The sequence below is a fragment of the Culex pipiens genome, chromosome 1 (assembly GCF_016801865.2).
Source record: "Culex pipiens pallens isolate TS chromosome 1, TS_CPP_V2, whole genome shotgun sequence".
Lineage (NCBI taxonomy): Eukaryota > Metazoa > Arthropoda > Insecta > Diptera > Culicidae > Culex > Culex pipiens.
This window is the reverse complement of record NC_068937.1, coordinates 122,719,822-122,864,000: the sequence shown is the minus strand read 5'-3', so window position 1 is coordinate 122,864,000 and position 144,179 is coordinate 122,719,822. Positions and strand designations below refer to the sequence as shown.

The 144,179-nt window shown below is 38.6% G+C and overlaps 3 protein-coding genes and 1 long non-coding RNA gene across 12 annotated transcripts; 2 read left to right on the top strand and 2 right to left on the bottom strand.

Moving 5' to 3' along the window:
* Positions 1-47,478: 47,478 nt before the first annotated feature.
* On the bottom strand, positions 47,479-50,211 carry LOC128092470 (uncharacterized). Of its 3 annotated transcripts, none has more exons than XR_008211799.1 (3): positions 49,178-49,986; positions 48,883-49,118; positions 47,479-47,748 (listed from the first exon to the last, which is right to left on the bottom strand). It is a non-coding gene; the product is annotated as an uncharacterized LOC128092470 (long non-coding RNA). The 3 variants fall into 3 exon arrangements; XR_008211798.1 differs by having other exon boundaries at positions 49,711-49,985; XR_008211797.1 differs by having other exon boundaries at positions 48,883-50,211.
* A 16,204-nt stretch (positions 50,212-66,415) lies between these two features.
* On the bottom strand, positions 66,416-128,737 carry LOC120424660 (oxysterol-binding protein-related protein 8). Of its 7 annotated transcripts, none has more exons than XM_039588834.2 (13): positions 128,206-128,737; positions 117,803-118,186; positions 102,695-102,847; positions 80,428-80,483; positions 71,980-72,129; positions 71,691-71,922; positions 71,371-71,601; positions 70,591-71,043; positions 70,346-70,497; positions 70,106-70,284; positions 69,183-70,047; positions 68,806-69,122; positions 66,416-68,747 (listed from the first exon to the last, which is right to left on the bottom strand). In XM_039588834.2, the coding sequence occupies exons 2-13, from the start codon at positions 117,993-117,995 to the stop codon at positions 68,468-68,470; spliced, it is 3,261 nt and encodes a 1,086-aa protein (XP_039444768.2). In that variant the 5' UTR covers positions 117,996-118,186; positions 128,206-128,737; the 3' UTR covers positions 66,416-68,467. The 7 variants fall into 7 exon arrangements, with proteins under 7 accessions (XP_039444768.2, XP_052562275.1, XP_052562276.1 ...); XM_052706315.1 differs by having other exon boundaries at positions 70,609-71,043; XM_052706316.1 differs by lacking the exon at positions 102,695-102,847 and having other exon boundaries at positions 128,206-128,736.
* On the top strand, positions 74,612-78,476 carry LOC120424661 (uncharacterized). Its single transcript, XM_052706321.1, has 4 exons — positions 74,612-74,657; positions 74,776-76,023; positions 76,085-76,395; positions 76,452-78,476. Exons 1-4 carry the CDS (start codon positions 74,627-74,629, stop codon positions 78,012-78,014), a joined length of 3,153 nt encoding a protein of 1,050 aa, XP_052562281.1. The 5' UTR covers positions 74,612-74,626; the 3' UTR covers positions 78,015-78,476.
* A 1,485-nt stretch (positions 128,738-130,222) lies between the features above and the next one.
* Positions 130,223-142,422, top strand: LOC120424665 (uncharacterized). Its single transcript, XM_039588838.2, has 2 exons — positions 130,223-130,537; positions 140,565-142,422. The coding sequence occupies exon 2, from the start codon at positions 140,596-140,598 to the stop codon at positions 142,126-142,128; it is 1,533 nt and encodes a 510-aa protein (XP_039444772.1). The 5' UTR covers positions 130,223-130,537; positions 140,565-140,595; the 3' UTR covers positions 142,129-142,422.
* Positions 142,423-144,179: the final 1,757 nt, after the last annotated feature.

Here is a 144,179-nt window from a genome sequence, read left to right as displayed (position 1 = left end):
GCAAAAACACCATGCCCCTTACAAAAAGTGGTCTACCTTCGGGGAAGTTTTGCGTCGAATAAAAACTGCTCAAAGTTGCCCACAAAAGACCAGCCGTTGTCGTTGACGAACCTTGACTAGCTTTTGACGGCCTCCCCCAAAAAAAAAGTACCGACTTGTCCTTTTTAATGTGACATCTAGCCGACATAATAACCGCGGGAGAGCACCGACAATGGGCGCAAAGTTTGTCAAAGGAGAAACTTTGGGACGATGCAAAACAACGTGGTTGGTTTTACAGTTTGACGAATTGTACACGCGGTATAATGGCCTCGATAAAAGAGCTCTCTGGGAGGAAAGTTGTCCAGTAGGATTCAGCAACGTAATTAAATTTATTGCTGATCCGAAGCTCAACGTATCTCCTTTTCCGAACGAATTCACCAGAACGTACTCGATCTGATTCATCGATTTGATTATTTTGAAAGGAAAGTTCTAAACTGGATTTTGCTAAAATGTAGCTCCATACGGTGATACATGGTTATTAGACTGGTTCAAAAAGGCTTTTCAGGTTTGATCCGTAGAAACAATTGCTACCGAGTCTTCTCGAAAAACATTTCAAAAATCTATTTTTCTTCGGATCGGAAATCGTAACGAGGTAATCTCGAATTGTCACTTCCCAAGATAAATACAACGCTTGAACCAGTCTAGCGCCGATAATGCCCCACACTGCTGTTCTAGTTTACGACGACCCACTACGAATGGAATGGTAGCACCAGCACCCGTTTGGGAAAGTTTTCCGCTTTTCCAACTCACCACCAACCTCACCCAGAATCAGCACCATATTGGAAGCTAATGCGGTGTGAGCGATATATAGTTTATGTTATTTGATGTTAAGCTCAATCCTTCCCCAATGAGCAAGTACCCTCGAGTGCGAGAACTCGTTGGGTACAAAATCAGGACAGGGCAGGGATTTATCACCGATATCAGCACGGGCCCCGATAAGAGGATCTACTCTAATAGCTGTTCCGAGAGCACTGTACTGACGAGTGACTAGCAGTACGGTGCTCTGGATAGGTTTTGTTGGATCCTATTTCACATAGGTTGATGCGCACAGTGTCCATCACGGTATGGAAATTGTGTGGCGGCTGTATTTCGTTGGCAGAATCTTTGCTATCTGGTAGTGATTTGAAATGAGGATGAACCTCGCTGACTCTTCGAAGCTGATTTGCATTACATTAAATTTAGCTTTTGCGTTAAACTTTTGGGAAATTTTGCTTTATTGTTTCAGTGAAATACAAATTTCACAATAATGTCATGACTCCAAATGCATCACATGATATTTAATGTATCACGCAAACAACACGCAAAATCCGATCAATATTAATTTAGTGTACAATATGCAACGCTACACAGTCAACAGCGAACAAATGGCTAATTAGCTAATTATGGGGGATATTGATTAGCGTTCACCACAATCACGCACTTTCACTCAACAGGGAATTCCTTCCTTTTCCTACCGCAGAACTTGTACATGTGAAGAAGGATTCTAAAGCAAATTTTGAGTGAACTCCTTGTTGACAGGTAATATAAAAGGTCGCTGCATTTTGTTTAAGTGTACACAGCAAAAATATCCGATGGTAAAATCGCATGCAAAAGCATGCACATCATCTTCGTCAAAAAAGACACTTAATATTATACACTGCATGTACAATTTTTGCAAACACAAAAAAAGTTGCAAACGACGGGATTCAAACCCATCCCCAACAGTAAGGACTGGCGCCTTAGCCCACTCGGCCGTCAGACCGATAAAAAGCTGCAAGGATAAACGCATATATCAGCTTGACAATTCGGTCAAGTAGGATTCCCATACTGATGGGCTACATATTTCAGGGTGTAAAATCACATAAAATTGCATAAAATAATGCAATATTTATTTTACAACCAGGCCTTTTACACGCAGCTGGATTACTACTTTTTTAGCTGTGCATATGTCAATCACCTAAATTTTAGTATTTTGGCCTTGTCGTTCAACTTTTTTGGGTTTTAAATTTTCAATCAAAATAGGCGTTTTTTTAGATCCGGGAAACGCTAATGGTTCATGAAAAGCACTGGTAAATTTTCGCAAATTCGCCCAAGCGTAGTAGCATTGAATAGTTTGTATCAAGGGGCCTTGCAAAATCTCTAGCCCTATTCATGATATTTTGAATGTTTATTTTTTTGAACTGGTGGCGCTAGAAGAAAATTCCTAACCAACTTAAACTTTAAATTTTTGCAGCAATAGATATTTAAAAGGCAGAAAAAGATATTTAAAAACATAGGAAATACCACCTTTGTAAAATCAACTGATGAAGATGGCTTCTTGAACGTAGAGATTATATGGATAACATTTTTGCAGATAAAAATAATCGTTTAAAAAATGAAGATGTTTAAGAAAGTTGTTGTTTTCACATTAAAAGGATATTTAATAGAATGGATTAAAACTAATAATTTTGACACAAATAAAAGTTTAGAACAACTAGCTTTGAATTCACTCGGGACTCTCACTTCACTAATCCACTGATTGACGCAAATTACAAGCTATTGGTCGGAGCTCGTAGGCCGTAATTTCAGTATCCAACTATCCTATTCTATTCACCAAACCAACCAAACTGCATCAGCCATAAATGCAATTAGGACACAGTCAATTGACCCGCGGCGATGGCGCACGTACACGCTAATTAACCACGCACTGTGTGTGTGTTTAGTTCACTTTTGACGGAACGGAACAGAGCTGTCAATTAGAGGTGAATGGTTAAGATACACGCACCGTGCGGTTCGACGAACACACCGGAGGTCAATTTGTAGCCCTTTTGTTTTGAGTGCATCGTGTTGAACATGCAATAAACCCTGCAAATGTTATGTAACAATCATTAATTGTTGTTGTTCTTTTTCTTTTTTTGTTTGATTTGCAATGTTTGGCACTGACAATGTTGAAACAGCCAATTTTGGCAAATATTGATACCAAACTGCATGACTTTCGATACTGTACGATTCTGAACCTGGAGGGACCGAGAGCCCCCAGAGATTTTCCAGCGGGGGACCTTCACCAAACCATACGCGGTTGGGAACTATGTTGTTCTTTGTCATACCGATCATGTTCGTAACATAACCACCTTAACCCCCTTTTTCCTCTTCTCCTAACTTAAAACTCCTCTTAAAAAATGCGATGCGCTGCTATCTCAAATAGAATGGAATGCATCACAATATGAGCAACAGGGCGGAAACTTTCTTGCGTAAGTAATAATTCCGCCGATGGGAAACTTTCCAGGGAAACAAGAGCAAGTTTAATAAGCAAAGTTTTTCCCCAGACTTGCGATTCGGTGCACAGACTCCTAGCTCGAGCTCGAGGAAAAGATTATATGAACAGTACTAGTACAGTATGAGAAAATGATTGGTTTTGCAGAAAAAAAAACATTTTGAAAACGCTGAGTTGCGATCCATACAAAGATTTTTGATTTTATATGGAAACATGCTACGAGCATCAAAAATCCTCGAAAAAATGCTCCATCAACTGTAAATTAAATAAAATAATGTTACATAGTTTCTCCACAATCCCATACACATTCATACGGTACGGCGGTATGTCCACGCATCTTTCCTTCCCAGTTGAAACTGTAGAAAGCGAGTCCGTTCACTGAATCTGTATCACTGCGGTTTATGCAACGCGGAAGGGCTGGCTGCTTCAATAAATGACCGGTTCTCGAAAATATTGCAATCATTAATATGAGCAGTTTCGAAATTGGAGAATAGCAGCCCAGGACCGAGTTCAGTGACAGCGCATCTGGAGACAGCTCATGACCCGGGGGGGTTGTCTGAGCAGTAAAAGTAAAGTAAGTAATAGGAGCAAGAAAGAACTTCGGCGTAACATCTAACCACAAGCCATTCCAGCTTCTTTTAACAGCATAAGGAACTTTTTTCACCGTAAGGTAGTTGATGCCTTCCTAGTTTTTTCTTGGTTATTATTTTCTATAACTGTCGGTTCCAGGGTAATCAGTTTTTCAAAATTTTGGACTCGTTGGAGTGTCTTTTGATTACACATCCAATACACTCAACCCCCGATGGTTGGTCACTTTTTCGTTTGACACTGTTTTAGTTTGTACCCCGTTGGTTGGTCAAAGTCAAACTAAAAAGTGACGAACTGTCACTTTTTACACGGCACTCACGCACACTATCAAAACACAAGTAAAAGGGGTGTCAAACTAAAAAGTGACCCCGTTCGTTTGATTACAGTTGGTGTCAAACCATCGGGGTTTGAGTGTAATGGATCACACGATTGATCATTTTCATCAAAATATCTGAGATCCGGCTTCAAAAAAAGTTTATAATTGACACTTAAGGAATTCATAATGTTCTTGACTTTGCGTTGTGAAGACCAATATTCGGTTTGAAAACAAGTTGAAATATGCATTTTTCAAAGTCTTGTTGCTTTTTATTAGAGCAATCTTTCCGGCCAGATTAAGTCGTAACGTACGTTGAACGAGTGAAGAAAAAAGCATCAATCACGGAACACACAAAAAAAACTAGCTTATTTCTTCCCTCCAGGCTCTAACCATGAAAAGGACACCGACTTCGTCACCGTCATTCTCGAAAACATCAGAAGCTAGTCCTCTTCCAGCAATGATAGCTGATCCAGGGGATGACTCCATGACGAACAACCGGCCATTAGTGTTTGCGATCATGGACACGAGCAAGAAAAAACGAGCTTTCTTCCCTTCACCTCACATAAAGACTGGCAATCCTTCATTCTCGTGTGGGCTTAAGCCGGCCCCTCTGGGTAAAAAGCAAAGCTCAAGCTCGGTGAAAAACATCGACAAAGGTGGATTGCCAGCCGACATTTTCCCGCCTCCTGCAAAGCTTGGATGGTCTCTTCCCACGTCAACGTGGGCGGACGGTTCTTGACTCGATATCTTCCGCCGGTCAATTCCGTCGAGAGCCGGGCCGGAGTCCTTTTTTGCACTTGGCCGGGACGAGTCAGGTTCGCAGCCGCCGCGCCGTCTTCCGTGCTTCCCCTTTCTCTCTAGTTGAAATTGATATGTTTGTTTTAAATTGAATTTCAGATCCAGCGACGATATGTATTTTTATTTTGCTTCGATTTTCAACGGCGCGAGGTGGGGGAAAAACGAAAGAGAAGGTTCTTTTTCGAGTGCGATGGCTTTCCGAGGCTCTGGAAAATGCCACAAAACGGTGGAAGGGATCACAACGTGGAAAAGACTTTGGGGTTTGGCAAGGAACCTCGAAACCGGAAAGCCGCAAAGGATGGACGTATCGGAATTGGAGCACGGAAGTGAGAGTTTAGAATTTATTTAAAACAATTTTGTTAAACGCATCCTCTTTGCTTTTTTATCTATTTAATTATTTTGATTTAATCAAGCAAGACCATATTTCAATTCAAGTTTTTTGTAAAACTTCAAAGTTTTTGCCACCCTCAATGAGCAAAGGCTATAACATCACTAGAAACATGCACTTTTGTAACAAGCCTCTTAGATATACCTTCACATATAAATATCGACTCATTATCGATTTCTAAGCAAATTTCCGTAGGGATGTGTGTAGTCAAGATTTTGTTCACTCAAATTTCTTGGCACTGGCTGAACGGATTTTACCTGGGTTTGTTCCATTCGGCTCAGGTTTGGGACCTATAATCCGTTTTGAAAATTATAAAGTTTGGTAAAGTCCTTTAAAAGTTATTCTTGAAACATTTTTTCTTGATAGGGGGAGAGGGGGTAATATGCACCCCCGGGGCAAAATGCACCCCCAGCATTTCTCGATATAAGGAAGAATTTTCCGGGGAAAAAATCTTAGAAATTGGATGCTTAACGTTGTAAAACTATGCTGGAAAAGTTTGAGCATGGTAGGATAAAAACAGCCAAAGTTATTTGCAAAACTTTAAAATGTTGTGTTTTGATCTAATTTTTATTGAACTTCCAATATGATTTTTGGACAATATAAAAAGCAATATTGATATTGTAAGTGTTTGTTTATATAGTTTTTACCACAATCTTTATTATTCTATAGATAGATGAGTCCAAAAACATTAAAAAATGTATTTTTAATTGAATTTTATGTAATAAGCGTGGTCGGGGCAAAATGCACCGCTGTGATGCTCCTTTGTAAAAACAGCGGTGTCATCTAGTGGTGACTAGTGAAAACTGCTTTTACCCGGTGCATTTTGCCCCATTGTTGTGGTGCATTTTTCCCCGTTGTTGTAGTGCATTTTGCCCCAATGTTGGGGTGCATATTGCCCCGCATGATTGTTTGGAATGAATCAAAAATATTTTTAGAAATATGCATTTTTAAACAATTCTGAGGGTTTTTCAAGACGTTTAACACATGGGTGACGAAGAATAATAATTGTTTTAGAACATCTAACAAAATTCTTCCACAGAATTAATGTTATGGTTGAGAAATCACAGTTTTCCTTTAAGGGGTGCATATTACCCCCTCTCCCCTAAACAATTTTTCTAATTGGTGGCGGCACTAAACTTTACAGTGCCTATGCTAATTAAGCATTAGAACAAGTGCGATTGCAAGGCTTTAATGAAAAAAGCAGAAACCACTAACTGGTGGATTAAAAACGTTTTTAACATAATCAAAAAGTAAAATCAAATGCTTCGTGATATTTTTAAACAATTTATTCAAAAATCAATTGATCCCGTGATTCCGTGCCACCAAAAGTTTCAATTCCAACCGAATCCTCCTTGTCCGATTGAAAATCTCCCAAGGCATCCGCAAAAAGGAACAAACACCCGGTAAAAGTCGGAAAAGGGTACTGCCGTCAATTTTTAAGGCCACACGACCACCGACACCGGTTTCGGTCGATTGATTTCCCGCGATAGAAACCGATACCGATGCTGGAAAAGCTGCCGCGCTTGAAAGCGATACGGCTCAAGAGGGTGTGGAAAATCCGGAAGGAAATGGCACCCAAGCAATTGAAAGTGGGAGGGCTTCTGGAAAATGGAAAATTATTGCCGCCCGATAGACGTGAAGTGGAAAGCAAATTAGATAACACGCGATGTGGTGTAATGATTACGGCGTGCGGTGACTTCATGACTTTTGAGTTCGAGTGCCAATTTAATGGGGAATTGAATTCGAGAAGAAAACTTCTGATAAAAAGCTTCTTAAATTTGATAAATGTTTAATTTCTTCAAAATAAATTGTAATGTATACAGCAAGCTGGAAAAAGGTTCCAATTTTCCAGAACAAATTGTTTCTTGAAATCAACAACAATTTGATCACAGTCCAGGCTCGATTATTCGAAGGCCTTGACAAAATTTCACTTCGGATAATCGAATCTCGAAAAAAAAAATAGTTTTTTGTTGTCATATGTGGGTAATTCTCCGCCAACTCACACAGCATTTGCCCTGACCCCTCTTCGATTTGCGTGAAACTTTGTCCTAAGAGGTAACTTTTGTTCCTGATCACGAATCCGTGGTCCCTTTTTCGATATCTCGTGACGGAGGGGCGGTACGACGCCTTCAATTTTTGAACATGCGAAAAAAGAGGTGTTTTTTAATAATTTGCAGCCTGAAACGGTAATGAGATAGAAATTTGGTGTCAAAGGGACTTTTATGTAAAATTAGATGCCCGATTTGATAGCGTACTCAGAATTCAGAAAAAAACGTATTTTTCATCTAAAAAAAAACACTTAAAAAGTTTTAAAAACTCTGCCATTTTCCTTTACTCAACTGTGAGAATTTTTGGAACATGTCATTTTATGGGAAATTTAATGTACTTTTCGAATCTACATTGACCCAGAAGGGTCATTTTTTCATTTAGAACACAAATTTTCATTTTAAAATTTCGTGTTTTTCCAACTTTGTGGGGTTATTTTTTAGAGTGTAACAATGTTCTACAAAGTTGTAGAGCAGACAATTACAAAAATTTTGATATATATACATAACGGGTTTGCTTATAAACATTTACTTTTTGCGTTTCTGTCGCGGGTGACCATGAACGACCATGATCAAAGACGACCAACTTTTTCAAAACTTTTTTTGGTAAAATCGCGATAACTCGTGATGTTTATAAGCAAACCCCTTATGCTTGTACATCAATTTTTTTGTAATTGTCTGCTCTACAACCTTGTAGAACATTGTTACACTCTAAAAAATAACCCTGCAAATTTAGAAAAAAAAACGATATTTTAAAATATTTTTTTTTGTTCTAAATGAAAAAATTACCCTTCTGGGTCAATGTAGATTCGAAAAGAACATTAAATTTCCCATAAAATGACATGTTCCAAAAATTCTCACAGTTGAGTAACGGAAAATGGCAGAGTTTTTAAAACTTTTTAAGTGTTTTTTTCGGTGAAAATACGTTTTTTCGGAATTCTGAGTACGCCATCAAATCGGGCGTCTAATTGTACATAAAAGCCCGAAGTTGACACTTTGGATGTTATGTCCAATAAGATAATTGATGCATTTCGACAAAAATCATTGCAGTCTTCAGCTGCATTGATCCGCTCTTTATATAGTTTATAAGTTAGTTTTAAGGTATCCCTTTTCCCTTTTGTACATGTAGGATCTCCTACATTTGAAATCACTGAATAGCGTAAGCTACAATATTTCATGAATAAATGAAAGTTGCTTGTATTTAAAATTGAGGTGAAAAGTCATCGATTGTGATTGGACACTCAATAATATTTTAACTGAATGAATGTACATGGAAGAGAAAATCAAAATAAATATAAATTAAAAAAAAAAAAAAAATTGTACATAAAAGTCCCTTTGACACCAAATTTCTATCTCATTACCGTTTCAGGCTGCAAATTATTGAAAAAACACCTTGTTCATGTTCAAAAATTGAAGGGGTCGTACCGCCCCTCCGTCACGAGATATCAAAAACCGGACCTTGGATTCGTGATCAGGGACAAAAGTTACCCTTAAGGACAAAGTTTCACGCAAATCGAAGAGGGGTCGGGGCAACTTTTCCCGATTTCGTGTTAGTTGGTAGAGAATTACCCATGTTTGATTGTTGAGCTTTAGTATGACCCCTAAACTACTCTAAAGTGATTTAGAATTTCTAAATCCAAGATGGCGGACAAAATGGAGGTGATGAAATATTTAAGAAATACATTTTTTTAATTTAATAGAAAATCAACCATTCAAATTTTACTAAAATGGGGTCAAAGAACTCGAATCAGATGTTAAAAGCAAGAAAATAAAAAAAAAAATATAAAATACGATAAAAAAAATTTTGTTCTTCTTTCGATTATCAGAAGTTCCATACAAACCTTTGGATAATCGAACTTCGGATAATCGAAACTTCGGATAATCGAGTCTAGACTGTACCTAAAAAAAATAAAAATTAACTTCCTTCAGAAAAAAACAACAGGAAAAAGCTAAAAAGTCCATGCCCAATCCGCCTAAAACTTAAATTGGATCACCGTGGAAAGTCCGAAAAAAAAACTAAAATAATCCATTTGGAATCACCGCGACGAACTTCTTAGCTGGCCACATTTTCGACGACCGTCACGTGTTGGGTGGGGGAATTGGCGGGACCCAATGAAGAAATGGCGTTCAAGTGCTCGAGAAAGCACCGACCGCCGCACACTGAATTGGCTTATTTTCCTTGGCGCCTTTCTGTTGCTTTTTCCAGCGTGCCCTGGCAAGTCCTTTCGTGCACGGAGGAAAAACCATTTTCTACTCGAGAAAATTTACAACTTGTAAAGAACATAATAGAAAAGCCATAAACAATGAAGTTTTGATAAAATGTAGTTTGAGTGTAAAGTTTTCAAATTTAATTCTCCAGGTGCATTTTTATGAAGGATTGAGCCTTCTTCGACTTGACAGCCTAGCCATAGCTGATGGACCTACACGGTAAAAAATACACAGTGAAAATTAGTTTAATTTCTAAAAAAAATGCAACTTAATTTTAAATCCGTCTCGTGAAATTTTCCACATTTTTTAACTGTTTCATTACGACCATGCCAGACGGCTTGCTCATTGGCTCTCGTCCATGTGAATGGCATAGTTTAGTACCGGCCTGCCAGCCAGCCCGGATTTACACTTGATGAAGTTGACGAGTGGAGCCACTACTGCTGCGCGTTGAACTGCTGACGGGAGGATGCGAGGAAGTTGATTTTTCCTCGGTGGAAAATTTGCTGCCTTCAACAGCTCACAGCGTGGGAAAGAATGAGCGCTTCTAATCGGGAGAAACGGGTGCTTGGCTTGGAAAGTTGAAGAGTCGAATGAGGTTAGATGAGTCTTTTTTTTTTCTTTTGAAATCATACTTTCAACATATTTTTTTTTTTTCAATTGCAAAATCCTCGGAATTAGAGGACTAAATTCAATGTATTTTTTTTTTATTTGCGCAATTCTTCGCTCTCTAGTCCATATAAACAAATGTGCATGGGCTAGAGTTAAGATTGCATGACGAGGACATCATTATACATTATGGGCTAGCCTCTTACAAATCTACGGGATTAAGTGTCCATGAAGTTTCATTAAATAATGCAAAAAATACACTGTAGATTTTTAAGCGCTGCTGAATTTCTTTGCTTTCTATCTATATTTACAGCTAACGTCATTTGATAATGAAAACATTTCTGAATAAACTTTTTTCCCGCCTCAAAAGTTACTCAATCTACTAAAGTGCAGATAACTCATGACAAATTCGCCAGATATCGAATTTGCCTGTAGGTGGACTGGGTCAGAAATAGTAACTTAGTACAGCAGAAAACATGACTCAATTTGGTTCATTGTTAAGCCTGTCAATACTGGCGTTTGCAAGGTCTGAATTCGGTGTTATAAGTGAGAGACTTCTTGCGGCTAAACAGTCAGTCCTACCAGGTAGAGAACCACTAGTTATTTTTCGCCAGAAAGAGTTATCACTGCTTACAGAAATTGTGTTGATCCGATTTGTGAAGGATTTAAACGATTCTGTAACAATTTACAGTCGTGCCAGCCGCTATGCTCGAGCGCATAAATCCACGATGCACTCTATACTGTTTATCGATAGAGTAGACCCTGACATTTGTAAAATTATCTACACCTACAACAGACGAATCATTGTTACAGTAATAGAGACGTTCTATGATATTCCTGCAACGTGTGACAAGCTGAATGGAATTTTCATGGTGTACGACGCAGTGAAAGTACCATTTTTCCACTATAATCATTTTACTAGAACCTTTCATAGATGGGATAATCTGCAGCATGATCCATTGATTGCGGCTACGAATGATCTGGCAGGGTTTTCATTTAACACTGAGTCAGTTAACCCAGTAGATTTGAAATTTTTGATCTTCATTTCAACACATCGTCAGTTGTGTGCTATCTTGTGACAACGACCATCTAGTACTTTTCGAGAAAATCGATTTTTAAAGTTTGTTGGTAAATAATTTCAAAACTATGAATGATAGAGCCAAACTTTTTGAAGCAATCGGTTCGTATACTATCGCTTAACAAACGCTCCAAGTTTCAACTAATTTGGTTACACCAGTTAAAAGATACAGTAAATAATGTAAACAATAATCTGAAAAGCACGTGTCACAAGTGTGTTTCGAAAGTAAAATTGTACTACGTGTCACAAGTGTGCACAGAATTCCCATACAAACTAAAATAAGCTTAAATCAATAGTTTAGCCGACTTAATCACTATATTTTCGAAAACAAAAGATTGCATTGCCTTTAGAAAGTGTGTATCAACATAAATTTGTGAAAAACAAGAAAAATTTTCCACATTTTCCAACAACATGTATGACGTGTCACAAGTGTGCACAATCATTTTGATGATAAATTGGTCTATGTCACAAGTGTGTATTGCGATATCCGGGAAACGGAAGCGAGTTTCCAAAATCGGGTTAAAGCATCTTGTAGTGTTTGTTAAGTATAGCAAAACGTCATCATTAACTCATTTTCGACCAAAATGGTCTATGTCACAAGATAGCACACAGCTGACGACATCTCAATGGAAGCATCCGGATGGCATTAGATGGCGATATGTATATATTGAATGTTCCAATGCAATTTACCCTTCACTATATGAGTGGCTACGTTCCAATGTATATGTTCCAAAATGATGAAGTATATGTTTTCGTGCCCCGGATAAACAAATCAAAACCTTTGATTTACATTATAACCGATCCTTTCGATATACCATCTTGGTCCTTAATATTGGCCTCGGTCATCGTGTTATCCTTATTCCGAACGTACATGACCAAAATAAACACCAGCCGAGACTTACTGCAGAACATGACACTAGTTGTAGGAAGTTTCACCGTAGGCTCTCAAGTTCAATATAACAACGAAATAGAACGACAACTATTCGGGCTATTCCTGCTACTGTCCGTCGTACTGATCAACGCATATCAGTCCTTGATCATCTCGTATTTACTGAGTCCTCGCTTCTACCCCGAACTGGATACACTTCAACTGATCAACGATTCATGCTGTTGGATCAAAGCGAATATATGTCGTACTACAACCTGAAGCGATTGGACAAATGCCCCGAAATCGATATGTATGCCAAATTGGATAGCGATGATCTCGAACTGGTGGGGCAAGCATACGCTGAAACTTTTTGTACCATTGTTGACAAAGTACAACGGATGGTAATAAACCACTTTCCATACTTGGCCAAGGACTCTGGTATGTATCGCTGGTCCAAACAGACCATCAACAACTGGCCCCTGTTGGCGTGGACCAATGGAGATCCGGTAGTTCTCGAAAAAATGCTGATCCTTAGCCGTATTTACTTTGCTGAAAATGCACTAAACAGCATATTTGGGAAAGCATTTAGTGAGTTGAAAGAAGAGACCCTGGAAAGCACGGTAAAGCCTACCACAGTGGAAGATTTGTCGCTTGTTTGGATGATATGTGTTGTGGGATTAATATTTTCGATTTTGGTGTTTATTTTTGAAATCCACGATCTACAATCGTTTGCACGAAAAACTTTGGAAGTTCTGAAAAAGATAAAAAAAATATGTATAGAAAAAATATCTAATGAGCAATTCTCTACCAAAACCGGAAATGGATTTTATTTGTATTTTTTGATTTGGCTCAAACTTTGTGGGAGCCTTCCCTATGACCAAATTAGCTATTTTGTGTGATTGGTTCATCCATACAAGTCTCCATACAATTTTGGCTGCTGTCCATACAAAAATGGTATGTAAATATTCAAACAGCTGTAACTTTTGAGTGAATTTCCTGATCAATTGTCTTCGGCAAAGTTGTAGGTATTGTTGAGGACTATTGAGAAAAAAATAGGTACACGGAAAAAAATTGCAGATTTTTTAATCAACTTTTTTTTCACTAAAACTCAATTTCCCAAAATACGTATTTTTTGATTTTCGAGATTTTTTGATATGTTTTAGGGGACAAAAATCCGCAACTTTTGAGCCATAGAGAAACATGGTCAAAAAATCTGCCGAGTTATGAATTTTTGAAAAAATAGTGATTTTTGGAAAAAATCGAGGTTTCATGCAAAAACAAGTTTGACATTATTTTTTAATGCAAAATTGAATTTGCAATCGAAAAGTACTCTACACATTTTTTGTGAAAAAGGGCTCCGTTTTCAAGATATAGCCACCGAAAGTTTGATTTTAGCGAAATATTTGCAGTTTTTCAATTTTTAAAAATAGTGACCATGAGTGACCATTTCTAAAAATATTTTTTTTGAAAAGTTCAGAAAATTTGCTATAAAATTGTCTAAGAGACATTGAAGATTGGACCTCGGGTTGCTGAGATAGAGCCGCTTTAAGAAAAAGAAACACGAAAATTGAAGTTTTCTAAGTCTCACCAAAATAACCCACCATTTTCTAATGACGATATCTCAGCAAATAATGGTTCGATTTTCAATGTTATTACATGAAGCATTCGTGAAATTTTCCGATCTTTTCGAAAACAATATTTTGATTTTTTTTAAATCAAGACTAACATTTTAAAAGGGCCAAACATTGAAAATTACGCCCATTTAAAAAGCTAGTCTTGATTTAAAAAATTTCAAAATATTTTTTTCGAAAAGATCGGAAAACTTCACGAATTTTTCATGTATTAACATTGAAAATCGGACCATTAGTTGCTGAGATATGGCAAAGTTGTGCCGAAGACACCAAATTGATCAGAAAATTCACTCAAAAGTTACAGCTGTTTGAATATTTACATACCATTTTTGTATGGACAGCAGCCAATATTGTATGGAGACTTGTATGGGTGAACCAATGACGCAAAATAGCTTATTTGGTCATAGGGAAGGCCCCCACAAAGTGAGTGTCGTGTGAGCAGCAGCGCCGGGAAGATGGATTTTTGTGGCGTTCTTTTTGTGCTGTATTCGTGATCGTTTTCATGTCGAATTATGTGGAAGGTGCGAAGCCGCGTGTTAGGATTCTTGTGTCTTTGATGTTTTATTTGTGTTACCATCTGGAGTATTAGTTTTAAAATTATTTTCATTTTTTACAGCTTCCTGGAATTATTTTAAATCAAATGTTTACATGTAAATTTGTCTACTCACTATATGATCTATTTAAATGTTCATATTATTCCTTATCCTATTCCTTTCCTGTAATATACCATATCCTCATACCATATATGATCAAATTGCTTAAATTAACGAAACTTTCTAAAACAGCATGGGAACCATCTGGAGCATTTATATTTTAAATAACTGTTTTTTTACAGCTTCCTGGAATCATCTTGATTGTATTTATTATATTTATTATATTTATTTTATTTACTATATTTATTATATTTATGATTTATCATTATTACAAAACTATATGCTTATTAGATAATACACTACAGACTCACATTTACACTTACAAACATTCAAATCATTAAATACATTACGCACTCAACCATTTTCATCGGCCCGATGAAATTCCCCTAACCCCCATTCCAAACCTCCCAAAAATATTCCGTTCACTTTTAAAAGTCGCATGGGTTCCCTGCACTTTTGCCACTAGTGAACAACAAAAACATCCCCTCCCAAATCCCCACGGGACTGTATGGGCGTAGCCTTGGAGCACAGTGCACAGTGGTCCAGATCGCAAAATTAAGTGGAAAATGGATTTTCCGAAAAATGGTGACGTTTTGGAGCTTTGGTGTCTTCAGAAGAGTTGTTGCAAATGGAAAGGGGCAACTTTTGGTTTGGTTCAAAATTAGGGTGGTTCACGATTAGGGTGATTTTGAAAATCTAACTTTTCAGGAATATTTTTGGGAATTTTTTTGTCTTCTAGAAAGTTGATGGGCTTGCCAATCCAAGCAACTTTGTCGAAGACACCAAAATTTTATCTCGTAATCTACGCCTTCTATGACCAAATTTATAAAAAGCATCTGAGCAAACCTTCAAAAATCAGTTTTTTGAACGTGGCAATTCAGGGTTAACTTTTAGAGAAAAGTGATATTCGGAGCACTTTTAGAGCTCTACAAAACAAACATTTTCATTTTTTGACATGTCAATTTGGACTTAAGGGTCAAAAGTTACAGCCATTTTAAGGTAAAAAAGATGCAAATTTAAAACTTAAATATCTCAAAATGGCGCAAGCCAAATTTTGAGCACTAGGTTGCATTTGAAAGAAGAGATCTAGCACTACAAACGCTGAAAAAATCTCAGGGGTGTTTTTCTTTAAACTTGAGATATCTTCATTTGAAAAAGTCTAATTTTCAAGGGAAAACCATATGGGACCACCCTAACGAAATTCGAAAATTGTCCAAATATATGTTTTTCCATGTAATTTTGCCCGCTAAATCTGAATCTGCCCTCAGAATTGAGCCAAAATGTCAACAAATCGATTTTTGGTCATATTTTGGGTTTAAATGATAATTTTACATGGAAACCCAAAATATGAGCAAAAATCGATTTGTTGACATTTTGGCTCAATTCTGAGGGCAGATTCAGATTCAGCGGGCAAAATTACATGGAAAAACATATATTTGGACAATTTTCGAATTTCGTTAGGGTGGTCCCATATGGTTTTCCCTTGAAAATTAGACTCTTTCAAATGAAGATATCTCAAGTTTAAAGAAAAACACCCCTGAGATTTTTTCAGCGTTTGTAGTGCTAGATCTCTTCTTTCAAATGCAACCTAGTGCTTAAAATTTGGCTTGCGCCATTTTGAGATATTTAAGTTTTAAATTTGCATCTTTTTTACCTTAAAATGGCTGTAACTTTTGACCCTTAAGTCCAAATTGACATGTCAAAAAATGAAAATGTTTGTTTTGTAGAGCTCTAAAAGTGCTCCGAATATCACTTTTCTCTAAAAGTTAACCCTGAATTGCCACGTTCAAAAAACTGATTTTTGAAGGTTTGCTCAGATGCTTTTTATAAATTTGGTCATAGAAGGCGTAGATTACGAGATAAAATTTTGGTGTCTTCGACAAAGTTGCTTGAATTGGCAAGCCCATCAACTTTTTAGAAGACAAAAAAATTCCCAAAAATATTCCTGAAAAGTTAGATTTTCAAAATCACCCTAATCGTGAACCACCCTAATTTTGAACCAAACCAAAAGTTGCCCCTTTCCATTTGCAACAACTCTTCTGAAGACACCAAAGCTCCAAAACGTCACCATTTTTCGGAAAATCCATTTTCCACTTAATTTTGCGATCTGGACCACTGTGCAGTGTGGAAATTTACGTTCTTAGATATTCTTGGTTGTACCGGGCAGCAATCAAATTGTCTAAGAATATTGAATTGACCATTGTGGCACCCCCTACAGCGTGGTGCAGACCCGTTATGCTATGCTATGCTATGCTATAGGGAAGGCCCCCACAAAGTTTAAGTCAAATCAAAAAATACAAAAAATAAAAATGGTCGAAATCGGCCGATTTCATAGAGAGTTGCTCTAATAATAAAAAATCTTAGCTTGCCTCACAATGTTTCAGAAAAAAATAAAAGAAAAAACTATCAAAACATCTACAGTTGACGGATAATGAAATTTTCTGAGTAGTTTGACACGTTAACAAAATCCAACTGATAAACAAGTTTCACATTAAACCGTTGTTCATTAACATCAACTACAATGCGATATAGGTTAGGTTTAACAAGAGTTTTTCCATTATCCCGGGTCCCAGAGTCTAGAACACCAAAATAGTTTGATCATTATAAATACAGCAATTCCATTTGAAAAAAGCCTAAACCGAAAAAAATTAAAAAATTTCTAGTGGTTCCTTGGTTGAAATTATTAGGCCAGAAATTTTTTTGAGCTCGAGCGAAGAACTTTTTTCAATTTAAACATATCAAAAAGGCCATCAAAACGAAAAGACTGACAATATCAGAAAACAATATATCTAAAGAACGTAGCTCAAAATTGTGTCCATTAAGGTTTCGAGACATTTTGGATATTGCTTTGGATTCAGTGACGAAAATTCCACTTCAGATCAATATTGGCCTTTTTGGTTTAAAAAAATAATAAAAAAGTATCGCAAATATCTAACCAGGAAAAAAAATCATCAAAATTAGTTACGATATGTAGCGAAATATTCCTGTTAAAGAAAACAAATCTGCCAAACAAACTATAAACAATTAAACGAAAAAAAGACAGAAGACATACAAATATCATCAAATTTGCAAGCATTTTCCGTAATACATACTTCATGGTAAAAGTGGCAAAATTGTAATTCTTACTGAAATTATGAAATTTTAAAATTGAAATGAGTTATCTGCCTAACCTTCATTTTAAATGCTTTCTTTAAATAGTCCTAAAACTAACCAACCTTCGAGAAGTTATGTTTGTTAGCCTCTCTTTCAAGTGTCCTTACAAAGGGATTAAAATTAGCTAAGGTTAAGTATTGTTACCTACTAGGTGAAGGTCCATTTGACGTAATGAGTAAAGGTTAATCGATTTTAACACGAAATTTGTTCGAAACACTGTATACTTTTTTAAACTGTGCTGCAAATGGCAATCTACGATTCTGAAAAAAATCAAATGGGTGTAATCCTAACTATAAATGTATAAATCTTGAGACAAACCAAATTATTCTTAATTTTTTTAACAAGGTCCAGCAGTTCAAAACCACTTCAAGAGTGGTTTGTTGTGCAAATACTGATATGAAGAATAATGAGAAACTTTCATACAATGCCCCCTGTTTCTCGAGCTTGGGAGTTTAGGTGTTTAGGGAATATTGCTTGGAAATTCTTCTCAACAATCTGATAACAGTCTTGAAATGGATTAGGAGTCAGTTCTCATCTGCTTATGTGCACTGTGCAGTCGCCTCTTTCAGACATAATGGTTTCGATATCGATTCCCACCTTTTCCGAAGAATCTCTTGCATCAACGACCAGCTGATTCTAAAAAAGGCGAACCCCCATTGCTTTGAACCCTTCTATCGTATCAGCAAAATCTAAGTGGATTAAAGTCTATTCCTGCTTTAGCTTTATCTCTTTGATCCCCGTCCGGTTCCGATTCTACAACCTACGGAACCGGCGCCAGGCAAGCGTTTCCAGCAAACAGCTCACACCAAACCTGAAATACTAAGGGCTTCTACTATACCAATTGCATCGCCATCGCCATAACTGACCTAGATTGCAATCGACGCGACGCGTTCTCGCACACGAACACACACGTGCTCCACCACTGTGTATGTGTATCGTGTGACACTTCTTCCGGGAACTGTAGCAATAGCAGCAGCTACAGCAACAACAACTATAAACAACACTCTGGGCCACTTTTACGCCAGAACACTACACTCAATCCTCTTCAGCGACTGTAGGCTATCGCAAATGGGCATCGGAACTGCCGTTGGAACTGCTGCTGGTCGTTAATGCTTCTTCTGCTTGTTCATCTTCGGTGGGTTCGGAACTCTAGGCAGAGGGGGGAAGCACGGCAGCAGCTGGGACGCCCTTCTCGTCGTCGCACTTGCCCATAATTACATTAGTATGCTTTCTTTTGGGGTATATTTTTCTTTCCCAGAGAAACACACAGTCTCGCTCACAGAGACGCGAAACTTTTCCCAATGACAAAGACTCGTGTGTCAGAACCAACCGACTAGGTGATATTTCTTGCCATTCTCTTCCGGCTTGACACCACACCCAACCTCCTCCGGAACTCCAGGTCACACACTAGATCACAACACACACTCGGAACGAATCGAAATAAGCATTAACATTACGCAACATTGATCATCCGTCGTGTTATTGCAGCTTGCTCAAATCGATGTCGAGCTGATTATTCGCGTTGAGATTCTTCTGTCCCCTTCCGGAACCCTCTTCAACCCCGAAATTCGTTAATTACTGACCCACTTCAGTACAACCTAACCTCCAAAAACACCTCACCTACGTACTTTGCAAATAGCCCCAAGTTTAAACCTTCCATACATCCACCAAAATCCCGTGGTTTTCCGTATTTTCTCCACCGCGATCTGCCGTACAGGGGTCGCGCAACCGAAAACCTCGAACACTCGCCCGGTACGCACGCACGGATGCTGCACATTCACGAGATGTGACAAGACTAACGGGCCATCCCGAGCGCAACCGAAAGCCCGACCATCCGTCAAACCGTCGTCGGGATGATGCCGGAACCGGATTCGGTCGTACTCACGAGAGAGCTAAACCAAGAGAGTAAAAGTGAATGGATGCTGGGAGCGGGAGATGAGGATGCTCCCTGGAAAAGTTTGTTTTGGTTCATCGGTTTAAGGAGAAAGAGAGAAAAACTGTGCTAACGGTCTTTCCAGACATGGATGAACTTGTGGGATGCTGGGAAATTTACGGTTGAAAAATCTTAGCAACTGTGACTTAACAAACTTCATTAAATCAGTTTAAAACTTGATTTAATGGCGAGATAGATGTTGTGATTGAATTCTGTATTGTTTAAGGCTTGTAAACCCTACTTTGCAAACATTCAAAGATTCATAACCTTGACTTTGGACGCAAGTGAAGTTTAAACTGCAATAAACCGAAATATCGTGTTTTCAGGCACCTCAATCAGCAAAATAACACCTCAAAACCACCTTCGGAAACCCGAAAATGTCTCCGGTGGTCAGTAACCATTTACCAAAGCTGATCATATACTGAAAATAGGATAAATTTCCCGTCGAATGCAACTGGGTGGATCAAAATTGGTTTTTTCGCAAAAATACAGCGTTGAGAATTTCCGTGACATTACAACGCAAGCAGAACACCCTATTTGTAAAAGTCTGCGTCAAACATTCTTGCAAAATGATGAAAGTTCGACATAAATATTTGTGCAATTAGTTTTTCAAAAACATAATGTTACCATCCAGTGAGAATTTGACCTAAAGCCTCGAGTCTTTTTAGGCTCAAAATTATGAGTCGCAAGATGATTATATTTAATTAAGAAAAAACATATTAGAAAAATATAAGAATATTCAGCAGGGTTGTTAAAATATCAAAATATCAGCTCTCAGCAACTACAATTATCCCGCCTGAATATTCATGCCTTAAATACAACTGCTCTTCTCTCCTTATTGAAACTCTCTGCGCCGAACATAGCCGAACACGTTTTTGTGTTTACACACTCACGATTGACATTTTTCTTTTCTCTCTTATTCCCGCTTCCACGATCATCCTACCGCAACAGCGTTTAACCACAAAAGCCGCCACGAATTGGTGCAAAGATAATCAATTGATAGTTTTTCTATCACTCATTTGCAACACTGATACTCAGTCTTCAATGTTAGTCTATGATTAACCTAAAAAAATATGAATCGATATTGCACTTTGTCGATCTGTCGAAGCCAGAATGAACACTTTCTGGCGCAAGCGTAAATGTGCTGGCGTTTATGCTTCGACTTGACAATGTCGATCTTTCGAGCGAGAACGAGCCGGGACTTCGAATTTGATGTTCAGCATATGATTCCGTATAAACCAAAACAATAATAGGAAAAAATAGGGTAGAAATAAGACGTAAAATACTTATATGGCTATATCTCTGGAAATAAATTTTGAAAAAGCTTCAAATATTGGGCACAAGCAGTTTATGGCGCATGTTTTCAAATGGCTTTTTTTTTTGAAATGGAATTCTTTGAATTTGAAAGTGTTATCACTAAAATAGTCCAAAAAATACCTCTAAAAATGGTTTTGACCACATTTACCGGTCCAAAATTGTGAATCGAAAAATAGAATTCACGTCTTTTTTACGGGTTTACGAGCGGTTTTCCAATAATGGAAGGCACAACTTTTTAAGGGCGGATACAGACATCGCACAAGTATTTCAGAAAAAAGATCTCTCAAAATTCAGGCTTTGAGTCCCGGGTTTCGAGCCAAAATTCAATCGAAAGAGCGCATCAAAACCTTCAAATTAGTAATAATAGGATTTTATTCTGAGATGTTTTTCCAAAAGCATACCTTAAACCTTTCTTTTGTAAGAAAGGCAAATCATAAAAAAGGCAAGTTTATGTCAAATATCAGAGCAGAATCACAGCCTTTTCTAAAAAATATTGAAGGAACAAAATTCTCCACCGTTGTAACGTCACGCTACATATTCGCTCGTAGAACAGCAACCGAAACGTTAAATCCTTAGCCCAATGTTGATTCTTATGGCAAATTTAACGTACTTTTAGAGTCTATAAAAATATTAAGGCGTTTTCTTTGACATTTCTGAGTTACAGCAAAAAAACTGAAAAAAGAAACGTCAAACCGTTGTAACGTCACGGCAGAATGTGTCTATTAGGTTTTACAGCGTGCAAAAAATGTAAACAGTGCAGGCAAGCTGTCAAATTTCTTACCTAAAAATCGAGTCGGCGTACAACCTAATTCGCAAGCTATTTCAACCTGTAAACAAACTTGTTTTCTTATTTTGTTTTGCTTCAACTGTCATGGAACAATAAGGGAAAGATGATGCAAAAATACAAACTTCTCCCTAGGAATCAAGCGAACCAGACTCTCACAGCATCCAGCATTTTCTCTCCGATTCCGCTCATTTTCTCTCCACTCTTCCAATCACGAGCCCCGAGTGTTATCACCGGAGAAGATAAACAAACCCGATTCGGGCTCTCGCGTGTCATGCGCAATTTTTCCCACCCATAAAATGTGTTGGCTGGAAAATGCACCCTGCTTTGTGTGCAGTGACAGTTCAAAACATTGGAGCTTTCGTGCTACAATGGATGAGTGCTGGCAACTGCCAAAAGTCTTAACCCAGGGCAGTTGCCGGTGCGAAGGTGACTGGAAAGATTTTCTGGAATTTGACAGCATTTTTGAGCTTTCGGAGAGGGACGCGTTCATCGTGGAAAATGTGGGTATGACATGAATGAGTTCAAGCAAAACAATGTAAATTTTGGCTCATTTACATTGTTTTGCTTGAATTCTAGACTTTTTTTATTAGTTCCTATTAACAAATGTAAACATTGAGTGTATCCCGCTTACTCCGACGGGCATAGACATATGGTGTGAAAGAAATAAAATCACAAATAACAAATAAAAATGTGTTTCAAAAGAAGGCATAAATTAATTTACACATCAAAATTTTTAATACGCAATAACATAAAATTGCGATTTTCTTTGTCTAACAAACGACAAATCGACGTGAGCGTGCTATCGTGTCGCATGTCGTTTTTGGGCCAAATTGAGTCAAATACGATTTTTGTGCCATTTCCATCCTGAGATATTCAACAGAAACCGTACAAACTCCGCGCGTTGTTGTCACTCTTCAGATGCAAGAAGATTAAATCTGATCGTGCTAGTTTAACCTTGACACACCCTAAAATTTGCCACAAGTGCGACAACTGGCCTACGTGAATTTAGGCAGAACGCGTTTGACACACGTACATGCCCGACTACTGTAAACATTTCTAATTATCACTCGAGACTACGGCAACCAAATTCAATAAAACTTCTGGACAATGCTAATAACGGTTAGTGGTTAGTCAAACAAAAAATGTTTGTTATTGTTTACATTGCGTGCTCTAGTTTTTTGTTTTTCCAAGGTAGAACATTAAAACGCTTTTTTCTCGAAACAACTAGCAATGATTTAAAAAATATTCACGTTTTTTTTAATTGCAATTGTAATTTATTTGGTAATGATATCCTGCTAGTTTACACTTTGTATCAGGGCAAGAAACCTTTCATTTATTTAAAATTGCTTAACGATACACATCAACAAGAGCATTAACACCAAGATTTTTGTTACAGACATTTTAGTATTTTCAAAACTACGGAGACTATCGATATGATTTTTTATTCATCCCCTAAAGTGCTGTCTTCCATGTTATTTACAATAACAATACAGTTTGACTATTTTTACAATCAGATTTGTGCAGGATTGTGTTCGTAAGTGGAACTGTCATTTCTACCACTCGAAGGGTGCTCCATTTTGGAATAATAAGACAACAACTTCCATGGTTGCTGTGCACCCTTAAGGCAACTCAATCAAGAAGAACTAAAGTCATCACGCTTTGGACTAAAACACCCTTGAAAGATGAGCTGGAACAGCATCTTCTCCAAAGTAGAGATTAAGGTGCCGTTCGCTGATTATGATGTCACACTGTGTTGTCACTCGAGAAGGGACAAACAGATTAAATTTACCGGATTAAACGGATCCCGCTGCTCTTCCGCCGGCACGGATTCCGCCGCAGGTCTACGGACAAAAAAAAACACTCCCCCTGCATCGTCGAAATGTTTTCAATTTATTTCAAGCGGCTTCACGGAAAGCAAAATAGCTTCCGGGCAAGAAACCTACGACGACGTCGACGACGGACCATGTGAAACCGGCACTGGAGCCTCACGGGGCGTATCAAGTGGCTAATCGGTTCCGGCTGTTGGCTTCGAAAGTGAGCTATTAAAAGCTGAATGTCCCTCGGGCTGGGACTGATTCGGGTTGTTTTTTTTTTCTATGGATTGAGAACGATTTTCCCAAGTTTTGGCGAAAAACCTTCGCTCACCGTTGATTGCATTCGCCCACCAGCCACAAATTGAAAACAAATCCACCCAACATAGGGCTCAACCAACGATGGGATAATCCCTGGTGCGCTAAAATTATCACTTTCGCGAAAAGATGACCGCCGGTGGATATTTGGTAGTCAAACCAGATTTCATTTTTATTTTTGCCTTCCTCACCAAACAGTTCTCTACGGAATCGGTATTTTTTTTATTTTAATTTTTGTATTTTTTAATCCAGCTGAAACTTTTTTGGTGCCTTTGGTATGCCCAAAACAGCCATTTTGCATCACTAGTTCGTTCATATAATTTTCCATGCAAATTTGGAAGCCGTCCATTCAAAAATGATATGTGCAAATTAAAAAATCTTTATCTTTTGAAGGATTTTTTAAATCGATTTGGTGTCTTTTGCAAAGTAGTAGATACACGCAGAAAAATGTTTTGTAGAATCAGCCTGTACAAGGTTTGAATCAACAAAATTTTTGTTGAATATAATCATCGCCGATTTTGCGTTGAAACAAACTTTGATTTTCTCAACTCCACAAAAGTCTTTTGTTGTTTCGAAAATGCTGCTTTGACGTTTAGCGTTGATTCAACAAAAATAATGATTTTCAAATCAACAAAACGTTTTGTTGATTCAAATATGCCTTATTTTTCTGCGTGTATGGATATGGACTACAAAAATGATACACGGTAAAAAAAGTGTTGGTGATTTTTAATTTCAAATTTTGTCATTAAAACTTGATTTGCAAAAAAGCACTATTTTTTTTCTAATTTGTTTTATGCAAACTTTTCAGAAATTTCCAGAATGGACAAAAAATCTTTGACCGAGTTATGATTTTTTGAATCAATACAGATTTTTTCAAAAAATCTAAACATTGGTCGCAAAAATTCAATATTACGCCCTTTTGAAATGTTAGTCTTGAATTTTTGAAAATATTGTTTTCGAGAAGATCGGAAAATTTCACGAATGTTTTATATTTTAACATTGCAAATCGTAGTTGCTGAGATATCGACATTAGAAAATGGTGGATTGTTTGGGTGAGACTTAGAAAACATCAATTTTCCTGTTTTTAAACACTTGCATGGCAATATCTCAGTAACTAAGGGTCGTATCAACAAAGTTCTACAAAGCAAAATATAGAGAATTTTCTCAGCTTTTCAAAAATATATTTTTCAATAGCAGGCAAACATGGGCACTATTAAAAAAATAATAATTGCGACTTTTTTTTATTAACATCAACTAAAAATGGCAATAACTTGAAAACGGGTTTTGCCCATTCTGGAAATTTCGTAAAAGTTGGCATTTGATGTCCTCTAAAAAATATCAGAAAATAAAAAAAAAATAGTGTTTTTTGCAAATCAAGTTTGCAAAACAAGAAGTGAAATAAAAAATTACCAATTTTTTTTTATCGTGAGTAATTTTTTCAGTGTAGTCCATATCCATACCTTCAACTTTGCCGAAGACACCAAATCGACCAAAAAATTCCTTCAAAAGATACAGATTTTTGATTTTTTTATTTTCAATATTCCGAGATACGATTTTTTGAAAATGAAAACCGTGTTTGTCGACGCAGGGCGCGCATAAACGGGAAAATGACGAAAACAGCAAAAAATTGAATGCGTCTTTCAATTACAAAAATTTGGAACCCCAAACATGTATAAGTCATCGCTTAAATTAGAAGTAATCGCAGTTTTCGTAAAAAAATGACGATTTTTCCCGTTTTTCGTTTTTGCGCGCGGCGCGTCGAAAAACACGGTTTTATTTAAAAAAAAAATCGTATCTCGAAATATTGAAAACATAACTTCACCTTCACAGGCGTCCGATTAAAATATATTTAAAATTCAAACATAGGTTCTTTGGTCCCGAGACTTTCAAAACAGCATTTTAAATTTCGACCTTTTCAAATGTTAGGCTAGATATTTGAAACATCCAACTATTTTTCCTTAAAACCCTATCTAATACCATTTCGTTTGCGTCCAAGACAGCGCAAATCGGTTGAAATGGTGCGGAGATATGATTTTTTTGGAAAAAAGTGTTTTTTGAGAAAATCGACGAAAGTTGCAATTTTTCGGACCACCCTAACACGGCGTAGGTCACCCTAATGACCAAACAAAAAAATACGGGTCTATTTATTTCGGCCAAGGAACTCCCAGAAAAATTTTGAGCCCGATCAGCCAATTTTTTATTCGAATCATGCTGTTTTTGTGGGGAATTGCTGTATGAAACGAATCCTTTCCAATGCCATATTCATCAAACGTGTAATCATCAAAAGTGTAATCTGAGCCTAAACAGTTGCTTTTATCTTTCGAGAGGTGCACTAAGGCACAAAGCTGCATCCCTCGCTCGTGGCGCACTAGTACGTTTTGTTTCTCTAATGACTCCGGGAATTTGAGCATTGTTGGCGCTTAAAATGGTCGGCACAAACTCGGCAAAGCCCCAACCAAGGCTTAGTAAATTAGTTTCACTTTGCTCTGCACAACCAACAGCTAAAACTGGACAGGACAAGGCCAGGTCGAACGCGCGTGTGGCCACAGTTTTTGAGCTCTGGGCCTGGCATTTTGTTTTCGGAATCTCTTGCTGCCACACTCCTCAAGGGAAGGTCTGTGCTGTGAAAAAAAAAAAAATTTTTAGATGTAAGTTTCTTGAATTATACACAATAAATCAATGCTACTATTACTTAAAACTTATTCAACATTAACCTTCAATTTTATCGATGGTTGCATCAATCTTTTTCAGGTTCTTTTCAAATTACAAAACTGAGGACCTTTCCAACGCTGCTTCCTGGAAACGTGAAACCTGAACTCAGCTCTGTTTCCAGGCTGCAGAAAGTTGTTGTAAGCCGGTTTTGCTTCGTAGTTTTGCAGGCACATTTGTGTGGTTTCGACAGATCCGCAGCCCAGAGACCCCGTCCAGGGACCTGTGTGACCTTACAGTGCGCTGGACCCCGCTGGAACAGCTTCGAAGGAAACCTTGTCACGATGTAATCCATCATATTAATTACAGTCTGAGTATGTGTGTTTGTTGTGGTCAGTGGTTCATGTGTTATCCAGAAAGATTGCATATTATAGTGTGTTGTATTGTTCGAGTTGCAGTGGTCCCCCGGGGGTGGTCATTGTAAATAATTAGACTAATGCCGACTGCTAATAGTGAGAGCCTTTTGTACTTCTTTCATTCTTACTAAGTTGAAGTTCATGTCATCAAAACTCAATTTCAAATTTGATAATGTCCTTTGTTTGGCCCACTATAGCTAAAAACTCTTGCCTTTTGCTACAGGCATTCAACTCCTGGGTCTCCTACACGGAGAAAAAAGAGTTCCCAAAATCGTGAACACCCGTTCATGAAATTGGGAACCACGAACAAAGTGTTCAAATGCCATGGTACGATTTTCAAAAACGTACCATGGAATTTGAACACTTTGTTCGTGGTTCCCAATTTCATGAACGGTTGTTCACGATTTTGGAAACTCTTTTTTCTCCGTGTAAGTGTAAAGATCACAGCAAAAAAATTCCGTGTACAATCGCATGTAAAAGCATGCACATCACCTTTGTGAGCAGAAGCATGTAATACTGCATGAGAAAACGTGTACACAAAAAGCATGTACGCAAGAAAAAAAAGATTTCGCACAACCCAAAAATATTATCAATCCGGTGAGAGTTATCTCCAGATCACCAAGTCCACGCCCCAAACCTCTCGGCTATCTCGCCGCTGTGAAATTGTCAGAATCAACATCGATGTAGCTGTATGGTCCCCATACACCGTATTACAGTAAATGCAGTCTACAACGTACGAGAAACCTTTCGATACATTGGCGTTGAACCAAGTTTTAATAAGACGGTGAGATAGCCGAGATGGTTGGGGCGCGGACTTGGTAATCTGAATATGACTCTCGCCAGATTGATGTTATTTTTGGGGTGGGCAGACCTGATTTTTTTCCTCGGTACATGTTTTTCGTGTACACGTTTTCTCATACAATATTAAATGATTTTTCTCACAAAGGTGATGTGCATGCTTTTGCATGCGATTTTACCATCGGATTTTTTTGCTGTGTATGACTGACGAATAACTATTTGACACTTGGAACACGGGATTCGAACCGGTGACCTCTGGATTAATAGCCTAGCGCGCGATTCCGACTGAACCACACAGGCAGACAATTATAAAAGTTAAGGCTCTGGAAGGCATCATTCCAGATCGGCCATTTGGCGGCCATGTTTGTTTTAGAAAATCATTCAAATCTCGATTTAGAATGTATCAATCAAAAAATGGTTTTCTTTGTGTTGTTTGTAGAAGCATTTTACATATCGTGATTATTTTTGCCTTCCTCACTGAGGTAAGGCTATAATCCTGCTCTAAAATTGAACATTTTATTTTAAACTCGAAAACCTACCATGATGTAAACATATCGACTCAAAATCGAAAACTGAACAGATATGTGTGTATGTGTGTGTGTGTGTATGTGTGTGTGTGTGTGTGTGTGTGTGTGTGTGTGTGTGTGTGTGTGTTTGTGTGTGTGTGTGTGTGTGTGTGTGTGTGTGTGTGTGTGTGTGTTTATGTGACCAATAATGTCACTCAGTTTTCTCAGCACTGGCTGAACCGATTTTGACAAGATTTTGACCAAACCAGTCGCATTCGACTTGGTTTAGGGTCCCATACGGTGCTATTGAATTGTTTGAAGTTTCGATAAGTAGTTCAAAAGCTATGTATAAAAATGTGTTTTCGCATATTTTCGGAAGTTGAATAAATGGCAGTAAACTGAACCAAACATCATCATGTTATACATCGTTAGTTAGGTAATTGAAAGACCTTTCCAACGAGTCCAAAACATTGAAGATCTGGCAACCCTGTCTCGAGATATGGCCACTTAAGTGATATTGATGCTCTTTTTGGAAGCCGGATCTCACTTAAATGTATGCAAACTATGTCCGGATCCACCATCCGACCCATCGTTGGTTAGGTTATCGAAAAACCTTTCCAACGAGTCCAAAACATTGAAGATCTGGCAACCATGTCTCGAGATATGTCCACTTAAGTGATATTGATGTACTTTTATGAAGCCGGATCCCACTTAAATGTATGTAAACGATGTCCGGATCCACCATCCGACCCATCGTTGGTTAGGTTATCGAAAAACCTTTCCAACGAATCCAAAACACTGAAGATCTGGCAACCCTGTCTCGAGATATGATTACTTAAGTTATATGTGTGTACGTTTTTTTCTGGATTCAAAAAAATAGCTGAAATATGTGTCCAAACCACTCATATTACCCATTGTTGGTAAAAAGTGAGGAAGGCATCAACCACATAGGTGGATTAAGTTATTTTTTAATTTACTATTTCTGGACCCTGAATTCAGAACCATCATTGACAGTCATTGACCCACACCTTCTACGACCTTAAGGTAAACCAGCTTCCGCGTTCCCCAATTTCCAGCAATCGAGGCTAAACTTTCGTAATACGCTCCCTAACGGGACTCGTCTATGGAAGCAACGCCAAAAACGGATCTTCACTGCCTCCGGATATAATTGGTTGTTATTAGTTTAGGTGAACCACGTTGGATAAATGAACGACTCTTGCTGAAAAAAACCTCTTTTTGCAACTTGTTGCATAAACTACAATTATAAAATAAAGAACAGTCGAGAAACAACGAGCAAAAATGTAGAAATCATTGAACCCTTTGATATCAAACCAATTAATCAATCAGACTAAACCATATAGGACAAATAAGCTTCGAAATTCACAAATTTCGTATAAGGTGAAGCCGTTGATCATTTTTGAAGAAAATTGATGATCACTCTAAAATGCTCTGTACTGAATTCAATTTAACGAATTTCTGCACCAAAGTGAATCAGCATGTTCCGGTTGTTGCCTTCTTGAAGCCACTGAAGGAATTTTTGGTCTAAGTCAAATGTGTTTCAAAATTTATATAATTGTGTGATACAATCATCGACGTCCTAGTTGGCAATCATTGATTAATGACGATTTCCATAACTTTACAAGGAATGGGATAATCGTTACCAAAAGGAATCAGCATGTGTAGGGCACTATTCTAAACAACTTGTAGAAGGAAATTTGTCAAAATATTGATAGCGACTCAAAATTTATATCTTTGAACGAAACATCATGGCAATGATGGAAGTCTTCACGATAATGGTGCCTCAGCTTCACAATAGATGCCTCCGGCTTGGTATTAATTGAGATAACACAATTAGGAATTCTCTCTCTCTCTCTCGCTCTCAGGCCAACAAATCGGCCAACTTGAATAGTGCTGTGCCCGAGGCTGCCGGTGGGATCCACGAACGGAAACCCGATGACGGATGATTAATCGGAAGAAAAAAAAACTGTGGCAGCCTTCCAACGTCCGCCAACAAGTCAATACTGTCGGGTAATTTTCAAATGTTTCAACCATTTTATTTTTTTTTGCTTATTTTTTGCGCTATCAGTATTCCAATATATTGCAGTTTAAAATAAGATAATTTTAGAAAAATTTCCAATTACGCTAAATTTGAGGGCGGTGCCAACAATGAAGTGAAATTCTTGCAATTTCTGGTAGCATAAAAAACCAACCAATTTTTCTGAATCAGAAAAGGACAATACCGTCAGATATGTTCAATCGGGGCTGCAGTCTAAATAGAGACAGCAGTTTTTATAGCACTTAAAAGCTTGTATTTTGAAAACGATGCCCTTTTTTGTTTTTCTGTGTATGTTCTGTCTCAAGTCGCCCCATGTGACGGAATTGTGTGTTTTGTTAAATAGTTGACCCACATATCGGCTTATGACCTTTTTGACAGACCGAATCGTAGGCACAATGAGGTAAAGGCAGTAAAATTTAGCGTTTAATGCAGGGGTGCCCAACCTTTTGGCCCTGCGGGCAGATCTGATTTTTCTGAAGCAGTGGCGGGCCGGAATTAATATTTTATAAAAGTTGAAAAAGTAAACACATTTTTTCAATTTTCTTATGAAAGGGTTCTTTTAAAGCAAATACATAAAAGAACTAGTGTTGCAAATATGATTCATATACCTTGATTTAAAAAATGAAAAACAAAGATAACATTCAAAAATGTGTTTATTTGACTTATTTTAATTTTTGCTTGTTTAAAATTGTATAGATATTGTTTTTGACGATTGCAATTAAATGCCTTGATATTTTTTTTATAAAAAAAAACATTGAAATTTCAATGATCGTTGCAATTTTTTGAAGTTTTTGTTACATTTATGAATAATTTGATTTTTAAGCTTTTTTTTTAAACTTTATCACTAAAAAGCTGTTCTGGAAAAATACATTAGTTTTGCTTACTTATTTATTAAAAAAAAAGAAAATAGAAAACAAACTTAAATTGAAGTAAACCCGCATAAAAAAGAACCATATAAAAACTTTTTTTCATATGGTAATTGAACTTTAAACTATATTGTTACTACCATTTCCAAAAATGTTTGACTACTATTTTAAAAATGGTATTTATATGGTTGGCATGAATTTTTACTATCTCACAAATGGTTTAACCATCTGGCATAAGGGTGGTTAGCAATGGTAACCTTAAAAAACTCAGTACTATTTTCGTCAAAAAACTGTTTGTTGTATGGTAAATAAATGGTTTAAGTACTATTTGGCAAAAAGTAACCTTAAATCAAACAGTTCACAAATAGTTTAATATAGTTAAATTTTAATTTTGGGAAATTGAAAAAACGATTTCACAAATAGTTACCATTTCTCAAAGTGTCATTGTATGATCCAATATGGTAATCAAATGGTAATTTTTTATCCGGGAACACAGTCAAAACTGAAGAAATAACATTTAGTCTCTTTTTGTAAATTTTAAGACAACAATCCAAGTTTTTTCATAAATTTCACAATTTTACGAAATGAATAATTTTGTTTTCCTGCACATTTTTTTTTTTCAGATAAAAAATATCAACATAAAAATTATAAGAATTTAATTCAATCATGAAAAATGTTCTTATAATATGTTAAAATTTGATCTTAAGCTGATTTTTTAATTCAGACAATAATTTTATTTATTTAATACTTCATGAACAGCCTTAAAGGCCGGTCATAGAAATATTTTAAAAAGCCGTCGCGGGCCGGATGAAATGGTACCACGGGCCGGATCCGGCCCGCGGGCCGGAAGTTGGGCAGGCCTGGTTTAATGTCTCGGGTTCAATCCCAAAATAAATAAAAAAGTTAATTAACCATTTTTTTACTTGGGTGCAACGCTAATTTATTTGAATAAAATTACAAATCCGTCTAATCATTGCCATGCCACCCCACACACTTGAGCCAAAGTTTTGGCTACAACAATGTTTGCGCGTGCAAAACTTTGAATCCGTTCGACGGGGTTATTAACAAAATACCGATCCCTTTTCCCGCGGGACAGGAGAGCCAAATTACGCCCTAGAGGGGAAATTGTCCAAACTTTTCCCACTGCCTAACGCCTACCAACAACAACGGGCAGTGACTCGGGAAATGAAAAATTGTTACAATTTTCCACGCCCCAAATGAGTTGTGAACGTGCAAAAAAATTCAAAATCGATAACGATAATGATGTTAACTTGAGAGTAATATGTACAGCGGAGCTGAATCAACCGATTTCTTGAAATTGGAAATAAAAAAATACGTTTTATAAAACATTTTAAGACAATGAACTAAATGGAACTATCAGACTGTTGCCGATATATAGTTGAAAAATGAAGGCTGATTGGATTACACCTGAGGAAACAAATTTTTCTTGATTTTCAAAGTCCCAATTGTTGGACATCAGCACATCGAAAAAATAATTGTCAAGGGAAACAAAAAAACTAAATATTTAGTCTCAAAATGGTCTAAACCTAATAGCGGGGCAGTTAAAAATAGGTTTTAATGGTTGCGAGTTAACTTTACTTCTGAAACAAATTTTGGGGTTTTTGTGACATTTTTATTACGACTTGAAAATCTATTTTATTACCCATACGTAATAGTTCCATTTTTATATCTTGACTGAAACTTTTCAAAAATACAAATTAAGCAATTAAAACTACTGGTAATGACATTGTTTTTTTTTTAAGGTTGATCCATTGCCAGTTTCGGGGAGAATCGCTCAGCAAACAATGTTTGCGCGTGGATTAAAATATTTAATCATCACGCGAAAAGCAAATTTGTTCTTATTGCTCCTGTGACTACAATTTTCCGGGTAAAAGTTTTTCACTGCTTGTCATATTTACACTGTACACAAATGAAAATGTTCGGCATGCCAGTATCTGCTATATGTTTGAAAAGATTTTTTTATCAAATGTAAAGAATATTCGTAGTTTTTTCTGTATGAATGGAAATTCCGTGACCTTAATGTTACAAGTTATCGACAATTTTCAATTATTTTCTTCCTTCACAAGAATACAACTGTTTACATCCCTTCCCTCAGGGAGACGTAAGAGGGGATCACTACCTCGAAACTTTCGTCTGTTTGGTAGCGAAGAATCGCAATCGCAGATTATCAAATATTCATCGAGAGTGGCTAATTTGCAGGCAAAACAACCTCCTTACTTGCGTCGTAACTACTTCTCGCCCCGAAAGCAAGTTGCTGCTGATTATTTGCATCCGCGAACGAGTTTGCGGAATGTAATTTAAAGCACTTAAATTTCGCCGAAAATTGCTTTCAACAATTTCAGTCTGTCTAGTTGGGGGAGGGGGGTGGTGCGAGCAGAACATCAAGGGCAGATCGGATTTTAATGATGGAAGATGCGTTGGCAAGTGGCTAGGGTGGTTTGAAATTCAGGCATAACGGGGAAATTTGAATTTCACTACCAGATGGTGTGGTTCACGGAGGACACCCTAGCTGAGCGTGTTGCACTCTTTCAGGGTGTTTCGTGATGGAAAACTTAAGAACTTTCGCATTTTCTCCAGATTAAAAAGTAATAGCTGTTGGTAGCTTAACATATTTGCATGTGCTACTTCTCTTTTGCTCTGGCATGCCGTTTCTGGGTAACGAAAAGCATTACTTTTTATGAAGGTTCTGAGTGGGACGATCTCCTGGAAACTGTTCGTCTTAGCGCTGCGATGTTGTTGGAGCGCAAGTTTGCTCCAGTAATTCCGGATTCCACTCAAGAGCCGTTGAACATCCTGTCGGAGAGTTTATAATGAAACCGATGCTTTTTGCAAGCGTTCAATAGTTGTTATGCTAGTAAACACAAACCTGTTATTGTAGCAATATTTTAAAAAAACTCTTCAAGCCCAACCATCCGTGCAATAGGTCATTTGCAAACAAAAACATAAACCTAACTTTGTTTTGATTGACCAGTCGAGTAGATTTAACAAGATTTTCTCGGAAACACATCATCCGTAAAACTTGAAAAAATGGTCATGCAGTTGCATCTGGTCTGAACCAAAATGATGGCATGGAGGTGTGCATTAGGGAGTCACTATCTCCACGCCCACTACTTTTTTCCATCTATTTACCAAAACCTTAGTATCCGTACCAAAATGAACCACATCGGTTAAGGTTAATGGGTTTCAAAATTTCAAAAGCAGGTTGCAGGTGTTCTCATCAAAATATTCACAAATCTTGTAGGCAATATAGATAGATTGATGTGCAACAGGCAATTTAATGGTTTGGAATCCATGCATTCTTTATATTTCGTTTGTTTGTTTGTTTCGGGTAGGAATCTCGCAATCGAGAACGCCAAGGCAATGCTGAAGAGCGAATAATTTGATTCCAAATGGGCTTGTGAATGTATGAAAATTTGCATCTTTTATATCTCACTGTTTTTCAAAATAAGTAAAGCCAAGGGTTTGCAATTTAAAAATATGTTATGAAGAAAAATTACCCCTGCAAAAAAAATGTGTGTGCAGAGTTAATGTCCAAAATTTGGCTACTACTAGTTGCAGATTCTTAAAATTTAAAATTTGCAAAACAATATGAGTTTTTTTAAGCGTCATCCAATTATCCCGAATCCTGAACAACTAATTGAACCAAATTTTCCAACTCATGGTCACTTAGAAAATATTTATCGCGAAATTTTCGGTGATTTTTTTACGCACGCAAAAAAAAAATTGGTCGCACAAAATACAGATTTGATAAAATCGAGTACCGTAAACCGGGGTGACTTTGATAGGATTTCAATTTGTTTTTGGTATATTTTCCAACAGATAAGGTTTTTCTCAAGATTATTATTTTTAAAACATGTACTGGGGTAGGCCACACAAAGTCCATGAACTATTTTGGAAAAAAAGTAAATTCAATAGTGTTTAGAAAAATAGTTACGCTAAAAATTCTTAGTTTAAATTCCGGAGTGACTTTGATAGTCATAGATTATTTTGTTAAAATCATATTTAAGATGATCAAACTTTATTTGTATGTTAAATATACCATCACTAAAGTAGTTGATAAAGTTTTTAAGAAAAAAATCAATGTTTATATTTAGTTAACTAAGTTTATAAGCTTTTTTAACAAAATGCATATAAATTTTAGGTAAAATCGTTAAAAAGTCGGAATTTTGCCTGAAATTTGTTTAAACTAAGTTTGTTTATAAAATTATCGATTAATATTGCATTTTATACTGAATTCGAAGCACGAATCACAAGTTTTCACATTTTACATGAAATTTGTTCAACTGAAACTGCCTATAAATTTGAAGATTTTTTTAAATTGTGTTTCTAAAACACATATTATTTATTATTTACAAACTTATTTAACCTTCTCCTAGTGGAAAATTGTCCAAAGAATCCGAAAATGAATTCCGTTTTCCGATTCAAAATCATTTTTATTGAGAAAATCATGACACTTTGAGAAGTATAAAACAATGACTTTCATCAACATTTTCTTAACTATAGTTAACTAACTTTTTAAACTTTTCAAAATTTTATGAAAAGTTCTTTTTGAGGTATTTTGAACACTTCTCTACCACGGTCAGTATGATTCTAAACATTTCCGTACGTATTTTAATTGTACCCTTCATTTTGCGGAAAAATCGCAAACCTATCAAAGTCACCCCGGCTATCAAAGTCACCCCGTTTTACGGTATTGCAAAATTTTAGGATCATATAGACATTATTACAAATCATAAAAAAAAATAATAAAAAAAACGAAAAAAAAAGAAGCAAAAACCCAACCGAACCACACAAAATGATTAAAACATAGTTGAATGACATTTTTTGCTGTTGATCACGAAAAATAAATTGACTTAATAGCGTGCTTTTTTATTCTTTTTTGACACGCTACTACCTGTGCCATCACGGATGAATAAAACTCACAAATTAAGGTAACAACGGGTGATAGGCGTAATGTTTTTGAATGGATTCAGCAACAGCGCCTTTCGGCATTGTTTAATTTTTTGTTCAGCCTAACATTTTTCAATTCGTGCTTGCAATAAAAGCTTTATGTTTTGAATTAAACAATGCCTTGCTTTACCATGTTTCTCGATTCAATATGTTTCACCTCTTAGAAACCCTCGACAAAACCTTAGAAATTCTTCGAATGCAATGCGAGCACACTTTCGTACGCGTTGCTCTGCACTGCACCATGGATTCAATTACTATCACTTATCGATGTTTTCCGGATAATCGACTCTGAAAGAAAGCGTTACACAGATCGCTTGCCCCCGAGAAGGTAGAACGCGTGTCCTCTATAGTGCTGCTGGAGCTCTTATTCTGCCTGAGAGCATAAATCTTCACATCTGCACAGGAGTTTTCCTGAAAAGTATCGAGAATTCTCGAGAGTTCTTCTCGAGAAATGATACAGACTCGTTTTTTTTTGTACATATGGAAGAGAGCAAACTCTCAGCAGAATTCGTCTGCGAAAAAGTATCAAAGAAATGATCGTTTATTTATTTTAGTCTTTCTTATTATATTAAATCTATTCTCTTATGAAACAACTTGAATGTGATTGAAATTTTTTATTAGAAATTTAAGGCTGTTACAAATTTGATTTAAAGTTTTTGTCCCTCGGCTCGGGAAGCAAACAGTTTCACAAACACTTTTTACATCAATACAGTTATGTAATACAGTAATTTGTAAAATATTTTACTTTTAAATGATACTTTTAAAAAAATAATTAGAAAAGCAATTTACAAGTTTTTTCATAAGAGCCCATCTTCTTAAAAATTATTAAAAAAAACCCGATTTAATCCCACCTGGGGTGAGATAGAGCCTTTCTTACTAAAGAATATAACAATGGTAGAACTTCTTTCAATTCATAACTTCGACTCTGTTTATTTATAACGTCAGCACAAAAGAAAGTCTTATGATGAAAGCAAAGTATTATAAATGATATGTTTTCCAGAAGAATAAAAAACGCAATTTTTACAAAAATAATATTTTTAATTGTACATATTCTTAATCAAACAAGCGTTTAAGACAAACGCAAGCATAGCAAGCTTCCCATGCGTCAGTGACAACGCACCAAGCCAAGCAAAACCGAGGTATAAGTGAACCGCGTGTGCCGCACGGTGCAGGGAAGATAGCCGTTCAGCTTCTACGAAAGTGACAGAGTCCTTAGGTAGAAAGCCATTGGAGTCGCCAGCATTGAATACTTTGAAAACGATATAAACGATGAAAAGCTTAGAAAGCTCCTATTGGAATCCAATGAACCCTGTTAAAAAAACTTACGAAATCACGAAAAAATGAAGTCTACTTTTAGGCGATTTTAGGAGCACACCGGAAACAAATTGATTGTAGCAGGATGAATGTCCTATGTAAAAAAAGTTTTTGCATAAACATTGGACAGTTATGCAAAAACGGACAGGGCAAAAGAAACCGAAAAGCTACGATATCTCACATATTGTAGGAAACATCGGTAGACAAGCTACTACAAAACGAGTATAAGTCGAGCCACAAAATATATGCGCCAGCATTCTCGCGCCAGTATTCGAAGCTCAACTTGACAACTTGTCGACATGGCGATGTAGCGTCGAAAATCGATGCAGTGTGATTTTTTGACGATTTTTCCGATAAAAATTCATGCTGAATCGACATATTAACGAAGATGAAAATGACGTCCAGCCTTAAAGTAAAACCTATACCTTTCTTTAGTAAGAAAGGCAAAAAGTAAATCGTTCTAAAAATTGATCGGGATTGCCGATAGATGTCAAAATTTTTTCAGATGCTCACTCATGGTCTGTACTATGAATGTAGAAAGAAATTTCGGATAAAATCAGAAATGAAAAATGTTGGCAAATGTCACCAGGTGGGCTTTTACCTTTTTTTAGGGATTTTCTTTTTTTTTGTAGGTTAATCAAACGGCTCTAACTCGGGAACCACATTATGGATCTGGATGAAAATTTGGGAGGTTGTAGAGCACGAAAAATGCAATTTTTGAGATTAATAAAAGATATGAAAATGAAAAAATTTGACCATATTTTCATTTGAAAACTGTGTATTTTGTTGAAAAGTCTGGCCACATCCGAAAACAGATGGATATTTCGGAGTTCGGTCTCAAAATGACCCTTGTTCAGCACACCAGCTTTTAAATGCGCTTGGAACAATTAACATCGAAAATAGGGGAGCCGAGGACTTCGCGACACAAAATTTTGCAAAAAAATTACCACACACGGACATCACTCGAACTCCACGGAATTTATTTTCTCAAAATTCGAGGGTTGGAGATAGACGAGTTCTGTCAAGGTGAATCGATAGAGCGTCGAAAATCGATGCAGTGTGATTTTTTGGCGATTTTTCCAATTAAAATTCATGCTGAATCGACATATTAACGAAGATGAAAATGACGTCCAGCCTTAAAGTAAAACCTATACCTTTCTTTAGTAAGAAAGGCAAAAATTAAAAGATAGCAAGAGGGTTATGTTAAGTGCACCGGAAAAAAGTCATCTTCACACGAAACGAACACGTTTTCGATATTTATTGCATTTCGCAAAAATCGTTATGTCGAACTCACGTAAGAAATGCACTAATACAACATTCTTGAAGTAGAATTGATCTTGGTTGGTAAACCTCTGAGACAAAATTCTCGCAAAATGAACATGATAGAAACCGTTGGCATGTTTGTGTAGAAAATATTTTTATCCAGCAACAACTCAATGGAATGTACCCTGTTCGGATTTGAAGAAGATATTACAAAAGAATGGTTTATTTCCTGAACATTAACCAGGAATTTTTATATTGAAACCGCTTTTGCTAGGGTGCAAGTTATGCAAGTACATTGTGCATAGCTTTCTCGTCTCTTCACAGTCATAATTTCGCTTGAAATGTCGTTTTTATTTTAAATAAAAAGAAAAATACATAATTTCTAATAGTAAAATTACAGATTCGTTATTGGTGTAACTTATTATAAATTGGTAAAACTGTGTTTTAAAGAATACTCTTTCTGCATAATCCGATGGCCTCTTTCCGATACTGGACAGCAGGGCACGCATCGGGCCTCCTCCCCCCAAAGGCAACAACTTGCTGTCCACATCTCTACGGAAAACACTTTACCCGGAAAAGCAGGAAAAGCACATCCCCTTCTCCTACCAACAAACCAACGACGATGAGCAAACGCAAGCGAGCGGAGAGGTGAAATTATGAAAACTAAGTTTGAAATATATATTTATTTTATGCATGAAAAATAAATATCCGCACGAGCAAAAGCGAAAGAAAAGTCGCTTTTCCTGGACCCTGGAACCGACACACCCACACACACAACCTCCCTGGGACGGAAGGAAAAGTTCGAGGTTGGGTGCAACTTAACGCACACACACACACACACTCACTTACGTGCCCGGCCTGGTGGCAGTGACGGTACGTGCATTTCCACGGATTTCCCAGGCAAAACATTTCTTTTTCATCGTTGTTGTTGTTGTTGTTGTTGTTGTTGCTCAGATTTTCATCCTGAGTGGAAACATTTTTTCGCTACTTTTCCGCCTGAAAAGTACTTTCCAGTTCCGCCTCCGATTTCGCTTTGGTCAGAAAACCTTCGGAAAGTTTTGGGCTCGCTGACCGGTTGACTAAATTTTGAACGAAGAGTGTTGGTGTCATTAAAGCGAATTTCTTCATGTTGTGTTGCAATCGTAAAAATATGACACTGCTAGGGTGCTTCGGGGCCGTTTCTTATGAGATTTTCCACCCATTTCAGCTAAATTGCAGGTCCGAAACGTGATGCAACACTTTTCCCCGTGTGCGACGTCATCGTCTCCAGCGTTTATGCAACCTGGAATGCATAAACATGCAAACGAGCGATGGTGATTCTGCAGTGCAACAACAGAAGAGGGAAAAATCACAGAAATTGCTCACACTCTCGTTGCAGTTAGGCCCTTTTTTCAAAAAGAGATGTGTGTGTTCAGTGTATGTGTGAGGAAAGGCTGAGCTAAAATTGTTTGGAATGTTTGCATTTATCATTGTAGTTACATTTTAAAATGGTCTATTGAATTGTAAACATACAATCTATAATTTTCTTCTACTTTCCTTGAATCAAAAATGGATGAGGCCTTTTAGAGCCTGTATCAATGTTGAATCCGGTAGGAAAAGGAACATTTCAGTTGAAACATAAAACTGGCCAGTGTATTCCAGCCTTCAACTTCCAATGCTTTTGCATCAATCATCACCACCGTTTCTGATGTTCTGAAAGACTTCCGATCAGCTCATCAATCCTCGCATTAATTTCTAAATCACCTGCAGACAGAACCTCTTGAGCGCATTATTAGCAGTTTATTTTCAGCCCGGCTCTTCCACACCTTGCACCATGAATATTTATGAACCGTTAGGGATGAAATATTTGCTCGCTTCGCGTAATTATTAGCGGCAATTTAAAATACTTCAGCCACACATGCTCCCGTTTATCACGGCGAGCCGTTTCGCGACGTCAGTTTCTTAACCCTCGAGGGTACACTTTTGACTTTGTATTTATTTTTTTCATGGTGATGATGGAATTATTTATTCAGAATGATGTGAAAAATAAAATTCAAATGTTCCATTTCAATATTACAAATTACTTTGTACAAAATGTAAAGGTTAACTATCATCGCGATTATGAAACAGTCTCGATTTTCCCTTTCCTCTTGTGTTGTTCTTACTGGTTCAGTTCAGAAACTCGAACCCAGCGAAAAAGGACTAATTACTCACATACAGCAGCAGCAACACACACACACACACTGAGCGGTGCTGAGTACGAAAGCACCGGAAGTGGATGGTGTTTCCTTCCGATGAGCATTCTGTACTGAAGAAGGTTATTTTCCGTACGGGATCATCGTAAGGAACAGCGGGAACAGAGATTTCGGCAGCTCTGAAGTAGCAGGAGAGAAATGAAGAGCTGTACTTAGTGTTCGTTTTAATTTACGATAAATACCTTTCATATTTAACGTTGTATCTGGTTGGCAGTTTAAGATTGAAATTTATCCAGCATGTCGCGATCAACAAAGTATTTAGTTTGGCAAGTGCTATGTGCAAGACTAGGATGTAACAAAAATGACTTTTTGGCGGGCATTCAGGGGCTGGTTCCGGTTGGCGTACTGAGCCTAAATCCCAAGTCTTCGGCAAAGTTGTAGGTATTGTTGAGGACTATTGAGAAAAAAATAGGTACACAGAAAAAAAAAATTGCAGATTTTTTAATCAACATTTTTTTCACAAAAACTCAATTTCCCAAAATATGTTTTTTTTTTCACGATTTTTTTATATGTTTTAGGGGACAAAAATCCGCAACTTTTGAGCCATAGAGAAACATGGTCAAAAAATCTGTCACCGAGTTATGAACTTTTGAAATAATAGTGAGTTTTGGAAAAAAAAAAATTCATGCAAAAACAAATTCGACCTCAATTTTTTTATGTAAAATTGAATTTCCAATCGAACAGTACTTTACAGATTTTTTGATAAAGGGCTCTGTTTTCAGGATATAGCCACCGAAAGTTTGATTTTAGCGAAATATTCGCTGTTTTTCGATTTTTAAAAATAGTGACCATAAGTGACCATTTCGAAAAATATCTATTTTGAAAAGTTCAGAAAATTTGCTATGAAATTGTCTAAGAGACATTGAAGATTGGACCTATGGTTGCTGAGATCCAGCCGCTTTAAGAAAAAGAAACACAAAAATTTAAGTTTTCTAAGTCTCACCAAAATAACCCACAATTTTCTAATGTCGATATCTCAGCAACTAATGGTCCGATTTTCAATGTTAAAATATTAAACATTCGTAAAATTTTCCGATCTTTTCGAAAAAAATATTTTGAAAAAAAATAAATCAAGACAAGCATTTTAAATGGGCATCATATTAAATATTTGGCCCTTTTAAAATGTTAGTCTTGATTTAAAAATTAACAACATATTTTTTTCGAAAAGATCGGAAAATTTCACGATTGTTTCATGTTTTAACATTGAAAATCGGACCATTTGTTGCTGAGATATTGACATTAGAAAATGGTGGATTATTTAGATGAGACTTAGAAAACATCAATTTTCGTGTTTCTTTTTCTTAAAGCGGCTGGATCTCAGCAACCATAGGTCCATTCTTCAATGTCTCTTGGAAAATTTCAAAGCAAATTTTCTGAACTTTTCAAAAAAATTTTTTTCTAGAAATGGTCACTCATGGTCACTATTTTTAAAAATCGAAAAACTGCAAATATTTCGCTAAAATCAAACTTTCGGTGGCTATATCTTGAAAACAGAGCCCTTTATCAAAAAATCTGTAAAGTACTTTTCGATTGGAAATTCAATTTTACATAAAAAAAATTGAGGTCAAATTTGTTTTTGCATGAAATTTCGATTTTTTCCAAAAATCACTTTTTTTTCAAAAATTCACAACTCGGCGGCAGATTTTTTGACCATGTTTCTCTATGGCTCAAAAGTTGCGAGTTTTTGTCTCCTAAAACATATAAAAAAAATCTCGAAAATCAAAAAATATCTATTTTGGGAAATTGAGTTTTTGTGAAAAAAATGTTGATTAAAAAATCTGCAATTTTTTTTCGTGTACCTATTTTTTTCTCGGATTCGGATAATTGATTGTTGATTTTTGATTGTCCCTTTAACTACGCTAAACTGCCAAATTCGCATAAATGTCCCATATGCAAAAACAGCGAGTTGAGAAAAATGCATTTGAAGTTTGTCCCACACATGAGGCTACGTGTAAGGTTTTCGCAAAAATACTGGATTAACTCCTTATTTCAAGAACAAAGTACTGGAAGTTGTAGGCTTTTCTGAAAGTGCACACGATTTTGAACCAAACTGCAACAATAACTCAAAAATGTTAAAAATGCATATGGGACATTTATGCGATCAGGGGCAGTAAAGTGTTTTAAAATGGTTAAATCCAAGATGGCGTCCAATATGGCGGTGACGAAATATTGAAAAAAAAATGCATTTTATTATTTAATGGGCAATCAACTATTCAAATTTGACTAAAATGGGGTCGCAGAACTCGAATTTGATATTTAAAAAAAGTTAGAAGCCTGAGGCACCCCTGGGATAAGACATTTTGTTTCAACGAATGCCAAGGACACAATTTGCGTCCTTAACCTCAACTCGCTCCAAAATTAATTGAATTGACCATTCATTTGACCATATTATGCATGCCCAAAGCATAATTCAACATTCAAAGTTCTAAAATGTCTCATACGATCTCTGAGTGCTTGTGTTTGATGAAAGCTTTCCAGTGAAATCAACGATAAGGGCAACCAAAACAAAACCACATCCTCCAACTTCAATGTAATTTTTTTCAAATAAATGAACCAATAGAACACACATAAAAAGCTTACTCAAACTAGAGCGCGAAAACATACACACAGAGAATGCGATGGCGTTTATGTAAATTAGCCTCAGCTCCGGCTTAGGGGTCGGTCAGTCACTCACACACAACTTTTTCCCCTTTTGGCATGTTTTATTTGCACACTTCATCGACGGCAAACAAACACACACACAGATAGGCACCACATTTGATGCAGTTTTTAGTTCCGTCTTTTTTTTATCTCGTGGTTGGGAAATGGAAAATGGCGAAGGTGTGGGGAAATGCACGGAAAAGCATGTTTCAGTCTGCACCAGACACCAGGGAGGTTCCGAGGCTCCTGGGTAGAAAGGATGTATGGCTTTGTCTTCATTAACCGTGTACTTTTGCACTTGGGTGGCTGCAGAAGATCACGATGATGATGCTACTTTTGGGAAATATGGATCGAGGGGTCTACCACAGCGGGCGTACCATTTTTGGAATCTGGAAAAAGTTGTTTCAGATTTTATAAGAAAACTTTAATGCGATTGGTAATTGATTGGCTAGGTCAACGTTCCAAGAAAAACGCGTTTGACCTTGATTTAAAAAAAACTAGAGCACACAAGACTGAATTCATGCCTTACTGGGGTGATTGGCTACCACGCTAAACACTACACCACCGGAACCGGCATTAACTCTTTCTTTCTTTAAAAAAGTGAATTGACATTAACGATATTAATAAAAACTTAATTTTGAATATTAATTACAAAAAAATAGTAAAAATATGTCATTAACCAGTACTGTATGGTAAAAGTAGTAAATTCTAATTATATAACTTTAATCAGAAAAAAAGTTATTTCCAAAATTAGCAATGATGGACCCCCCGGCGTGCGCTGAAAATGCACATTTTAGCAGTCAGCAGCAGTAGTTCCAGTGTATGTTCGCTCATATTTACACACGTGATAGATGCAAATGCGCAACTGGCCCCGTCTCTGTATAATAGGTGTCTTTTGGTCGTTAACCCTCAGCTGGTCACACTTTATAATTTTTCGGAGCGCTTCTGATAAAGTCTTGGTTTTCATGCTAAATATGAGTGTGATTTTAAATTTAAAAAAAAATAAGATTACAGAACGAAAAATACTCAAATTCCATCTACAATTCAGGGTTTTTGCTTCAAACTCAAAATGGTAAAGGAACTGCCAGTGCAAACGTTGCCTTCCCAATCCTCCCAAAAAAGAGCAGAAATCGTCCAGCTGGAAAAGTTCAAACGGTGGCAAATTCTACCTTAGCTTCTCAAATTTGGAGCTTTGCAAAATCCAGAGAGAAGGGGAAAACAGGAACAGTCGGTGGCAAACTGCGACGGAAACTATTTGTATTTAATTAACAATGACCAAAAAAAAAAAGGATGGAAAGTTGTGCCTTTAGGCGGCGAACCTGCGAGGAAAGTCCACTCGGGGTAGAATTATTTCAACATTTTGGGGAGATGGTGGACGGCGCGCAACAGACGAAGTTGTTCGTTGTGTCAGAAATTCCCTGGGAAGGAGGAAAAAAAAAGTTGTATAATGTTGTAATCATCATCCGGGGATATGTGTGTATGAATCTGAAAAATACTTCAAAATGGTGAGTTCTGCCGGTATCAGAACAACTAAGTGTTTGGCTACGAAAAAAGTCAAATTCCGTTAAATTTTGAGTTGTTTTGCAGGAATGTCTAGTTAAAAATGACGGTTAATTTGCCGGAATTGTACATTTTTCCGACCTAATTCTCCACACAAACTTTGGAGAAAAGGCATTCGCCATAATTTATTTTTTTTAATTTGAAGTGCACGTGTTCTTGGGGACCCCAAGGTTCATGCTTCCCCTCGAGTTGAGTCTGCACAGTTGTTCTTGCTTACAAACAACTTACAACAGACAATATTTTTTGTGATGAACGTGGACAGTCGCCAAATCCGCAGGTCTTCATTACAGTAATCCGTGTACATTTAAAGTTCTCTAGATCGTTCTACGAATCTCTCTCGTGTAATATTTTAAATTTCCCAGTCCAATTCACTTTTTTCACGCCCCCAGCGCATTAAAAATCAATTTTCAAATGCACGCGTCCACCGCAAAAACCGCATAATATTTTCCAGAATCATTCGCATTGCTGGTCAAACGTTTTTTTTTCCTCTCCATTTTTTTTTTTTTCATCCTCTAAATGGGTCGATTAGGCCCTGGCAGCGAGCACAAACAACTGCACCAGTGTTGCCAGCGCTCAATGTCCCCTTCAGTGACGGGAAAATTAAATTTTCTTTACACTTTTTTTCATCCTCTGCTGCAGCACTTTTTTTACATGTCCAGCACGCTCTATCGGAACATGTCATAGCAGCTCGATTGCATACAATGTAGCATTGTGAACCGCAAATATGCCAACATTGGGCGAAAGTGTGCGTTAAACGCATACCAGCGTGCAACAACGAAAAAAATAAATAATCAAATTGCATACATTTGAGCAGATTTGCCTGTTGAAGAGAGAAGGGTGACAAAGGAGCCCATTTTGTTTGACAGCGATAATGGCTCTGTTACACGCTGGCAGTGACATGGCAATACAATGTACGGATATTAACCCAACCCAAACTGACACTTGTTTGTCACGAATAATTGGTGCTGTATTGGACGCTCGCAAAGTGTAGTCCAGGATTTTTTTCATAATTTTTTTTTCTAATAGGTCCTTTTCGGTACTGGGACCTGGTTAATGTAGTCTAGGATTGATTGAAATGAGAACAAGAGCGTCTGAATTTACCCATTTATTCAGCTTTATTTTTGGGTTTTTTTTAAACCGGTTGTTTGTTGGAGATTTTGACATGATTTTTCAATCATTTTTAATCAATTCTATCAGACATAAAATTTATCCAATATGTTTTTATTTAAAAAATAAAAAAATATATAAAAATGTAAATAACAAGCCATAGTCTGAACATTTGAATGCAAAAAGTGTTTTAAAATACATTTTACACTAGTTCAGTTGTTTTGCAATCATTAGTTTTCAAAAATTGTAAGATTTGAGGAAAACAAAAATTTTAGCAAAAAAGAAATTTTTCGCGATACTAAACATCGAACATTAAAAAAAAATGATTCTGAACGCAGAGGAATGCATTTTCAATTGATTTCAGCAGATAGCACTTAAATTTCCATTGAAATTCTGAAGTTTTTTGAAAAACAAAAATTCCCCTCGATTTTTCGGACCAACTTTGAAGGGGGGGGAGGGTGACAAAAACTTTAAATAAAATGTATACCAGCCTAATCTAACGACCGAGCCACGTAGCCTAGTGGTAACGCTTCCGCCTCATAAGCGGTAGATCAGGGTTCAAATCCCGGCTCGCACAAACATAACCGAACCGATTCCATCAAAGAAACCATGAAAAAATTAACAATTGTAATTTTGACGATCAAAAATGTGAAAATTGAGCCGAAAAGGTTGAACAGGCGTTTGTTGTTAAATGAACAAAAGGTCGAATACCAAAAAGTCGAAAGTGGAATAAAGGTTGAATTGACAAAACGTCAAAAGGATCGGCGCCAACCTAGCTTTTGCGAGCTTTTTGCTCGGCTAGAGTACGGTCAACCAACCCGCATAAAGATTTCTGATGAACTTACAGTAAATTTTAACGTTACAAAACGATAAAATATATTGTCATTTTGACAGTGTTTTAACAGTAGACAGCATCGTTTTTTAAGATAATTTGCGTCGTATTTTGGGATTTTACCATAAAAAAGGGGGGTTGTTATGCACCGGTACCATAAAAATTTCGAAATTTTTCCATACATTTTTTTTCCAAATACGACGCATTTTACTGTTAATCTAATGTTGCATTTTTCATCCAAAAACTCGTCCTGACTATAGAAAACATCGTACATTAATAATAAAAACAGCAAGCATTACAATGCATTGCACAGTCAATTTACAGTTCTTCATGGTTTTTTATCTACTAAATGATGCGGTAGAAACTATATGCGGACAATAAAACTAATAAGCATTACAATGAATTACACAGTAAAATTATTGTTTTTCATGGTTTGTTCCCTACTAAATTTTACTGTGACAACAATATTCGGACATTAAAATAAAAAGTAAATACAGTATGTTTTACAATACTTTTATAATATTCATTGTAATTTATTTACATTCAACATTGAATCACTTTGGTTTTTTTTTTCAATTGTTAACTGATAATGTCTCCTCCAGAGTTTTTCAAACACCAACACGAAGCCGCTTTCTTTCGCTTTCGATCTCGATCGCGACCGATTCTTGTTTCTACTCGGATGGATGATGTCATGGTGCGTTTAAACTGACCACCGGTTCTTTTTTGTCGACTGGAGACTCCGGATTGATTTGCTGGTTCCGTTAGTGCTTAAAATGAGAAGACAATTAAGTAAAGGATAAAATCAAACATTTTTCATAATGCTGAGTACAAAGCTCAGAACGAACGCGGTAAAAAAAAGTTGCGCAAGTTTTATGCTCCCGCTCGAGTTGAACCTGCACAAAAACTTCGTAGGTCGGTGTTATTTGATTCTTAAATTCTAAAAATAATTAAGTTATTAGATTCCAATATTATTATATTAAAAAATTATAATTAATTCAAGACATTTTAAAAAAATCTGAATTTCCAAATTATTTTTCAAAGATTAATTTATTCTTGAATTCTAAAATTCTTAATTCTTAAATCTTAAATTCTTAAATTCTAAAATTCTAAAATTCTAAAATTCTAAAATTCTAAAATTCTAAAATTCTAAAATTCTAAAATTCTAAAATTCTAAAATTCTAAAATTCTAAAATTCTAAAATTCTAAAATTCTAAAATTCTAAAATTCTAAAATTCTTAATTTCAAAATTTCAAAATTTCAAAATTTTAAAATTTTGAAATTTTGAAATTTCTAAATTTCTAAATTTCTAAATTTCTAGATTTCTGAATTTCTAAATTTCTAAATTTCTAAATTTCTAAATTTCTTAATTTCTTAATTTCTTAATTTCTTAATTTCTTAATTTCTTAATTTCTTAATTTCTTAATTTCTTAATTTCTTAATTTCTTAATTTCTTAATTTATTAATTTCTTAATTTCTTAATTTCTTAATTTCTTAATTTCTTAATTTCTTAATTTCTTAATTTCTTAATTTCTTAATTTCTTAATTTCTTAATTTCTTAATTTCTTAATTTCTTAATTTCTTAATTTCTTTATTTCTAAATTCCTAATTTCTAAATTTCTAAATTTCTTAATTTCTTAATTTCTTAATTTCTTAATTTCTTAATTTCTTAATTTATTAATTTATTAATTTCTTAATTTCTTAATTGCAATAAAACAATATGCAAAAAAATAAAACAAATGAAACACAACATTAATTACAACATTACTGAAACGTGTGTTATTTTCAATTGCATTCAAATTTTCGTATCCAAATTGTTTAATTTATTCAACAAAAAAATTGATAAATAGGTACTACACGATTTTTTTGTACTTCACGATCTGTTCTTTTTCGTTCCTGCTTACCCGGTTGTGTTGGGAATGTTCCCTTGGTGATCATCTGACCCATGTGCGATGATGTTCCTCTATTGTCTGATGATTGCGGCCGGACTGGTACTCCCCGGCAGGACAAATTGGGCCACACGCCATCCACGATCGTCCATGTAGAAAAGCCAACTTCTTGGCGATCTTGTCGAGTGATTCTGTTGCGGCTTTCCTCGTCCAAATCGAGCGTGAAGTTCACCCCTTAGGCAAAATGTTCCCTGTTGAATAGAAACACAAAATGATCGTATTGTTTTTGCATACAGCAACATAACCAAACTTTTCGGCACCCTCAGCAAACGTAAATCAGTACAAACATGCTGCCGGATCTCTTCCGGAAAAGATCCGACAGCAATTTTGTGTGGTTTACGTTGGTTGGGAGAGTCGAAAAATGAAGGCAAATCACTTCTTGCATCAGCCAATTAGGTTTTACGCCGACTCGAGTTTTAGGTTAGAAATTTGACAGCTTGCCTGTACTGTTTTCATTTTTTACACGTGTGTCATTAAAAATGTGTGTGCGTGTGCGCTCGTGATGTCAAGCTGTGAAACCTAATTGTATTTGCGAGAGTAACACAAAAAATCTTTTCGGCATCCTCAGCAAATGTCAAATCAGTAAAATTGCTGCCGGATCTTTTTCCGGATCTCTCCCGGAAAAGATCCGGCAGCAATTTTGTTTGGTTTGACGTTTGCTGAGTGTGCCGAAAAAAGATGAACAAATCACTCCATGCATCAGCCAATATCCAAGCAGCTCAAGCAGGCAAAGGAAAATGTATGCCGTGGGACGGGATTCCGCCCTCCGCAAATATAACGCACCTGAAACTTTCGTTGTTTTACAGCAAACACCCGGCGGATGTGTCCAACACCAGGAACGCATTCAGAATCCTGAGGCCAACCGCTGGATGTTCCTTTTTCACGAGCACACGCGATTTACCGTTGAAAATTTCGGTTAACACTGCGACCGAATACAGACACTAGACAGGATCTGACAGGATCGAGCACGCGCGATTGAAAAACTTTGACAGCTCAACTATGGTGCGTTCGTTTCAGGAGCGTCGCACGGGTTCAGTGTAATGGTGTGTCCGTTGAAAGAGCGTCGGCTGCACAGATTAAGTGTCATGTTAGGTTCGTTTGTTGATCCTTATTATTTATTTTTCGAAAAAAAAGTTTAAATCTGGAGTTTTTTTTTGAAAAGGTCCAATAAACCAAATTTCCAGTTTTTGCTTTTAGGGTGTTTTTGAAACCGCCTTGAGTCAGGGGTATTAAAAAACACCCAAAAAGCAAAAACTGAAAATTTGGTTTATTGGACCTTTTCAAAAAAAACTCCAGAAATGTTTAAATGTTTAAATGTTTAAATGTTTAAATGTTTAAATGTTTAAATGTTTAAATGTTTAAATGTTTAAATGTTTAAATGTTTAAATGTTTAAATGTTTAAATGTTTAAATGTTTAAATGTTTAAATGTTTAAATGTTTAAATGTTTAAATGTTTAAATGTTTAAATGTTTAAATGTTTAAATGTTTAAATGTTTAAATGTTTAAATGTTTAAATGTTTAAATGTTTAAATGTTTAAATGTTTAAATGTTTAAATGTTTAAATGTTTAAATGTTTAAATGTTTAAATGTTTAAATGTTTAAATGTTTAAATGTTTAAATGTTTAAATGTTTAAATGTTTAAATGTTTAAATGTTTAAATGTTTAAATGTTTAAATGTTTAAATGTTTAAATGTTTAAATGTTTAAATGTTTAAATGTTTAAATGTTTAAATGTTTAAATGTTTAAATGTTTAAACGTTTAAATGTTTTAATTTTTATATGTTTAAATGTTTAAATGTTTAAATGTTTAAATGTTTAAATGTTTAAATGTTTAAATGTTTAAATGTTTAAATGTTTAAATGTTTAAATGTTTAAATGTTTAAATGTTTAAATGTTTAAATGTTTAAATGTTTAAATGTTTAAATGTTTAAATGTTTAAATGTTTAAATGTTTAAATGTTTAAATGTTTAAATGTTTAAATGTTTAAATGTTTAAATGTTTAAATGTTTAAATGTTTAAATGTTTAAATGTTTAAATGTTTAAATGTTTAAATGTTCAAATGTTTAAATGTTTCAATACACTCAACCCCCGGTGGTTGGTCACTTTTTCGTTTGAAAAAAAAACAAACTAAAAAGTGATAAATTGACACTTTTTACACGACGCTCACGCACACTATCAAAACGAATGTTTGGTAGTGTATGTGAACTCCATGTAAAAGGGGTGTCAAACTAAAAAGTGACCCCATTGGTTTGACAACAGTTGGTATCAAACCGTCGGAGTTTGAGTGTAATAAAATCAAAAAATATAAAGTTTCAGAGTATCAAAACTTCACAATGTGTAGAAGCAATCAAACAACATTTAATTCTTGAATGTAAAAATTTCGAAAAAATCTAATATTTTTTATGTTGACATATATTTAGTATTATTATTTTACGAATATTTTATTACTGAAATATTTCTATTTTCGACTCTTTTGATATTTTAATATTTATTTTTTTTAAATATTTCAATGTTTTAATATTTTAACATCTTAATTTTTCAATATATTTTATAAGAAAATAGTTTATTTTTCTAGTATTTCAATACTTTTCATATGAAAATAGTTTAAAATTTTAATATTTAAGTACTTAAATATTTTAATAATTTGATTTTATTTGATTTGAGCTTGTCAAAATCGTTTGTAATGTTTTGTATTTAAAATATAACTCGGTTTTCAATACTTTATTTACAAGATTCGCAATATTAAAAAAAGTTACACTACGTAACTATAACATTACAATGAAATTTACTGTAAAAAATAATTGGAAAAAATGCATTATGAGATTTCCAATAACAGAACCATAATATTTGCTGTAACCATGAATTTTAAGGTAGCTCTATCGTCATTCCAATAAAGTTCGAAAAAGTCAACAATTAACTTACCATAGATATTATAATATCTATTGTAACTGCATGATTTTAACAGTGCAAATCATCATATAATTTTATGCGGGAAGCTAAGCTAAGCTAAGCTAATTGACAAAACGTCAAAAGGACAAAAGGTCAAATGTGAAAAAGTGAAAACAAAATTTTGTCATATTTTTTAAATTTTCAATCATTACATAAATTTATTTCAATATGTGCAGAAAAAGTCAGACTTGTAAAATATTGTTGTAAAATTAAATTTCTGACAAACAAATCCGTATTTGCAAGCTTAAAAATTCGTTATCTCAAGAAATTTCAATTCGCCCAACACGAAAAAAGATTATTCTTATGTAAAATCGTCTGGGGAACAGGATGATGAAATTACATTAAATCGCATGTACTGCCCCTAGTCGCATAAATGTTCATTTTCATCACTTTTGAGTTATTGATGCAGTTTGGTTCAAAATCGTGTGCTCTTTCAAAAGAGCCTACAACACCCAGTACTTTGTTCTAGAAATCAGAATGCATCAAAAGTTGATTCCGATAACACCGACCAACAAAATTTCTGCGCAGGCTCAACTCGAGGGGAAGCATGAAGTTTTGGGTCCCCAGAATCACGTGCACTTTGAATTTTTCAAAAATATTTAGACAGGGCCGAATGGTTTTTCTCCAAAGTTTGTATGGAGAATTAGGAATGTATGACAAAAGGTCGAAAGACATAAGGTCGAATGGACAAAGATCGAATGACAAAAGGTCGAATGGACAAATGGTCGAATGGACAAAAGGTCGAAAGTGGACAAAAGGTCGAATGGACAAAACGTCGAAAGGACATAAGGTCGAATTTAAAAAAAATACATTTCACAACACAAAATATTTGATGTGAGCCTTAATACACAAATATTGCAAAGCGGCTATGTACAGGTTTTTCTTTAATTTCACTTCTATATTCTTAAAAAAAATAGAGGTCTTCTGAATATAAACTTGCCCCCGGATTGTTGAAAACTTTTTGAAAGGTGAGGGGGTTAGAGGGGGTATATTTGTAAAAAATATAAATAAATACGATTGAAATTTTTGAAAGAATAGATTGTTTAGTTAAAAAAAATTAAAAATATTATAAAAGTTGACCTTTTTAAAAAGAACTGCTCATGTTTTAAAGAATGGAAAAATTAAAAACTTTTTTTAAATAAAAATAAACTTCCAAAATATTTAAAAAGTCGAACTTTGGAAGAACTGCTCATGTTTGAAAGAATGGGAAACTCACAAAAATATTAAGACAGTCAAGAATAGGTTGTTTAGTTAAAAAAAACTTTAAAAATATTATAGAAGTTGACCTTTTTTTAAAAAAAACTAACAAGAATAGGTTGTTTTTTTTTAAATAAAAATAAACTTCCAAAATATTTAAAAAGTCGAACTTTGGAAGAACTGCTCATGTTTTTAAGAATGGAAAAACTAACAAAAATATTATGATATTCAAGAATGAATGTTTTTTTAATCAAAATAAACTTCCAAAATATTTAAGAAGTCGAACTTTTTTGGTAGAACTGCTCATGTTTAAAAAAATGGAAAACTCACAAAAATATTTTGACATCAATAATTGGTTTTTTTAGAAATAAAAATAAAGTTCCAAAATATTTAAGAAGTCGAACTTTTTTTTTTAAGAACTGCTCATGTTTGAAAGAATGGAAAAACTCACACAAAAATTAAGAAAAACAAAAAAAGGTTTTTTTTTAATATTTTAGAAGTCGAACTTATTTTGGAAGAACTGCTCATGTTTGAAAGAATGGAAATCTTCTCAAAAAATGGTTTGAAGGTAACCAGTTTATTAAACAAAAAATCATTACTAAAAGGATGGATAAACCAAGGATAAACTCACAGAACAAAACACAGATTTGTTTGCAAGAAAATATTTTTTTCAAGAATTTTTAATAAGTATATAATTTTAATTATTTGTTTTATTTTTTCACATTCGACCTTTTGTCCTTTCGACGTTTTGTCCATTCGACCTTTTGTCCACTTTCGACCTTTTGTCCATTCGACCATTTGTCCATTCGACCTTTTGTCATTCGACCTTTTGTCCATTCGACCTTATGTCTTTCGACCTTATGTCGCACATCCGATCTGATGACACCATTCAATTCAGCGCCCAATTTTCATTAAAAATAGCTGTCGAGTTTTGCTCTATCATTTGTTACCATTTGTTCCCAAGATAGGGCCATTTTAAAACAGATGTTTTTTGAAAAATTGTCGAAAAATCGTAAAATTTGGGGCGGTCGATTTGGTTAAAAAACGAGAATATTACATGATTTAATATTATCAAAAACTCCGCCAAATTCAAAAACGTAGAAAAATTCTTATAAATGTTATCATTTAACTTATCGATATGCAAATTACTATAAATACAGTTCTCGAGTATACACAGCAACAAATCCGACGGTAAAATCGAGCGGAGAGGGTTGGGGCGCAGACTTGGTAATCTGAATGTGACTCTCACGGATTGATGTTATTTTTGGGGTGTGCAAGATCTATTTTTTTTCTTCCGTACATGCTTTTCGTGTACACGTTTTCTCAAACAATATTACATGCTTTTGCTCACAAAGGTGATGTGCATGCTTTTGCACGCGATTTTACACATATTTTTCTACTGTATACTGTTATAAACAGTATACTGCTTTAAAGAATCTGCTGTTTGTAGAATACCAATAGTACCTATTATTTTTTGTTTGAAATAGATTTTTTCAGTCACTAGTTGCTATTTCTGATACGACATTCTACCTCACTTTGCTCCGAAAACCACCCAAATGAAGCATAACTTTCCAAAACTCCAGTTACTTTTTCCGGGACCAATTTCCGGCACCAGGATTTTCCGACTTTTTCCGTACGACGACTACGCCACGCCGCCGGTGATAAATATCATAAAATCTTCCCACCAGTTAAGCAGCGCCGCGCCGTCAACAACTGACTCTGAGCCGGTGTAAATACCTCGCGCGCGCCATTTTCGGTAATTGATTTCATGCAATAAAAGTCATTATGGCCCGCCGGAATGAGGTGAATTTTATTTTGTTCAACTTTTCAGAAATAAATTTTGCTACCGCGCCTCGCGAATGGGGTCGTGCTGGATGGTAAATATGCTTTAGTTCAAACATAACGGAGCACACTTTTCAAACAGTGCTATATCTCAGGCAAAGCCTATACGTACATTGCACTATTTGAAATGTTAGCGTCGATAAATCAGCACGGAAGCTCAACACTTTGGTGCTTTTGCAAGAAGCGGTAATGATGGCTTCTGCATAATTCAGTCTATAATGCGTTGAATAAGGTTTTGATACCTCAAGAAAGGAATAATCGGAAGCAGAAGCTCTGGAAATTTAACTATTCCCTTAACTGCCATGTCATCCGAAAGGCGATTCTCAGAAATAAGTGCAAATCTGTCCAATTGTATTGCGCCAAATTGTTGATATTCCAGATAGCGTTTGTCCAGCTGCCACGACACGTCAGATTTTGATTTGCAAATTTATTCATTTGCATGTGGTGTGCGTGTGACTCTCAGCACTCTTTGGGTTAAAGTTTTCTAAACTCTATGGGGTTCGTTGATTTGTCGATTTCTTGAGTTTAGATTATTTTTAATTTATTTGCACTTTATTGATCGAATTTTTAAGGTCACTTTTATTTAAATTTCATGAAGTAATGTTAAAACGTTTACCTTTGTCATCAACCGTACAAACCCATCGGACGGTCATGTGCACATTCCTAGCACTTGAATTTTATCGTCATCATAAATCGGCCAGCAACATTTGGCCGGCTCTCGCGCGACAAACCATAAATTTCCGTCTCGATTTAAAAGCGATACCAACCAACCAACATCATCATCGTGCCAATGTTCCGACTCGCTGTCCTGGCCGTGGCCGTTCTCATCATCAAATGGGCATTCATCGCGGCCGCGTGACTCGCAATCGCGGTGATCATCCGTTGGTCATTCCGCCAAATCCCACTCGCTCGCACGCTTTCGGGGGGAAATTACCAATTATAAATTCATTCTCACCTGTCACCGCAATCGCACCATTAAAACCTCACTTCCGGTGGGACCTCGATCCCCCGCCAGCAGTTGGCCGAACCGAAGTGGTGCACCGGTTGATCCGACTGGTCATGTGAACTCGCCGAATAAACCGGTGAGCTGTAAATTGTCGAGGTGAACGAGTTTGAGTACGACCGAGTGGGCCTTAAAATGAATGCACACCTGCAAAACAAAATTAATACCAATTTGATAATCTTTAAACTACTTTTTAACCTATTTTTTAGTGTGCCGAACCAACACAGACCAAATGCAACACGATTGCCTAAATTTAGGTGCAGCGTACTCTGTTGACACTTGGTCAGCCGATTTATTTGTTAGTATCAGCATCATGATGCTGCTGCTCCAGTCAGAGCTGAGCAATTTGAGAAGCGGTTGCTCGCCTCACCTTGTCTACGCAGCCGTTGATTGACAGGGCAGGACCGGACAAGGGGAGCCGCCGAGGGTTGGCAAGTGTTGAACAAGATGAATTGACCGTGGCAGCAGATGTTGACGAAGGGACGGGCTGGAATTTCGATGACCCAATTATTTTCACGTGCACGTGACACGAACGCATTTGAGGACCTTATTGGATGCAGGTCAAATGTTTGAAGAGTTGCGGAGTGCAGCATAACTGGTAAGTTACCAGTGGTAACATCTTAAAGTTGATGGACTGTTGATTGGTGATTGTTGATTGTTGATTGTTGATTGTTGATTGTTGATTGTTGATTGTTGATTGTTGATTGTTGATTGTTGATTGTTGATTGTTGATTGTTGATTGTTGATTGTTGATTGTTGATTGTTGATTGTTGATTGTTGATTGTTGATTGTTGATTGTTGATTGTTGATTGTTGATTGTTGATTGTTGATTGTTGATTGATTGTTGATTGATTATTGATTATTGGTAATTGATTGTTGATTGCTGATTAGAGATTGATTGTTGATTGTTTGTTAAATTTTGATTGTTAAATGTTGATTGCAGATTGTTGATTATCGACTGCAGATATCTATTTCAAATATTCCTGACGGAATCCTGACGAAGCAAAGTCTCTTTGCTAAAACGGCGATTGATCAAGTTCCAACTTGTTTGATCAAGAAATTCTTTGCATTCACTCACAAACTCGCACACACTTTGTTCGACAATCCAATTGAAATAAACAATCAATCGTTTTATTTGAACTGTGAAATGAGTTTTACATTTTCGAGTGCCGTCGCGCGAGAGATTTTTTTTTTGTATTTCCATTCCACGTGTGCACTTCAAACGGCATCCTCGCAGAACAAAAAAAAACGCAACGATTTGGTGATGATTGAAAACTTGTCCGCGCGGGTGGAAGTCGCGTTCCACCTTTTTTTTGCCGCTTGTCCGAGCACGAAAAATGGTTCAATGAAAGCGCGATGTTGGTAAACAAAGTCTGCGAGAAAATTGGTGGCGGCAAAAAACATTCATTTTTCGTGATTATGGGAGCGAACATTACGTTATATTGAAACTTTTGAAACTATTTCACCGCACCGAAACAGGGCCAGCACTAAGCCATCGGCTTTGTGAAAATAAAAGCTTGTCTATAAAAAAAGACGACTTTTTTGTACAGCTTATCCACCGACGCGTGACAAAAATGGAGTTTAAAGCTGAGTGTGACTCAGTATTACTACGGTGACTGTCCTTCTTCTAGGAATTTTGAATTTTAACAAAACATGAATGAATTTACGTTTCCCCCATTTATTCCGAAAATTCAAATAAAAAGGTAAATTATGTTTTGATTATTTTTTTAGTTTTTGTGTCAGTTTCTTTTTTGTATTGCGTGTTTGGGGTAGTTTTGGGTTTTAACAAAATGATATTGATAAATCCGGAGTTTTTTTTTAAAAGGTCCTATAAGCTATTGTCTTTCATATGTTTATAGGACCTAATCAAAAAAATGTCGAGAAATGTGTATTAGAGTGACAATAAAAAAAATCGACAACAAGGATACTCTCTGATTCGATTCCTTAGGCAAAAATAAGTATCTGTGCAAATTTTGAGCCAAATCGGTTAAGGCACGGGATTGAAACTCGTCTGAAAAACCTGTATCATTTTCTCATTCGAAACAGTGGCGCCACGTGGTGGTAGCTGCCCTGTTTATTACACTGTGAAATTATCCATGGCCAATCCAAGGAACCAGAAGGTGACAACAGAAATGTCCGTCCAAAAGGGGTGCTGCAAAAAAACTTATTATTTTTAACAAATTTTCGAACAAATCAGCAACGAATTACAAGTTTGACAGTTGAACTACACTTAAATGTTGGTTTTGTTATTTGTTTTTGCAAAACCGCATATTTTTAACGAAAGTGCCAAAAATATTCGTAATCACCTTTTGCCTCTTGGTGGCGCTTTGTGTTAGTATGTGTGTGGTCGATGTTTGCGGACGTGCACGCAGAACACAGAACAGTGAGAAATAGCGAAAATGCCTCACTTCCTTCTGCTACAAGTCGCCATATTGAAATTGCTTGAAGATTCATACCCGTGGTTAAGGTTAATCGCTTTCTATCTTTGAAGTTTATATGGGAAAATTGCAAAAATGTATGGGGAAAAACATCGCTTCAGGATTTTGGCAGCAAGTGGTGCAGGTTTCTCCCAAAATTGTCCAAGGGTGAAATTCTTGTACACAGCAAAAAAAAGTTGAATTTTGGAATGTTGAAAATTTGGTTGGTTGAATATTACTCATTTTTTGAGTAATATTACTCAAAAAATGTTTAAAAATGTGAACCTGATGAATATTCATCAGAAACTGATGAAAATTCATCATTTTCTAAGGTAAAATTTATCATTTATTTTGCCACAAAATCTGTCACCATTTCCTGATGAATATTACCATCATTTTTTTTTCTGTGTAGGAAATTTAATTTCCTACAACTTTGTCGATTTAATTTTAATTTCCTACAACTTTGTCGAAGGGTGCAAAACGGTCCGCAAACGGTGATCCTGATTTTTGATGGTTTTTTTAGTAGAAAGTATTTTCTTATATACTTCCTATATTGATCTTATATACGAAGTTGACTTTATAGCTGTCGGCCACCATTGCTAGTACCAACCACTAGTGTCTTCCTTTTTATCTACAAGGACTTCGCCGCCCTGGGCTCCTAAGTGTATGAAAGTATGGCACGGAGCGACGGCGCCGAATACCCATATTTACACAAAGAATTTTAGAGCGCCCGCCGCGGGATTCGAACCGACGACCTCTGGATTGTGAGTCCAGTGCGCGGTCCAATTGATCCACACGGGCGGGACCAAACTGTATACTGTTAAGTATATAAGCCGATTTCTTTTCATCGCATTGCTAATAACTCATCAGGATTTTAGCGATTTTCCCTATATAAACTTCAACGATAAAAAGCGACCCCTTAACCTTATCCGATTTGATTCAAAATTGGCACAGTTACTTATTATTCCCTAAAGTTTAGTAATTTGGGGGTATCTCTTCAGATTTTTCAAAATTTTAAATTTTTCTTGTCATCCTTATGTGTATTCATAATATTTTTTAAACAAATTTATCAATTTCATTTTGTTTAAACCAAAAAACTACCACAAACATGCAATACAAAAAAGAAACTTATATAAAATAACACACAAATCGGACTTTCTAAATTTTTAAGCAGTGTCAAAAATAAGTTATCTAACTCTTTTCAATTTCCACCCAGTTGGCTTTCTATAAATCCAAGCGTGCACCAAAAGCTACATAAACCGTGAGCACATTTAATTAAAAGTTTTTTATCCGTTTCATTCTATTTCAATCGACTATCGGAAAACATAAAACTGTGAATAAATACAAAAGAGATGATAGACAAAAAAAAGGTCCAAATTTTTGTATGCAAGCTCTCAGACTAAGTGACCGGTCGGCCTCGCTGCAATTTAGTAATTTGGATAATCGAAGCAGAGACAAAATCGGCAGGAAAAAATACACGGGAATTGCAATGAAATAAATAAATACAAAACAAAACAAGGGGAAAAACACTGCCATCACTTTACAGAACCGTTCCACCGTGATTTATACCGTGAGAGAACACAGTTTGCAGCTATTCCGACCGGAAGCCGATTTATAGCTCGATTTGGTTGTTTTGAAAAGTGTAATATCAGTTGGCGAGAAGCGAAACAAGAACTTTCGAAACAATCGGCATCTTACTGTCGATTGGAAAACGCTGGAAAATGCTCGTCAGGATGGACAAAGCGGTTTTGCTGGCGAAGGAAATGCGCCAACAAAATAGATTCGAGTGGATCAAACGTTGAGACACGGAGGAAATTTACTAGGATTTATCAACATTAAAATTTGCCTATACTTGAAAAAATCTAAATTAATTTGCCAAATTTTTATTCAAATTATTCAAAGAATTGAAAAGTTAAATTTTCCCTTCGTGTTTTAGACATCATTCGACAGTATTTGTCGTGATAAATTTCCGTTCGAAAGGTTCGTTTGTCCCACCACTACTGCTCGTTTCCCGGATCTTTCCATCCCGCCGAGTTTTCTCCGCACCGAGTAGTGCCATTACAAAAATTGAAAAATAACAGCAAAACAAAATATTTGACTCTGTGGTGTTTTCGTTTGGCAAATAGCCCCTCCGGAGGCAAAGCGCGATTCCGACGAAATCAATAGCAAATCACTTCCGATTTTGGCCATCGGCACACCAAGTCGATGTGGTGTTGGCATTAGCGGCCCGGAGGATGCAAAATATGTGCACGAAAATCACAGGATTTTTATTTTTCGGGGTGCATGTAGATCGAGTAATGTATTTTTTTTTGTAACAATTTGCAAACAAAGACAGGGAGTTTTCTTTTATTACGCTACGAAAAATATGGAATTTTTAAGATTTTTTTTCGCGTTTTCTAATTATTCTTCGGAAAAAAGAGCCAATGCCAAATTTGACTTTCAGACTTTGAAGACAACTATTTGCTTATTTGCTGTGTGTTTTTATAAAGGATGCATTCAATTTAATGCCCAAAGCGCATTTTTTTTACAGTCAATGGAAGAGTAATTTACTGCCTAAACATGTTTAAGTTTCGGAAAATGTAACACCAGTTTGAAATGATACACGCTGCCGTTCTACGCATAATTGTACCATGTATTTTTTGGACGATTTTAATACTGATTATAAAACCAGTAAGAAAAAAAGTCATGCTTGTGCTTGAACATCCTCCTACTTTGTAGATATAAACAAAGTGGGATCATTCGAAAATCACGTTACGCATTCTCTCTATTCATCACCCAGCTCTGGACAATTATGCGTAGAAACACTTTTCCCTGTCAGTTGCACTTTTTTGAACATGGGACAATTATGCGTAGAACGGTAGTACGCACTTCACTGCCCACCATTGAAAAAACGGCTAATATCCGCTTTTGTCAAAAACGAGTTATTAGCATCAGGTGGTAGAGGATGTTACAACGCATCTTCTAAAACTTGAATTTCTCTAAAATAGTGTTTAGATTTGGCTGCCGATGCGAAAAACAAAACGGCTAATATGCTACTCTTATGGGAAATCGCCTTGACGAAGATTTAGTGTCAAACACTAAAACGCGTTTTTCTCGGAATACTTGATTTGGCATAGGGTATTTTAACCATTAGTGGACCCCCTAGTAGAGCCGAAGCACATTTTTCACAAATTTTCAATATTTTAAGCACTTTTTCATAACCCTTTGTACAAAACAATGAAATCTGAAGTCTTTTGAACAATTTTGACTATTTGTTTCATCAGTTATTTGTTTTTGAGCAGAAAAATAGCCAATTGAAAAAAAAGTTTTTTTTTGCCTGTTATGGACCCCCTTTTCCTATAGTTGACCCGGGTCCATAATCCGATTGTGGACCCGGGTCCACTATAGGCAAAATGTTATTTTTATACCAAATTTACCCGATATTTGATGTTTTGATGCACGGTGTAGGTCTAATGATAGATATAATGAATAAAAGATGGATTTTGCTCACTTTTCATCATAAACAAATATTTTTTGTTAACAAATTTGGCTTTAAACAAAAAAAAACCTAACAGACATTTAAACACATTTATTTCCGAAAAAGATTAGAGAAAACGTTTCAAAAACCACTGTTAACATAAAAATAATTTAAAAAAAGTAATCTTAATGCAAATTTTTCCATATTAATAAATGGTTGACCGAAACTAAACAATAGAATTGTTTACAGTTGCTGATAAAACCACGTATGTTTATTGGAAAAAAAATGTTTTGTTATTGATTTATTATTATAAAATATCATTTCAAACTGCAATTAGGATGCTTCAGTTAAGTACAATTAACTATAGTTTTGATTAATTATAAATTCTTACGGCTTCAGCATTTTTGGTACTTTTAACATGAAAACAGCTATATTTATACTCGTAATTGAAAAAATATACGTTTAGGTTGATAAAAACAAGCATTTATTGTATGTTTTAGAGAAACTTTTGCTTGAATACACAGTTTTCATCATTTTTGAAGGTTTAATTAACAGGGGTCCACTTTTGGAAAAGTTTGGATTTTCGTTGTCCTTTATTGGACCCCCCCTAATTTTTGCTCAAAAATTGCATTTCTTCGCTTTATTTTAGTAAAGATTCTTAAACTTACATTACTTCGACTTGCTGAAGTTAAATAATCAGTCAAAAAATGATTGGATTGTTAATTCAATCATAAAATAAAAATGCACTTTTGTTGTGAAAATGCTAGTGGCCATGGCAGATTTCAGATGTCGAACTCAAAACACTTATTTTGGTGAAAAGGACAATTCAATGTCAGTCAACATTGTTCTAAATGATGCTGAACATGCCAAATAAATGATTTGTAGACAACAACACGCTTGAAATTATGATTTTATTGAATTTTTCATCAAAAACCCTTCAGAGGGTCCACTTTAGGAAAGGGGTCCACTAATGGATAACGTACCCTAATAGCCGAATTTTCAATTATGGGCAGTTCAGAATCAATTGTGAATTCGTGCTTGCCATTCCATTAGGGCACATAACTTTTTTAGACAAGAGTGTGTCCCTTTCACACCTTATGTAAACTGTCATTCGAGTGAAAGGGATACACTATTGTTTACAAAAGTTATGTGCCCTTTTGAAATGGCAAGCACGAATTCTGGAACCTCGTGTTTATAAAACATATCTAAACAATGTTTGCCAGCAAAAAAAAAAACATTTCACAGTGGAACAAATCACAGAACAAAAAGGAAATCGGATTTTCTGACAAAACAAACAGTTCTTAATATTTTTCAAGCTTCCCATGCGCCAGTGCCAACGCACACCGTGGGTTTAGTTTTCTAGCTTCGGTACGAGCCTGAACCCATTGTGTGTTGGTATTTTGGTTCATCGTACCAGCGCACCACGACAATCACGGCTCGTCGCCTCGGTTGTGTGTCTGGCACTCACCCGAGACATGAACCTAGCGTGTCGTGGTACGCGCCGTGGTATTGAACCCGGTTTGTACCGCCAGCGCGTACCACGGCACTTACCTCGGCACGTACCGAGTGAAGCACCTTGGTTCATACGCTGGGTTCATGCCTCGGGTGAGTGCCAGACACACAACCGAGGCGACGAGCCGAGATTGTCGTGGTGCGCTGGTACGTTGAACCAAAATACCCTCGGCTCGAGAGAGACGGGTACGGGTGTGAACCGAACAAAGCAGGCGCAAAGCAAAACCGAGGTGCATGTGAACCGCGTGTACCGCACGGTGCAGGGAAGCTTGATATTTTAAAAAAAAAACAATCTTGACTTTTAAACTCAATTGTATGGACAGGGGCAAGTAAAAAAAACCCAAATCGTGAATAAATCTTATTTTCAACTAAGCCAAAAGTTGCCCAACTCTTCCGAAGATACCAAATCTTCATAAGTGCACCACTTTTCGGAAAAAAAACAATTTCCACTTAATTTTACGATCTGAACCACTGTGCCGCTTATTCTTTTTTCATTTTTGGAGGGCATCTCCACTGATTTGGCATCAGGATTCTGCCGTCGACAAGTAACTGTGAAAGCGGAAAATTATTTGTCTCCAGCTCAATTTCCATCCATTCACCCTTTACTCGGTTTTTCTTCTGCCCCATACTGTGCGCACTCTTTTCCCAAAAATAACCACAACTCTTATTTGTTCTCCTCTGGCCCGATGAACTGCGAGGTCGCTAGCCAAGATGCAAGATTAAATTTTGGGTTGGCTTGGGTGCCAAGTCACAGTGACTGTTAGATAAGATATTTTTTTTAGGAAGCAGCAAATCATAACTACAATAGAATATCTATTTCAATGGATTTTATTTAGAAAAAACCTATTTCTGTTTGTCCTCCAATTTTACTTTGTCACCCACAAGAAATAAAAAGCTTTCGAAAAAAAAGAAAAAAACATTTCCATAAAGACGTCCATTTGCGCCCATAAACAATTGAGTTTATTGTTTTCGATTTTTTTTCGCCAACATGAATAAGATTTTTCTGCAGCTGAAAAACGAAGGAAAATGGGCGAATGAAAGCGAAAGACTAATCCCTTTTCATAACCCAATTAGTAAATCCCCGCGCGCGCCACAGACAGAGACTAAATTTGCTAGCTCATGGGGAAGGGGGAGGAGGCGGCTGGATAGTTTTTCACGATAATTATGTGTCTCCGGTTTTCTTTTTTTGCTCCTTTGTCCATCGCGGTTTTGTTTCCTTGGGAACAGTTTCATTTTTTGGCAGATGTTTAAAATCTTGGTTGGTGGGCGAAGTAAGCACAGTAATCAGGAAGTGGGTGACAATAAAACAGGCCAAGAAAATGATTTGATGAACAAAACAAACTCGCTATGAAACTATTTACAACTCCCTTAAAAATCTTTCTCTTGTGGACCACCAATCAGTGACCTGAAAAGTGCTAAAAAGAGCAAAAATGCCTCACGGCATGAAAAAGAGGTGGTCCTCACCAGCAGGATCGGTAGATTTGAAGAAGTTAAATGATGGACTCAAAATTCTGCTACCTAGTAGAAAGGATTACAACTACGTTCGGGATTACTTGAACAACACAAAGTTTAATACTACAGCAATGACGATCCAGGTAAACGACCCATGAAACAAGTCCTTCGAGGCCTGTAAGACATGGATGTGAGTGTGCTGAAAGAAGAGCTAAAAACTCTTAAGTTAAACGTGATCGAAGTCTTCAAGATGACGAGACACAACAAGGACATCAAGTATCGTGATCAACTGTACCTGGTTCAGCTCGAGAAAGGATCGACAACGCCGTCTGAGCTGAAGGCAGTTCGGGCAATATTCAACATAATCGTGACTTGGGAACGTTATCGTCCAGTGCACCTAGACGTGACGCAAAGTTCGAACTGCTTGCAGTTTGGACATGGTAGAAGGAACTGTTTCATCAAGAGTCGTTGTGCAATCTGCGGAGGTGAGAACAAAACTCAAGCTTGCATCACAATCAACGAGAACATCGAAGCCAAATGTTTCAATTGCGGGGGCGACCATTCGACCAAGAATCGGAGCTGCCCTAAACGGGCTGAGTTTGTAAAAATTCGGCAGCAAGCGACGACGAGGCACCAACCAAATCGTCGCAAAACACCACCAGCATTCACGGACGTGGATTTTCCTGCTTTGGCGTCACCAGAAGCGGGGTCTGCTCGAGTGGTTCCAAATCTGCAGCAATTGCCGTTGAATCAGCGGCGAAAAGTTGCCGAGAATACACTGCGTGGTTGCAAAACTCGTGCGAAACGAGTAAGAACGCTTGAAGGATTTCTCTTAAAATACAGTTCGTAGTTTACTCGTTCTAATGATTTTGAATATTTCAATTAATTTAGTTTTTTAGTTTTAAGTCAGGATGAGTTGTTAAAATTATTTTTTTCTTTTTTACCCAAATGTATTCTTTTCAGTGCAAAAATTTAAAACAATGTAAATAAATTAATGTTCCCAGTTAATAATAAAACGATAAGTACAACAAAGATGAAGAGCCATACCACTTAAAATGTAAATGAAATGTAATTATCATAGGCATGTTCAAAAAAGATATATTTTCAAAAAAAAAACCCCTTAAGAACCGATTGACTCGATTGTCCGAAGGCCTTGAAAAAAAATCACTTCGAAGGGAGGTGTCCACATGCTTCAATCTTGCCAGGCATTAGGATTTTTTTTTTTTTGCTGTATTTGATATTTTGTAAACCACCACAGTAAAAACTTGTGTAAATATGGAAGGTTTAATATTGGAAGGATGAATATTGAATCATTTATGAAGTAATTTTACATCAATTTAGACTGAAAAAGTGACATTACACCAGAAAAGTGGTAAAATTACACATTACACGGTTTGAAATTATTTTGGGATAAAACTTTTGTTTTTTCTTGCGCATGCCAGAGGTAAATTTCAACATACCAGAGGTGAAATTCAACATTTTTTCTGACAGCAAATCTGTCATAATTCCCAAATGTGATATTATTATGTTTCTTTAGAAGAAATGTAATTATTATAAGAAAGTTCATTAAAGATATATTTAATTTCAAATACCAAAGGAAAGTTCTTCTGCTCAAAAAACAATGGAATGTCATCCGAAAAATTTAAACATCTAAAACAGATAATGTAACCATTTTAGTTTTATATTCGCATTCAGTAACAATTGAATTCATATAATTTGTTATTTTCCCTTTTGTGTGGGCATGTTTGTGTAAGTGTTTTTAAGTGTGTTTTCATGTGTATGTTTTATTATTTCTTGCAAAGCAAACGTTTCCAAATAACCAGCACAAATACATGTTAATGTATATTTTCAATACCGCTGAACTGCTTGATTGTTTTCTCGATATAATGTTTTTCGCGCTCTAAAAAATAACGATGCTTTCCAAACCAAATCCGAACAAATGTTCGCGTGTTAGAACCAGTGAACTTAAACCTTCGGTGCTGGTTTAACATTTTATAATTTCCTGTAGTTTGTTGTAAATGGTTAGGATTCAATAAATGGCAAACATGGGTTAGTTACGATTGCATTTAAGCACTGTTTAAATTTAGTGCTTTACTTAAATTTACCTGACTTAAACTTTATGTGGCTTTCACCATTTTACACAATATACACCAAAACTTGAACCATTTTGTGATGGGGTGGAGGAAACCTTCGGTTATGCAATATAATTCCACTTAACAGATACACTTAAAGTAGGATGAAGTAAGGTAGAACCTACCAAGGATTTACTGGTAAACTTAGGAAGCAAATTATGAAATATTACACAGTTAACGTCCCAAAGTTTCAAACAGTTTTAGTGGGCGCAATTCTCCAGCCTAAACTTTTCTCTTCTCTTCCCTCACTGCACTGCACTCCGTCCTCTTTCAATCTTATCCTTTATTGCATTCGATTACCGTGTGACTAATTGTTGTAAGTGCGTTAGTGTGTTGATTTGTTCATTCAATGACCTAATAATTTATTCTTCATTTAATTGTTTTTGCTCAAGCTTTTTTAAACTGTTTCTTTTTCACTACAGAGGTCCTTCTGCAACCCCACTAACCACAGATTCTTCGATATTCTCAGCAAATGAAGAGCTTTGTCTCTATGCTTTATGTTTAGGTCAAAAACCTAACGGAATGTAGAGTAGATAACGTTTTGGAAGAAGGGAGGAAATGACAAAGCTTTCCACAGGATATCCGCTAAAAGCTGGAGTTACTTTGTCAGAGTGGTGAATACGTGCTGATGGTTTGTATCTTGACTGTTTAAGTAGAGGGGTAGGTGTCTTGACTGCAACAGCTCAAGTGCGACTCTGTGCTTACTACCATCGACCAACTAGTAATACCGATTGCGTTTGGGATGTGCTTTTCTAAAACGGAGTTCAGAATCAAGGTATCGATGAGCCAATGAAAACTAACAAAAGGTAAGTGAAGTGCTGACATCGTGTTGTGTGCTGAGCAGTGGTAAGTAGATGTTGCTGTTAATGTGATTCAGGTGACTATAGCCGAGAATGTGGTTATTCGCCACCAGGTAAGTAGACGATTCTGTCAATTTTGTCATTATTATGCGCTGAGTTATTCCAGCGTTCGCATAAAACCTTGCGATTGCACTTCCCTCGGAAGGGACCATCCATAAACCACGTGGACACTTTAGGGGTGGGGGGGGGGGTATGGCGATTGTCCACGATCCATACAAAAAAGTATGAGCAATTGTCCACGAGGGGGGGGGGGGTATCAAATTCCCAAAAAAGTGTCCACGTGGTTTATGGATGGTCCCGAAGGGATGCGTTCGAGTAGAAACGTCACACGAATCGCTTCGATCGAACGCTGGAACAGAGTTCTGTCAAAATTTACTGAAAAGTCTTTATTTTATCGTGATCTATTATTTTCGAAAGTTTGATAAGAAATCACAAGTTTGTTTATTTTAACATGTTGAAGCTCTATGAAGTGTGCTATATTAAGTTTTCCACCAAATATTGGAAATTTAAGAAAGCTGTCATATAACGGCGATTAGCTATTGACTTAAAGTAATATTCTGTTATTTCTAATCCACCACTCTCCTCTCCTGTTCCCCTTAAATAAACCCTTCAAAACTGTCCTGCTTCCAGCAGTTGGCAATTGTTTCGATTATTGATTGTTCTTGATACTAAAAATTACACAGAAAATGTCCAATAGAAAATATAAAACAAAACAACATTCTATTGACTACCAGTGCTGCCAGCACCACCGGAACCACTTCCGGCGGCTGCCGCTAGTGACCGTTTCGTTAGATACCATGCGATAAAGATTTGCAACAACAGCGCCAACACTCCAAATGCGATCCCCCGCAAGGTGGTCGGACTTACGAAACCGCCGAGGGCGCTACCACCCTGGTTCTTAGGCGCCCAATAAATCTTGTCCATGTCCAGCTGCAGCTTCGAAAGCTTCTTCGAGTGCTCCTCCAGCTTGCGGTTGATATCGTCCAGCGATTGAATAACCCTGAAAGATGTTTGGATTGTATAGGTTGAAAGGTTGAAGGTTGAGCTTGGAAACCTACCTCGTGTTGGAGAGCCCGGAGTCGTGGGCGTCGTTCGAGTGACTAGAGTCCGAGTTTGGATCGATTAGATCCGGCGTGGACGTGTTGGACGAGATTTTACGAGACTTCAGCACGCCCGCGGTCAGAGCGCGGGTCTTACGCAGCGAGCCCCTCGATTCGACCTGCAAAATACTCAACGGATCCGAGCTGACGACGGATGCCGTCCGGACCATCGGTGCTTGGTGGCGCGTCTTTGTCTGTATCCGGTAGTTGCTCTCGTATTGGCGAAGATCGTTGCGCGGATCCCAAGGGCGGAGGTCGGCATACTTGTAGTGGTACTATGGAGGGAGATACATTTGAAAAGAAAGTCTACAAGAATTGACGGGCGCACGCCGTACCTGTCCGGTGACCAGATCCTGCTGGAACAAGCCCGGAATCCACTCAGTGCAGGTAGCCTTCCTTTCCTTGGCGGAGATTCGCTGAGCTTCCTCAAGGGCGGTCTTTTCTTCGGTCGCCCCGACTTGGTCGTCCCTTCGGATCGCAGCGGCCACATGTTGCCACAGTCGTTCCGATTCGTTGGTTCCCTGCGATTCCATTGGGACGGTGAACCGCTTCAACCGCTGGGCACGTACTTCCGTAGTGGGATTGAAAAGGACCGAATCTTCACCCGTTCGGGAGTCCTTTATCCGAATCTCTCCGTCCCAGTGACCGTTGATGCTAGCTAGCGTTTCCTTACCGAGCTTTAGCTTACCCGTGACTATGTTGATGTACTCGTTACCTCCCAAGAACGGCTTCAGCTTGAACTCCAGCTCCGTCTTGTAGCCGGTGTTTTCACACTCCACCGATACCTTACCACCGAGCTCCATCGAAAGTGTTCCCATCAGAATACCCTTGCAGTGAGCGTACGGAACCGTCAGCGTGTAACTCTCTCCCCGGGGCAGCAACGTCAACGTGGCCACTCCCTCCAAAATCGCCGACGTGCTGTTGCCGTAGAACTTGGACTTGGCCAAAATGCTGCAACTGATGCAGAACCCGTCCTGTCGGTTTGTCACATAAAACACCGAAATCGGAGGATGATGCGAGACTTGCTCGGCAATGTAGAACGTTCGGCTGCCATTCTCGTGCTGCCAGTAGCAGCGGAACGTTTCACCCAGAATGGGATTGTACGGTTTCTTAAGACCTTTAGGTTTCTTGTAAAACCCGGACAGGTACCACTGAACTACCGTCTTCATTCGCGTGAAGGGATCGTCCTCCAAGACGGCCCTGAAAGGAGATATTTATCATATTTTTCACACTCGGAACAAGCAGACCCTGAACTCACTTTGACAAAAGATCTGCATGGTAGTACGAATCCGCAAGTTTGTCTAGAAAGGAGCGCGGCTCCAGAATAAACGTTGGCAGTACAACCTTGCTCAGATCCATTCCGGGTCGGACCTGCTTCACCAGGAACCAGATTAGGCTTTTGTGCTCCTCCGGAAGTTCCTCCACTTGTTCACCGGCCTAAAACGAGCGCCTGTGAAAATTGTACTGCTACACAAACAGAAACAGAGCTTTTGCTTACCGCACCAAACTCCTCCTCCGGCGAGTGCACGTACGGCGTCTCCGGGAACTCCTCCACCTCCACCATGCCTTCGCCCATGTCCGACTCCGAGTCGGACTCGCCGGCCGACATCACTAGGGTGCCCTGGTCCGGCTGACTATCGATGTCCAAATCTACAAAATCAAGCGCAAGTTAGAGATATGTGATTTTAACCGGATAACAACTACGATGGGTTCAAAATTAAGATCATCAAACAACAACTCCACCCTCAATGCAATATTGACCGTCAGAGATCCGGATCGTGATTCCCGAGTTGGCTTTGCTAAACTCTGCCGGGCTGCTTCGGCGACGTTGCTTTTCTCCCGGCGTCATGTGGACTTGCCGCGCCGGAGAGAACCCAACCTGCAGCGAACTGCGCCGTCGGTCAATATCGCCCGCTTCGTCAAAAACATCGTCCGACGGGGAAAGCATCCCGGAGCGCAGCTGATCGTCCTCGTCGAATCGTCCAGGTGACCGCGGAAACAGTTCCGGCGAATCCCGCAGGTAGCGCTCCCAATGGGCCACCGCCAGGTACAGCTGCTGGAAGATGGGAGTCGGCGAGGGACACGAACTACGGGGTTGGGACTTTTCGATCGAGACTACCGGGAGGTTCCGCTTGTCCGGCGGCGACGGCGGGAGGTACTTCATCAGGTAGTTCAGGTGCTCTTTCAACTTGGGAACTGTGCGTACGTGCCGGGGTGGTGCCAATTACAGGGACAGGACGTAGTACCGGGTAAGCCAACAGGGGGGTTTGATGGGGTTAGATAGCACAAGTACAGGAGGACACAACGACAACGAGAGATGGCCCAATCAGCGGAAAATATTAGCGACCGTGAATCATGAGTGAGATTGCGAGTTTGCGAGGTGCAAGCAAATTTCAGACACGAAAGAAAAATAAAACGAACGAAAAAAAGGAACCGAATTAGTAATGATCAGGGCGAAAAGATCAAGGGGTCTTGGGTAATCACCGAACCCTTGCATTGTTTCACAACTTCCAGGAAACTTACCATGCTCGTCAAAGTGCTTCTCGTAGTCCGCTTCGGACCACTGGGTCTCGTGCGTGGAGCTGGCCGTTCCCAGGTCTTCCACAACGCTCATGTCGATGGCCGGAACGGACCGCACCAGCAGGGCGGAACACCGCAGTGACAGCTCCAGCGCGTCCAGCCAGCACTTGCCGGCGGCCTGACTGGGTGCCCGGAAGATCAGGTAGGACGTGGGCAGTGGTTGAACCACGGCTCCTACAAAAAAACGTTAGGTTAGCTTCTCGATTACGACAAAACATCGAGGTGATCAGGGAAGTGCCAATTGATTTAGAGTAAAGCCTCACCCATCGTCTCCTTATCCGGTCCCCGCGGGGCCCATATCGTCTGGTCCATCGGGTGGAACAGCTTGAAGCAGAAGCCATCCTTCTTGCTGGGCCGCTCGATAACCTGGCAGGACGTCAGCAGCACCGTACCGACCCAGTGGCTGCTCTTGGTCTTCGGACTCTTGTAGATAAACAGCAGACCCGGCTTCAGCACGCACCACAGCTTCGTCCACGACTTGAGCGTGCCCCGGATCTACGGTGAAAAGGAGGATTAGAACTAGTCTGGTCGGGGAGTCGTGCTGGAACCTACCTTCAACCAGTCCGCTAGGACGATGACGGCCGGATCCTGGAGGGAGTTGAGCAGCTCCGACGCTACCCGTTTCTTCTCGCGGCGGTAATTCTTTCGTTGGGCTTTGTAAGATTCCTTGCGATTTAGCTTGGCGGCATCGTTGTTCGATTGCTGTCGCGCGATTCGATGAAGAAGGAAGAAGATCAGATGAGTGTATCGATGAATAAATATTTTATCAACGCGTTATATGGTGGTATGCCATTCTTGGAGATATAAAGGAAAATATCTGAGCGGAATACATTAAACGTTAGTACCGCGAGCAACGTCTTCAGGGCAAGGTGATGACGGCGAATCTCGCTCGAATGGGTGCTCTCAGCTGTGTGACTGAGAGGATAATCCAATTTGATGGCAGAATAATTGATCAATTCTTCGCTTAGGGCTTGTAATGAAGTTGGTGGGATGGCTTATGAGAAATTATGATAATGGAGTGATCTAATACGGTCTGCCAAATGAAGTTATTTCTTCGTTTGTTCACAAAAATCTGATAGGTTTTAAGTGACTAAGGTGAGGTAATAAAATGTATAAATTCATGTCCGTTGAAATTTCCAACAAATGATTGCCAAACTAGAATCACTTTCAGCAATTTCTTCCACGAACCAGACATAATGGCTCCACGTGGTGTTCACACAGGTCGGCGATTAACATGAAAGGCGCGCCTGAACCATAAATTAATCCTGTCGCAATACCACTTTCTCCAACGCGCTGCCCACAGTTTTCCTCCTCACGTGATCCAAGAAGACGTGTTCTTGGGGAAACTCTGCCTTCCACACTATATAGCCGATGCAAATTGCTCCACTAATGACTGTCGGAACGATTTACCGGGGCAGGAATTCTGGCCGGAATTCATGCGCTGCTGCTCGTAAAAGAAATCGTTCAAGAAGCTAGACAAATGGCACCGTCTAAGGCGCGGGAAAGCATTTAGCAAAGTGTTTGACTTCTGCATTTTCCTGGTACCTGTTTGCTCGGGGAACTGCGGGAAGTAGTTACAGCGCTATTCAATCACGTCCGGGATTAGCGAGAAGAATGGTCTCGAGCGTATCAAAGAAGATGGCTCTCTACCACTGAAGAAATTGATGCCGAGAAGCTGTCCTCGTTGAGTAAACAGCTCAGAGTTGGAACAGAAAGTTCGGGTAAATGGTACCAGAGTCTAGCCGACTACCCTAACCCGGCGAAGCTCGTTTTGAATAGGAGCAGATGAATACAGGCAGGTTCACACCCTTGAAAAGGATTATGGAAAGCTTTCTCGTTAGAGTTCCTTGTGTAGATGTGGAACCATTAAAAATCTTGAAACGAATAGGACTGGCAAAGAAAGGCGCAGAAAGGAAAGGTTAAAAATCTTGAAACGAATAGGACTGGCAAAGAAAGGCTATATCAAACTGTTACAATCTGTCAAATGCGTAAATCGTTTGATGGTCGTTTCATGTGTTCCTATACTACCGCTCGAAGCTAGTCCGTCCCATATGTAATTTCGCCAATTTTAAGGTAATGATGCAGTTTGGTTCGAAATCATGTAAACTATCAGAAAAACCAATACAATTTAGTACTTTGTTCTAGAAAACCGAAGAAAATCCACTTTTCGTGAAATTCTAACACGTAACCTTATGGGCGGGACAACATTGACGTGCGTTTTTCTCGGCTTGCTGTTTTTACATATGGGACGGACTCGATTAGAGCGGCAGTATAGAGGAGAAAAGCAACTCGCGACAAAATTTTGAGGCTAGGAATTTTGACAGGTATGATTTTCATAAACTATTCGCCTCCTTTTCTCTCCCACACAAAAAACTGGGGACAATGTAGCTGTCAAATTAGGCCAAAATGCTAAAGTCACTCACAAAATGAACTCTGAGTGATTTGAGTTCATTTGTGACGTCACGATTTTCTCCTCTATAGAGGAGAAAAGCAACTCGCGACAAAATTTTGAGGCTAGGAATTTTGACAGGTATGATTTTCATAAAGTGTTCGCCTCCTTTTCTCTCCCACAGAAAACTGGGGACAATGTAGCTGTCAAACTAGGCCAAACTGTTCAAGTCACTCACAAAATGAACTTTGAGTGATTTGAGTTCATTCCTGACGTCACGATTTTCTCCTCTATAGTAACAATCATACTACACCCATACCAAAAATCATGATTTTTTGAGTTCCAAATCCCACTTTTCATACGATTTTTTGAGTTCAGGTACTACAACCATAAAAATGGTTATATGGGTTGAACTGAAAAATTCGTATGAAAAGTGGGATTTGGAACTCAATAACAACATTTCAAAAGGGCGAAACCCTCTGTTGTAAACAAATTGAGTTTTCACCAGAAGTGTGTTTAACTAACGAAATACTATCTAAAACTCTTTGAAAAATCTCAAAATTCACAATATCCGACATTTTCTGTTCGAAAAACAAAAGGGCGTATGCAGTCAAATGTCAAAACAAGAAAGTGTCACTTTTTCGCCCGTTTGGTTCCTTGTGTTTTCAAGGGGCGAATTTTGTGTTTAACTTCTTTTGAAGACGAAACTTGTTCTTTGTCGGTTTTTCAATAAAATTGAAGCGGAAAAACTATGTAAATTCTTTATTTTACAAAAACTGTATACTGTCGTCTGAACTGAACCCCTCAACGATGGATTTCGAAGGTTTTGAAGCCCTACTTGGTGAGATTTGAGCAGATAATATTGATATCGCTGATGTTGATAATATTGTTTTGAAACTATTGAAATGATAATAGCTTTTTTGATTAAAAAGTAATAATCCTTGTTTCTTCATAAACAGCGGCAGCTGACATGGTTCTCAAAGGAGAAATTGAGCCGGAACCGAGTGAGCTCAGCTACTCGGATTCATCCACGCTAACAGCTACCCACGGTTCGAGCTTGACGCCGTGGTCTTCCGACTCCTCCAGCCTGGCTGTAAATGACGTCTTCGTGTCGGATTGCTCGACAATGACGGCAATGGAACCAAGTCTCTGGAACCAGAGCTTGGCCGGAAATCCGGGAGGAACGAAGCACGAATCCAGGAAAAGGCGCTCTATGCTTGACACCAGTGTTTACTCGGAAGCATCAACCATCCAAAACACACGGGCAGGAGTGCTAATTTCGAGCAAGGGACAGAGTTCGCTGAATAGCAGCATCAGCAGCGGAAGTTCCATATTAAAACGCACACGAGCAGGACTCCTGGTATCGCCACCAGTATCAAACACCAGTGTTCGTATGGGTATGCGGAATAGCTTCCGAGACACCTCGTTGGCGGAGCGTTCACTAGTGGACCAGCGACAGGATCTGGTCAGATCTTCAGCGGGGACGGTTTCTACACCCCGGGAAACATCGAGATACAACGCAAACACACTGCAGCTGGAGGGCGCCGGATCATCATCCCGAAATACTTCTCGCGTCCGAGTCGTCTCCATGGCGGAGCGTTCGCTAGTGGACCAGCGACTGGATCTGGTCAGATCTTCAGCGGGGACGGTTTCTACACCCCGGGAAACATCGAGATACAACGCAAACACACTGCAGCTGGAGGGCGCCGGATCATCATCCCGAAATACTTCTCGCGTCCGAGTCGTCTCCTTGGCGGAGCGTTCGCTAGTGGACCAGCGACTGGATCTGGTCAGATCTTCAGCGGGGACGGTTTCTACACCCCGGGAAACATCGAGATACAACGCAAACACACTGCAGCTGGAGGGCACCGGATCATCATCCCGAAATACTTCTCGCGTCCGAGTCGTCTCCTTGGCGGAGCGTTCGCTAGTGGACCAGCGACTGGATCTGGTCAGATCTTCAGCGGGGACAGTTTCTACATCTCGATCCCGAGACCACTCCCCGCGGCGATCACCGGTTGATCAAAGGCAGAAAGTTGTAAATTCAACGCCGAATCGCAAGCAAAGTCAACCCATCGCTGAGATTTCTTTCGGTGACATAAGCGTCATCAGGAATGACCAAGATTCTAATAAGTTCGCTCTGGAGGACATGTACGAGCGCTTTAATTCTACAACGATCCTATTCGAAGAAAGTGACGACGACGAAGGTTAGGATATAATTTTCTTCACCTACATTTCAAATTATTTTATGTTTTTGCTCAATTTCAGACGAAGAAGGTGAAAAACCGGGCGATCTCGGGTTTAACGACACGGCACCTGAGTGCGTCAAGCAAAAGCAACCAAATCTTCGAGCAATAAACCACAACGCACGTGTTCAGGGCAAAGAGTACAGAAAAGCGGACGGAACGGTCGTTCCTGCGCGTAGCATAAAACCTGCTTGTAAGCATCTGAAATGTAACGAACAATTCGATCAACCCGCGCGGGAAATGATTTTGAAGCGCTTCCTGGAGTTAACTCTGTCGGGACAAAATCAGTTGCTTTCTTCTTACATGGATATCGACGTCACACGACACCCACAGGTAGTTGTAATTTAATCTACTTCGCTAAACGTATTTCTAATTATACATATTTTTAGGTCGTCAATTCCAGGAGGCTTTTCACTAGACAATATTACCTGCCAAGTAACGGAGGACGCGCCAAAGTCTGCAAACTAATGTTCGAAGCCACGTTCGACATCGGTGACAAAAAATCCCGAATTATCGCAGACAAGAAGCTGGCAGGCCTGGGAATTGCAGCTGACGACTTGCGGAAGAACAATACTTGCCACAAGAAGATACCCGAAGAGCACATCAACTTCATCAAGACCCACATCAATTCTTTCCCGGCCTACAAGTCACATTACAGCAGTGCGAAAACGGAGAAGCTGTATCTAAGCTGCGACCTGAACATCGCTAAAATGTATAATCTGTACATACAGAAGTGCAAGAAGCAGGGTCTCGATGCAGTCCATTACAATTCGTACCGGCTAATTTTCAAACAGTTTAAACTGTCGTTCAGAAAGCCCAAGATGGACACCTGCAACACGTGTGACAAGCTGGCCATTCGGCTCAAACTAGCAGCATCGGAAACAGAAGCAGCGAAAGTCCAGCATGAACGCGAGGAGCACCAGGGAAAGGCGTCGGCAGCGTACGCAGAGAAGAAGAAGGACGTCGCGGCTGCGAAAGGTAGTCCCGAGATTCGGACAGCCTCTTTTGATTTGCAGAAGTGTCTAGCAACGCCACATTTGCTGTGCGGAACCGCTTTCTACTCGCGACAGCTGTGGACGCTCAACCTGACAATTTTCTCGACCTGTAACGGCGTCAACGCAGCGCATTGTCACATGTGGGACGAGTCGCTTGCAAAAAGAGGGTCGCAGGAAATAGCATCGTGCCTTCTGATGGACTTGTGCAGCATGGACGAACAGATCAAGTTGGTTACGTTCTATTCGGACCGTTGTGGCGGGCAAAATTTGAATTATGTTGTCTGCAGTACGTTCCTACATTTTGTGGAACAGTGTCGTTCCGAGGGGCGAGACATAACAATTCGTCATAAATTCATGACTAGCGGGCATTCACACATGGAGTGCGATTCCATTCACGCGTCGATAGAAAAAGCCAAGAAAAAGTGCGCGGTTTCAATAGAAACTCCCAGAGATTGGGCTATTTTTATTGGCTCAATCAACCGGAAAATCCCATTCAACGTGATTGAAATGAAACAGGAAGAATTTCGCGCCTTGAAGGAACTGAAGCAAGTCTACAAACGTCCAAAGAAGGACAGCCAGGGCGACAAGCTTTGCTTTAAAGATATTTGCTTCTTCGAATTCCGCTCTGCCTCGCCCGGCTTGGTGCACTTTAAGTACGCCTTCGATGAAGATCAATATCGATGCTTCCGTATGGCACAGGAAGGAGCGTCAATGGCTACACCAGGCCCGATTGCCACAGAACCCTTGCCGCTTCCAAGCGAGAAATTGGAAGACTTGCAGAAATTGCTGCCCTTCGTCACGAACAAGGCTTACTACGAGACCTTGTTGAAAAGTATCGTCCCAAAAAAACGCGGCAGGAAGCCGCACAACAGTGTAATCGACGATTTTGATGGCGATCTGAATGATTCCGTTTTGTTCGAACACGAACAAGAAGAAGATGACGTTGATGTTGAATAAGTGTACTTCTTAAGCTTTATTAATGACTAAATGGCTCATTTTGTAATAAACTGATCTCACAATCGTTAATAATTACTTTTCTTGCAATTTTCCGTAAATACTAATCCGACTGTCTTTGATTATAGTGCCCAGGAAGGCACCGCAGGAAACACCAACTTGGTTGTCGCAAACGTGTATAAGTGTTATCAATTGGCACTCAATGTTCACCTGCTCTCGATTCTTATCAATCCAAGATTCGAATAATTCGAATTATTGCTCTGCCTCCACACCTTCGGTTGGTCACGCAAGAAGATTTAATCTACATGGTCCTGCGTGTATTGTACTAGAACTTTGGAATCTCCCGGAACATTATATTTTGCCACGTTGACCTTAGATTTGCTCGTTGATAAAATGATAATTTGAAAGTACGCTGTTGACAAACGGTGAAGATGTTCTAGATTCCGAAGACATCCGGATCAGGAACAACCGTTGGCCGCTGAAATGATAGAAAAATGGCCATTGTGATGATCTTGTTTCACAGGATTACAATATGTTATACATGGTTTTGGATCTGCATAGCACGAATAACAACAAATTTACATTATTCTTTTGTTTTATGGAATGAAAATGTGAATATAACATGATTTTCCCTCGTAATAATAATTATTATTCTGAAAAGAGAAGGTGGATCAAAAGGGCGAATCAGCACATTTTTCTGTTTTTAGACGTAAACATAAAAGGCGAATTTGTTGTTTTGTAAACAGAAAGGCGAATTTTGTAGGGCGAAATTTTCCCTGTCAAAATGGGTGGGCGTATGCGGGGGGGCGTAATTGAAAGTGTCGTTCCAAAAGAACGTATTCTATTTTTCTCGATTTATTATGTGAAAAATGGTTCAAAAAATTGCAAACGGTACGGGAATAATAAATGTGGGCTATTAGCTGCCACTCAATTCAAAAACATGCAAATTATATCCAATTTTGTCAAAATAGGATTTGATTTAAGAAGCAATGTTTTCAATGCTTATTATCTCAAAACAGGCGGTTTGCAGGTTTCGCCCTTTTGAAATGTTGTTACAGAACTCAAAAAATCATGATTTTTGGTAAGGGTGTATAGAGGAGAAAATCGTGACGTCAGAAATGAACTCAAATCACTCAAAGTTCATTTTGTGAGTGACTTTAACATTTTGGCCTAGTTTGACAGCTACATTGTCCCCAGTTTTCTGTGGGACAGAAAAGGAGGCGAATACTTTATGAAAATCATACCTGTCAAAATTCCTAGCCTCAAAATTTTGTCGCGAGTTGCTTTTCTCCTCTATTACGGACTTCATAATGGTGTATAGAATTCAGAGTGAATTAAATATTCATACATATATTTGGTAAGTAAATTATATCAACTGTCATTTCTGTCAAATAATTAGAAGATTTTTTTTAATTCATGCGTATGAATAAAAGAAATTATTATAGAACAATAACAATAAGCTCTAAAGATTTCCACAACTTTTCTTGGCAAAGAAATCCTTTTCAAACATTTCAAACGCTTTCCAACCTGGAAATAGAGCAGTAAAAGTTTTTCCGACCAACATTCCTGCCCGCAAATTCCCTGTGCACATTTTCCCACAACCCCATTTTCGTAACCATTTCTTCGACATCGTTTTCCCAGCTTTCTCACAAACACACACACTCACACACTACCGCGGGAAAACACAGCAGAACAAACATCGAAGGGTGGGGAAAATAAAAATGTTTCCCGGACCGGTTGTGAGCTTTTTTTTTGCGGACTTTGAGAGAAAACCGGCGACTCGCTGAGAATCATAAAATATTAAAAAAGCATAACAACTATAAGCGGTTACGATTGGTCACCGTAACCCACACTACCGCAGGACAGTTGGGGAAAGCTTTATGCAAAAGTTTCACGTTCCAGCAGAAAAAAAAAACTTTTGCGGACGAATAGTTGAGCAAATCGTTTTACGAGATTTTTACTCGATGGGCAATTAGAATAGCGTTTTCGTGCATTAAATATCGTGGTGGTATGCATAATTCATGACGATAAGCGGGTTATGAAAATGCATGTTCGATGGCGGGGGAAAAACTAGTTGTATAGATCGATATCGGTTTCGTGGCGAGCGTCAATAGAATCGCAGACATTGAGCTAATATTGGTTCATGAGGGCTGCTGGTTGAACCACGCGACTCCACGTTATGGCTAAGCCTGTGCTCTTGATATGATTAAATGTATCCGGAAATAGGCATATGATCCACTTAAGAGGTTTTAAAACTTGAAGTTTAGTAGAGCATCTCAAAAACGAACTTCGTAATCTACAAATCTACAGCCGTAAAATCAAAATCCACAAATATGAAGTGAGTGAAGATGTCTTATCGAGCGAAAAGTGTTCTGTAAATTTTTGCCAAATTTATATTTTATTTTCTTGAACTCACCTTATCTGGAAAGCCGGAGTCGATTTTGGGACTGCTTTCGTTCCATCCTGAGATTCCTAGAAAGAATTTCATAGCTCGATATAGTGTTGGTGGTGACGTGTTGTTGCTGCTGTTGTTGTTGTTGTTGAGGATTTTTGCAGATTTGTGAGTTTGAATTATTTTCGCCACAATGTAGCTTTCTAACACGGCAGCTGTTGTTTTCGCAGTCTCGTGCTTTCTTCCTGCCTTCCCAGAACACTTGGCTTCTGTTCAGATTGTTAAGTTATTTTTATTTAACGCCACCACACGAGCCGTCTGGCAGATTTGGCGTCATGCTTAAGGGGTGCCAACGACCTAACACTAGCCTGTCCCATTTTGAGGTCATGTCGAGGAATTTCAGGTGCTCACTTCTTAAATGATAGATTATGATGTTAGGAACAATGTTTTCTTAGACAAGAAAAAATAATAAAATACTTTCTCGCACCCCCTACTCGATTTACTGAAAAATGTCACTTTTTTGAACAAATTTTCTAAAATCGCTTGGAATCAATACAAAAACTGATTCGATCTGGTGAGTATTATCTTCAAACGATAGGTTTTTGTCCATAGATTAAGATGCACTATCAATATTGGACCAAAATCTAAGTTTTTGGACTCTCCCAGGCGGATTTATGTCGAAAAAATCGCATTTTTTTGAAACTTTTTTCAGAAATGCTCATTTAATTTAGGGTAGCCTATTTTTCCCAGTAAAACCAATACATGCAGCTTGTAGGAAATTTCATGGCGAACATTTTTCCCTCTGAGAAAATGCAATTTCGACACTCCAGAGCCGAGATATTTGAGTTTTAGTGAGGAAAAATGTGCCAATTTTCAAAATTTCTCAGAATTCAGAAGCAAGGCCTACTAATTACCCGATGTTGCAAGCATGTGTCGCAAAGGTCAGGGTATGCTTTCTTATAGTAATTTTGGCCGCTGAATCCGAATCTGAAATCAAAATTCGTGTAAACAGTGATGTTATGTAACTACACCCTTTTGGAATGTTATTTGCGTGATAAAATCGCTGCCATTCAAATTGCTTGCAAGTTCGATCATACTTTTTTCGGTTTTCGTAAATACCACTTTGATTCAGCGATTTTCCACTCTCCATATCAAAAAGATTTGTTTTGTATGGAAATTGGGGAGGAGGGGGTCAGCGATTAAAAAAAAAAGTGTCCACGTGGTTTATGGATAGTCCCTAAGCCACCACCAAATAACAATATGCGATTTTTCGAATTGCTTAAGATAATCAAAAAGTAAAAAACATTTAACAGATCTGTAAGTAAAAAATCAATCAAAGTGGAACGAAAACCGAGAAAAGTATGACCGAACTTGCAAGCAATTTGAATGGCAGCGATTTAATTACGCAAATAACATTCCAAAAGGGTGTAGCTACAAAACATCACTGTTTACACGAAATTTGATTTCAGATTCGGATTCAGCGGCCAAAATTACTATAAGAAAGCATACCCTGACCTTTGCGACACATGCTTGCAACATCGGGTAATTAGTAGGCCTTGCTTCTGAATTCTGAGAAATTTTGAAAATTGGCACTTTTTTCCTCACTAAAACTCAAATATCTCGGCTCTGGAGTGTCGAAATTGCATTTTCTCAGAGGGAAAAATGTTCGCCATGAAATTTCCTATAAGCTGCATGTATTGGTTTTACTAGGAAAAATAGGCTACCCTAAATTAAATGAGCATTTCTGAAAAAAGTTTCAAAAAAATGCGATTTTTTCGACATAAATCCGCCTGGGAGAGTCCAAAAACTTAGATTTTGGTCCAATATTGATAGTGCATCTTAATCTATGGACAAAAACCTATCGTTTGAAGATAATACTCACCAGATCGAATCAGTTTTTGTATTGATTCCAAGCGATTTTAGAAAATTTGTTCAAAAAAGTGACATTTTTCAGTAAATCGACTAGGGGGTGCGAGAAAGTATTTTATTATTTTTTCTTGTCTAAGAAAACATTGTTCCTAACATCATAATCTATCATTTAAGAAGTGAGCACCTGAAATTCCTCGACATGACCTCAAAATGGGACAGGCTACCTAACACGCATCGCAAATGTACGGTCACTTATCACATGCTTCAAAATTTGCAAAAAAAAAAAATCACTTCCAAGATAGCAAAACTCGTGCAAATCTCTACTTCAAGTCAGCTGATTTGTTTATCGAGTCAACATCGGGGTCGCGATTAACCGGGCTGTAATTTAAAATCGCTTTCGCAAGTTGCACTTCCCCTTAAAACAAACACACAACAAGCCTGTTGTCACTGTTGCAATAATCCCGATGACGCGAAAATAAAAACAACCTCAAAGTTCAACGACGACAATAGCTCACTCATTAAAATTCCCTAGGGCAGGACTTTGTTTATTTCTTTCTCGGTTTTGGTTAGGTTCGACACTTGACTCGAAAGTGTGAAAAAAGAAGGAATAACCACCAACTTTCGCAAACAATCAAACTAGGATAAACAAAAACAGAGAAAAAGGCGGTTGATTGCACATTCTCGCCGAATGACGACAGTAAAATTAAGGTATTTGACACTAACTTTTGTCTTATTTAGGAATTTTGATCAAATAAGATTTTTTCAAGATTCATTTGGCACAGTGCAAAAACATTGTCAAATTCAGTTTTCAAAAATCAAATAAAGAACACCTCACCCTTAACCACAGAAGAGGGGCCAATCTTGCGATGATGCAAAGTTAGTCAGAAGAGTGCGGAAAACGAAATTGCTGCAGTGGACACGAGCGTTATTCTGAGGTGCCGTGCGAGGTTATAAATAAAAGTAAAGCCAAAGTGTGGGAAATTTTTAATTTGAAAAATAAAATAAAACTTCCAAGTATATCCCGAATGCAAAGTGATAGCAGTAAGAATAAAACATACTAACAAATTTAGAGAAAACCAGAAGATTTAAATCATAAGGGTAATCTTAATAAACTTAGAAAATAGGCAAGTTGTCGCTAGAACAACTCGGCATTTTTGAATTGATGTCAGTAAACTCTTTAATGTTATCAAGGTCTGATAGATTTGAGCTCCCTGAACACGCTCCAATCGTCAGATTTGAATTTTAGTGATTTTCAGGCCAATAAATAAAACTGTAAATTGCGGTATGAAATCATCTCAAGCAACCATGCGCACCCACGTTTGTCTATAGATATCAGGGGTAGCAAAAATAAAGAAGTGCGCATGGTTGCTTATGACGATTCCATAGCATTTATAATTAATTTTACTAATTTATTTTTTAGCAGGTACCTAATTCATTAAAATTCGATTCTTTCGATTAAAGCGTGTTCAGGAAGCTCCAATCTATCATACCTTGACGAAATTGACGCGTTTACTGACATAAAGTTCAAAAATGTCGAGTTGTTTTATCAACATGTTTGTATAGAAGTTGTTGATGGAGTCTGAACCCAAGTCTTTAAATATCCAAAAGCAAGAGTCCAAATATAATCAGAAACTAAAGTCGGAGTCGAAGTCGTATCAAAAGCTAACTGACAGATAGCTAAACTTCAAACAAAGGCTTTCAAGATGAAATTTTTAGTCACTAATATAATATTTGAACCAACACATGTTTGCTCGACAAAAAGTAAAAAATATTTTCAAATAAATAAATATAACAGCTTTAAAACACGTTTTTGAAGTTGATGTCAGTAAACGCTTCAGTTTCGTCAAGGTATGATAGATTTGGGCTTCCTGAACACGCTCCAATCGACAGAATTGAATTTTAGTGAATTCTCTGCAAATAAATAAAATTGTAAATTTGGGTCTAAATGCTATGGAATCATGTTACACATCCATGCGATCCCTCATATAAGCAACCATGCGCACACCCTTATTTTTGCTACCCCCATAGATAAACGTGGGTGCGCATGGTTGCTCAAGATAATTCCATAGAATTTGTACCCAAATTTACTATTTTATTTATTGGCAGGGAATCCACTAAAATTCAATTCTGTCGATTGGAGCGTGTTCAGGGAGCACAAATCTATCATACTCTGACGAAACTGAGGCGTTTACTGACATCAACTTCAGAAATGTCGAGTTGTGTAATCTAGACTAACATTAAATATGCCAAAATACAACTTGCTTACACAGATTGAACACATTAAAAAAAACTAGCCTTTCGAAAAAAAAAATATCTTCAGCTAAATTTCAACTTATTTCTGCCCAACCTTCTCCGATTTCAGTAAACAACCAAGCCCACCCAAAAAAACAAAAACAAAACAACCAAAACTAACTGCGCAACTGCCACCTCCTAAGCGAGTTGAATTCCCAAAATCAACAGCCGGACAAGGAACGACCAAACGACGTGTCCGATCCCGTTTACAACAACTGTCGGGTCACGTTTGGCCGAGCAGTATAGAAAAAGAAAACATCGCGAATGCACCACAACATCCACCAACTGGCTATTGACGATGGCAACAACATCTTCATCTCCTGACCATAATTTCTTCCTCTTTTCATTCACTTTTTTTCGGGGGGTCCGTGGCACGTTCCATAAGTCACACTCGACTAATCAATTAAACCGAAACATACACACACACACACATTTGGCAAGTTTAATAACTCTTCGACCCGGCACTCTAGCCTTGGTTTGTTGGCCTGCGGTACAAATTTCTCCCCAGCTCTACCGTGAACGGCAGCCCGTGAAATCAAGGTCACGGTCACGGTTCCCCAAACTCCCAAACAGTTCAAGAGACCTTGGAGACTTTCCCCAAACCTCTTCTTAGCAACCTCGAATTGGTTCAAGTCTCCCCGAAGAGACTTGGCCGGTCAACGCGCGAATAACAAATATCGGAAAACGCGTCGCACTAGCGATGCACAAAAGAAAAGAAAACGTCCGTTCGGTAGGTCGAGTCGCGACACTCTGAGGAGCCGCGCGTTGGACGTCGACACACATGGTGGTCGACTGACCGAAGACGTGGTACACGACCACAAAACCAATACCGTACAGTGGGCCCACCCCATTAAAGAAGACGGTCAATACCAACAACAGGCAGTAGAGCCCAAGAAAGAATGAAAAAAAACATTAACAGCCGGTTCGGTCATCGTCAGTAACCGTCATTGTTTTTGCGGCGCGGATCGCGTGTCATCGTGCCGACACTTACATATTTGGAGCCTAACATTTCAAAAGGGCACATAATTTTTGTAAACAATAGTGTATCCCTTTCACTCGAATGACAGTTTACATAAGGTGTGAAAGGGACACACTCTTGTCTAAAAAAGTTATGTGCCCTAATGAAATGGCAAGCACGATTTGTGCACTATGCATATTATGAAGGAAGAAACGAATCAACACCAATAACAACGACGATGGTGATGATGATGCCGGGCGCCATACCGAGGGGCACGCTGATGAGTTGTGTGTTGTGAATATGTAATCATTGTTGGTATACTAAGGTTAAACACGGTGTAGAGAATCTTTTTCTGTACTCTCAAATGATCATCAGGGAGTAAACGACAATTGGGTACTAAAGCCCTATGCCATTTTTTATGTACAACGGTAAAAAACACGAATAAAAACCATTTCTGATCACTTTTTTTCATTTAAATGCAAAAAAAATTGACAAGACAACATTTTTTCTATGGATCAACTATGGTCCCCTTGAACGAGCTGTCAAGTAGGAGCTTTTCTGTCAAGAAGGACCGCAAGGTTAATTTTTCAAAATTGATTTAAAATCCATTTTAAACTCTTTGTGGTCGTACAAAAAGTAATTGTACTCAGAAAAATAAGCTTTATCACTGTAAACAATAATATCAGCAATCTAAGCTTCATTTTAGGACCCAATTCACTAGATCTGTTTAATTTTACCTAGTTGGTTGTCTACGAATGTGTTAGCAGAATCAAAATCTCTGAAATTCATTTCCTGAACCTTCATGTAATCATTGTTTCCAGCAAGATATCAGAGACTTAAATGTAGTATCTTTCAAAAATCTCTCTCAGTGAGTGCTCAGCGCAATTATTTGGATGACAACATTCAAAAATGGTTTTAAAGGTAAGAATTCTCTCTACAAATCTGTTAAAATAAATATTTTTTTAGCTCGATCCACCTATAAGGCCAGGTCAGTTAAAATCCGTATAAAAAATCTAAAACATAAAATTTTCAGATAAAAAAATGCGATTTATATTGCGTTTTCAATTGATTTCGAATGGAATGATTTTTTTTTTCGAATTACAGTATGTAAAAAAAGTATTCATACCCCTAGGACATTTTTCACATTTTGTGATGAAACATGTAAACAATTTACAGTTTGACAGTAACCTAATAGGGTAGAGTAGTCATCAATGAAACACGGGGAACAATTTTAAATGGCTCTCACAAGTCGTAGTTTCAACCAATCATGCTCATATTTGGGGTAAAGGTGTGCCTACTGGATACACGTCTGCCATAATAGTGTTTCTTTCGACGTTCATTAGGGAATGAATTGGGCTAAAATGTCCTTTCATTAAGTTTGACCAAAATTTAGAATATACCCAGAATCCAGGGCTGTCTCAATGTTCCCCCCTCATTTAAGCCCATGGGTAACAATGAGACACTTGGATTTTTCTACATTAAACTTTTGAAAATCAATTGAAATCTTTTAAAACGTGAATTGGAAGTGATTTTTGGCATATTTATTGAGTTTTAACTTCATTTAACCAAAAATATAAAGTTTTTTGGTATAAATAAATGGATTTTACAAAATTTCAAAACTTTTTAGTATAACTTTTCTTTATTAAAGTTAAATGTTGGCAAAATTGCTTTAAAATGTTCAAGGCAAGTCACCTGCAATGGAACAATACAAAAACATGATGTTTTACTAGAAAAGTATTGATTTTCGTATAGTGTCTCATTGTTCCCCACCTGTCTCATTGTTCCTGTCAAGTGCGTCTACAATGAGACAGTTCATTAAAATATGCTCATGATACAAATACAAAAATCGTTGAAAGTTGAAAACCAAAAGTGTCTCATTGATGAGTACCCTACCCTACTACGTTTTGTTCAGAAACTCATGCCGAACATTTTGCTACAATTAGCTCATCAAAAGATGATTTCTATAAAAAGTTATACAACAAATACTATAAAAAAAAGGTGCAAAAAAAGTGTGTACACTTTTCGAAAAATTAACATAAATACAGTTATCTGTTGACAAATCAGAATCACCATAAATCCAGTGTCCTAACTCCAAATAGGCATCTTTGACTGATTCAAAAATAATTTGGATTGAATATAAAGATTACTAACTACTTAGTATAAAAGTTTATATAACTCTGGAAATTCTATATAAAACTTATCTAAACTTAATTTTGCAAACTTTTAATTTATCTTAATGTTAATATATTACCAAATATAGTTGCCAGATAAACATTTTGGAGTGGATATAAAACCGTTTTGGAGGTTTTTGTATCGATAGAATGGATTTTTCGTTGGAATTTCGTACCAACCCGGAATTACGTCGTCGAAAAATCCGCCGGCATCCGAATCGGTCCTAGATTCCCAAATCAACCTATGTGCCATCGGAAAGGGCATAACATTTTCGATCTTTTGATACCCAAACATCTAGGTTTTCTTAATTTTTTAACGCTACAGTCATCCCACATATTTATGACATATATTTGTACATTCTCTTGCTATTTCACTAGTAAAAGTAGAACTTTTAAAACAAAAAACTGCATCTCAAGACTATTTCATTCAGAGCAGCAAAACATTGCCTCCAAATTGCCTGTTCCATAATTGTGGGATGTTATTGTGCCTCCCACAATTGTGGAACACCTGAATTTAACTGATATTTTTACAAAAAATGTTATTAGACCATTCATAAAACATTACTAAGCTTGAGTTTCGTTGGTTTCAGTGCGTGAAGTTATTATTTTGTAAAAACTCTGTACTCATGGAGAGAACCAAAGTTTGTTTACATCCGTAAGAAAAAACTGTTCCAAATTTGTGGATTTCAAGGATCAAAGTTTTTATTCAAAAACATCATTTAAAAGTTAAAATTAGCAGCTGTTCGATACAGCATTTGAAAGATCGCAAGAAAAGCTTTCGAATGAAGGTAAAAGCGAATCATTAAGTTCAATTATCGATTTTCTATAAATTTTTGAACATTGGCCGATCTGTTAACTGTTCCGAATATGAGGGATGCCTGTATTAAGATCTTTAAGAAAATGTTTTTTTAAAACACGAATCCAGCTGTGTTGTTACCAAGTTTAAAAAAAATGTTATCGCCTACCATTTTGATTAATGAATTACATTGCAGTCCTTTTAGGTTTCCAATCGACTTACCCCTTGGTTCTGAATCCCCGGCGATTACTACAATAACTACCTTCCATACCACCATCACCAGATGCACATAAAAAAACACCCACTTTAGTGCGGCAATCCTTTCACAGAGTGGGCACGTATTCAGTAACAACATTTCAAAAGGGCGAAACCTACGATCCTGCCATTTCGGGAAAATCAACATTCAAAATTTTGCAATTCCGATCAATTCCTATTTCCACAAAAAAGCATGAAAACCATCAATTTTGTCAAAACGTAATAGAAAATAGCAATAATTTCATCATAGAGAGCAATTTGAAATTAATTAAGGTGTTTTTGCTATTAAAAATTGAGAAAAACAAATTACGCCTTTTTGAAGAGCGTGCCTCCATTTTCGCCCCACCGTATTCGCCACCCACTCAACCAAAACAACGGTTTAGCCCGTCAGGTTACGCCGCAAAGCAAAAGTAAACAACAGATTCGCCCTTTTGTTTTTTGTTCATTTTTCGGGTTTTTAAAGAAAAAAGTGGTGAAACAACTATTTTATCATTGTGAAACGTTACAGTCAGTGATAATACAGTGATATTTGCAACCACAGTGATAAAAAAATTGGTCTGGAAAGCCTTCAGAAGGAGTCCGATTCAGGGCAAGAATCGTTGAGCCAGGATACACCGTAAGTAGCAAGTTGGTTTGACGATGTGGTCTATATTGAAGTGACGTTCCTTGGGGTGTCCCCGCCGGAAGTGGGAGACATGGCACCTGACAACTAGGCCACCCCGCGACACCATCCTGCCTTCTCTATCTTTGCATAGCTTCAATGGTTACGGAGGCGATGATTTTGTACGGCATTCTTCCAAAACTTCCCTACACTAACTTTTTGTCCTGCAACTGCTAGACCCAGAATCCCCGGATGTTCCAAGAACCGGTAAATTATGGACCTTAATATCTAGATTGTGAATCCAGACCAGATCCGATACTACAATAATTGAAATTAAAAAGTTATGTATTTAGGATCATACAAATCTGTGTTTGTTGTGGAATTGTGGTCAGAGACATCAGAAACATACATTTTGATCCATTTTGAGGATTGTCAGGTTAAAATTCACTAAATTATAACGAAAATTTGGTGTTTCTAAATATACATCGGAACTTGCAGAAAACACTACATTCGCCCCTCGTGATTGGATGAAAACACAAGGGCGGAAACTCAATTTGGTTTGTTTTGATTGATGTTGTTGATTAGCCCTTTTGTTTTTTGCTTGTAAAACTACGTATTTTCGGAATTTTGTGATGATGGAGGGTGTTTTAGGATCAGTTTTGTTCGCTTTATATGATTCTGACAAAAACTCAGTTTGTTTACATCTGAGGGTTTCGCCCTATTGAAAAGTTGTTACTGTATTATCCTCCTCTGTCTCTCTACACCGTTGTTGTTGTTGTTAATACGGACATTTAACTCTTGTACGTTTACTACCGTGTATCTCAGTCGCTGTAGTCGTAGTTGCGCTGTTTTTGTTTACAATTCGTCGCTTTTGTTGTTTCACTACCATAACTCCGATTCAATCAGTCAAAACAAAGACAAACAGACTCTGCCAGTTTTCGCCTAAGGTTATGAACAATTAAGAATTTATTGCAAAACTTTTTGATATATTTATACATTTTTCCGTTTCGTATCATTTTACTTCGTACAAACACTACTGACAGAGTTATCTTAGTAGTAGTTTTTTGTTGTTGTTCGAGAAGTAGTTTGTTTTTGTTATTATTGGATGATGCCATAACTGAGTATGAGTAGTTGTTGCGGAAGAACGGTTGTGCTTGCTGAGGTGACATCATCGCTGGTTTGTCGTGCACGTACAGGATGATGCACTTGCTTTAGTTGGAGGGTGGTTTTGTTTACAGAATTCAAAGCATTTTATTCATTGTTTTCGAGGTACTTCAAGTCTTGTAGTCTTGTCTTGTTACTGTACCCAAAACAAACAAAAAAAATCTTTACAATTGACAAACCCTTGAGCACGTTGCCACAACCCATCACTTTATAGTGACTACTACTAGTGAAGAGGGGCACGCTAAGTCGCTTAATTACAGGTGATTATTCCGCAGCACGTGTTCCACACGCGAACTTTCTAGGTCATCATCGCCATCATCATCACCAGTCGCGCGGAACATCGTTTGCTCGTACAATTCGCAACAACAACAAAACCCATGACCTTTGACTGCGACAAATTTTGCTGCCTGGTTTGGTGGTCGGTGGCGCAGTAACTAAATTTGCATAATTCGACACGTCCAAATCTCGCAGTGTACAATCCGGCACAGCTCCCATAAAGCGTGAAATTAGCCCGTAAATTCTATATGTACTTCAATTACTGTACTTTATGGGGGATGCACAGTAAAAAATTATAACGCATTTTTTTGTTTTTGTTTTAATAACATCAAGCTATTTGAATTTAGAAAGTGACAGCATCACATCTTATCACTTATGCCAGGGCTGCCAGTTTTTCAATATGTACGATTCTCAACTGTCAGAACCATCGAAATCAAAGCATAGGTGGAGGTGTTGTGCACCGCAAAACTTTTCCCGGGCCTCCGTGTCAACTACACTTTGTCATGAGCTTGTGGTCGTGTAGACTTGGTTTTTGTCATCTCCGCTACGACCCAAGTGGCAGTCGCATGACAGGAAATGTAGTGCAGCGGGCGCAACCAGTGAGTCTCAACCGGAAAGTGCCGGAAACCGGAAAAACGGGGAGGGTGAAAAGTTTTACAGCAGCTTTTTCTTTTGCTGCAAGTGTGTGCATATCACTGCTGGACGAGTCATTTCCTGGGCAATATTGTATGGGAGGTGGAAATTTACGGCGTGATTTCTTTTTTGACTTGTGTACCGTCAGTGGGGGTGACTATGGGTTAAAAAACGATACACCTCTCGTAGTATCTTAATAACAACAACAATTTAAATAACATCGAAAATCTTTCCACGCAGATTTGTTCTTAGATAGTTTACTAACATTTTCTCAAATTATGGTGGATTTTGATGAACATTACCTTAAATGCCAATAGTTTGAAAATTGATCCAATCTCACCCCTTAGAGGGGGTGACATTGGGTCAAATGAAACAAAAATTATGCTAAAATACAACGATATGGTAAAAACAAATCATCCAACAGTGTTTTTTGTTCGAGGGAATCGTATTGACACGCTACAATGTTTGAAGTGGAGATTTTCAAACATTTGGGTAGTTTTTGAGCAATTCTAACAAAAATATTAGAAAAATGCTTTTCGAGAGGTCATTTTGGCCAAAAACGTACCCCAACTTTAGACAGCTGCCAAAATAACAGGATTTGTTCTAGGAACGAGATTTTTTCAGCGAAGTCATCTTAAGATGTCCCCTACACAACCCTTTTAACAGAATTCAGTTTCATTGAGAAGAACCTGAGAAATGGTAAAATCCGTAAAAAATCACTTTGACCCAATCTCACCCCCCAGACCCAATGTCACCCCCACTGACAATACCACTTGAAATAAATCGTACAAAATTTAATCTTATTTTATTTTTCTTGTTCTTTTATACCTAGTAAAATGTATGAATTGATGTTAACGTAATCTTTTCCTTCGAATAATAAAGATATCAGAATCATGTCCCTTAATCATAAGGTGTCTGTAACCAACGCACGTAAATCAAGTTAATGACTTGTGAAAGTGAGCGCCATCTGTCGTCTGCGGTGGTGCGTGGCGTTGCATAATTTTGGGAGTTTTCTTCTAAGAAGTTATCCACCCGCTTGCACAAGAGTTGGGAAAATTGTTTGCAGCCGAAAAAGTGCTGGCAACGACAGTTAATTAATGGTGAAATCGGACTCATTTTGGCTTTCTACGAAAAACCAACAATCGATGATGACGATGATGATGATCAAGGGGATTAGATTTCAAAGTACAACTTACACGGACGCCCCAGCCTCCCAAAAAAGTTGGAACGGTAACTTCAACTCGCTGGTTCTCGGGCATAACTCAACTAATCAAGACGATTCTTGTATCCTCACAGAAAAAAAAAGTTGAATTTTGGAATGTTGAAAATTTGGTAGGTTGAATATTACCTCTTTATTTGTGTAATATTACATAAAAAATGTGTAAAAATGTGAACCTGATGAATATTCATCAAAAACTGATGAAAATTCATCATTTTCTGGGGTAAAATTTATCATTTATTTTGCCACAAAATCTGTCACCATTTCCTGATGAATATTACCATCATTTTTTTTTCTGTGCTGTGATTTGTAAGAATGCCTAGATGATCGTAGAATTTTGCAGAACTCGATTTGATCAAATCTGTATTTTTTTCGGCCGAAAAAATCGTTCCACCTTTTTCAAAATGTCTGCTTCCGCGGAATCTCCGGCGTTTTTTTTTTTACACTCGAAAAAAAAAGATGGAACGATGTATTTGATCGCAAAAATTACAGATTTGTTCAAATTGAGTTCTGCAAAGTTCTAGGATCATCTAGACATCCTAACAAATCATTGAAAAAAAGAATCGTCTTGATTGGTTGAGTTATGCCCGAGAACCAACGAGTTGAAGTTACCGTTCCAACTTTTTTGGAGCCTTGGGAGTTGGAATGTTAAAACGGGTTAATCTTGAAGTCGGCGAATTTCGTCTTGAACTTTACTGATAAGAGGTCGAGGGGATTTAAATGAGGAAAAAACGTCAAATTGACAGCGCGTGGGCGGTAAAAAAAAGAGAACCGAAAGCTTCGATTTTTTTTCTCTGGGCTAAAGTTATCTGGTTCAACTGATAAGTGCATGTCTGCGGCGAACCGGGTGTGAAATGGAGATAAGGGAAAAAGTTTTTTTATGCTTGTTTTTTATCGAAATTGCACTCGAACGTATATACGTTGATCTGCTTCAATTACAAAAAAATCAGAAAAGAAAACAGTTAAGTAGTTTGCGAAATAAAAATAAAGTCAAGCTTCCTAAAAGATAACCTCAAACATTGATTCCCTAAGAGCCACAGCAAAACGTGACAGAATGACAAAAATGTCTTCAACAGGAATTCTCACATCCCACAGGAAAAAGTGCACTGCTGTTAGAAGGTTGCACCAGGTCAACTGCAATGGTAGCACCAACAGCACGTAACCGCAGTAAAATAGCACAAGCAAATGGCTAGTGCAACGTTTTGCCGTACAACAACAAGATCATCGTCACGTTCCAAATGGGAACGAAATTGGAAGCTGCGACAGGGTCAACAGATCCAATGATAATGTGACTCATCACTCACTAAATTGGTGCCAAAAATTAAACCTTTCACCTTAATTGAACCGAGCGCACAAACAAATTAATCCTCTGTTTTTTTTTCGTTTGGCACAACGTGGCGTGACCTGAACTCCGGAAAAGCCTGTTGATACGAGCCTTCCGGTGCTCGGAATGCAGCATGCAAACAGGCGCTATGCTCCCCCGTGCTGCCATCTCTGGCGAAAATTGAGTTTATTTGTGGAACTGCTACGCGGCCGGTATATGAGCCCACCCCGGGGATCGCGTGTGACGTTTCAATTAATAAGCTCTGCTTCGAAATTTAATATGGAAAACAAATTGCATTCCGAATTGATGGGGCACGAGCGACGCGGTGCCAATTACGGGCAGATAAATTTGAATTTGCTGGGGTACGGTGGAGTATCGTCCCGAATAAATCATATCAGACACATTTGGTAATGAATTGAAATGTGAGGGTAAATGTCAAACTCTATCGTGACCTTTTTCGTTACGAACTGAATCCATTACAAAGAAAAGCGAATATCTATTAACCTTTATTTTCTATTCTGAAGACCCTCATAGCAGCTCTTGAGTTGTGGTAGGCATCTAAGAGACGTCACAAACAGAAGCTGATTTTCCTTTTTGATGTTTGAAAAGGTCAAAGAGCAAATTGGTAACTGACTCTATTTTTCCGGCCATAAACTGAATTCTACGGACTCAGTTTTACCAGGCATTTGATACCAAAACACACCGTCCCATCAATTCCTGGAGCAATTTCGCATCCTGTTTCCGGTCCACCTAGCATCATCTGGTGTATGACAAAACACCTCTTCCTTCGGTATTGAAGCACATCCGTTAGATCTTCGACAAGGACTTCCGATCGTCTTACTCGCCCCGGCTTCGTCACCGGTTTCGACACGTTCAATTTGTTATCCGGCGATGCGCCACTAACAATCCACCCCGCATCCAACATCGATGAATGCTTCTCTCTAAAGTGCAAAATGCTTCACGGAAAGGATATAAACTTGCACAGGAAGAACGACGTTGAAAGCGACAGCTTGGCGTCGAAAGTTTAATGAAGCGTAAAAAAAACTTATCGTGCTGAATTGATGAGATGCATTATATGGATAGCAAAAACTGGAGTTGCTTTTAGGTTAGATCCAGAGATATAAAACGTGGTATCATACAAACAACCCGAACACATTAATTATCTCGACAACGAGACTTCATCTCCCAGTGTTATGTCACCGTTATAGCAGAGCACAGCTCGTCAGTTTGCATAATCAACTCGGCAAACAGCGGTTACTAAATTAAGCAACCCTGGAGAGCGGGAAAAGGAGCCATTCCCGGGGCTTGTTCATCTCTACATTGTTAAAATCACGGACTAATTCGTGAGAGAGCATCTTGCTGTACCTGTTTTCGGAACGTCCCAGACACGGCTCCTTTAATCAACAATGAAAAAAAGGAACAAGTAAACAGCGCCGTGTTCTCCGCACCCACTTGAGCTTTTACACCAAACCCACCGAGTCAAAAACATACACGAGGTTCCAACGACGAACCGCCTCCGCGAACATCTGTTGTTGAGAGCACCACCCTGTGCTGATAGTAAAAAGAAGATGACTTCTCTGCAGAATACGACCGCACGGCGATGATAATGACGATGACACATCGCAATGTTGCAGGTTTGATGTCGAAATTTGGACGAGATAGGAGAGGAAGGTCAACGCATTGCTTCTCTATTACGGACTTCAAGGTTGAGGTATCATTTGGTAACTATTCGGTCAGTGAAAGTGAAATGAACAGGTAAGTACAAGTGAATAGCGAGAAGCAGTGTAGGGGATGATTTAATGGTAAGTGTTTATCAGTCAAACTGTCACACCTGTCAATTTGGTTCAATTTCGTCAACAAACAAGTTCACGAAATTAAGCATCAAACGCCATTCAGAACTGTTTGCTGTTTCAATCAGTTCTGACCATTGACCACGCTTCCCTACGAACCGTACGTCATCGTATCGCTCATACGTCAAGCAAAATAATACCGACTCCCTCCACAAACCACCGTGCTCTGTTTGACTTGGCAATTTGGCAGTGCTGCGAATTTCGGCTACAAACGTAATCCATGTTTGAGTACATGTTGGTACTCTGTTGATTCAATTAGAAGCGCATCAGATGATGAGATTTCATCATCCGACCGAGCTGCCTTCCAGGTAGCTGAAAATTAATCCTGAGCTTCCGGGAAAGAACCGCAAAACTTTGAAGTAAGCCAAAAGCTGAAGTTGGCCAACTTGGGGGGCGAAAGGTGGCCGCAAAAAGTTTTGCAATTTTCCAGAGAACTAAAATGATTTTTTCTTTTCCCCCCAAAACGCGACATTCGAGCAACCGGTATCAAGAAAGATTATGTGCTTCGTTATTTTCTTGCAAGGCGTCATGAGCGCCGGACGGAAAATCTAACGACCGGTGGAGGTGGGAGTCCAGCTGTACAAAATAAAGTCCCCGGACTCTGATGAATGTGCATTTAAAGCGGTCTAAAAGTTGACAGCCAAAAAAATTTGGATTGTTTTGCGTAAGTAGCGGTCTACGGTGACGCGAGGAAGCTCTTAAGTGTTTTGTTCTTTATGCGGGCCAGCAGGTGGAACGGCGAAAAATATACCTTTCCAAAGCAGTTCCGCCCTGGAGCGCTAAATGCAATTCAGCGCACTTCATTACGGTTGCGGAATTTATGATTGTATTTTTAAGTGCACCCTTCATTTCGCAATTAGAATTGGATGAAAAGCGGCCGTCACCTTGACTGAGCAGTAGTAGATGGTAGGGTTATTTGTTAACATTAAGCACTTCTCTAACACGGACGTCAACATTGAGGTACCTCTGGATATCTTTTTAGGGCAGTGCTCAACTGAATCGGTAAGTACAAGTGAGAAGTGGTAGAGTGCAGTGAAAGTTGGTGTATAATCATTTGGTAAGTTATCTTCTGTCAAATCTGTCAAAATCAACTTCACGTAAAAACACACATAATTGTGCGCAGTTTCGAACATCTCTGTGTGATTACAAATTGTCAAACTACCCCGATTGAGACTATGATGCTGTCAGTTTCAGCGCTTCCTTCAGCCTCCAGGCTGGATGGTTTTGTTTCAAAAATAGCTCCAATTTACACCAACTAGGTACAGTGAGCCATTAGGTAATACCGCATAATGATTCTCACCTGACTGTGATGTGTGGCAAGCACCAACGACGGCGGTTGGAATCTAGATCGATACGGCTCACGGTGTCTCGTAAGGATTCCCTCAAAGTAGCCGTCACAAGCTGTGAGGTATTTCTTTTTTGTGGTCGTACTCTGCACGACGGGACCAAGAACTTGATTGCTTTTACAGCACGAACCAGAGTGATACACAACTGGCAGCGTCATAAATGGGTTGGATTGTTTTCTTTAGATTTTTTTGTTTCACTGCCTTTTACACTATAAAGCGTCGCAGGGACTGAAGATTGACGAGCTTAGTTATGGCTTACTTAGTGGTTTCAGCTAGTACGGCAGCAGATGTGACGAAGTCACGGGCACTGTAAAAATGATTTATTTTGAAATTCTAAATTGTTCAATAATTGAGTCATCGTAGTCATACCATGAAAGTGCCGGTACAAATCCGCGAAAAAATATCACAAATTTTGTAACAGTGGCAGAATTTTACGTCTCTCTGTTTACTTTTCGACGATGACGACGACTAGGACGCTGAAAAAGGGTTCCTATATTTGCTATAGGACGTCCTTCCATACGGATGGTACGATGACACTGGCGATGGCCTCGAATCCATGAAAAAATAGAACACACATCTCACTGGATGGTTTTTTGTGCCATTTTTCGTGCTTGACCATTTGACCTATGGACCGGCATGGTAGCATCAGATGGCGCCCTCTGGCACTGGAACTTTAATCCCACTGGGATGCCTCGTGTGGTTGACAAATTGTTGGCAAATTTTTAACACTGTGGTTCGGTTTGTTCAAATTCATCCATCTTAGAGTGATTTTAGCGAAAGAAGGACAAGTTTTAAGACAATTTAAAGGAAAACGAAGCAAAAATCAGGATCGAATCGAAAATGAAGAACGAAAAATAACCCACAACTGTATTAAAAGGTATTGTCAAAATCTACTGAAGGTTAATGCCGAAAAAGTGACGTCACAGTCTGTGGACGCGGTACGCCATCGTTGTCGCAGTTGTCATCGCTTTAAGCGGATTATATCGCAGCAAAGCTCAGACGTCCCAAGGCACAGCGGTGTCAACTACCTTCTTTTTTTCTGCTCTGCGGGGTGATACACAAACACCACCTAATGGGATAACCATGTGGCACGAGCGCTTTTCCAGGCATGGTTGACGATAGTTGGCGGAAAATTATGCTGATTTTGTTTATTAAAATTTCCTTAGGCGTCTTAATACTAAAAATGTATCCCCCTAACACGGACTTCAAAACTTAGAAGCCGTTTCTTTCCTTTGATAATTGAACTCTTCTAAAACGGACTTCAACTTTGAATACGCAAATATTATCTTTTTTTATAAAGGGTAAGTACAAGTGTAAAATGAATAAGTGAAGCTGAAATATCTTAATTAAATGGTAAGTATTTTTGTGTCAAATCTGTCAATGAAAAAAAAAGCTTCACACAGAATTTTTCGCTGTTTCAAAAAACTCTGTGGTTGAACAAAATTGCTACTTTCTTTCCACCAACTACCTCCAGCGAACAAATACCTTTACCTAAATATTCCAAACTGCCGCAGGAAATGAAACTTTGTGAGGAATTTCCGCTTCCAGTTCCATCAAAGTGCCACAGTTGGTCATTGTTGTTGCGAAGGGGGAATTGAGAGCGCACAGAGAGGTCAATTCGATACATCAAGCAAACGAACAACTTTGCAGCAGGAAATGCCTGGGCTTTCACAACATTTGCGGTTTTGCCGGTTCAGTCCGGAAATCGATTGGAAAACTGGATGACGTAACGCAGCCCGGAAAAAAGGACCCGGCATCCATCAAAAATTCCATTCCGGCGGACGAACGCTTGCAGATGAACTACGAAATCCCCAATGCGCCATCTCCATCCATCGACGTTTGCCATCAAAAATTTAAAATCAATTAGGGCTTTAGAGGCGAATCGGTCCTGAAGTTACCTTCGACGGGAGTCGATCCCATTTTGACATTCTGATCCGAGCTCGGATCAGCATTAATCCTTTCCCCCATTCATTTAAGGGGGCTTCCATAAATGACGTAATTGCAATTTTCGCCTGCAGCCAATACTGCCAGTAATTTGCATTCTTTTCAGCCCGATCAATTGGAGTGAAAAAGCTCTCGGCACAAATAAATTCCGACGCAATCTCCTGTCTGCCGCTGTAGAACTCCCAACACCATCGATATGTGAAAATCACAAGAGGAATTTTAATGTGAATTGACGCGTTCGGTATAGCGGACGGTAATTGGGTTGCGGGAGGCGTTCGTAACGGCGGCACCCTCCACAGACTGCGTCGACACGTGGTATTTTCCCGAATTGTGGTGTGGGAAGGACCACCCCCCCTCTGCATGGTGGGATTATGGCAAATGAGCGCCGAAATTGGCAGTTTTATTGACGCGAGTAGGCCGGGTTGATTGGTTTTTTGTGAATGGGTTGTTAAGGTGATGTAGAACATTGAGTTGTTTTAACCTTTGCCGAAATGTCGGGTTGAAAATTGAAACAATTACCCACTACAATCCCTATACAATTTTCGAACTAGTAGTTTTTTTTTTTTTTCAAATAAAATAAAAAAAACATCGCATTAAATATAACTCAATTCATGTTGAACAAGTAGTCAGAGTCAACAGCTAGATTTTTTTCTCCACGATTACGCCCGCCTGTCCCACAATGGCTCCTTTATTTTTTCTTCCCTAGCTTCAATTTGCCGTGAAAAAGTTATTTTCCGAGTTTGCTCTATCCTGACTTGAATAGAAGGAGACAAAAGACTCAAACAAGTAATGACCGGTTGATTTAAGCTCGGTCATTGCAGGCGGACTGGTTGTTCATTTTTCTCAAGATATAAAACGGCAACAAAAGACTTCCCTAACACGGACTTCAGAAACAAGTTACCACGACGTATAAATATAGATCTCGGACTGATATGGTTTGACTGAACCTCGTAGCAGGGAACAGGGAAAGATTTACTTTACTGAAATGGTAAGTACACAGCAACAAATCCGATGGTAAAATTGCATGCAAAAGCATGTACATCACCTTCGTTAAAAGAGACACTTAATATTACACACTGCATGTACAATTTTAGTAAAAAAAAAAGTTGCAACCGACGGGATTCAAACCGTGCAGCAACAGTAAGGACTGGCGCCTTAGCCCGCTCGGCCATCAGACCGATGAAAAATGGAAAGGATAAATGCATATATGAGCTTGACATTTCGGTCAAGTAGGTTTCCCATACTGATGGGCTACATATTTCAGGGTGTAATATTACATAGAATTTCATAAAATAATGCAAAATTTATTTAACACCCAGGCCATTTACAAGCAGCTGGATTACTACTATTTTTGCTGTGTACAAAATACAACGCTTCATCACATAGCTTTTCCCCCAGTAAGAATGTCTTCTTTTGCATCAACTTAATTATCTTTCGGACAGTTCACCGTCCCTGTCCAGAAAATATCTTAAACTTCTCTGTGCTAATCATTAGCCAAAAACGATGTTTCCTAATACCATCTTTTTGCCCTGTCACTCTGATGAAATTAAATTCGCGCGCCACTAATTGAAGCCCGGTGTGCGTCATCAAAAACGGCGCGTTCCTCTCTTTTTTTAAAGATCTTCTGTTTCGGTGCTGTTAGAGAAAATTCCCGGCAAAATAAACAAACAAACACAGACTACGTTTAATTTCCGCCCCCTCCTCAAACCGGTGCGGAAAATGCTTCACCAATAATTGTTACCTCCCTAAAGATCTCGTGAAGAAGGAGCTCTTCTTTTTTCTCGTTGTGGTTTCCAGCGACCTTCCGGGAAGATTCCGACCCAGTACAAAAAGCGAGAAAATCCGCTCATCGCATTATTTTCACTTTGTAATTAGTGCTTGTCTTAGAAAGGATCAAACGGTTATGCATGGACAACCAAGCTTCTCCATCGGAAAAATGGGCCTGAAACATTTCAAAGGAGACGCTTGGTTGATCACGATTTCTCACGTGGGCCGATGCACTCAAATTGTAATCCGATCTATCATCAGCTGAACGACTAACTGAACATTGGCAAACCACGAATCAGTCTATCATCTGCTGGTTATGGATCCACCCACGCTACGTCAGCTTTCAATCAATATCTCCCCCTCATCATCGGAAGCCATCAATTAGACGATAGTGCACGGTTGCGGTTGATTCCGTTCGAACAAGACCATGGGCTAGTGTTCCCATTTGGGTTGCAGTTCTAAGGGAGCGTTCTTTTATTACGTTACGCAAAATTTCCATACAAAACAAAATTTCCATACAAATTTTTAAAAATTAATATCCCACCCCACCTAACCCCTCCCCCCCCCCATCTGCGTTATGTAATAAAAGAATGCTCCCTAATCGACACATATCAAGTGGGGGTTGTCCCTGAGCAACCACCCTTAAATTTTCGAATTTAAAGCGTAAATATCCCTGCACAGAAAGACAAAACTAATTTTACTGTAACGTCTACGTAATTTGAAGATGTCCCTCACCAAAAATCAACATTATTGATTGACACGTGAACGAGAATTAGAACATCTGAAACGGACACATAAACCTAACCTCAAATCCACTGCTTGGAGAGACAATCGCACTCAATCAGCGTCATCGGGACTGTGACAAACTGCGTTCAGAACTGACTCTTATGCGATAGTTTACCTCGAAATCGTGTAGTTTTTGGTCGGATTAAATCGACTTTTTGTTTACTTAGCAAAGAAAGCAGGAGTATTGCGCTAAAAGGTGTTCACTAGGGTGACAAAAAAAAGTGGGAAATTTCAGAAAATTACTGGTGACACCCCCTGGCTCGATTCCTCACCTCATCCTAATACCTCTTTAGAGTTTCAATTTTACCTCATTTTAGACTGGAAAAGTAACATTACACTAGAAAAGATGTACCTATTCCCAGAGGTAATAATAGCATGATTTATGTTTTACTGTGTAGGTAAAATTAAGCATCTGTGCCAATTTTAAGTAAAATCAGTTAAGATTTAGATTGAACTGATTGAACTCAGAATCAAAAGGAAACTAGACATAAATTCTAACATCAAATCAACTACTTAGCGCAAGGTGTTCAAAAAGATCAAACAGCCATGCTCCTGGGGCTAGAATTTTCATGTTTCTCAAAAAGAATTTTTAATTGCTTCTGATTTCAAGCAATTGAAGAAGTAGAGATGAACAGTCTTAAGCATTTTTCAAATCATTTTTATTTGTTTGGAATGCAACTCTACAACATTCCAAAGTTATAATTAGGGTTTTAGTCAAATGACTATCTACGTAAGGTTTAATTATTGGCTCGTTAATAAAGACAACTAACAAGCTATTGTGTATAATACATTCACCATAACGAGTAAATAAAGTGTTTTGGTTCAGATTAGTCATTCACCATAACAAGTAAAACACTTTTCGCTAGTACGAGCATCTATCCTATACCTAAACTAAAACATCTACATAAGAAATAAACATCAACGTTAAACATGGGTTGCATAGTTTCAGGGGCATCTGGCACCGTAATAGTATCAAGGTCAACATTTCAACATGGGGACCAAAACATAAACTTAGTTTGAAAAAAAAAAATGCGCTTCACCTGGAGACGCCGGTCCCGGACTGGGGCTGAGACTCTCCATCGATGGCCGCTTGGGCAGTGGCACCATCAGCGACGTCCGGCGGCTCTTCCGATCGTCGGCCGGGGTCGGCGGGCTGACCACCGTCGTTATAGCGGCCGCTGCCGACCGGGGATCTGTACGATCCGAAACGCACACACACACACACATACAGTGATTCGACAAGAGACATTCGAGACAGTATTTTGGTAGTGGTGACGGTGAGTGGCAACGGTGGATGGTGCACCAAAAACGAAAAAAAAGAGAAGAAAATTTTACACAAAAAGAATAGAAAACATTTCAAGAACTGGAAATTTTACCCAAGAGCTTAAATAACTACATTTTTGTATGAGTGAGTATTGTGTACGCAGGACAGTTACGTGCGTGTGGGTGGTTTAGGTGTCAATACGGCAATACAATTTTCATGACCTGACAAAAAAAAAATGGCTTGCAGCTTCAAGCAACAACCAGAACGAAAACAGCCGAAAAGGTCAACAACCAACCCTGGATTGTTTTTGCTCGATAGTGAGAGAGCTTTTTTTTACTGCAAATAAACACAAGTCTTATGACATCACAGTAAAAAATTGTGTAAATTTGGAAGGTGTAATTTTGGAAGGTTGAATATTACCTCTTTTATGATGTAATTTTACCTCAATTCAGACTGAAAAAGCGACATTACACCAAAATAGTGGTAAAATTATACATTTTCAGAGGTAATATTACAATTTTTTCTGACATAAAAGATGTACCCCTTCCCAGATGTAATATTACCATGATTTTTTTTTCTGTGGATCATTTGAATAGAGGAGAGATCAGAAAAAAAGAACTATTACACCAATTAAGTGCACTACTATACAACTTTATCTTTATTTTATTTAACTTTATTTAGAACATATTTTCCGTGTAGAAAATTACCTTAAACAATTTCATTTTCTCAAAATTACACAGAAAAAAAGATTATGGTAATATTCATCAGGAAATGGTGACAGATTTTGTGGCAAAATTAATGATAAATTTTACCCCAGAAAATGATGAATTTTCATCAGTTTTTGATAAATATTAATCAGGTTCACATTTTTACACATTTTTTATGTAATATTACACAAATAAAGAGGTAATATTCAACGTACCAAATTTTCAACATTCCAAAATTCAACTTTTTTTTTCTGTGTAGTCTTAAAAATAAGCAGACCCATATCAAAGACCTCTGTCATCCAATGTGACTATCATGTTCTGGCACTGAATACCATTTGTGAGCAAATCTATGAAACATTTTTATGAAGTATAAATATTGCTGCTGCAATGATGCCAATCTGACGTAACAGCTTCAGCCGGCTTTGTGAGAGGGCTTGGTGCATATAGTGTATTATTAAGAGAACGTGCAGCATGACCCCCCCAGCTGATCCGCTTAAACTTGACCATTATCAGCACGTGGCTCGTACGAGCAGAAGGCTTTTTCGCTATCACAAACATAGAGTGGTCACTACGCCTTCAACTATGATATCACTCAGACTTGTATGGCTTGCATCAGTATGCTGGTTCCCCGTCGGATCTCCGTCAATACTCTTGACGGAAGACACCATCGCCGATTACACCGTATCGATCATCCAAAATCTGAGCACCGATCTAGAGGTCGGTATTCCGAAAGTCGTTTTCTTTGACCTCGTGGATCGAAAGAATCTATCCAAAGATGTTGGTCTGCTGAGAGTCATTCCGGATCCACAGATATCCAACGTGTCCAGGATGATACTGAGTTGTGATCTACACTGGAATCGAATCAAGGAGCTACCGTTAAAGGTAACGCTGCTTCTGCTCCAAGGAGATCCTGAAGCGTGCTTGGAGAAGCTTCGAAGCGGCTTGCGGAAATTTGATCCCAGCACCAGAATGTTAGTGATTTCCACCGGGGTCGAAAAGCAACAATACCAGATGATTCTGGGTGACTTAAACTTTGACCTACTGTTTTACGTAGATTTCAGCCAAGCGATTTCCGATTTCAAGGTATTGTTCTGACGAACTCATTTTCGTAATTTGCGACGAAACATCACAACCACCGCGAGAATGAACTCAGTGTTTACGTATATGGCAATCAAATGGGTGAACGAAACAGCTCGCATGCTGAATACCAGCTTGGAATATCTGGATCATGGATGTCACAAGTCGAACATGACCCTCAACGACGATTGTTTCATACGTTTTTTGGAAGAAAACAAGGTGGACATCGAGGCCGAGTCATATATATTTCACAAAATCGACAACAATCGCTTCACGCTTATGCCAACATTGTTGACTAGCAATTTAGTTCTTCTGGTACCGAGGTTTCAGCTTAGCATCATTGAGTTCTTCGTTTTACCATTCGATTGGAAAGTCTGGATGATCCTGTTGACACTCTTCACCACCTTAGAGGTTGTAAATCTTCTGTTTCCATCAGCGTTTCGAAACGATCCTCTTCTACTGAGTATTTGCGGTTATGAACGGTGCGATCTGAACCAAACTAAACATGTGGAAAAGACGGTGCTGTTCGCTCTTATAGTACTGATGTTCTTCATGACATGCGCCTACGAGACGAAGCTGATCTCAATGATGACCAGTCCACCAACGACCAGGGATATCCGTACAGTTCAGGACCTGATTCAGTCTAAAATGCGCATCAAGGTGAATCTTCTGATGAATATGGTTTTTGATCAATACCCGTCAATAGCTGACAAACTCGTCAACAGTACGGATAAAATTACCCATTTGGACGGGTTCCATGCTTACCCAGCTCCAGGAAAAATCGCCGAAATGTTTCTGCCCAACTTTTACGACCACGAGCTAAAACCGCAACGTTACGGGATTCTTGACCAGACCTTTTCTATGTCCGTCTATGGATTCATTCTAGCCTATCGGAGTCCGTTGGAGGAAGCTTTCCAGCGTACACTGGCCATGCTCTTTGAAGGGGGACTCTGGGATCTATGGACAGAGGAATCTTTTCACGACTTCAAGAAACAGTCAAATATAGCCCACGTCGAACCTGATCAAATATTACATTTCGTGGACTTGATTCCGGCACTGCTGGCGCTAGGAATTGGGATGACTGCAGGCGGCATTACTTTGGTTGGTGAGCTTGCCATCGCAGTCGCAATGAAAATTGCCAAAAAAAGAAACGATGGTAAAAGTTTGGAAAAGTTGATAAAAGATATGATGAAAAGTAATAAGTTATCTTAAAATGTATTCAGCAATAAATAGATACAATTTTTTCGAGGTAATCTTTATTTTAACATACAACCTTCAACATTTTAACGGCAAATTCTGCTACGAAACCAATATCAAACCAAACCAAACCAATGCAATCCAACCAAATACCAACGCTAACCATGCGGGGAGTACTTCCGTAAAGTATAATATCTCATCCGGCTCGGAACTAACGATTTTGAACAGTTTCTTACACGACGAAAATGAATCCTCGGTCCAGATATCCCAGAGTCCACTCTCGATGCAGCTGGCTAATGTATGGCCAAGCACTTCTTCCAGAGGACTCTACCAGGCCAGAAAAAACAAACATCGAAAACGTCTGGTCCAGAATACCGTGACGGTTCATCTTCTGTTCGCGATTGTAATACGCTGGAAGAAATGTTTCCGCCAACCTTCCAAGACAAACGTAAGCATGGACTCCGTCCAGCTCGGTCAGCAAATCGGTACTGTTGACAAGAATGTCCCTCAGCATTGGGTAGTAATCAAACAGAGAGTTCATCAACAGATTAACCTTGATGCCCACTCCCGAGTTGAGCAAATCTTGAATTGTCCTTATGTTCCCAGCAATCGGTGGGCAGGACATCAGCGAGATCAACTTTGTCTCGTAAGCGCATGTTGTGGAGAACATCAACACAATAACCGCAAGTAATATCAGCTTTTCCCAACGCTTGGTTTTGTTCAGATCTCAGCGTTCAAAGCCGCAAACACTACTTAATCCACCCTTAGGTGATTGGTGCCTTCCTCACATTTAGAGGGTTACCTATCTTCTAATTACCGATAGGTCGCATGATAGATCCGGACAACGTTTTCATCAAAATATCTGAGATCCGGCCTCTAAAAAGTGCATAAACTTACTTAAGTGCTTATAACTTTTGATAGGGTTGTCAGATCTGCAATCTCTTGAAATCGTTGGAAAGGTCTTCTAATTACCTATCATCTAATTACCGATAGGTCGCATGATATATCCGGACAACGTTCTCATCAAAATATTTGAGATCCGGCCTCCAAAAAGTGCATAAATAACACTTAATTGCCAATAACTTTTGATAGGGTTGTCAGATCTTCAATCATTTGAACTCGTTGGAATGGTATTTCGAATACCTTTCTTAAAGTGTATAACATGACGGGGTTTCTTACAAAAACCACCCTTTTTACAATCTTCCGGACTTTTGTTAAAATCGCATAACCATTGAAGTACTTAACTAAACTTAATAATTTTCAATAGCGACTTATGGGACCCCACGACGGATCGAATGAGACCAAAACGGTCCAAATCGGTTCAGCCAGTGCCGAGATAACCCAGTGCAAATTGTTTTGATCAACATCCCACCACACACACAGACATTTGCTCAGCATTTGATTCTGAGTCGATATGTATACATGAAGGTGGGTCTAGGAAGTCAAATTAAGAATTTCGTTTTTCGAGTGATTTTATAGCCTTTCCTTTGTAAGGTGAGGAAGGCAAAAACATTGCCAAAAGGATAACTGAAACTTTCCAATCGAAAGGTAATACGAAAAATTCAAAGTTACTAAACAGAATCTTTGGAACCAAAAGAACTACGCTGCTGGTTAATGACGTTGGCATAAAGGTGAAGCGATCTTTTAGCATTTCATGCAAAATGAAAGACTGCCTCGATGTCCACCTTGTTTTCTTCCAAAAAACGTATGAAGCAATAGTCGTTTAGGGTCATGTTCGACTTGTGACGTCCATGATCCAGATATTCTTAACTTGTATTCATCAAACGAGCTGTTTCCGCAAGGTCAAAGAACACGACTTTCAGAATACCGACGTCAATAGCAGTGTCTAAAAATTGGATGACTGCTGTTGAGTAGTCAGCGAAAAAGTCCTCTTCCGAATTCATATGCGAAGAATTTGTAAGAACGCAGGTGACCACGGGTAGCCAGATAAGTCTAGCCAGGATCATTGTTGCAGCTAGGTCATGTTTCAAAAGTTCGTTACAAAACATAACCTCAAGTCCATTAACCGACCATCGAGAGAAAGCTTAAACTGCGAAAATCCCTGTGGAAAAGGGCAAAACTTTACCCATTTCACTAGTTTCGACAAAGTCAAACAACCGTCGCGGGACTTGTTAGTGCGGGGGTTGAAAAACTAGGTCGCACGCACACCCACAAACTAACGAAACCAATCATTTTACCACCGCCGTTGGGGTAGCTTTATCGATGTGTTTGTTTTTTTTTTTTCAATCGAGGACATCGCAAACTGAATCCGGACACTTTACCCATGGACTATTGGATCTGAAACGTTAAACTTTTTTTTAAGTATTAAAAGTCATCAAAATGTAACAGTTTTACCCGAAACTGAGTAATATCAAAATTTGTGTTTAATTTGTTTCAAGCTGAGCTTCAGATCTTTTTGTTAGTGTATACTTAAATTGCGTGTGAAAGGGAGGTCCTTGCAAAAATAGAAGATCCATTAGAGAATTCCCGCAGCGAAAGTTACATGTTTGGAGCCAATAACCCTAAAAGGTTTTACCGCACGCACCGTGTGGTTCGATTCGGCAAAAGCTTCAATCTCACTCTTTATGTTTCAGCAAAACTTATCGATTTGAATGTTAAAAAATCCCTTAAAATGACATTAAAAACCAAAAAAAAGTTAAGGAATAAATTCTTCTTTATTGAAGGGTAACCCTATTGAGCAATTCTCTAGGAAGTCGGCCGATTTTGCGAATATTTTTTTTATTTGGATCAAACTTTGTGGGGGCCTTCCATATGATCAAAGAAGCCATTTTGTTTCATTGGTTCACCCATAAAGGTCTCCGTACAATTTTAACAGCTATCCATACAAAAATGGTACGTAATTACGAAAATCTGTATCTTTTAAATGAACTTTCTGATCGATTTGGTGTCTTGGGCAAATTTGCAAGTATTGATAAGGATTTTCAGAAGAAAAAGAAATAATTTCCCGAAATCGTTTTTTATTTATTTTTGAAATTTATGATATTTTATGGTTTTTTTGAATTTTGAACCATATTTGAAAACTATTTTTCGAAAAGTTGCAAATGTTTTCAAAATCGAATACATTGTCGTTCAAATCGAAAAAAGGAAGACGATTTTGGAAACATTTCAATGTTGTCAAATTCCACGACACATAGTTATCGGATTTGCTTACAGGATTTCTATCCGTGTAATGGTCCAATTTTCAATGTTCAAAAATGAAACATTTGATATTTTGATATATTGTTATCAAGACTAACATTTCAAAAGAACGTAATATTGAATAAGCGAAGATATTTTTTTCCCGCTAAATTTGCTCCTCAGACTACTGTGCACTGTGCAATGATCCATGTCGTTCAGAAAGCAATGAATGGCAATATGCTTCTGAAAATGCGTGTCAATCCAGCCTTCACGCAAAGCTTTTCAAAATCATCATTACCAGCAAGAAGCTTTCTTATCATAACTAACCTCTTAACCAAGTACTTGAGCGCCACCTCCCACCACTCGAAAGCCATCACCAAACTAACACACCACCGATAATTATCCCCTCATAATTACGTAATTCCACGCCGGTCTGCTCCGGATGATGAGCCAGCGAGGGCCTGCTTCCTACCCTTGAAGGTAAAGGTAGAGGAAAAAGGTGTGTTTAAATGTGGTTTTACTTAATTGGACCACTTCTCCGAGCCACTGCGCGGGCCGGTTCTTCCGGAACACCCCGCAAGAGGGTTAATTTATGGGTTCCGCCAGCAATCTCGATTAACCAGCGTCGTTTGCACTTTCACGCGTGCCCGCGCTGGACAGCTGGACGGACTGGTTGGTGCGCTATGTTCTTTTAAAGACAGAGAGGTTTAAACTATGTTCAGAGTCAAAAGAAGCTACACAGAATTTGCAAGGCAGTGGAAGCCCCGCAGCTCCCATTGTCAATCCGAGTTAATCTCACTCGCCGTGGGGGATTGCTAAACCCGGGGGCATGGAAAGCAAAAGCCAGGAGACAGTTTCCAGCTAATGTCGTGAATAATTGATGAACGCCGTGGCCTCTAAACGACGGTTTGCGTGTCACTGGAGCGGAAACTGGTGCTAAATGCTCCAGTTTATAGCTTTGACTAAGGTCTGGATAGGACAGATTTTCATGTTTTATGCAATACCGTAAACCGGGGTGACATTGATATGATTTTAATGTATGTTTGGATTATTTATCTACTGGTAAGGTTTTTCTCAACGTCGCCATGTCGCAAGAAAAGAAAATAGTGTTTTCCTTGTCACCGAACAAAACCAAGCGAATTTAACCAATTAATGTTTATACATATTTAGTTTACTAGGTTTATAAGCTGGGTCGATTTGCATGAAACTTTGTCCTAACTTTTAACTTTTGTCCTTGATCACGAACCCGAGGTCCATTTTTCGATATCTCGTGACGGAGGGGCTTTATTTTGTAAAATCTGGGTGATGAATAGCGAGAATGCGTAACGTGATTTTCGAACGATCCCTCTTTGTTTACATCGACAAAGTAGGAGGCTGTTCAAGCTCAAGCATGATTTTTTTTTCTTACGGATAAATGAGCTGTTTTATAATCAGTCGAATGTGTTTTGTTTTTTTTCTGGTTTTTGTAATTTTTTGCTGGAAAATTGTATGTGTTTTCAAGTTTCGATCGGTTAGAAGAGGTTTTCCTTTTTTTCAACTTTCTTAAGATTTCTTGACTTCAACTCCAGGTCCTCAAAAGCCAACCATTAATCATTCATGCAAAAAAGAAAAAAAAAATTAATGATCGATAACAATACTCTCTACTATAGACGAATCCAGTATGATATGGCCGCTAGGTGGCCAATGGTGTTAGAAATGACAGCTTCTATGTATTTGAATATAAGAGCTCAGAAAAACTTCATTTTTCGCAATTCGCAATTTCGCAATTTTCAGTGTAAGAACGGGCCTTGACCGATCTTATGCACCAGGTTCCCGACGAACACGCACTGCCCTTACACCTACATCTCACCCTTGCTCTGAGTCAGTACGAGCAGCACGCTAGAACACGCTTTGAGTGTTCGTGCCAGGCATGCACACCTTCTTTTCCGGTTACGCATTTTAACTCGGCCGGGGGTGGTACATTACGTAGGGTTTGATGTAAGTATAAGCGCCTAACCATTTATAGTGTGCCTATCAACTTTCATTAAAGCAAAAACTGTTATATTTTTAGTTTGAATTCAAAAACTAATTGTTATTTACTGTGTATTGTTTTCTCCTGAAATCTCCCCTATTGTTGAGTCGTGTTTATCTGTTGCTATTTCTTTTGTCGCGGTGTTTTGTTACAATATTTTGGTCCTAAGCATTTTAGAAAAGTTTTTCAAAAGTACAATAGTAATATTTGTGTTAATCCTTTAATCATTCCATAAATTGAGTAAGGGCTTGAACCTCACTTGCTTAAGAAAAAGGTGAAGTTTCAAAACAATGGACAGTGAAGGAATCAATAGTAAAAGGAAGATAGTAATTTATGAAGTAGGTATATAAATTAACAATAGTTAATAAAAAGAGGTAACAAACAAGCTTAGATTGTATTGAGAGCAATCTACAGGGAAGATGAGAAATTTTTCAAATAGATAAATAAAGAAAAGGCATATGATAAACAGAATTGACATCGCTGCCAAATTAAGGGAAGGCAGACAGTTTGTTACAGCAGCATCAATCGGTAAAATAGAGTGGAAAAGCGTTGAGAAATAAGAGAATCAAATAAGTAAAATCGAAATCAAACGGAGGATAGTAAGCAGAAGCCGTTTTAGAAAATCAGTGAAACAAAATGAACAGAAGATAGCTGTTAGCTGAAATGGAAAGAAGAGAAACCCCGTTCTGCGATGCACAGGTACATCCACAGCAGTTGACTCAACATACTGCGAATCAAAACAATACCGTCTACAATCACAAATTACTTCCCTTTCCCACATTGACGCGCCCCTTTCTTCTAGCCGTCTCTACTCTGACCCTCGCTGGTCAAAGGTTTACGAATCGTTTCCACAGGCCACCAGCTAGGTTACACCTTGTCATCATGATGACTAAACCAAGCCAACGTGGAGGTAAGAAAATAGGACACTTGCAAGGAACCAGAGCCATGCTGTTTTGTCCAAACAGCACTACGGATGTAGTTGGGCTCCTTCCGGGATGTTCCTCGCCTAGGTGTGTCAACCGACGAGTATCATCAGTATCATGCACCCTTGGCCTGCAGAAAAACTTCATTTTTAAGCAATAAAATGATTATTTATGATAAAAGTAGGTGAGCAATTCTCTGAGATTTCGGGCATTCGATTTTTTTTTGTATTTTTAAATCCGGCTAAAACTTTTTTGGTGCCTTCGTTTGAAATGTTAGTCTTGATTTTAAATTTTTGAAAATATTTTTTTCGAAAAGATCGGAAAATTTTACGAATGTTTCATATTTTAACATTGTAAATCGGACCATTAGTTGCTGAGATATCGACATTAAAAAATGGTGGGTTGTTTGGGTGAGACTTAGAAAACATCAATTTTCCTGTCTTTTAACCCTTGCATGGCAATATCTCAGCAACTAAGGGTCGTATCAACAAAGTCCGAAAAAGCAAAATATAGAGAGTTTTCTCAGCTTTTCAAAAATATTTTTTTCAGTAGTTGGCAAACATGAGCACTATTTTAAAAAAATTAAAAACTGCGACGGTTTTCAAAAACGTTACCAAAAAATGGATTTAACTTGAAAACGGTGCACTTTATCAAAAAATCACTGAAGTACTTTTTGATTGCAAATTCGATTTTACATCGAAAAATGAAGTTGAAAAATTTTTGCGACCAATATTTCAATTTTTTGAAAAAATCTGTATTGATTCAAAAAATCATAACTCGGTCAAAGATTTTTTGCCCATTCTGGAAATTTCTGAAAAGTTGGCATTTTATGTCCTCTAAAACATATCAAAAAATAAAAAAAAATTAAAAATAGTGTTTGTTTTGCAAATCAAGTTTTAGTGACAAAAAGTTAAATTAAAAATCACCAAATTTTTTTTACCGTGTATTATTTTTTTCCAGTGTAGTCCATATCCATACCTACAACTTTGCCGAAGACACCAAATCGATCAAAAATTTCCATCAAAAGATACAGATTTTTGAATTTTCACATATCATTTTTGTATGGACAGCTGCCAAATTTGTATGGAAAATTATATGCAGGGTTGTTACGGAAAAGTCGAGAAAAAATCCGCGCCAGATCCGCGCCGACCCCAAAACCCAATCCGCGCGAAATCCGCGCCATATAAAAAAAAATCGCGACAAACAAAGAAGAGAGTAACATAATGAATGAAATTTTAAACGAAAAAAGAATAATACAGAAGGCATTTGGATCAGTACCGTTGATCAGTTGTGGATTCATACCCCACCTGTATCAAATGAAACCATTTTTGCCATTTTTGAAACAATATTAGCATTTTTTTGCAACACATCTGATATCGTTTCTTTAAAAACAAATTCAGGAAAAAAAATTAAATTCGAAAATTTAAAAAAATTTAAACCATAAAATAAATCACCAATTTATTAAATCTAGGGATTTACTACTTTCTCGCCAAAACTTTACTCTGGAAAATCGAAACACGAAATTTCTATTATTTTCTTCTCTAAATTTTTCTAAACAAAAATATGACTCCAAAAATGATCCGAACTAAAAAAACGGCAAAATTTTTTTATTAACTTAAAAATTTAATAATTGAATAATTTAATAATTTAATCATTAAATAATTAAATAATTAAATAATTAAATAATTAAACAATTAAATTATTAAATAATTCAATAATTTAATAATTTAATAATTTAATAATTTAACAATTTAATAATTTAATAATTTAATAATTTAATAATTTAACAATTTAATAATTTAATAATTTAATAATTTAATAATTTAATAATTTAATAATTTAATAATTTAATTATTTAATAATTTAATAATTTAATAATTTAATAATTTAATAATTTAATAATTTAATAATTTAATAACTTAATAATTTAATAACTTAATAATTTAATAATTTAATAATTTAATAATTTAATAATTTAATAATTTAATAATTTAATAATTTAATAATTTAATAATTTAATAATTTAATAATTTAATAATTGAATAATTGAATAATTGAATAATTGAATAATTGAATAATTGAATAATTGAATAATTGAATAATTGAATAATTGAATAATTGAATAATTTAATAATTTAATAATTTAATAATTTAATAATTTAATAATTTAATAATTTAATAATTTAATAATTTAATAATTTAATAATTTAATAATTTAATAATTTAATAATTTAATAATTTAATAATTTAAAAATTTAATAATTTAATAATTTAATAATTTAATAATTTAATAATTTAATAATTTAATAATTTAATAATTTAATAATTTAATAATTTAATAATTTAATAATTTAATAATTTAATAATTTAATAATTTAATAATTTAATAATTTAATAATTTAATAATTTAATAATTTAATAATTTAATAATTTAATAATTTAATGATTTAATAATTTAATGATTTAATAATTTAATAATTTGATAATTTAATAATTTAATAATTTAATAATTTAATAATTTAATAATTTAATAATTTAATAATTTAATAATTTAATAATTTATTAATTAAATAATTTAATAATTTAATTATTTAATAATTTAATAATTTAATAATTTAATAATTTAATAATTTAATGATTTAATAATTTAATGATTTAATAATTTAATTATTTAATTATTTAATTATTTAATTATTTAATTATTTAAAAATTTAATGATTTAATAATTTCATAATTTCATAATTTCATTATTTATTTATTTAAAAATTTAATAATTTAAAAATTTATTTTTTAAATAATTAATTAATTTAATAAAATTAATTAATTAAATAATTTAAAAATTTGATAACTTAAGAACTTTCTTAAAAAAATAAAAATTAACAAAAAAATCAATTGCAATATTTTCGTAATTTTTCAATTTAATAATTCGTACTTTTTCACGTTTTTTGAGTCTGTAAGTTTTGATAATTTCAAATTGTGAATTAGTTATGTTTCGTTTTTTATTTCAAATTGTTGAATTCCAAATTTCTTATTTTTTAATTTTAACATTACATTTCGCTTTTAGACGGAGATTTTATCAGATTTCTAAGTGGATTTCGTCATGTTGTGATAATTGGGAGTAGAATCAATTCTACCTGAATCAGAGTGGCAACAGAATTTTTATTTTTTTCAATAAACCAAAAATTTAAAATTTTAATTTTTATATTGAAAAAACATAACAAATCTTAAAAATTTTATAGCTTAAATTTTTAAAATTCTGTAATTTTTTTTAATTTTGTTAATTTGATTTTAATAAAATTGGTATTTATTAGTAGATGTTTTAAAAATAATGAGTTGAAATGTTATGTTAAATTAATATAACAAATCTCAATACATAAAAAAATCGCTCCTTGAAGATTATTTCAAAGTTTTGTATAAAAAAAAAAACAATCAATAATTTTTAGAAGAAAATTTTCTTCATTAACAATTTCTTAGAAATTGATGTTTTCGCACTCAACGAAAAAGATTGAATTTATGTAATTCCTAATAATATTTTCCTTTGTAATTTGAAAGAAATTCTATTGTTCTCAATTATTTTGTTTATCAAAATTGCTATCCGCGCGAAATCCGCGCCTGAGCAAAATAAGCCAGCAAATCCGCGCCAGATCCGCGCGATACGCGCCATCCGCGCCATCCGCGCGATCCGCGCCGTCCGTAACAACCCTGTATATGGACAAACTAATGATGCAAAATGGCTTCTTTGGGCATACCGAAGGCACCAAAAAAGTTTCAGCCGGATTAAAAAATACGAAAATTAAAATTAAAGAAAAAATACCGATTCCGTAGAGAACTGCTTAGGTATTAATTGATTAGTTGTACAAAATGTGTCTAGAATCACGGGATTGAAACTCGTCTGAAAAACCTGTATCATTTTCTCAATCAAAACGGTGGCGCCGCGTGGTGGTAGCTGCCCTGTTTATTACACTGTGAAATTATCCATGGAAAATCCAAGGAACCAAAAGGTGACAGAAATGTCCGCCCAAAAGGGGTGCTGCAAAAAACCTTTTATTTTAAAAAAAAAATCCCAACAAATCAGCAACGAATTACAAGTTTGATAGTCAAACTACACTTAAAAGTTGGTTTTGTTATTTGTTTTTGCAAAACCGCATATTTTTTAACACAAGTGCCAAAAATCTTCGTAACTACCTTTTGCCTCTTGGTGGCGCTTTGTGTTAGTATGTGTGTGGTCGATATTTGCGGACGTGCACGCAGAACACAAAACAGTGAGAGCTAGCGAAAATGCCTCACTTTCTTCTGATACAAGTCGCCATATTGAAATTGCTTGAAGATTCATACCCGTGCTAGAATGCTTTAAAGATAAAAACTGTTTGAGAAATTTGCAATCGAGATAGGTACACCATTCGATTCAGCAGGAATTTTGTACACCAAAATATATAGTTTTCATATGTTAAGTATTTGATTTTAAAAGAAAATTAACAAAAAGTATGAAAATCGAGACATTTAATATGGGAGCTGTCAAATCTCTCACCATCAAAAAGCAGCGTTGAGCATTCGCTTGATTTGTCTATTGGCGAACAGTAAATTGGTTCCACTTTAACAGTTCAAAATTGAGGCTGTTTTGCGAACCACTATTCAGCACCAAGATCATAACTTCTCCAGATAAAAAAGTAACTTTTAGGTGCTTATAACTTGAAAATGGTGAACTGATATCCAACATTAATAACTTTCACAATGTTGTCAAAAAAAACAACAAATGTGGTGATCGTTTCTCTTCAAGATTCAATTCGCCTTGTAAAGAAAGATAGTATGGAAATTTATGTTAAAAAGTAATTGTAACGACTTTGCAACTGAGGCACCTTTACTTTTCCAGGATGTTCCTCTTATATTTTATAAGTTCAAATGTTGTGGGATTCTTTCTATTAACGATTTAAAGTATTTTTTTAAAAAAAAAAACTACATAAAAGTGTTATGACTTAGTACATGAGTCTTCACAAAAAAGGTTACAGTATAAAAAGCTGTAAGTTAATATTAGCATTTCATACCATATTATTTATTCCACTTAAACCACCAGCAACAACCTCAATACTATTGCTGCTTAACCTCGCCCATAAACTTTGGCACAGGTTAATTAGCGGCAGATTAAGGCCCACCAATGAAAGTCTAATAATTCGTCTCCACAACCTTGACTGGCACCGCAAGCCCTTCAACCCCGAACCAACGGATGACCGTGGCCAACCACCCAGAAATCCCCACACCGAAATTCAACCCAGCTATAAGGTGGCGCCAAAGATCCTGCCCGGCTTCTTTTCTACTTCCCTGGGCTGAAACAGCTGAATAATCGCCCGGAGGCAAATTATTGCACAAGAACCCCAACACGACGGCCGACGACGATGATGTGATAAAATTAAATCACCTGACACGAACGAACGAGAGTGCCAGCATGAGCTTTTCTGGAGATGTGTGTAGCTGTAGAGTTTTGTGCGTTTTTCTTTTGTAGGTGGTGTGTTTAATTTTGTCCAAGTCTCTAAACGATCACTTGTCACGGAAGCTCGTGGGACGGGTCATCCCTTAAGGGCCGGCCGGAGACGTAATCAATCTTACAGGTGGTGGCGAGCTTATAAAGGAACGTGACAAATTTTGGGCAATTTACAACCGGAAAATCTTGCTCGAGATAAGACGCGATCCTTGAAATTTGCCAGCCTTAACATTAACAAGCCAAACTAAACATCGAGACTACAGTTTGGGAGCTACCGTAACAACTAGCAGTGTAACGAATCTAAGTAAACCTCAACTTTACAAACAGACATGAAAAAAGTGAACCAGCAACTCACCAAGAAACTTCCCCCCGGAGGCCGAACCGGCGGAGCTGCCCGGATTCGGCGGGGTCGACGCTTGTGACGAGCCGAGCGCCGGGGCCGAGTCGGGCCGCGCTCCGGCATTGATCGGCGTCGAGACGGCACTGACGGTCGCGGAGGGGCCACCGGTTCCCCCTGCTCCGGTGGCACTGGTGCTGCTGGCACTCATCGTTTTTCGTTTTCAATAGAAATGCCAGATAATTTTCGACTAGAATTACACCTTTTTTTTCCTCCGGTATGATTTTCAGAGCACTTTGCACTTTCAAAACTGCCGAAAACGGGGGTGTGGGTGGTCCTCTCGGAGCAGGATCTAGTTGGGAGACATTGCACCTGGCGCAGGAACACGATCTTTTTTGTCACCTGGAAAAAAAGAAGGAACATACAGAAAATGGAAAACTCGTTAAAGTCAGTTTGGATTAGTTTTCAGTTGAGAGCAAACTTTGCATTTATCTTTTTTTTTTTTTTATGCATGCTAATGAGTTGGCTGCTATTGCTGGTGCATTTAGGTAAATGTGACGATTTTGCAATTTTTTATCTAAGGTGTTTTAGGGTCAAATCCAGCAGCTCTTGATACCATTTTTTATCTATTGGCTGTATATTTTGTACTTGTACTGCGATGAAATCTGTATTTAATGTTAAGATGCTGCAGAATAAGCATATTTTTTTCTAAGCATTACTAAACTCGACATTTTGTTAGGGTAATGTCAGTAAACGCTTCAGTTTCATCAAGGTATGATAAATTTTGGCTCCATAAATATGCTCCAGTCGTATGAATTAAAAATACTATTTTTTTTTTGCCAATAAATGAAATGACGTTATACAAACACTTTTTTGTTCAATGGTTTTTCAAAAGATAACAATGTTTCACAATAAAAAGTCAAATCTTCAAAACTTTATATGGGACATTATTGCGTAGAATAAGAGTAAAAAAAAGTCTGAAGGATCCTGCATATAATATCGTGTCTCCTGCCACTGATAAAACCATCTGATAAAAAAAAATCCTCATCTCAATAGATGAAAGTTCAACCGCCACCAAACCACCCACTTTCGCTCCCTTTAAACCGCCGTGGAAAAGCCGCCAACACATTTCCCCATCAATTCCGTCCGCTGCTGCTGCTGGCGATGCAAGAGATTACATCAAATGCAACAACAAAAAAACGCTGCTGCCGGCGCACTGCACTGCCATTATTACACAACCCGACCGGTTGCAACTCGCCTTCTCTCTCTGTTTGCTCCATGCATGCATCTGGCTCTTCCTTTCCCTTCCAGTTTTCAACTTGTACAAGTTTCAGTCTCGGTGGCCGGGCCCGCGATGGGATCGCGCCGAAAGTCAAATAATGTGGGCCTAGTGTGGCAGGGTGGCGAGTAGGTTTGAATTTAAAAAAAAAAAATGACCCACAAAATAACTTCTTAAAATTTATAAGCAACTGGTTGCTTCCACACTTTGCGGATTGCATTGAAATTTTGTTTGGTTTGTCAACTAAGTACACTTTTGGACTTGATCTGCACTGATCTGGACCAAACTTTGAGGAAAAGTTCATCTACAGTTCAGACTCGATTATCCGAAGCCTTGGAAACATTTCACTTTGGATAATCGAACCACATTTGTTGTTTGTTTCTAGGAAATTGTCCAAGTAATTTACCCAAAAAAATTAAATCAAGACTAACATTTTAAAAGGGCGTTATATTTAATGTTTGGCCCTTTTGAAATATTAGTCTTGATTTAAAAAAAATAAAATATTGTTTTCGTAAAGATCGGAAAATTTCACGAATGTTTCATATTTTAACATTGTAAATCGGACCATTAGTTGCTGAGATATCGACGTTAGAAAATGGTGGGTTGTTTGGGTGAGACTTAGAAAACATTAATTTTCCTGTTTTTAACCTTTGAATGGCAATATCTCAGCAACTAAGGGTCGTAACAACAAAGTTCAAAAAAGCAAAATATAGCGAACTTTTTCAGCTCTTCAAAAATATGTTTTTCAAAAAAGTTACCCAAAAATAGCTTTCACTTGAAAACGGTGCACTTTATCAAAATTTCACATCAGTACTTTTTGATTGCAAATTTGATTTTACATCGAAAAATGAAGCTGAAAAATTTTTGCGACCGATATGTGGATTTTTTTTAAATCAGTATTGAATCAAAAATTCATAACTCGGTCAAAGATTTTTAGGCATTTATGTCTCTTTAAACATATAAAAAAATAGTGTTTTTTGCAAATCAAGTTTCAGTGAAATTTTTTTTTTAAGGGAATCGATCAAAAAATTCCTTCAAAAGATACAGATTTTTGAATTTTCATACATCATTTTTGTATGGAGAACTGATGATGCAAAATGGCTTCTTTGGACATACCGAAGGCACTAAAAAAGTTTCAGCCAGATTAAAAAAAAAATGAATGACCGAAATCTGAGAGAATTGCTCAAAACTTTTAAAGTACCCTACTTTACAAAACTTCATTATATTAACTAGAGTCTTGTGGGACTCCAAAACGGATCAAATGAGACCAGAACGGTCCAAATCGGTTCAGCCAGTCCGGAGATAATCGAGTGCTTTTTTTTTCGGTGCACGGACTTACAGACATACACACGCATAGACATTTGCTCAGCATTTGATTCTGAGTCGATATGTATACGTGAAGGTGGGCCTAGGAGGTCGAATTAAGGCTCTGGAAGGCATCATTCCCAATCGGCCATTTGGCGGCCTTGTTTGTTTTAGAAAATCATTCAAGTCTTGATTCAGAATGTTTCAATCAAAAAATGGTTTTCTTTGTGATGTTTGTACACGCAGAAAAATATTTTGTAGAATCAACCTGTACGAGGTTTGATTCAACAAAATTTTTGTTGAATATAATCAACGCCGATTTTGCGTTGAAACAAACCTTGATTTTCTCAATTCCACAAAAATCTTTTGTTGTTTTGAAAAAGTTGCTTTGACGTTTAGCGTTGATTCAACAAAAATCTTGATTTTCAAATCAACAAAACGTTTTGTTGATTCAAATATGCCTTATTTTTCTGCGTGTAGAAGCATTTTACTTATAGAGGAAATATGCCCATTTTAAGCCTAATAAGCGATCGTGTTTGAATGATGCTGGATAATCTGGATTGTTTCTTGAAATTCACTAAAACCAAGTACACCAACGAGTAGAGCAACTTTTTGTGAACATTTCTGTTTATTTTCACTTTTATTAAAAGTTATGCTATTCCTTTTACAAGCATTTAAAAAAAATATTTCAAAAATGCATTCTAATCAGTCGAGTGCATTGGGCCACGCCCATTTTTCTATTTTCAGCTTAGTTCTTTTTTTCTTCCAGCGCTCTTTTGGGTCTGCTTAGTGTTGCCAAAATTGATGTAATTTTAAGCGAACACTCACGAAAGAAGCATTTATAGCGAAAGTTTCCTGGCAGCACTTGCTCACTCCAACAGGCGCTGCACCAGCATGTTGGTGGTGTTGGTGGCCACCCTTTGTTCTTTATTTGCCTTCGCTCCTCGCTCGGTTTTCTTCAGCCTTCGATTGGAATGGGTATTCAAAATTCAAACGTCAGAAGACTTAGCGTGTTTGTTTTTTTTATGGTGCTTGCTAATTATTCACATTTTTCGGGATTATTTTTCAAGTGAGTGACTAACTAATGAGCAAAAGAACATGTTGCTGGTAGTTGGAAGCAATTTTATATCTTAAACGCTTTGAAATCGTTAGCGCTAGTGAAAAGATATTGATGGCGACTTTCGTTAACCCTTACAGTCCGAACGTCTGATGCGAGATACCGAAAAAACATTAAAAATGCTGTATCTTTGGCATCTTTTGACCAAATAAGTTCGTTCACCCCTCAAAAGAACCGGACAAATCTCTATTTTCAGAATCTACAAAGAAATCCGGAATCGGTCACTTGGCCACGGAGATATTCCGGAACCTAGTGGGGTAGGTTTTTGTCCGGGTATGCAACCCAATCTACAAATCATGATTATTATCATAAATTCTTCAAAAAAACCATCCCAATTTGCTCCAAGACCTGTTCTGGACATATAAGGCATATTCCTTTGATCCCGGACCATCGGATATGAATTGGCCACCCTTCCGGAACCGACTACACAGGAACGGATGTCGAATTCTACATCAAGTCTAATATGGCTTCCGACATGTCAAACGGCACTAAATTTGGCTCAGGAAATCAAATTAGACATCCTCAGTACGTTCTGGTGCCATTTGGCCACCCTTCCACCAACCCGGAATATCCGTAACATGGTTCCGATGGACCAATTTCGGTAATTTCACGAGCACACTTTCCGACATGTCAAACAACACTGATTTTTGCTCAGGAACTCAAATTTGACATCCTCATTACGATCTGGTGCCATTTGGCCACCCTGCCACCAACCCGGAATATCCGTAACATGATTCCGATGGACCAATTTCGGTAATTTCACGAGCACACTTTCCGACATGTCAAACAACACTGATTTTGGCTCTGGAACTCAAATTTGACATCCTCATTACGATCTGGTGCCATTTGGCCACCCTGCCACCAACCCGGAATATCCGTAACATGGTTCTGATGGACCAATTTCGGTAATTTCACGAGCACACTTTCCGACTTGTCAAACGGCACTGATTTTTGCTCAAGAACTCAAATTTGACATCCTCATTACGATCTGGTGCCATTTGGCCACCCTGCCATCAACCCGGAATATCCGTAACATGGTTCCGGTGGACCAATTTCGGTAATTTCACAAGTACACTTTCCGACATGCCAAACAACACTGATTTTTGCTCAGAAACTCAAATTTGACATCCTCATTACGATTTGGTGCCATTTGGCCACTCTGCCACCAAACCGGAATATCCGTAACATGGTTCCGGTGGACCAATTTCGGTAATTTTACGAGCATACTTTCCGACATGTCAAACAACACTGATTTTTGCTCAGGAACTCAAATTTGACATCCTCATTACGATCTGGTGCCATTTGGCCACCCTGCCACCAACCCGGAATATCCGTAACATGATTCCGGTGGACCAATTTCGGTAATTTCAAGAGCACACTTTCCAACATGTCAAACAACACTGATTTTTGCTCAGGAACTCAAATTTGACATCCTCATTACGATCTGGTGCCATTTGGCCACCCTGTCACCAACCCGGAATATCCGTAACATGGTTCCGATGGACCAATTTCGGTAATTTCACAAGGGTACTTTCCGATATGTCAAACAACACTGTTTTTTGCTCAGGAACTCAAATTTGACATCCACATTACGATCTGGTGCCATTTGGCCACCCTGCCATCAACCCGGAATATCCGGAAAAAATGGTTCCGGTGGACCAATTTCGGTAATTGACAAATCGGAAAGTATCCGTAAATTGGTCCATTAGAACCTTGTTACGGACAATCCGGGTTGGTGGCAGGGTGGCCAAATGGCACCAGAACGTACTGAGGATGTCAAATTTGAGTTCCTGAGCCAAATTCAGTGTTGTTTGACAAGTCGGAAAGTGTGCTCGTGAAATTACCGAAATTGGTCCACCGGAACCATGTTACGGATATTCCGGTTTGGTGGCAGGGTGGCCAAATGGCACCAGATCGTAATGAGGATGTCAAATTTGAGTTCCTGAGCAAATATCAATGTTGTTTGACATGTCGGAAAGTGTACTTGTAAAATTACCGAAATTGGTCCATCGGAACCATGTTACGGATATTCCGGGTTGGTGGCAGGGTGGCCAAATGGCACCAGATCGTAATGAGGATGTCAAATTTGAGTTCCTGAGCAAATATCAGTGTTGTTTGACGTACTGAGGATGTCAAATTTGAGTTTCTGGGCAAAAATCAGTGTTGTTTGACATATCGGAAGATACACTTGTGAAATTACCGCAATTGGTCCATCGGAACCATGTTACGGATATTCCGGGTTGGTGGCATGGTGGCCAAAATGGCACCAGATCGTAATGAGGATGTCAAATTTGAGTTCCTGAGCCAAAATCAGTGTTGTTTGACATGTCGGAAAGTGTGCTCGTGAAATTACCGAAATTGGTCCACCGGAACCATGTTACGGATATTCCGGGTTGGTGGCAGGGTGGCCAAATGGCACCAGATCGTAATGAGGATGTCAAATTTGAGTTCCTGAGCAAATATCAGTGTTGTTTGACGTACTGAGGATGTCAAATTTGAGTTTCTGGGCAAAAATCAGTGTTGTTTGACATATCGGAAGATACACTTGTGAAATTACCGAAATTGGTCCATCGGAACCATGTTACGGATATTCCGGGTTGGTGGCAGGGTGGCCAAATGGCACCAGATCGTAATGAGGATGTCAAATTTGAGTTCCTGAGCAAATATCAGTGTTGTTTGACGTACTGAGGATGTCTAATTTGTGTTCCTGAGCAAAAATCAGTGTTGTTTGACATATCGGAAGATACACTTGTGAAATTACCGAAATTGGTCCATCGGAACCATGTTACGGATATTCCGGGTTGGTGGCAGGGTGGCCAAATGGCACCAGATCGTAATGAGGATGTCAAATTTGAGTTCCTGAGCAAATATCAGTGTTGTTTGACGTACTGAGGATGTCAAATTTGAGTTTCTGGGCAAAAATTAGTGTTGTTTGACATATTGGAAGATACACTTGTGAAATTACCGCAATTGGTCCATCGGAACCATGTTACGGATATTCCGGGTTGGTGGCAGGGTGGCCAAATGGCACCAGATCGTAATGAGGATGTCAAATTTGAGTTCCTGAGCAAATATCAGTGTTGTTTGACAAGTCGGAAAGTGTACTTGTAAAATTACCGAAATTGGTCCATCGGAACCATGTTACGGATATTCCGGGTTGGTGGCAGGGTGGCCAAATGGCACCAGATCGTAATGAGGATGTCAAATTTGAGTTCCTGAGCAAATATCAGTGTTGTTTGACGTACTGAGGATGTCAAATTTGAGTTTCTGGGCAAAAATCAGTGTTGTTTGACATATCGGAAGATACACTTGTGAAATTACCGCAATTGGTCCATCGGAACCATGTTACGGATATTCCGGGTTGGTGGCAGGGTGGCCAAATGGCACCAGATCGTAATGAGGATGTCAAATTTGAGTTCCTGAGCAAATATCAGTGTTGTTTGACAAGTCGGAAAGTGTACTTGTAAAATTACCGAAATTGGTCCATCGGAACCATGTTACGGATATTCCGGGTTGATGGCAGGGTGGCCAAATGGCACCAGATCGTAATGAGGATGTCAAATTTGAGTTCCTGAGCAAATATCAGTGTTGTTTGACGTACTGAGGATGTCAAATTTGAGTTTCTGGGCAAAAATCAGTGTTGTTTGACATATCGGAAGATACACTTGTGAAATTACCGCAATTGGTCCATCGGAACCATGTTACGGATATTCCGGGTTGGTGGCAGGGTGGCCAAATGGCACCAGATCGTAATGAGGATGTCAAATTTGAGTTCCTGAGCAAATATCAGTGTTGTTTGACAAGTCGGAAAGTGTACTTGTAAAATTACCGAAATTGGTCCATCGGAACCATGTTACGGATATTCCGGGTTGATGGCAGGGTGGCCAAATGGCACCAGATCGTAATGAGGATGTCAAATTTGAGTTCCTGAGCAAATATCAGTGTTGTTTGACATGTCGGAAAGTGTGCTCGTGAAATTACCGAAATTGGTCCATCAGAACCATGTTACGGATATTCCGGGTTGGTGGCAGGGTGGCCAAATGGCACCAGATTGTAATGAGGATGTCAAATTTGAGTTCCTGAGCAAAAATCAGTGTTGTTTGACATGTCGGAAAGTGTGCTCGTGAAATTACCGAAATTGGTCCACCGGAACCATGTTACGGATATTCCGGTTTGGTGGCAGAGTGGCCAAATGTCACCAGATCGTAATGAGGATGTCAAATTTGAGTTTCTGGGCAAAAATCAGTGTTGTTTGACATATCGGAAGATACACTTGTGAAATTACCGAAATTGGTCCATCGGAACCATGTTACGGATATTCCGGGTTGGTGGCAGAGTGGCCAAATGGCACCAGATCGTAATGAGGATGTCAAATTTGAGTTCCTGAGCAAAAATCAGTGTTGTTTGACATGTCGGAAAGTGTACTTGTGAAATTACCGAAATTGGTCCACCGGAACCATGTTACGGATATTCCGGGTTGATGGCAGGCTGGCCAAATGGCACCAGATCGTAATGAGGATGTCAAATTTGAGTTTCTGAGCCAAAATCAGTGTTGTTTGACATGTCGGAAAGTGTGCTCGTGAAATTACCGAAATTGGTCCATCGGAACCATGTTACGGATATTCCGGGTTGGTGGCAGGGTGGCCAAATGGCACCAGAACGTACTGAGGATGTCAAATTTGATTTCCTGAGCCAAATTTAGTGCCGTTTGACATGTCGGAAGCCATATTAGACTTGATGTAGAATTCGACATCCGTTCCTGTGTAGTCGGTTCCGGAAGGGTGGCCAATTCATATCCGATGGTCCGGGATCAAAGGAATATGCCTTATATGTCCAGAACAGGTCTTGGAGCAAATTGGGATGGTTTTTTTTGAAGAATTTATGATAATAATCATGATTTGTAGATTAGGTTGCATACCCGGACAAAAACCTACCCCACTAGGTTCCGGAATATCTCCGTGGCCAAGTGACCGATTCCGGATTTCTTTGTAGATTCTGAAAATAGAGATTTGTCCGGTTCTTTTGAGGGGTGAACGAACTTATTTGGTCAAAAGAGGCCAAAGATACAGCATTTTTAATGTTTTTTCGGTATCTCGCATCAGACGTTCGGACTGTAAGGGTTAAGCAGTTAACCTCTGATCTTGCGTGTGGATATGTATGCCACCAAAATAATGAGAAATGGTCTCGCAAAATAGAAATTATGATCAAAAGTGCATTAAAATTGATATTTTTGGCCAGTAAATGGCATAAATTTGCGTGCTTACTCGAGGCAGTGGTGTTGCTGGCATGTTTATAGCCTAAATAGTATTTGTGGAGCTTTAATCGAGCATCAAACTCTCCATATGACGATGATAGGTATTTGATTATAAAGTGTATATTTCCCCTAGTGATTATTTTTTCATTTCAATTTACTATTTCTGGACCCTGAATTCAGAACCATCATTGACAGTCATTGCCCAAAAAGTGAAAGACACCATCTACCACCTTAAGAAGTTCATTTTTTGAGTGATTTTATAGCCTTTCCTCAGTAAGGTTGGTAAGGCAAAAACTTTAACCGATTGCGCCTAAAAGTTAGGCAAAAACCGCGCATCGATGACGACTAGAAATCTGGAGCAACATTTGAAAGGGGCGGTACGACATTGCTCTTACGGCCTTTCGTCCCATTTAAACGCGTGTAATGAAAGGCCGTAAGAGCAATGTCGTACCGCCCCTTTCAAATGTTGCTCCAGAAATCATCTTACAGCTAAAGCTCATTTTGCCCTTCAGCTGAACTTTGTGGCATGGGCATTTCGGTGTACTAAAAAAGCTTTTAAGGGATTTCCAGTGCTGGCCACCAGAGGCAAACACAATTCTGAATTCTACACTCAAAGTCAGAATTGCCCTGAAAAGGGTACTTTCGACCTTTTTTCACAATTCCTTCTAGAAAAGGAAACTATGTATTATTCAAAGCTGGACCTACACGAGAAAATTGCGAGTAAGGCATTTTTATTATTGACATTTAAAAAAATAGTAGTTTCGGATGTTCATATACTTATGGGCATTTTTTTTTTGTTCATATATTGCTCCAGATGTATTGATATTCTTTATAAAAGCTTTAAAATAATGGAAACGTGCCCAACACAATTCAAAATTCAAATTCAAGTTACGTGAAACGATGATCTGAAGTGAAATTAAGCAAAGGATTCGTATAATCTACTTTTTTTAATTATTATCTTTTTCAAAAATTTCTTCTTAAATTATTTATTTCAAATAAACAACTCCTTTGCAATGTGAAGAAACATTACTTTCAAAAATCATAAAGTTAAATTTTTTGTTTTATTTTTCGATTCAAGTGTCTACCCTTTCACCAGCAGCAAATACGAGTGCACAACAGGCATCGTATGTTTCGTTCCGGCGATGACGAAGACCGAAAAAATTAAAGCAACTAAACACACATCCCATTTTAGGGGGGGCCATCGTGGATCTGGTTTCTGGCCTCGGGCCGCAGCAGCAGCAGCATCAACTCACACGATGATGGCAAAGTGCAAAAGTGGGCCCTCTTGAACCTGTTTTGTATGGCAAGTGGGAAGTGACGATGCCTGGGGCAGGAGGGTAGGAGGACAAAGGGGTCGTTCCTGCCCCTACCCCTTACCATGTACAATGATTGACTTCAATTAGAACCAACTTCCCATTCATGGAGAGAACCTTTTTTTCTCAGATATGATTCAAAATTTGACTCACTTTCTTCGCGCGAATCTTTCCTAAGAACAGCTTCTGGTCGCCTTCTCGAAATCCACAAACTCCCGCAGAGGCAGAAAGAGAGAATCTTCCGGCACGTCACCTAAAGTTATCACCGCACCACCGTAATGATGTTTTACGATTTTTACTCTTTCAACGCTGAGCTGCTGCTGGGGGGGCCTCGCGAAAGAATCGAAATCACTAGAAAAAAAAAAACTGCACAACCACGCACACAGCGAAAGAGACTGTGGCACACACGCACCCGCGACCCGCCGATGGCCACTCCGCTTAGCACAGGTTCCCCTCACTGTCTCCAAGTGGTCAACAGAAATTACGAAGACTACTTTTTTTTTCTTCCCTTTCCCCCTCTGCTGTTTTTGCACAATAAAAAATCGACCCAAGGAACTCCGGCGGGTGGAGGACGTGTACACACGGACAAACACACAGACACACACACGACGGGGCCGCACGGGAAACCTGGACCGAGGTGGGCTCGAAAATATCGCGATCCGTTCCGGGACTTGAGCTGGTGTTGACTGACGAGCTGGTTAGCGAGTAAAGTGCGGATGATTAAAACTTTTTTTGAGTGTGCAAGAAAAAAAATGACAACATCGCGATGACAGCGGCGGCGCTGTCAAGTTGGCGGCAGCAATGCCAGATGCGCAGATTTGTCTATTGTTACAGATATTTCAGTTGTTGCGGACATTTTTTTAAACGTACAGACTTTTGCATTTGAAAACAGAAACTTTAGAACCGATTTTTTCTATAGGTTCGAACAGAAACTTGCAATAAACATCACAAAAGACCCGGAAGTTTGCCCGGGAGTCATTAATGTGGATGGTTTGATTTTTTTTTTAATTTTCGTTGTGAACAATAATATCACAAATTCAGTCTTAATTGGGTAATAAAGTTAAGCTTAAATTTGTAATATTATTGTTAACAACGATAAAGCTTATTTTTCTGAGTACAATGACTCTTTGTACGACCGCAAAGGATTTAAAATGGATTTTTAAATCAATTTTAAGAAAATAACTTCGTACACTCAAAATCTGATGTATCCCTCAAAAGGGTACTTTCAATCCTCAAAAAGGATACTTTCTATCCTTTTCATAAGTTCACCCGGCGTCACCCTTTTAAAAGGGTATGTCAAAATCAGTACATTTTCGATACCCTTTTAAAGGGATACTTTTTACTTTGAGTGTAGCTCTTCTTGACAGAAAAGGTCCTACTTGACAGCTCGTTCCAAGGGGACTATAATCTATCGAAAAAATGATGTCTTGTCAATTTTTTTTAAGCCATTGCAAATGTTTTTTGAAGTTTATGTCCCTCGACTCTGATCGGGATCGAGGGGGGGGGGGGAGGCTGGCAAAAAAATATAAAAATTGAAATTACAAGCCATGGTCTCGACATTTGAATGAAAAAAAGTGTTATAAAGTGCATTTTACACCTGCCCAGTTGTTTTGCAATCATTAGTTTTCAAAAAATCCAAGTATTGAAGAATGTTTTATTTCACCGAAAAAAAAAAAATTTGCGGTGCTGTACATTGGAATTGAAAATATTTTTGATCGATACCAGACATGCTAAATATGATTTTAAACGCAGAAAAATGCATTTCTAATTGTTTTCAGTTGGTTAGACTTCTATTTCCTTTAAAATTTTGATGCTTTTGAAAAATAAAATGTTTCTGTCAGAATCCTGCTAGAACGGTGGAACATTTCTGCTAGAATTCTGTAAGAATATCCAGCTCTGTTAGAACTCTGCTAGAATCCTGCTAGAACGCCGTGACTGGGGTAGAGCGAATAATTTGATTTGATTTTTGATTTTGTAACCCAAATGTTGCTTTACTTTCTCTGAGCGTGTTGCCTGCCTTCGATGTTTTTCCATGTTTTCGCACCTAAACCCCGGCTGTCACTTTACCACTCTTCGTTCGACCTCCTCGTCTATTTCCTTTTCACTCACTCTCACCATCGCGCGGCGTGAGTTCCCTGCTTATGCTCGTCTCAAAAAGGAAGGGCCAACAAATTTCTTCAGTTGTGTTGTGAGCGTCGGTCCGTTTGGTCGTAAAGTTGTTATCCTCGTGCGTGCGTTATTTTTTTGAATTTCTGGCTGTCCCCGTGTGTGTTGCCAAAGCAAAAAAAGAAGTAAGAAGCAAAAGTTCGTTGCGCGTTTGGTTCGTGAAAATTGTCTCGAAAAGTGTGATAACTGTGGGAAAGTGTCGCCGTGTAAATTGTTTGTCAGATTTGCCGTAAACAAAAAGGATTACCTGCAGCAGAAAAGCCGGATAGCTTGCTTGAAAGAGAATTTTCAACCCGAAAAGGTCGCAGCATAAATCGAGGTAAAGAAAATCTCTTCTGCCGCGCGGTATTTATTTTTAGCCCTTCATGAATCTTAAGAAAGCAAAGAAAATTTACCGAAATGGATTCCACCGTCCTCGAACGCAGATTCAAGGGCTCGGAAAGGATTCGTGTTGTCCCGGCCGGCGCTTCGAACAAAGATTCCGGGGCAGGGATCGTTGAGATTCTTCCGCGGGTTCGAAAATGGCGTCCGCCAACAGGGAACTCATTTGGCGAGGACTTCTTTGGGAAGAGAGAGCCGAGCGCAGTGGCGGACGTGAAAAAGGATGAAAGAGAGGGGCGCAATTTTATGTGGAGGAGTAACAGAGGAAAACAGAGAGAGGATGAAGAATGAAACAAAACTCATCTTCTTTCTGGCTCTTTGTGTCCCATTTAGCTTCTATACGAGATGATTTGCGTTGGTGCGAGGCGAGGTTTGCCTTAATTACGGGTCCGGTTGTAACGGCTAGATCGAACCGGAAGTTGTGCTGGTTGGTTGAAGTGGCACTCAACACGCCAAACACCCTGACAAGAGCTAGAAAGTGACGCTGGAAAAGGAAAATAACAGTTTTCACCGTTACCAAGGAAACCTGTACCGAGAGCGTGCAAGGTGGGCTAAATGAGGATTTAAACATAAAAAAGCATTTTTTTTTCGACGCCGTTAGGACGATGGCAATGACGGATTCACTACTGTTATGAAGAAAAGCAAAAGTGGAAGTAATTTAATTCAAGAAGTTATGTAGTGACATAACCGAAATGTCGTTGAATAACGTAGTTCATGTTAGTTAAGTTCGTCGAGAGATACAAAATTCTAGGTACTGGAAGTTCACGTCCGTGTTAGGGAAGCGCTTTTTCAACTGGAAATTAACTATTTTAAAGTCATTGTGGAATTGGACAATGATCTGCATTCTAGGTACTTGAAGTTCACATCTGTCAACTACGACCAGCAACTAAACTACTTATCAAGTGTGCGAACTATGGTGGCAAACAAACTGCGAAATTCTGTGGCTGTACATAAAGTTCTCTTGTTGTACTTCAACATTATTTAGGTTAACTCTGCCCATAATTGAAAATTCGGCTATTATGCCAAATCAAGTATTCTGAGAAAAACGCGTTTTAGTGTTTGTCACAAAATCACTTTCAAGGCAATTTCCCATAAGAGTGGCATATTAGCCGTTTGGTTTTTCGCATCGGCAGCCAAGTCCTAACACTATTTCAGTGAAATTCAAGTTCCAGGAGATGCGTTGGAACATCCTCTACCACCTGGTGCTAATATCTCGTTTTTGCCAGAAGTGGATATTAGCCGTTTTTTCAATGGTGGGCAGAACTGCTTTATTTAATTATTTCTGATTTTGCATCGAGTCTTGTAACCCCTATTCTGAGCCCTAATTTTTTTAGTATTTTTAAAACTCTTGAATAGTCCCAAATCACGTGCTCAGCATCATCATTCAACACACACCCCCGCACTCATTTCCATCATCAAATCTACGCGTGAAATCCATCTCAATCCCCCACCAGCAGCAAGCATTCAGCAAAAAAAAAAGCATACATTCATTTCGCGCCGCCGCGAGCCACGCGGAAAGTTCAACCACCTTTTCCTCGTCGACACTCCACTCCACTGGCGGGAATCGAAACAGAAAATAAATATCTCTATGTGTACTACTACCGCTGGGACTTAGGCCTCCCAACTTTACGATATGTTTGGAGAGGATGCGAGCTAAGGTGGTAGCTACTAACTGACCAGATCTCAACTCATCATCGCCGTTGTGAGATGACTATTATTAGAACCCAAATCTTGAGCGTCACAACACGCACAACTCGTCGACTGTCGCTGATATCTCGACGCGACTACCAGAGATAGCGGCTACACGCACTGATTGTATAATCAAACCCCTCTCGACAGTTATGATAATGTCCAGCGGAGTAGTGAAGAAGCTACGACAATCTACTACAAAGTCCGTTAGACCGAGAAGAACGTGACGAAGGCTACAAACTTGGCAGCATACCAGCGCACAACCTGCTGCTGCTGCACCGTCAGCGAAACCGCATTTTAAAGGAGAAACAACAAAATCACGCCGTCTCGGCTGTACCTCGGCTGATGGAGTCGCAAAAGAGAAAGAAGAAAGCTGATGTGTACATAAACATAACAACGGGCGCGAAACACTAAGAGAGTGTCGGCCTGCCTGCGCTGGACTGCATAAAATGAAATAGTTGAGGCAAAGTTGGACTAAAAGAGGCACCCTGTGACTGCTGATGGAACCGGAATCGTTTTTATACTCGGATGAATGTTATGTTTTGGCGGTTTTTGGCGCTAAGCGCAACATAAGAGAAAGGTCCACTTTGAAGATTTCTGCACCGCAAACAAAAAACGTTGAAAACAAGAAAAACGACTCTAATAGTCACAAAGACGAAGCTCATTAGCTGTTAAGCTACCTGTGAAACCAGAGAGCTCCGCACGAAAAATTCCAGAGAAACCTGTTTTCATGCGATACGTGCCTCGTGACAAACTTCCAGCTGCTATTATTTTCCCGTCCCGTTGATAGCAACTCAATAGAACCATACGCAAACAACTGCCGCGACTGATGAAGCGATTCGCCAAACTCGGTTACGTCACATTGACCCCGATTCGCCGCCCTTTTGTCCCAGAAGGTAGACAAAGGCAAAAAGCCTCGGATGTGTTACTACGACAGTTCTGCGCCGATTCGGGAGTGTCGTCGCCAGTCGAGCGTAAATTGTGTGCGATGGCCTCGACGCCGAATGGCAGGCAAAACAGTGCATGTAGTGAAGATCGCTGGCAGACGATTCGGGCCAATTTCCGGTCGCAGAAGGGACGGCGTAAGTACCGAGGAACTTACCTGAAACGAGCGAGCGAGTTTAGGGTGTCGTCTAGTCGTCGAGAAAGAAGGATTTTGGCGTCCTTAATTGTTGTTGAGGTGACCAATTTCAGACAAGAGCAGTGTTTCTCAACCGGTGAGGAATTCCCCCCTGGAGGCCAGACCCTTCTTGGGGAGGAATGAGGATGCCATAAGAATCAAATGATCAAATGTTTTAAAATGTTTTCGTAAAAACTTAAATATTACAAGAAAGTACCAGACTCTTTGAATGACTTATTGCAATAAATTTCAACCTTTGGAATTTCTATGCTATTTCAGATTTCATCTTTGAATGTGATTATAAATATTCATGAGAAAAACTAATAATACAAAAAAATAAGCTGAAAAAAATCAAATTCAATTCAATTCAATTGGTGTTTATTAGAATTTAACAGTTCTGCTCCAGGATGTTACATTTGCAATTCAGAGATTTGGAGAACCTTTCAACTGAGATCAATTCATTAGCCTTTACAGGGAGGGTACATGTTTCTAAGTTTAGATGTTGCTAGCTGCATGCTCTTTTAGGGAAAATAAATTTTGAGAAAAAACCCTAGATCTATGTTTGGCTTAAGACTAATATCACAGTTGTTGACGGAGGAGTGCTTCGATGAGCGGATTCGTTGACATCCCACAGGAAGTCCTGAAGGTTCTCGTTGCTTTTTCGATGCTTGCGTCGATGGTGTCGACGCCGGCCAGCTCGTGTAGATCGTCGGTCGGGTACCACGGGTCCAAGTTGTGCACCATCTTGAGCAGCTTGTTCTGCTTCACCTGGAGTCGCTTACGGTGCGATTTGGCGCAGTTGCCCCAGACCGCAGCAGCGTAGGTCAGCATTGGACGGATGATGCACTTGACCACGAGCGACTTGTTCTTGATGCTCAGCTTCGACCGCCGATTCAGCAGGGAGTAGAGCGCCTTGGTGGAACGATCCACCTTCTCGATGATGTTGTTCACGTGCTTGTCGTACTTCAGCTTCTTGTCGTGCACCACACCCAGGTACCTGACCTCGTCGTCCCACGTCGCAGGCTGGCCATTGACGCTGATCGATCTGCGGGGAAGGTGCCGAGCAGCACGCCTCCTGGTGAAGAAGATGGACTGGGTTTTCCCAGCGTTCAGCTTGATGCGCCACTTCCGCTGAAACTCCTCGAGGTTGTTCTGTGCCGCTTGTAGGTGGGTGACGACGATCTTCGGGTCCTTATCCGATGCCAAGTATGCAGTGTCATCCGCAAAGAATGCGTACGACACTCCATCGATCATCGGCACGTCGGAGGTGAGGATGTTGTAGAGAGTCGGGCTCAGCACTGATCCTTGGGGCACGCCGAAGGGGATGTTGTGGACGGAGGAACGCTCGCCATTCACCGTCACCGTAAACGACCGATTCGTCAGGAACGACTCGACGATCTTGACCAGGAACGGCTGGAGGTTCGAGCGGAAGAGCTTGTAGACCACGGCGTCCTGCCACACGGAGTCGTAGGCCTTTTCGACGTCGAGAAGGATCATGCCGGTCGATTTCCCCGCCAGGAAGCCGCGCTTCACCATCTCCGAGATACGGGCGAGTTGGTGCACCGTTGAGTGCCCCGGCTTGAAGCCGAACTGCTCGTGTGGGATGAGTTGCTCCGTCTCCAGGTGACGGTTTATCCGGGCGAGGATCACCCGTTCCAGGAGTTTGCTCAGGCTGCTCAAAAGGCTGATCGGGCGGTAGTTACCTGGATTGGTTATGTCCTTGTTCGCCTTTGGGATGGCGATCACGTTTGCGTGCTTCCAACGAGCCGGAAAGTAGCCCAAGGCCAGGCAAGCGTTGAAGATTTTGGTCAGGACGACCAACCCTTTTCTTGGCAGCTGCTTGAGGCACGTATTCCGGATTCCGTCTTGCCCAGGAGACTTCCGGTTTTTGAGCGTGCGGATGATCGCCTTGACCTCTTTCGGCTTGACAAGGGCGGCCGGAGGCACGGGAGGAGTTGTCGCTCGGATGTGGCCAAGCGCGTTCTCCACAGCGGCCGATGTTTCGGGATCACCTGGTTGCTCATTGTTGTGGGCAGCGGCGAACGCACTTGCGAGCGCTTCGGCTTTCGCTGAAGGGCTCGCTACGAGGTCTCCGTTGACGTTCAGCGGGGGGCTGTACTTGACCGTGTTCCGGAGGTTGCGGGTAAGCTTCCAGAACTTGTTGCTGCCGTTGTCCAGCGTCCTTAGCAAGGAGCCGAAATTTTTGTAGCGGTGCTCGGCGCTTTTGGTGCTGATGACGTTGTTCAGGTGGGTCACCACCGCTCCGATGAGCGGGTCCCGTCTTCGGATGAACTGTCTACGCCGCACGTTCCTCAGCCGGATTAGCAGCTTCAGCTCGTCGGGGATGTCCTTCTTCTGAGGTAGGATCCTACGCGAAGGGATAGCGGCTTCCTCAGCTGCTTTGAGGATGGCGGTGAACTTGTCGATGGCGTCGTCGATTTTCTCCGAGCGATCTAGAGTGTTGATCCAGCTAGCGTTGAGGTCGACCTCCCGCTCGATCGAGCGAGCAAAAGTGCTCCAGTTCGCTCTGTCGAAGCATCGGACGAGTCTTCCAGCCGGGGCGACTGGAACATCAACGTCGATCGTAAAGGTGACCGGCAGATGGTCCGACGACAGTTCAACGTGCGTTATCGGCTTCGACATCGGCACCTGGTTGTTTGAGATGACCAGGTAAAAAAATCAAATTTTAAACGAATTGTGCACATTCTGAGCAAACAAAAATATTTGCAATGTTTTGAATTCATTCGATATCTTTACTACATTATTTACAAAAGTTTCTGAGATTTTTCAACTTTTTAGCATTATTTTTAGAGCTTTGATAAATGATTAAGTTTTCAAATATTTTGTTTTAAATTTTTTGTTTTTTTTTAATTAGCAAAAACTTATTTTCCATTCCATTACAGCAGGTAAAATTGTTTTTGATAAAAATGCTGTGAATTTTTTTAGAGTAAATTTTAAAAACAAATTTAATAGAGCTTTTAAATTGATGCAAAAGTATGTAAAACTTTTACAAACATTACAGTCTAAATTTTAACATGTGTTCATTGATACCAATTTGTTGAAAATTCAAAGGGGGGAATGAGGTTCTTGAAAACTAGCCAAGGGGGGAATGAATCGAATAAGGTTGAGAACCACTGGACTAGAGGAATCTTACCTGACAAATTGTAGAAATTGCTGATCAGATAAAGAAAAGTATCATTACGAATCATTAGATGAATGTAGGCGATAAAAAAACGGTTCAGGGAAAAAGTAAACTGCTTAAAATATGAAGAAAAGTATCATTCAAGTTCATTGATTTTTAAAAATCTACAAATCCTGTAGAAATGGAAGTTTCAAGATCATTATCAGTGAATTTGATGAAAAATGCTTTATAAAACTGAAGATCATATGGTATTTAGACTTATGTTTAGTCGTTAGGTTTGGAACTTATGAGTTGTGGATCACGTTCGCGTATCTGTCGCGATCTCTTACCAATTTGATTGAAATGGGGTTGAAAATACCTGTCAAGATCCGTGTTTGCCTCACGGACTAGAGCACGTGTGTGTGCCGAAAAAAAGAAACCCTCCGCCAAGTCCGAATGACGTCGTCCGCCAACGTCCTCCCCAGTGGTCTGCGGTAATAACATACGGAAAAAAGTATCATTCAAGATCATTAATTGAGTGTGGACTATTCAGAAAAACCTACTGCCAAATCTGCAAAGTAAAAAAAGGATTTCCGTTATAAACATCAGATAAATCGAAAAAATAAGCAAAATCAAATTGCTGAACTAACGAAATAGTCGTTTAGGGTTGGCATCACCCAACAGTACTTGGATGTTACGTCCGTATTAGAGAAGAGATTTTTACAAGCTATTCAGAAGCAAGCATTCTATGTTGAATAAGTTTCCAAACCCAACCGTTTATCCACTCGATTCGATCAACGAAACCAGCTTAGATGAACGATGGCCCCGCGTTAATTAGCTTACGTTTGCCTCCACTTGATATCTGTCTATCTTACAATTCGTTTCCAAAAGCAAACACTCGGGCAAAGTAAATATTTGCTTTCCCAACAAACTCGATGTGACCACGCCGTGGTCGACGAAGCGTGGTGGTGGTACAGCATTACAAAATAAACAACCAGAAAAAAAATAGTTTCGACTCTTCCGATTTGCATTCGTTAGCTGTATTTAAGACGGCATTTTTTTACAAGATCACCTAGATTAGCCCAAGACAATCAATTAGTTCGGGCAGGCGCCATTGTTACAGCACCGCAGTAATTGACTCCCACGAACATTTTTTTTTCTTGCGGAGCCCATCGGACACCGCTCCTCGCAGTGCTGGGATCGCCTCCCAAGGTTCTGGGCCGCTATTTTTAAACCCTTGGCTGGTCGTCAAAGCCGATTGTGGCGAGAGCACATTTGCGAAAAAAACGACACAAATAAGCGAGCGAAGAAAAGTTCAAATGAATTTAAAAACACGCGTTAGCCTGAGTGTGCTAGCTAAGCCGTGTTGGTCCTGTACCCACTTGTTTGAGATAGTCGATTCGGCGAAATGCCGTGATGTCCTACGCGGTGATATATGTTTTAAAATAGATCCTTGTTTTAGACGGAGAGCGATCATGTTGTTTGAAGCTTGTGAGCGAGATATATATTTGAGGACCACGAAAAAAGGCGGTGCGTATCCGATTGATCAAGCGCGAAGTGATAAATGATGGTATACACCACCTGAGTCTCGTTGGTAAATAAAACAAATAACGTGCGGACAAATTTTGTTTATAGCTCGTTAGTAGACTAGCGCGAGCGGCGAAGCCGCCTTCTTCCGTACACTTTATGCTTGTATGTAGGAAATCAGAAGCAAATTTGATTTGAAGAAACTGACGAAGCAAAATGAAGAAACATGAACGAGTAGCAGTAAAAACGATAAGAAACCAACCTCAACCACTCCGCGAGATAAGTCAGTCAGCGAGCGGCTATGATGGAGTGGCTTATGCTCACCAATACACATTCGCGCGGCGAAGTGTGTCCGAGGTTCTTAAATTGAATAATTACCGCGGCGAACCGAGATGGTGTGATGCACGGAATTCGATGTCAACGCCGTTGCACCGCACACTTGCTCAACAAAGTCGCAGAAGTTGCAGACGAACGTGGAGCTGTGGTCAAGTGCACGAGATGTAATGCAATCCGCTGCAACGGGGTTCCAATTTCCCTCTCAACTCTGTGTGGCGGGCGAGACTGGAAGAGTGATTTCTCGTCAATGCGGTGATTGTCGATGCTGAGATGCTTAGCCATGCCTGGGTGCGATCGCTGATTAGAGGTTCCAGAATGTTTTGATGGCTGAATCTTAATCAGGTTTTGTGAAGAAAGATTCATGGTCATTGGTGAATATATGCTGATCTTTCAGTGGTAAAAAAATACCATTAATCTAGTCTATTAAGCCACTGGTACAGTGGTACATGAGATGGCTCATGTCTGGTCGTTATTTGAAAGGGGCGGTACGACCTTTCATTACACGCGTTTAAATGGGACCAAAGGTCGCTGTCATGCCGCTTCTTTTAAATGTTGCTCCAGATGTATTGATTCATGTAAATTGTTAAAAAGTTCAGAAAGACGTAGAAATTTTTTTGCTGGATCCAAATTTGAATAAAGATTTTTACAAGTTATCCGTGCAGTATATGCAAATTAACGATTGAGGGTGAGATGGATCTAAAGACGACCAGCATAAAAAAAAATATGTATATCACAACATTCTGATCAATCCCGAGTTTAACTACTTAACACTTGACACAAGACCGCTAATAAAAGGATCATCAATCGACCAAGCTAAATCAATTGTTCATTGGTTGAATCATGTAAAATCTACATGAACAAGCAACACAAGACAAGGCAGTTCAATAGTAAAGAGCATAAGTTTATCATCAGCGAAATTGACGATTCTCCGCTCGAAGTCTGAATAAAATGATAATTGAGAGGAATGTAAATAATCAGAAAAGTTTCAAAACATTACATTTATTTCAGAATCGAACTACATTCAGACAACATACTACAAAAGAACTGCTGAACATGACTTTCTCAACACCGACGTGTTGATTGATTATTTCCGAGATATTAAACAATCGCCTTTTTGGAGGTACTTTGAATGCTATGTCCGTGTTTGGGAAACGCACGTTTCTGATAGAGATGCTTGGATTCCACATGGTGATATATTACCCTTTCTTTCGTCTGTTGTAACATGACTCCCCAAGGCTTTTCGGATGTATCGTTTAACCGAAAGGGCAACGCCTGAAATTCGGTCACCATTTCGCCAACATCGAAAGGTTTGTTTTGGGTTGCCAATCCTTCTTCAATGATTCTCACTTGTTTATGTATAATGTATATACCGAACTCGCGCACCACTCTCAGATACGGGTCGTTAATCATCATCAACAAAGAGCGCTACATAAACGCGCCGAAAGAGAAGCGCGCACACACACACATGCCGCGGTGCGGCCAATTTCTCTCCGTGTATGGGTTGGTCAACCCACACTTGCTCGAACGCAACTCGTACAGCAACACACTCGCTTATGTGCGAAACAGGAAGAATGCCGCTTCGGCTAGTCGCCCGACCTGTTGGCCAAGCGCATGTGTTTGTGTAGGTGAAAACAACTCTTCTAGACGAAATTTGCCGGCTAGAATGAACCCGGTCGGCGGCCGGTCTCTCTAAATGCTTAATAACTGTGGTACTGCTGCTGCTGGCGGCAAGCGCGCGGTTCTTGTTTCAAACATCTCCCAACCAAGTTTCATTCGGAAATTGAAATGGAGCGAGATTTTGACGGGTTTCACGAGTTGATCGTGAACCGACCTGAACGTTCTCTCGATTGTGTTTCTTTTTTTTTGGGTGGTTGTTGAGATGCCGATTTATGGTTTCCCAAGAATCGAGGGGAGGGCATTGTGTTGAAAGACTATAAAGTGTCACGTGTTTTTTTTTGTTGGGTTGGGACGGACAAAGCTGTTTTGAATGAGGGTTTAATGTTTGGTAAGAATGCAAAACTGCTTGAGCCTGTAATCACTTGATCTCCGAATTCTCGCAGGTTCGAATTAGCTCTAAGCAAGACGACCCTCCAAAATTAGTTGAATTGACTGCAAAAATGTTATCAGTTTTACAACAACTTCTAACAACCTCTCATTTTCTCTCTCTTTCAGATCTTCCATCAGCTAAAAACACGCACACGCCATGTCACTGCAGGTCCAGTCGAGCCAACCGGCAGCCGCTCCGTCCGGTCGCCGTACACCACAGGTGTACCAAAATCTGGTGGCCACCCCACCGGCGGCTCCGGCCAGCGCCACCCCAACTCCGCCCACCAACGGCAACAGCACCAGCAATAAATCTTCATCAGGGAACAAGCTCTCGCTGAAGGGTTCCTCCAGTGGCAAGTCCAGCCCGGCGGCTTCTTCGGGCAAAGCCAGCCCGGCACCAACTCAACCAACCGTGACGGTCACACCGGCTACGCCGCAGTCCGCACCCGTCGTGGCCATCGTCGATCTGGTTAGCGACGAAAAGGTGGCGTCGCCAGCGAAGGCCACCGCTGAGAAGAAGGAAGTCACCAATGGCAAGGACACGAACGGCAAGCACGAGGAGGCGGTGAAGGAATCTCCGCGCAAGGAGACCAAGGCCAGCCCGAAGGCTAGCCCGAGAGCGACTCCGCAGAAGAGCATCCCGGTGGAGCAGGTCAAGACGCCGGAGACGGTTTCGCCGAAGAAGCCTGCCGCTTCTGCTGCAAAGGAGGTTAAGGAAGCCGCGCCGGAACCCGCAAAAAAGAAGGTGGACAACTCGTTGGTCGGAGAGAAGACCCTCAAAGGGTTCACCGCCGAAGGAGACGAGATGGAGTCGCTGGTTGTGGAACCGTCCGAGTACGAGGATTCGCCAATGCCACCCCGCACCGGTGGAAAGTCCAAGCTGCTGAAGGGAGGCCCCCCAACCCGGGCTCGAATCAGTCCCTTCCGGGTGGCACAGGAAGCGGTGGCCGTAGCCAACGCTAGCACTGTGGTCAACCTGAGCACCGTCAGCGAGGGACAGCACGCTGAGTCGAACGAATCCTCCCCGGCGGTTGACTTCAACCGGCCACTGCGCGCCATTTCCGGCCGTCGCTCGACGCGTCCCCTGACCGATATTCAGTTCTCGTACCGCAAGCCGACAGCCGATCTGAACGACTCCTCGTCCAGCTTGAACGTCACCGTCGGTTCGGAGATCCACAACGACAGCCTGCGCACCCCCGCCGGCTCGTCCCGCAAGCGCAAGGCCATGACCCCGGAATCGACCTCCGACGCGCTGGACGTTAAGGAACACACCGACAGCCCCAAACGCACCCGGCTCGACTTTAGCGGCTTCCTCGGAATCGTCGCCAGCCCGGTCACCATGCTGAAGAACCGCTTCTCCCGGGTCCGACTCCACGCCAGCACGCCCGTCGCCAAACGCAGCTTCGAAACCGAGGAGGACCTCGTCGGCAAGGTCGTCACGGCTGAAGCCACCACGACCACGGCCAACATCTCCGGTGGAGCCGCCGCTGACAACAAAATGGAAGTCGAACCGGCAGCGGAAACCGCCGACAAGACCGAGCAGAAACCGGAGGAATCCAGCACCACGATCAAGGAAGGCCAAACCGACGTCCCCGCCAGCGAAGATGCCTCCACCGCCGAAGAGGCCAAAGAGGACTCGGTCGAGGTCAAAGACGTCACCGACAAGCAGCGGCGTTGTGTCATCATGTAAAGTGACCCATTTTGTATTGTAATTTTACTCTCTCTCTTCTTTTAATTTGCCCCCCACCACACCCTTTATTTCGATGCAAGTGTTGCATTTTTTCCGCAACTCCCGAATGCTGTGAGGGCGCACCTTAAAAAAACACTACTTTTTAATGTTTTGTAAGTCCAGCACACCATAAAAAAGCGGGGTGGTATAAAGAAGAACCGAACGCGCGTTCTTCGACCGATTACAAATAAAGCAAAAATGTGTATTTTAAAAATATCCGGCAAAACCGCGTCGCTCTGAAATCTTTTTTACAAATCTCCAAAAATCCACTCTTTAGCAATTCTCTCCGAAATCGGTTGATAAAACTTGGTTCGTTCGTCCTTACAAAAAAAAGGTTTAACACCAAGTAAGAAAACGATATCTCGAGGTTTCGTGGAGAATTGCTCTCATTTAAATCTACAATTTTAGTTTGTAACGGTTAAATTCATATGAGATTTGTTGTTAGTACCTTTTGGGTTAAGAAGCATAATCGGAAAACAATTAAAAAGAAAGGTAAATAAATTGCAATAAGAAGAAAAAAGATCCTTGCTCAAAAGCGAAAGTAGATCTTCCCTGAGCAACTACGGTGACCCATCTTGCAGATATAGGCTAGTTGTGGCAAATGAAAGCAAACGTATCTTAGTTTTAGTAAGCGAACAACTCCCACACAAACCATAAACAATATTGGAAACAGATCGATCTATGAAAATTGAATGCAAACACACAACATAAAAAAGAATGAAGAGTTTGGTGTAGTTGTAGAATTATCACAATCATAATCATTTTAACATAAAATTGATGTGAGCGAAGTTCGGTGAAAACATAGACATTAAAGTAAAGAACAAAAGAAAAACTTTGAAGTAAACCCAAAAAAAAAGTGTAAAATGACAAAAAACATCAAAAATATATCAAATAAACTTAGTTTTTAAACTATATGTGGTTTTATTTTTCGTTAATCCCATTTAAAATATCAACAAAGAAGCAATTTGCATGTGTGATTGTGCTATTTCGTCTGTATCTACTCCAAGGAGACTACTCCTACTTCTGGAATGACCTATGACCCGACTATTGAGACGCAGGAGGGTGTTGAACCCGGCACCGGTTCTGTGAGCGAAGTGATCAAAGCAAGCACCTCTTCTTCACTCGCTACAAAACTAGAAATGTATATTTTCCAAAATAACTGGTAGTTTACAATTACATATTAACTTATTTAAATACATATTCGGTGTCTTTCCGCAGCTGACCTGTAAAGCTAACACGGTGTATTTTTTCGAGACCTCAAAGATAAAAACATTCGGTAGGGGCAGGGGGGGCAGAATGGACCAGGGGGACAGAATGGGCCACCCTTGGTTTTGGGCTTTAGAATGGATTTAGACCAATTGTAAGGCAAGGGTCTTATAAAGGATGTCAAATGACATTACCATACCAAAAACGACGTTTGAATTCATTTTTTTTTTCGAATTATGAGCAAAAATGTAAATTTATTAGAAAAACCACGGAAATGTTGTTTATTTCGAGGTTTTTAAATAAGCTTTCTGAAAAGTTGGATTGTTTGAAAAAGTTTGCTCAATGCTTATAACGTTACTAGATGTTACTACCAAGGTATACAAACAACAACGGAACCTTAAAATCATTTAGAGGCTTGGTGGTGGAAGTGTTAAATTAAAATCCACTTGAGGGCAGAATGGACCACCCTTATCCTGCCTTATAAAAACAATCAAAAGTTATGAAATTTGGATTAAATGGATTATTTCACTCCTGGTAGCTTCACAAATAACGTTAAATGCAACATTAGTTGATTTTTTAGTTGTTTTGATGATTATTTGTAAAAATAGTGTCCTTTTTCAACATATTAACACTATTTTCAAAAATGTTTGTTTTGGTAAGTGACTATTTTTATTAAAGTGGTCTAACTTCATGGAAACTATGTTAGAAAGGTACCTTAAGTCATTTGTTATCTCCCTTCAACGTTGTATTAGACGAAATGGATTGTTTTCTAAGGTGGCCCATTCTGCCCCGCAGGGTGGCCCATT

Coding starts and splice junctions, on each gene's coding strand:
- LOC120424661 (XM_052706321.1), top strand. CDS start 74,627: ATGGATTTCGAAGGTTTTGAAGCCCTACTTG. Junction 76,024..76,084: donor AGAAAGTGACGACGACGAAG/GTTAGGATATAA, acceptor GCTCAATTTCAG/ACGAAGAAGGTGAAAAACCG. Junction 76,396..76,451: donor ACGTCACACGACACCCACAG/GTAGTTGTAATT, acceptor ACATATTTTTAG/GTCGTCAATTCCAGGAGGCT.
- LOC120424660 (XM_039588834.2), bottom strand. CDS start 117,995: ATGAGTGCCAGCAGCACCAGTGCCACCGGAGCAGGGGGAACCGGTGGC. Junction 102,848..117,802: donor CTCCGGGGGGAAGTTTCTTG/GTGAGTTGCTGG, acceptor CGGATCGTACAG/ATCCCCGGTCGGCAGCGGCC. Junction 70,498..70,590: donor CGGTCAATATTGCATTGAGG/GTGGAGTTGTTG, acceptor TTGATTTTGTAG/ATTTGGACATCGATAGTCAG.
- LOC120424665 (XM_039588838.2), top strand. CDS start 140,596: ATGTCACTGCAGGTCCAGTCGAGCCAACCGGCAGCCGCTCCGTCCGGT.